The sequence below is a fragment of the Phacochoerus africanus genome, chromosome 14, assembly GCF_016906955.1.
Source record: "Phacochoerus africanus isolate WHEZ1 chromosome 14, ROS_Pafr_v1, whole genome shotgun sequence".
NCBI lineage: Eukaryota > Metazoa > Chordata > Mammalia > Artiodactyla > Suidae > Phacochoerus > Phacochoerus africanus.
In genome coordinates this window covers 58,178,830-58,300,685 of record NC_062557.1, presented here as the reverse complement: position 1 = coordinate 58,300,685, position 121,856 = coordinate 58,178,830, and the positions used below count along the sequence as shown (strand labels likewise).

The 121,856-nt window shown below is 53.3% G+C and overlaps 2 protein-coding genes and 1 long non-coding RNA gene across 7 annotated transcripts; all 3 read left to right on the top strand.

Annotated features, from left to right (window-relative positions):
* The first annotated feature begins 18,242 nt into the window (after positions 1-18,242).
* On the top strand, positions 18,243-61,418 carry LOC125113909 (F-box/WD repeat-containing protein 10-like). Its single transcript, XM_047756831.1, has 21 exons — positions 18,243-18,945; positions 24,035-24,130; positions 24,472-24,705; positions 27,452-27,617; positions 28,054-28,149; positions 30,246-30,817; positions 33,713-33,813; positions 34,509-35,017; positions 36,794-36,970; positions 38,061-38,261; positions 38,348-38,475; positions 39,178-39,300; positions 40,399-40,508; positions 41,628-41,828; positions 42,325-42,446; positions 46,494-46,642; positions 47,575-47,717; positions 54,480-54,638; positions 56,350-56,612; positions 57,284-57,421; positions 60,542-61,418. The coding sequence occupies exons 1-21, from the start codon at positions 18,361-18,363 to the stop codon at positions 61,360-61,362; spliced, it is 5,094 nt and encodes a 1,697-aa protein (XP_047612787.1). The 5' UTR covers positions 18,243-18,360; the 3' UTR covers positions 61,363-61,418.
* Positions 61,419-63,745: 2,327 nt separating this feature from the next.
* On the top strand, positions 63,746-75,390 carry TVP23C (trans-golgi network vesicle protein 23 homolog C). 5 transcript variants are annotated; one of them, XM_047757069.1, is made up of 7 exons: positions 63,746-63,887; positions 65,959-66,041; positions 67,181-67,325; positions 69,376-69,465; positions 71,152-71,283; positions 73,379-73,507; positions 74,314-75,390. In XM_047757069.1, exons 1-7 carry the CDS (start codon positions 63,876-63,878, stop codon positions 74,338-74,340), a joined length of 618 nt encoding a protein of 205 aa, XP_047613025.1. In that variant the 5' UTR covers positions 63,746-63,875; the 3' UTR covers positions 74,341-75,390. The 5 variants fall into 5 exon arrangements, with proteins under 5 accessions (XP_047613025.1, XP_047613028.1, XP_047613027.1 ...); XM_047757071.1 differs by lacking the exon at positions 63,746-63,887 and adding an exon at positions 64,084-64,282; XM_047757068.1 differs by lacking the exon at positions 63,746-63,887 and adding an exon at positions 64,296-65,645.
* Positions 75,391-76,074: 684 nt separating this feature from the next.
* On the top strand, positions 76,075-92,198 carry LOC125114046 (uncharacterized). Its single transcript, XR_007131677.1, has 3 exons — positions 76,075-77,552; positions 83,725-83,767; positions 88,116-92,198. It is a non-coding gene; the product is annotated as an uncharacterized LOC125114046 (long non-coding RNA).
* Positions 92,199-121,856: the final 29,658 nt, after the last annotated feature.

Sequence of the window (121,856 nt, the reverse complement as noted above, 5' to 3'; positions counted from 1 at the left end):
ATCCTGAAATACTAAGATTTCTAGGACAAGGGAACAAGATATTTGAAATTGGAACAGTTCCATACATTTGATGACTCTTGGACTTATAGAGCCTATTTTGTTTCGCTTTAATCTGTGTCTTTAGTAGTAGGATCTACACTTTTCCTTCTTTTTCCCTTGATCATTCTAACAGGGTGTTCTTTAAATGCTGTCCACACTTCCTCTCTTCTTGAGACTATAATTCCTCTCATCACTGCTTAAGCTAAAGCCCTGTGTGTGTGTTTAGTTGAGGCAGGATCGTGGGGTGGTGATGGTGAAATTTGGACTGTGATTTGAGGCTTTAGATAATATATTTTTTCTGATATTCTCATCTCTTTGGGGAAGGTAATCTGGCTTCTTCAGTTTTTAAGTGGTACAATTCAAAGTTTCTAATTTACTTATGGTTAAAGCTTCTGACGCTTGATTGACTTGGGTTCAGTGAAGGTAAAATGAATTTACGTTGTTACGTCTCATATCCCTCCAAGAAGCTTGGATGGTTGTCACTCATGATGAGCTCACTGAATGGTAACCCCAGGCTTGATTTGAAAACTTTGATGATTAAAGCAGGGTATCTGCCTTTTCATTTTTTAATTTATTTTTTGTCTTTTTAGGGCCGCACCCGAGGCATATGGAGGTTCCTAGGCTAGGGTTCGAATCGAGCTGTAGCTTCTGGCCTGCACCACAGCCACAGCAACGCCAGATCCTTAACCCACTGAACAAGGGCAGGGATTGAACCCATGACCTCATGGATAATAGGTTTGTTCCTGCTGGTGTCTGCCTTTTCAGAGGGGGCATTCATACTTTTTAGGTTTTTATGTGTTTTTTTTTTTTAATTAGGAGGTAATTGACATATTATCAGTCTTCAGTTTGCATGTTAGTTCCCTTTAGGAAGCAATTTAGTTGCCATGTTTTGTTGTTGTTGTTCTGTTTTTTTCTTTTGTGGACTCTGTGCAGCATATGGAGTTCCCGTGCCAGGGATAGGACACAATTTAAAGTGTCCCCTCTCCCCTGACCGCTGTAGTTGAAAATAATCTCTGAAAACCTTTGCCACTCATGCTCATATCCCCCACATTTATCTGTAAAACGTGATCATTTTAGTTTGATCTGAATATCTGGCTTTATCTCCAACTGTAATATAGTTCTCCTCATGGGGAAAGTAATTATCTTGTTTAGGTTTGTTTTTTGTTTTTTTTTTTTTTTGCTTTTTAGGGTCACACCTATGGCACATGGAAGTTCCCAGGCTAGAGGTTGGCTCGGAGCTGCAGCAGCCGACCTAGGCCACAGCCACAGTAACATGGGATCCCTAACCCACTGATCAAGGCCAGGGATCGAACCTGCGTCCTCATGGATCCTAGTTGGATTCATTTCTGATGAGCCACAACGGGAACTCCTAGGTCTTTTGTTGTTGATTTTAGACAAAATACTTGTACACAGTTGAGAAAATTCATAAAAAAATAGAGTCTTTCTGGAGTTCCTGCTGTGGCGCCGTGGGTTAAGAACCTGACTGCAATGGCTTAGGTCTCTTCGGAGGTGGAGGTTTGATCCCAGCCAGCACTGTGGGTTGAAGGATCCAGTGTTGCTGCAGTTGCAGCGTAAGTCACAGCTGCTGCTTGGATTCAGTCCAGGTTGGGAACTTCATGTGCCTCAGATGTGGCCATTAAAAAAAAAATGTTTTTCCAGTCATATCTTGTATAACTCTTATTCACAAGTCATAGCTATTAATTCTGAGTTTGAAACATAACTCTATAATACACATTGACAGGTGTGTTCCTATACTTTATCAATTGGTATAAATTCTCTTATGACAGTAAAGCTGCTTTTCAAGGGGAAAAAATGGAGTTTTTCCATGAAACGTCATCCTTCTAGTGCCTTGGATGCACATCATATATTTGATGATTTCTGGGTATGTTCTGCCAAGAAACATGCTTATGAAATACTGTGGCTTGAGATAAACATCTTGGGGAAAATCACATCGTGCTTACGTTTTGTTTAATAATAATTCAACCATGTGCACCCCCAAATACTCAACAAATAAAAGTACACTAATGTTATCTTTTGCATATAGCATTCTATTCTTATACATTTATAAATACAAATGTATAATAGCATGTATCAGAGTTATTCACAAAACTATGTTGCTGTGTTATATGAGCAAATTCAGAAACTTATAAAGGCAGTATTAATAATACCCTATTCTTACCTCCTAAGCTGATGATAGGAGCTAATTTGGGTAAGAGTTCAACTCCAAAGAATCCAGAGGCAAAGCCAGTACCTTTGTGCACCAGTTACTCCCCCCCGCCCAAGGTTTTTGCTGTTTTTGCTGTGTGTTTGCCAAAGTCGATTAGAACAGAAGAGACACCTGTGCGTTCTAGTAGGCGGGTTGCTAGGATACAGCAACATGGGGACCTGAGGAACACTTCCGGTTAATTCAGGTCAGAAAACATGTTTCCCAAAATAAAGCTAGCCTTAGGTATCTGGATAATTGCCTCGGTTTATAAGGCAGACCTCTTTAAACCTCTCCTTTAGTAAACCTAAGAAAGAAAAGCTAGGAGTTCCCGCTGTGGGGCAACGGGATCCACAGCATCTCTGCAAGGCCAGCATGCAGGTTCCATCCCTGGTCTGGCACCGTGGGTTAAGGATCCGGTGGTGCCACAGCTGTGGTGTAGGTTGCAACTGTGGCTCAGACCTGATCCCTGGTCCTAGAACTCGGTGTGCCCCAGGGCAGCCAAAAAAGAAAAAAGAAAAGCAAAGCTACCTGATTCCCATCCCTGTTTTAGAAACGCATCTTGAGAAGTAGCGGTTGAAATTCCATCTCTTTCATCTTTATGAGCATGAAGTAAGGCAGAATTCAGTGTTCAGACTGCCTTTTTTTTTTTTTTTGGTCTCTCCAAATTTTTTTCAGATTCCCCTGACAATAATAATAATAATAGCGAATACCTAAAAAGCACTATTTTGTGCTGACTCTGTTCAGGCACCTCTATGAGCATTGCCTCATTCGTTCAGCCCAGCAGCGCTCACAGGTGTGTTATTATCCCTACCTTCCAGATGAGGCAGCTAGGCTCAGAAAGGCTAGGTCGCTGGCCTCCTGTTAAGCCATGTGGAGCTGAGATTTAAACCTAGTGGTCCAGGAGTTCCCGTCGTGGCGCAGTGGTTAACGAATCTGACTAGGAACCATGAGGTTGCAGGTTCGGTCCCTGCCCTTGCTCAGTGGGTTGACGATCCGGCGTTGCCGTGAGCTGTGGTGTAGGTTGCAGACGCGGCTTGGATCCCGCGTTGCTGTGGCTCTGGTGTAGGCTGGTGGCTACCCTAGCTTGGGAGCCTCTATATGCCGTGGGAGCGGCCCAAGAAATAGCAAAAAGACAAAACAAACAAACAAAAACAAACAAACAAACAAAAAACCTAGTGGTCCAGCTTGAGAGTCCTCGTTCTTAACCTTTTGTAGGACGGACTGCCTGCCTGCCTTCCTTCCCTCCCTCCTCCCTTCCTCTCTCTCTCTCTCTTTCTTTCCATCCTTCCTCTTCTCTCTCTCTCTCTCTCTCTCTCTCTCTCTCTCTCTCTCTCTCTCTCTCTCTCTCGCTTCCTTCTTCCCTCCCTCTCCCTTTTTTTTTTTGCTTTTTAGGGCCGCACCTGCAGCAAATGGAAGTTCCTAGGCCAGGGGTCAAATTGGAGCTGCAGCTGCTGGCCACAGACACAGCCACTGCCACAGCAATACCAGATCCGAGCTGCCCTACACCACAGCTCACAGCAATGCTGGATCCTTAACCTACTGAGCAAGGCCAGGGATTGAACCCGTGTCCTCATGGATGCTAGTCGGGCTCCTTCCCACAATGGGAACTCCCCAGACTGCCTTTCTGCGCAGGTGCAGGCCCTATGCTAAGTGCTGAGGAAGGCAGCCGAGCGTGCCAGTCTTCTTTGGTCTTCACTTGGCCCTAATCAGAGAATAATGCGCCTCTTATGCATGTAAAAGTGAGGGTGGGAATGCCTTTGACAGTGTTCATTCCTGTGTTACTGACAGCAGATAATGCACGCTGGCAAAAACAAAAACCCCTGGAAATACGGTAAGTGTGTCGTGAAGCCATAGCTTAGACCTCTCTGCTTGTGCAGCATCGCAGTTTTTAGAGGACTCTGAATCCTGGAATTTGAATAAATACATGAATAAAAGGACTCCAGTAGCACCAGCCCAATATTAATTCTTACTGGGTCATCCAGTGGGAATGGCAAAGCCTGTAGTGGATCCTTTCTAATCCTGTCTGGAGGGAACTTCAGACATCCAGGATAGGCCTTTGTTTTACAAACCAGGAGACGGAGGTCTGGAAGAGTCAGTGATACCCCCAAGCCACAGGGTTTTTTTTGGGGGGGAGGTGAGTGTCACTAACAGAGCCAAATTTCCACTGAAGTTTTTCCTGCCGACGTGCCAGTGGAGAAACCCTACAGATGCTGTGGACACAAGGATGCTTCCCATGGGGAGAATCCCAGGCTGGATGGGGCAGAAGGGGACCCGCCTCCTTAGTGGCAGGTGCTCACTGGGGCACTGTGATGAGGCCATGGCGTGGGTCGATGTGAGTTCCATGTAGGGCACGTGTGCCCGGGACCGCCAGCCTTGTTATTTCTGCCTGAAGTTGGGGATTCTCTGGATAAGAATGGATTTTCTTGTTCCTGGACTTAACACTCAGAATCTCGCATCCGCATCCTAGTGAGAACAGCCCTGGGTTAGAGTTGCCTCCTGCCAGCCGACATGAGATACTCATCCTCTAAAGACTTGCCCTAGGCTGAGACCTTTGTGAGTGAATGAATGAACACATTTTGTTTATTCACTTTGCACTCACAAGACTCATCCTTCTTAGACCTGAGGTTCTCAGCCTGGGGCTTTGGGCCCCTAGTGGACAATTGCCAGTCTCTGGAGATGTTTTTGGTTGTCACCACTTGGGGGGAAGATGTCAGTGGCATCTAAAAGATAAAGGTGGGGGATGTTCCTGAACAGGACAGCTCCCTGCAAGAATGAGTTATCCCGCCCCAAACGGCAACAGAGAGGAGGTGGAGAAACCCTCAGATGGGCGACCCTCCATGGCGGCGTGTGGCCACCAGGTGGCAGTCATGCCTGCTGCTCAGATGCCAAATTAAAGGCAATGGCCAGCCCCACACGTGATGGTGGTGAGCCATCACTCTTACCTTGAAGTACACACGTTGTTTTTAAATCACAAAAGTGAAATATTCTTTGCAACAGATTCAAGTAATATAGACTATATGAAGTGCAATGGAAGGGCTCCTCTGTTCCCCCTTCAAATCTTGCCCTTTAATCGAAGAATTAGATTTAAATCTGTACCCAGATTCTCGTGTTTGTGCGTGTGTGTGTGTACACACATATATAACTAGTATCGTACTGCGTATTTTGCAGCTCACGTTTCGTTCTCAACACTATACTGTGGGTATCCTTGGAAGTAATTTAGAGCTGCCTCACTTTTTTTTTTTGTCTTTTAGGGCCGCACCTGTGGAATATGGAAGTTCCCAGCCTAGCGCTTGAATCAGAGCTACAGCTGAGGGCCTACATCACAGCCACAGCAACGCCAGATCCGAGCTACATGTGCAGCCTACACCACAGCTCATTGCAACGCCAGATCCTTAACCCACTGAGCGAGGCGAGGGATTGAACCTGTGTCCTCATGGATGCTAGTCAGATTCATTTCTGCTGAGCCATGACGGAACTCCTGCCTCACATTTTAGATGGGTGTATAGTGTTCTGGTGTATGGATGTGCTATAATTTATGTATGTATGTTCTTACTGATGGGCACTTGAGTTATTTCCAATTTGTTTTCCCTGAGACAAGCAATTCTTTGGTCCTGCTGCTGTTTCTGTAGGATACATTCCTGGAAGTGTGATGAGTCAGAGTCTATGTGCATTGAAATCTTGATGAATCGGCTGATTCCTGCTCCAGTAGGGCAAGAGAGGGTCTGTTTCCGCACACTCTCACCTACGTCGGACACTCAGTATTTCACGTATGTTATGCTTATGAATGCTTTGTCTGAATTTTAATTTTGAATCATGGGTGAGTTAGGGATCAAACAGTATTTTTCAAATAGCTGGCCAATTGAACTAAGAGCCTTTATTAAATATTCCTTCCTTTCCCATTGTAATGAAATGCCTGCATGTCCGGGTCTGTTTGGAGCTCCGTTCTGTCTAATCTTGTGCCGGCTTCACAGTGCTTTAGTCGTTGTAGCTTTGAAGCTGGTAAAGAGGGGCGGGGAGAAGGTTAGACTGTGCACTGTGGGTCACACCAACCTCGCGGGAGAAGAGACAGAGGGTTGGGAGGGGCTAGAGAGGGAACAAGGACAAGAGGAGATGGGGTGACGTTGCAGTGACGGTGGGCACAGAGCCTACTGGGCCCTGCAGGCCATTTAAAACCGGACCTTGGAGTTCCCGTTGTGGCGCAGCGGAAACAAATCCAACTAGGAACCATGAGGTTTCGGGTTCGATCCCCGGCCTCACTCAGTGGGTTAAGGATCTGGCGTTGGCGTGAGCTGTGGTGTAAATCGAGGCTCGGATCCTGTGTTACCGTGGCTGTGGTGGAGGCTGGGAGTTGCAGCTCTGATTTGATCCCTAGCCTGGGAACCTCTGTGTGCCACAGGTGTGGCCCCAAAAAGTTAAAAAAAAAATGGATCTTTTTCCTTGGAGCCGTGGAGCCATAGAAGGATTCTATCTGGAGGACTAACGTGATTAGATTTATATTCTCTACAGCTTTCTCTGGACTTCTCTTTCCACCTTGGATGCAGTAACTGATACCAGACTAGACCTCCCGCCACAAACTCGATAAAACCTGGCAAAACATAAAAGATGCTATGCTCAGGGAGTGAGTGACTGCAGCACAAAACTACTGATCCCTGACAGGAGGGAAAACGCACGAGGTCAGCCCCTGGCCACCCAGCTTTCGGTCTGAGAGCAGTTCCCTGACCGTGTCACGAGAACTGGACTCCAGTAGAGCACAGTGGTTCCTCTAAGCTGAGGGTCCAGGAGAAACCAGGATCCAGAGCAGCTGAGGCAGCTAGAAGCTATGGGAGGAGGTACACAGAGGAGGGAGGTGTTTAAAGAAATACAGTATCCCTCTTGCAGGTACATTAAACCTCAATAAAGCTGATTTGAAAAAGCTTCACCTGGGAGTTTCCTGGTGGCTCAGTGGGTTAAAGATCTGGTGTTGTGCCATCATCAAAAACTCTACAAACAATAAATGCTGGAGAGGGTGTGGAGAAGAGGAAACCCTATTGCACTATTGGTGGGAATGTAAATTGGTGCAGCCACTGTGGAAAACAGTATGGAGAGTCCTCAGAAAACCAAAAATAGAATTACCATTTGATCTAACAGTCCCACTCCTGGGCGTCTATCCAGAGAAAACCATGACTCGAAAAGATACCCGTATTCCAGTGTTCATTGCAGTGCTATATACAACAGCTAAGACATGGAAACAACCTAGATGCCCATCAACAGGGGAGTGGATCAAGACGATGTGGTACATACATACAATGGAATATTACGCAGCCATTCAAAGGAAAGAAATAACGGCATTTGCAGCAACATGGATGGACCTAGAAGCCATCATGCGAAGTGAAGTCAGTCAGACAGTGAGATGCCAACATCAAATGCTATCACTTACATGTGGAATATTCTTTTTTTTGTCTTTTTGCCTTTTCTAGGGCCACTCCCGCGGCACATGGAGGTTCCCAGGCTAGGGGTCCAATCGGAGCTGTAGCCACCGGCCTACACCAGAGCCAAGCCACAGCAATGCGGGATCTGAGCCTCGTCTGTAACCTCACAGCTCACAGCTCACAGCAACGCCGGATCCTTAACCCACTGAGCAAGGCCAGGGATCAAACCCGAAACCTCATGGTTCCTAGTCGGATTCGTTAACCACTGCGCCATGACGGGAACTCCTGTATGTTGAATCTTAAAAAAGGACACAATGAACTTCTTTGCAGAACAGATACTGAGTCACAGACTTTGAAAAACTTATGGTTTCCAGTGGAGACAGGTTGGGGTGGGGGGATGGACTGGGGTTTAGGAAGGAAATGCTATAAAATTGGGTTGTGATGATTGTTGTACAACTATAAATGTAATAAAGTTCATTGAGTAATAAAAGTAATGTAAAAAAAGGATCTGGCATTGTCACTGCTGTGGCTCAGGTCATTGCTGTGGCATAGGTTCAGTCCCTGGCCTGCGAACCTCCATGTGCTGTGGGGGCGGCCAAAAAAGAGCTTCCCCTGGATGCATTGTGAAGAATGGACTGCAGGGCGTGGGGAGCGCGCGCAGGGCTTCGCGTTTGGCGCTGTCACCGTAATGCAGGTGAGGACAGTGGTGGCTCAGATGACAGTCGTGGAGCCTGCAGGGTGAAGGTTCTGGAGGTACTTGCAGTGTAAAGTCGTGGCGGGATAGACACGGGGGGCGCGGGAAAGGGGGGGATGCTCCGTGGGTTTCCGGTTTGTGCTGGGCGGGCGCCGGCCGCAGTCTCAGAGAAGAGAACCATGCAGCCGGCCAGCTTGGCCGTGGTGGGACCTGGAAAGGCCGTGAGTTTAACTCAGATGGTGTTGGCTTTGAGGTGGCTGAGAAAGCCGAGTTTTCGTATTTAGAATTGAGTTGGAGATGCAGGTCTGAGCATCTCAACCGGAGACCTCGGTTTGGACCGACGGCAACGGAGGTCTCAGGCGGGGATGAGCTCGTCTCGGGAGGGGGATTGGTTGGGAGGAGGAAGTGGTCTCGGCCTGAGCTTCAAAGAGCTTCTCGTCCTTCCTGGGAAGAAGGAGGGAGCAGGAAAAGCAGACTGAAGAGTAACGGCCTGCGGACGAGGGCATTCGGGAGAAAGGGTGTCCCTTGGAGGTTGTCCAGTCAGTATCCAGTTTTCCACTACATTCTCTTTTTAAATTAAAATTTTCTTTTTTTTTTTCTTTTTTGGCTGCCCCCGCAGCATGCAGAAGTTCCTGGGTCAGGAATTGAACCTGCACCACAGCAGGGACAATGCCAGATCCCTAACTTGCTGAGCCAACAGGGAACTCCTACATTATCTTGTTTATAATTTAGAGTCTTCCAAGAGCCCTGAGAACTGGAAAAGTGAGTTCTACCCCGATTTTACAGGTGCAGGGACTAGAGGCTCGGAAGGCAGTGACAGCTGAGGGTGGCTGATGACGGCTGGACCAGGCTGCAAACGCCCCTCCCGACCCCCAACGCCTGGGCATCTGTGCTTGGAAGATGACCGCTGTGCTGCCGTAGGACACGTGTCAACAGACAGGTTGATTTTTTCAAGTTACTGTGTGGTGATTTTATGCATAGTGTGTGATTTTAAAACCTGGAAATCTGGGAAAGCACCAAAAAGTAACCACGCGCGATAATTTCGTGCACATGTCTTCCCGCCGTCTGCACGTTCACCCACGTACCCGAAGCCGTTCTCTCTGACCTCGTCTCAGAGCGTGCAGTCCACTCTTTGTGGATCGAACACAGAGGCGGCGACTGGCTTGCGCTCCTCTCAGGCCTTTAACGCTGAGTAGCTGGTTCTAGATGAGCCGTTTAGCAGAGTCTCAGCAAAGCGAGTACAACTGGCCAGAGCAAACCGGCCTCGTTGGGTGGATGACTTTCCGTCCTAAGCGGTGGCCTTGGGCCTGTTTATATACTTTGAATTGAACAATCTGCATCCTCTCCTGGAAACGAATGGTGGTGCGGGAGCTGAAGTGTGCGGCACAGCCTGGAATCCCTGCTGCCCTCAGGCCGCCCTGCAGGGCACGTGTCCTGTGCCTCAGCCTGACACGTCCCCAGGCCTGTGGGTCCGCTCCATGGGCAGGGTCTCTGGTCTGTGGGGGCAGAAGGAGCACACTTTTCCCCCGGCCCCCACATTGTATTTCAAAGATGAAACCTCAGAGGCGCCCCCTGCTGGTTGAGGGAGACCTTGACCACAGGTGGTTGTCAAGGTCGGTGCCAGGAGGATAAAATGCTGAACCTGACACAGGTCCCGAAGTGCGGTGGGGAACTCGTGCCCTGGCGTGGCATTTTCGGGTTCGTTACCCCGGTCCTGCGGGTCACCGGGCTGCCTCGGAGGCTTCCTGGCGCTCGTGTCTCGGGCTGGAGTCCGCCCAGCTCTGAGATGCTCAGGCAGGTGGTCGTGCTGGAAAGAGAGCAGGGAGGTCTGAACACAACAGGGCCGGTGCTCAGAGGCCACAGAAGACCCCCTCCGCCTCTGTCCGCATCCCTTCAGTATAAATTTTCCCACCAGTGTCCTCACTCGCGTTTCCTACTCACGCAGGCTTTGTGTCACCCCTGCTTGCCTCTAGCTCTCGTGCGTATTATTCCCATATTCAGGGCATTATGAATTCTCCAGCCAGCTTTGGCTGTCCCCATGCTCCTGTCACTTCCAGCTTTATCCAAGCCCAGCGCCTGTGGCTGCGCCCAACCCTGGCAGGTGCTACTTTACGACACCACCTCTTCACCTTGCAGCTGACAGGTCACATCCCAGCAAAGTGGGAAAGCCCCCGTGCCACCCCCTCTGATGACAGCTGTCTCCACAAGAGCCCGGTTTTGCCTTTATAAATGATTCCGAATTGGTCTTAAATCCCATGTGAGTGGCTGTGTCCCCAAGTTGGCTTGTGTTCCCCACGGGGGACCCTGCAAGGTGCAGTTTCAGTCAAACGCTTGCCCCTCCTTTGGGGCCCAGGCGGAAGTGCAGTGCAGACCTGCTTCCCGGGCCCATGAGGCGAGGTAATCTGCAGGTGTGCTGACAGCCGGGGCTCGGGGGGCAGGGTAAACGGGCTCCATCAGCCCTACCGCGACCTTCGCAGTCTGGAGACTGGCGGGGAGAAAGTCTCTCCCCTTTGGGGTCCCACGCTGGAAGGGTGTAGCTCAGACCTGCTACGGGTCCCTATGGGGCCCCTTTCCAGCCATGTGGAGTGTCCACTACACAGCTTGTGGCTGGGGCACGAGGACATTTCTTATCCGGGGTGACACAAGGCTGAAGACAGTCAGCTTTAAACAGCTCAGCAGTGTCACGAGGCGCTTCCCAGCCTCCTTTTCCACCGTCCTCACTCCTGACTTGGTCCTTGCATTGGTCCCATGACAGCAGAGTGGCTGCCACGGCCTGAGAAGCAGGGCTCCCAGCCGGGTCAGGCCAAATTCCAGAGATGCTGTAAATACAGGAGCAGCAGCGCTGCTCTTCACGGGCAGGGCTGTGTCACATCCTCTGTGTTTTGGGATCTGCACGCAGTGAATGCAGGGTGGATCCAGATGGCTGAGGGAGGCTTGCCCTGGGGGAGGGGGTGGGGCACAGGCACAAGGCCAACCTGGCCCTGGGGCAGGCAGACAGAGACACTTCCCTGGAGGGCACTTCAGTGTTTGGGAAAGAATTAAAAGGAAGTAAAGATGTTTCACGAGAGAACGTGCCCGTTTTCTCCTCTCTCCGGGAGGAGAGGCTGAGAGACGGGCAGACCACCTCCCTGTCCACTGAGATGGAAAGTATCCTGGGCAGCCTTGTCCCTCCCCAGGACCAGCCTCCACGCAGTCGCCCCGGGGCTTCTCCTGCCTTTGGAGTCACAGCGTGTGTTCGGTCTGGACTCCATCGTATAGGAAACGTGTGACACCCAGTCTCACAAAGCCATGGTCCCCTCATCCGTAAACCAGCTCTCACAGAGCTAACACACACCCACCGTTCAGGGTCCCCATGCAGCACTGGAGGTCCGCACCCCGCCTTGGAGGAGGGCGGCCCCTCTCACCCCAGGAAATCCAGGTACGGATGTTCTGCTTCTTCCACTCAGCTGGGGGCGTGGAAGTGCAGCGCTTTCTCCAACCTTCTGGTTTCAGCAGTGAGGCAGGGGTCAAAGCCATCTGAGCAAATGGGTGTGGTCGGTGGGGAAGGGGAAGCGACCCTGCAGCGGCCCCAGCCCCCGAGACAGCATCTTCCTGCAGGGAGGGGGCTTTGGTGCGGAAGGGAGAGTATGTGTGGAGACAGTGACCCCTTGTCCTCTGACCCTGGTCACAAACAGTCCCTGGGGGTGGGGGGAGGGCAGGTTTTGGCTTTTGGGTGGAAAGTGGTCTTCCCTCACTTTGTTCAGGGATCTAGTTGGTAGTCCTTTTCCTTTTTTGTCTTTTTGTCTTTTTTGGGGTTGCACCTGCAGCATATGGAGGTTCCCAGGCTAGGCCGCCGGCCTATGCCACAGCCACAGCAAGGTGAGATCTGAGCCGTGTCTGTGACCTACACCACAGTTCACGGCAACACCGGATCCTTAACCCTCTGAATGAGTCCAGGGATAGAACCCACAACCTCAAGGTTCCTAGTCGGAATCGTTTCCGCTGCTCCACGACGGGAACTCCAGTAGTCCTTTTCTTAGTTAAAAAATAAGACAGTAACTAGAGGAGCCGATTCCAAGAGAGCTGGAGCGTGAACCCAGTGCTGTGCGATGATGCACAGTGATGCCTGTAGACACGCCCTGTCCTAGCTGGTCTTGCTGGGGAGGAAGACGTTTCCCTCGGCCCTTCGAGCTTCCTCTGCCTGGGCTAAGAATTAAACTGACATAGGAGGAGTTCCCGGTCGTGGCGCAGTGGTTAACGAATCCGACTAGGAACCATGAGGTTGCAGGTTTGATCCCTGGCCTTGCTCAGTGGGTTAAGGATCCGGCGTTGCCGTGAGCTGTGGTGTAGGTCGCAGACACGGCTCAGATCCCACCTTGCTGTGGCTGTGGTGTAGACCGGCAGCTGCAACTCTGATTAGAGCCCTAGCCTGGGAACCTCCATATGCCGTGGGAGCGACCCTAGAAAAGGCAAAAGACAAAAATAAATAAATAAATAAGTAAGTAAAAAATAAAATAAATTGACATGAGACAGATGAACAAAAGTTTAATAGTGTATATACATGGGAGAGAGCCAGGAAAACTGCATAACTCACCCACATGGCTGGAACCCTCACTGTAACCGTCGGCTAAAGACAGAAGAGGATGTCGGGGCGGGGGTCTGGAGCTTCAAAGGGGAGGAAGGCAGTTCAGTGTGGGGAAAGCTCCTGTACCGTTGTCCTCTTTCGGGTGAACATACTGATGATGGCAACCTTTGTCCCTTCTTGACACAGATGTGGAGTTGGTCCAGGTCTTTGAAAGGGGCACCTGTGACATTCCGCGCAGCGGAGCTCAATTCTCGTGGTGCCGGTTATAGCTCTACTTGACTCCCGGAGAGTGAGTCCCTTGGCTTTGGCTGGGAACTGCCCTTATAGCCTGTAGTTCCACTACCCCCCAAATGTGCTTAATTTATCCTGTGAGCCCACCAATCACCTTGAGGTACCCTGGGTTATCCAGTCAGTTCAAGGGTGGGCTGTTGGGTTTCTCGGTGGGCTTCCTTTTCTTTCTTTTTTTTTTTTTTTTGTCTTTCTAGGGCCGCACCTGTGGCATATGGAGGATCCCAGGCTAGGAGTCTAATCGGAGCTGTAGCCATTGGCCTACGCCACAGCCACAGCAACGTCGGATCCAAGCTGCGTCTGCGACCTACACCACAGCTCACGGCTACACCGGATCCTTAACCCACCGAGAGGGCCAGGGATCGAACCCGAAACCTCATGGTTCCTAGTCGGATTCGTTAACCACTGCGCCATGACGGGAACTCCCTCCTTTTCTGTTTTACCTCCACTTAGGGAAAAAAAGTGTCCCTTGAAGCCAGGGTGGTTGCTGTTTGCCCTGGGGTCTCTCATGTCCCTCGGTGCTGGGTACTCTTTGACATAAATCCTAAATTGGATCTGTTTCTGAAGGCGAAAGAAATAAAAGCTAAAATAAACAAATGGGATCTAATTAAACTTAGAAGCTTTTGCACAGCAAAGAAACCATTGGCAAAATCAAAAGACAATCTACTGAATGGGAGAAAATATTTGCAAATGACATAACCAGTAAGGGGTTAATATCCAAAACATATGAACAGCTCACACAACTCAACATCTAAAGACCAAACAACTGGAGTTCCCACTGTGGCACAGCGTGTTGTCTTGGCAGCAGCTCAGGTCACTGCTGAGGCACTGATTTGATCCCTGGCTTGGGAACTTCCATATGCCGAAGGTGTGGCCCAAAACAACAAACTAATCAACCCCAAACAAACCAATTAAAATATGAGTTGAAGACCTGAATGGACAGTTTTTCCCAAGAAGACGTAAATATTCCACAGGCATGTGAAAAGATGCTCAGCATTGCTAATCCTCCGGGAAATGCAAATTAAAACCTTGTGAGATATCCCCTCCTGCCTGGCCACTGCCTTGCTGGGTGGCTGGGCTGCTGCTTCTCCCAGCGCACTGGTGGTGACCACACCCTGGCTGGCCTGGCCCCAGATACCTCCACAGAGGTGAGTGCGGCTCCCTGGAAGGTGTGGTATCCCAGAAAACAGCAAGATGAGAGATGCCATTCTGACTAGGTGCCGAGCAGCTAACCCACTTCCAGAAAACTGGCCAAAGCCACCAGCTGTCCTTGGACCTCTGGGGTGAGCCAAACTTGGAACCCATCTTCTGCCCCGCTGGGCGAGAGGGAGCATTTGTTACCTATTTTATTGTTTTTTATTGTTTCCTTTTGGCTGCAGCCATGGGCCCAGGATTGAACCACAGCCAGAGCTGTGACCGTTGCCACAGCTGTGGCAGCATCAGATCCTTCACCTGCTGCCCATAAGGGACCCTCCTGTTATATATTTTAAAAGATTTCTTCATTTGGTCTGAGTAGGTCATTTTGCCATTTTAGGCCTAACCCACCAAGATGACTAGAGTTTAGTTTGTAATTACTTTGGGTTTTCTTAGCGCTGTTACAGAGGTTGGACAGAGCACAGTTCCAGGACTGTGCTAACCACGTAGCACATAGAAGGTCATGGCCTTGGTGCTGAGCTTCATGAGGGATGGTTGGAGAGTGTGGGCTGGGTCTCTGTTGCCAGGGCCTCGAAGGCCGCCCAGAGGTTCCGGGCAGGTCCAGGGGCTCAGTCTAGCCTGTGAGCCTGGGGAGCTTAGGGTTGCTGATCAAGGGAAGGTCGTACCTTGTGGACGAACAAGAGGGACTGGGAAGCCAGCCAGGGCCAGGCCTTGTGTGGCTCAGCAGGAAATGACCCGTGTGTGTTCCTGTGGGGGGAGGTTTGGAGCTAAAGGCACAGCTGAAGCTGTTCCCGCAAACTGGGGGGGACCTCTTGGTACCCTTGTTCGGGTGGCTTGGGAGGACTTTGCCCATTTGAGGGATTAGTCCCAACAGAGCCAATGGGATGGGAGGTGAGTGATTCTGTCCCTACCAGTTCCTGCCCCACGCCGAGTAGGGGGCGAGTTCTCAAAGTTCTTGGTAGGGAAACCCCCTCAATTCCGAAAAGGACTAAATACCAAACCACAATGTGGCCCTAACACCCCAGGTGGCAGGCTTGATTCAGGAAAGAAGGAAATTGTATTTAATTTGGAAAGAAGAGAGAGACCCTTGTTTTATGCAAGGCCGAATGTTCGGGGGCAGGGGGCGGGGGCAGCCTGGGGGACAGGAGAAGGTGGTGTGACATCAGGGGAGCAGGTGTGAGGGGAGGCCTGGGTGGGGTCTGGACGTTGTGATGGGGTCAGCAGCACTCCCACCTCGGCTCTGAGACCCGGCAGAGGAACAAGTGCAGCGGCGGGAAATTGAGCTTCACCTAAGGCAGGGAGGCGGGGAGCCAGGAAGAGACTGGGAATGGTGGGCTCCCGGGGGCCATAGGGAATTGGGGTTTAGGAAACCCAGGGGGTGTTGGCCCCCATCTCCTGGCACAGGAGCGCTGGACCAGGGGCTCTGGGTGTGAGGAGGTGTGTTACAGTCCCTGGAAGCAGGTTTGGCCCTCAGGCAGCTGTGTGGTCTGAAGGCGCTGCTCTGGGCCTGGCAGTGGAGGGGGTTTGGGAGTTTGTAGAATTTGTGGTCCCTGGAGGGCCAGAGGTGTCCAGAGGGTCAGCACTCTCCAGGCCCAGCCTGGGCCAGACATCGCAGCCTGACCTCAGACATAGCCCTGTCCCCCAGGAGCCAGATCAGGACTCTTTGTTTACCAGCCCTGACTTGGGCCAACCTGCCCATCTTAGAGATCAGGACACTGAGGTTGGGAGGGGACAAATGACTTTTCAAGGTCAAGCTGGGGCTGAAAATTCAGGTTTCCTGTTTTGTTTTTGCTTTTCTTTTTCGGCTGCCCTGCGGCATATGGAATTCCCAGGCCAGGGATCAGATCCGAGCTATAGGTGCCACCTATGCCACAGCTGCGGCCATGCTGGATCCTTTAATCCACTGTGCTGGGCTGGGGATCGAACCTGCATCCTGGTGCTGCAGAGACACCGCTGATCTCGAGTTCCACGGCGGAAACTCCCAGGTTTTCTGTTTTCCACGCTGCTGTGGAATGTCTGCCTGCTCAGGGCTCCGAGGGGGCAACAGAGATGGCTGGGCGAGCCCGTGGGCTGCCGTGTGGGGCCAGCAGGACAGAAGGGGAGGCAGGGGACCCACCTGCGGAGGGGTGGGAGAAAGTGAGAGCTGGCTCTGCGCCCCAATTGGCGCCTGGGCTTGAGGAACGGGCCGCCAGCAGCCACCTCCCCACCCCCCTTCCCCAGAAAGATCAGAGGCTCCGTGGCAGGTGGGTAGAACTGGTAGAGTCATTCTGAAAAGGCGGCAGAAAGGACAACAACCAATTTGTTAATGTTGGAGAAAAGCCTGGGAACGGGCCGGACCTGGAGAAGGCAGCTCCCCTCCTCCTGGCTGGAGATTTGAAACCACAAAAGCAAGCGCCGGGAAACCTCTCCTGGGGTGTCCTCGGCGGTGGAAGCGGGTACTGCTCTCGGGTGCTCAGGAGCCCAGGCATGTGGCAGGGGGGCCGGGTCCAGGCCATCATGACCACAGGCTCTGTGGCTGCTGACGACAAGTGCAGACCTGCGGCCTTCCTTGCCCTTCCATGCCAGGCAGCCTCTGCATTTCCCAGCGCCCTGGTCAGGGACCAGGACCGCCCCTTGGTCTGTGGTGGGACTCTGGATCCCGAGAACTCACCCTGGTGGAGCCATGGGGAGGGTGAGGCCTTGGACACACCCCAACCCTAATCTCGGGGGCCAGCGGGACCAGCCCCCTTCTCTCTCGGTTCCGTGGGTTTCCTAGTCCATTGGAGCACATCTGAGGAGATCCTGGGGCGGGGGAGCTGTAGAGCCTCTGGGGGCTCTGACACTGGGGCAGGTGCCCTGGGATAACCCTGGGTGCTGTGGCGCCCACCTGGCAAGTGCGAAGTGGGCTGCGAAGCCCCATCCGGTGCCCCTTTCCTCCGAGGCACTTAGGGGCTGCCCACCTTGCCCCCAGCATCTGTGGTGGCTGCATCACACCCCCCATCATATGCTGTAATGTTGGAGCCCTCAGAATAGGACTGTATTTGGAGACTGGGCCGTTTAAAGAGGTAGTTAAGGTAGTTGAGGCCCTGAGGGTGGCCCTAATGCAGCTCTGACTGCAGTCCTTAGAAACAGGGGAGCTGAGGACACCGAAGGGGGACCGCTGAGGACACAGGAGAGGATGGCCGTCTGTGAGCCAAGGAGAGGGGCCTCAGCAGAGACCCCCCCCCCTCCCCTGCCAACACCTTGATCCTGGGCGTCCAGGCTCCAGGGCTGGGAGCAGGTGTATTTCTGTGGTGAAGCCGGTCTGTGGTACCTTATCGTGGCTGCCAGAGCAAACCCGAACCCCATGTCTAGGAAAACCCTGGTAAGCGAGCAAAGGGGCCACCCCCCTGTGGGGCCACCGGGTAGGTGGTGCGGCCAGGGAGGGCCACTGCTTTGAGGTCTCCGTGGGAGGAGACGAGCTGTCCCCAGGCCTCCTGATCGCTGCTGAGTGCCCTTCTGAAGCCCGACTCCTGGAACGTGCCAGAAGGTGACGTGGGAAAGGTGAGGCTCTGTCCCAGCCGCGTCCCGTCCAGGTCCGCGAGATGGGAAGGAGGAAGGGCTGCCCTTTCGCTGAAGTCTTTGCATCTGGGGCCCTTTGCAAATCGAAAACAAAACACTGAGCCTGTCAAGCGGCGCAAACCAACATCGGCTTTTGACTGCAGAGTTCAGCAAACTCCACTCCTTTCCAGACCGACCTGGTGGCCTCTGGGGGATGAGTGACTCACGGAAGAATGGAAGTTTCAGGGCTGGGCTGGAGGAGGGGCCTGAGCCAGAGGAGTCAGAGTCGCCAGCCCTGTCATCAGCACAGCTCATTGTCTGAGCCGGACTGGCTGAGCCTCCTCTGGAGAGGAAACAGTTAAGTCCTGCAGCAGCTGCAGTCAGCTGGGCGCCGAGGGCAGGGCGGGCGTGGCTCTCCTGTCTGGCTGGGCTGTGGGATCCTGGGCCACAGGGCAGAGGAAGCCCAGCTTGGTGGCAGAACTTCCACATGGCTGAGTTGGAGCTGATGGCCCCAGGGCCGCTGCCCGGGGTCCCCACTCACCCTCCAGCCACTCTCAGCCCAGACTTGGCTTCGGCCAGCCTGGCAGAGGAGGACTCAGCCTCCCTGGAGAGTCCCCCAGGGGAGCCTGGGGGACAGGGCAGCGGCTCTGCCAGCCTGGCAGAGGAGGACTCAGCCTCCCTGGAGAGTCCCCCAGGGGAGCCTGGGGGACAGGGCAGTGGCTCTGCCGGCTCTGCCGGGCAGGAGGGCCCCGAGGCCGAGGGGGAGGAGGAGGAGGTCCTGTGTGACTTCTGCCTCGGGGCCAGCAGGGTGAGGGCCGTGAAGTCCTGCCTGACCTGCATGGTGAACTACTGCCCTGAGCACCTGCGGCCGCACCAGGAGAACAGCAAGCTGCATGGCCACCAGCTGACCGAGCCCACCAAGGACCGGGACCTGCGCGTGTGCCCTGCCCACCGCAGCCCGCTGGTCACCTTCTGCTGCTTGGATGGGCAGTGCATCTGCCAGGAGTGCGGCCAGGGCGAGCACAGGGGCCACACCTTGGTCTCCCTGGACACCGCCCGCAGGGACAAGGAGGCGAGTGCTGGGGTCCCTTGGGGAGGGGGGTGGGGAGGCCGCACGTCCAGGGAGGGACTGGGCCTCAGCCTCCTCACTCCTGTGCTTAGGGTTCACCCGGGAAGGACTTGAGCCTTGGTACCTGCCTGTCCATCGGGCAGAAATCTCTTTTGCACTTGGCTTTGGAAACTGGGGTGGGTCCCTCTGTCCCCATCTCGGTCCTGCTGTCCCTGTGCTCTCTCCCCTCTGGGTCCTCTTGCTGGTTTCCTGCTGTTTGTCACTCAGCTTTCTGTGGCTGATGCGTCTGGGGGTGGGGTGCGGAAGGTGTGGGGCTGAGCGCAGCGGTGTTGCCCTTTGGCCTGATCTGAGTGGCAGTTAGTGAAATGTAACCCTAGGCAGGAATTCCGGAGAGAAGAGCCCAAACCTCCCCCTGATTCCTCTTTTCCCCTTCCCTAAATGAGGTCAATAGAAGGGGCCCCTCTGGAGATGTGGGTGACATCCAAGAGCCTGAAGACGCAGCACTGGAAACTTACCTGCAGGTGCAATGTCAAGGACGGCTTAACTTATGGAAAATGAGCCTCCTTATCAGATGGGGTAGCAGGAGAGACCGAGAAACGCTGTGTGCAAAGCCTGTAACATTACTCTCGGCAGATAGGGACCTGTTTCTAGAACAGCCAGCTTTTCTTTGCCCTAAAGCTGAGAGCCTGGAGACTGTTCTTGGCAATGGATTTAGATGCTTCTTTTCTCACACTTTGATTTTCCACGAGCACATTTTTTTTCTCAGTGGCTGTTGGCTGTTGACTTTTGTCCCACATTTCACACACCCGAGGTTCCTGGGTAGCTGAGGAAGTGCTTCCTGGGACGAGCTGGATACCTGCCAGGGCCCCTCCTCCATGCCTCCATTAAGCGTAGATTTTATCCAGTGTTAGTGGGAATTGTTCTGGAAAGCTCTGTTTTCCAGACGCCAATGAGTCACCGTTTCCAGCTCTTGAATCCTCTTGCCCGTTGTTCCCAGCATCCTCAGTATCAGAGAACGTCAGGTCACTGCCGCCCATTCCCCACGTTCACAGCCACGAAGAGCCTCGGGGTCAACAGACAGGTCAGAGGACACATCTCCGTGTCCTTGAGGAAACTAGTCTTCATCGCAGGGTGCTAGATGCTTATCATCCAAATCCCCTAATGACTCCACCCAGTAGTGACTCTTTCCATCTCCACCGCATTTGTCAGAACCTGTAGATGGCTAAGTCACGGAGCGAGGAATGGAAGCTTCTGGAAAGCCACCCCGCTGGAGGAGCACAGGAAGGACCCCAAGATCACAGTGTTATAACCTTACTTCCTTTCTTGCACCCGGACCTTGCCTCACAGGTAGTAGAGAGAGGAAGGCAGACTCTCCTGCTTCCCCCTTATGCAGGGTCTCAGATCGGAATCCTCTTGTGTTTACCTGGAAAAGCGGTGCATGTACACGTTGAGAATCAATCTCCGTCAAACACTGCAGTAGATTGTTCCAGCAGATTTTTCGGTAGATTTTCTCCCTCCCATCCTGAACCCCCCGCCTCCCTCCTCCGAGCAGGCACTGCCATCCACCCTTGCTTCTGTTTCCTGTTAGAGTCTGTGCCTCTAGCAGCATAGACACAGTATGAATTCTAAACCTAGCGTGAGCTGGCGCCTTTCAGAGTCGGAGGGTAACCGTGGTCCCGAGCAGGGAGACTTGTGTAGCCTGTGTGCAGAGCCCCAGCTCAGACACCCCAGGAGGGAGCTGTGTAGGGTAAAATATAAACAACTGGGGAGGGACCCTGGGTGGGACGGTTCTTATGCTGAAGGCAGTTGTGGTTCCAGGTACTGTGCGGCGGCCCCACTCCCCGGGCCCTGGCGCTGGCCCAGCTCACCACCCCGGCGTGCTGGTTGCCCGGGAGAACTCCTGCCTTTCCACCCGGTGTCCTTGCGTTCAGCTCAGAGAGCAAGTTTGCTCTGTAAGCGCAGCCACACTCTGAGTGGCCACGCCACATCCCAGAGCCAAGAGATGTCCTGTAAGGAGCCCAAGAGACCAGCTCAGGAGACCCGGTGGCTGGAGGAGGCTGCAGCCAACACTAGATTAGTGTGGAAGGCGTGTAGGACACAAGTCTGGTTCTAGACGCTCAGGTGTCTCTCCATCCAGCCCATGTCTGCTGGAGCCGCTTGCTCAAGGTCACTTCAGAGCATGGAAAGGGCTAGTTACTCAGGCAGGCACGTCCTGCAGAGGCAACTGCGAATGGCAGGGTCGGCCGTGAGGATGCAGAACAGCTGGGAGCCTGTGTCGGATCCACAGAACCACGGGTTTCTCCGTTCACTGGCTGAGCCCCTCTGAGGCTCCCACGGTCCCTCGCTGTGCCCGTGGGCAGAAGCTCGCTTTGGATTCGGAGGTTCTGGGGGTTCTTTGATGATTTGTTCGTCCTGGTGGGCTTCCAGAGCCCAGCTCTTCCCCACAGCCTCCATGCCTGAGGCCCCATGGCTTGTATGAGGGGCTGATCTTAACTCCTCTGCCCCTCTCTGAACTCGGGCGCGCTGCCGGTGGGGGGGCGGGGGAGGCCGTGTATGTGCGGTGAGAGGCACTCCTCCTGTGGCTGCTCTCCTGCTTGTTCTGACCCACAAAGTGCGTGGATTCTTTCCTGTCCCGGGTCGGGTTGATCAAGGGTTACTGAGCACTTCCTCGGGGCCAAGCACGAGGCTATGCCGTCTGTTTCTGGGAGTCGGGCTCGGATCGGGGAGCCAAGGCAGGTCCACGGCCTCCCGATGCCAGAGGGCTGCAGCAGCACAGAGGCCCTGCCACGCGTGCCAAGGAGGGAGACCCCGGGGGGTGATGTCAGGGAGGGGCTGGGGGGTCGTGGAGGAGGGAAGGCCTGGGCTGGGCTCTGGCTTAGATCTGGAAGTCCATTCGTGGAGGTCGCTGCATCCAACCTCAGCTTTGGTTCCGGAAAGCCCGGGACTGGGTGCTGACTGAGGACGCAGTGTCCAGGTCCAGCAGGAGCCCAGTTCTGAGAGCATAAGTGTGTCTGCTTCTCGGGGGAGAGTGACCAGCGCCGTTCACAGCCCTTTGGCCGCCGAAAGGCGGATGGTTTGAGTGCCTCGGACTCGGTTTTATGAAGCTTGGTTTCTTCGTAAACATTCAGCCAGGCTCTACGCCTTCGAGGAGCAGGGAGTGTGTCTTACATAACCGGGCCGGTATGCTCTGGCTTCTGACCAACGACCGAGGAATGAAGCCGGGGCCCAGGGGGCTCTAGCGCTCCCAGATGCCGACTCCCCAGAGGGAGACGCGAAGCAACCACAGCGCCTGGGGTTTCCTCTCCTCCCACTGCCTCTGCGGTTCCAACCTGCATCTCGCACCTGACCGCGGCCACCACCTCTGTCTTGAGATAGAAGCCAGAGCAACTCTGTGAGCAGATTCTTGTAAAGGATTGGATGGAGGTGGCACAGCCAGTGAGGGGCAGGCCTCGGGACACCGGATATTGTACTCTTTGCACACCTGTCACTTCCTTGCTGAAGCGGCAGGACCCCGTGCCCTCTGACACGGGGCCATCTCGCTCATTGGCACCGCTCACTATCCTGCTTTTGTGCGGCCCCGGCCCATACCTGAGGTGTGTCTGGCCGACGTTTTGGGAACCCCTGGAACCAGGGTGTGAGGCACCCTGTCATTTTCTAGGAACAGGAATAACTAGAGGTGCTGGTTTCCCAAAGCGGCCCCACCTATTGTGATGGGGAGTGCCTGCCTGGGGGATGACTCACCAGGTCCTCACAGGCACTTCCGAACCCTTTGCTCCTTTCACAGCCGGCTGTCATCGTCTGCAGGCAGTGGGGAGAAGGCCCTCCCTGATGCTCTGGGGGTCCCCCCAGCCCATCAGGGGTGGTGCTGGGGCCGCTGCTGTAACCCATTCTCACGCCCACCATCCCCGCTACCGTGTGTCCTGCTGTGTCTCCACCGCCTTTAAACAAGTAGCTCCACCTGGAGCAGGTGGCTGCATAAGCCGTTCAGAGAGAGCAGGGTCCTTGATCGCCCCAAATAGACCAGAGGCCTCCATCTCCCTACTCCTGGGCCTCAGGCTCTGGTCTTGGGGGAGGTCAGCAACCAGAGCCTGAGCACCCATCCCATCTCACCTTCTACAGAGGGAGGCGAGTGTCCCGCCTGCCTGCCTGGGATTCCCGAGGGGGAAACACGTCCCTGTGGCCCCCGCCCCGAGTTCTGTGCAGACACAGTGACTCACGCTGCCTCGGAAAGCAAGGCGGGCTCTATCACTGCTGTCTCATGCCCTCAAGGAGGCAGGGAAGTGCCAGGGCCTTTGAAATTCGCAGAGGCTCCAGTTTCATGCCTTGGCACGTTCTAGGCAGAAAGTGCGAAGGAGTCCCCAGAGACGAGGGCAGCAGGGTCAAAGCAGGTGAGGACAGGGCTGGGCAACGGAGTCAAAGCTGGCAAACCCAGGGGGCACTTGCCTTGGCTGCCTCCTCCAGGAGAGAATGAGATTATGGGATGGAAGGGAGTCACCAGCAACCATGGCGATGAGAAGGGCACCAGTGCCTTGATGGGGCACTTACCGTGCGGGTGGCTATGCAGAGCCCCTGCTGGATCCCACCCATGTGGCCACTGTGATCCCCACCTCCCCACCTCTCAGGGCAAGAAATGAAGGTGCGAGGTGTTAGGTGGATTTTCCCCAAGTCTCAGCTGCTAAGTAGAAACCCTAGGGTCCCCACCCCTGGCCCCAAACCCCTGTGCTCCTTGCCAGGCTGTTGTGAGGCCAGATGGCCTCTGCTCGACTCCACTGACATCTGCGTGACCTTGCACAGGTGACCTGTGGAGCTGTGTCTGTACCTACTGTGGGCATGGTCAGGATGGCAAGATAATGCAGAGGAAGGCTTGACGCTGTGCCCAGCACAGCATAGTAAGTCCTCCCTGCATTTCAGCTGGTTCAGCCCAGGGGTACTGGCACACAGCTGACCATCTGTGCCTCCACCGAGGCCACCCAAGGCCAGCTTCTGAGGTCAGACCCCCTAAGGAAGAAGGGCAGATGGCGCCCTTGCTCCCGGAGCCCCTCCATGGGCCCTGGGCTCCTTCCTATTTAACCCTGACCTTTCCTCTCCTTAGGCCGAGCTTCAGAACACCCAGTTAGACCTGGAGCGGAAACTCAAGCTGAATGAAAATGCCATCGCCAGGCTCCAAGACAACCACAAGTCTGTTTTGGTAAGGCTGGCTGGGGCCACCTGCAGGCTTCTGCACACCTGGCTGCTGGTGCACGGTCGGCCAGGCCCACCTCCTGGACACGAGGGACAACCAGACCTGCCTGGGGCCCCTAGACTGATGGGCAGGAGAGCCTGGGGCTGGTGCTCCTTCCACCTAGGGGTGACTCAGCCCATCGACAGGCCCGTAAATACGCTCGTCCTCCCGGGGCAGCTCGTCCCTCTTTCCCGAACCGAGGATTCCTTTAAGAAGTTGCTCCCTGGTTTCCTTTTCCGCGTGCTGAGCTTCCAGAAGGTTGGCTGCCTCACTGACAGGGTCTCACTGCCCCTGCCGCCCCGCCCCAGGTCTCCGTGTCGGAGGTGAAGGCAGTGGCCGAGGAGCAATTCGGGGAGCTCCTTGCTGCCACGAGGAAGGCCCAGGCCGACGTGATGCTCTTCCTGGAGGAGAAGGAGCAGGCCGCCCTGGGCCAGGCCAGCGGCATCAAGACCCACCTGGAGTGCAGGAGCGCGGAGATGCAGAGGACCAGGCAGGAGCTGGACAGGATCGCTGCCATCAGCAACCCCGTGCTGTTCCTGGAGGTACGGGCGGCGCCAGGGAGAGCCTCACTCTGCTCGGGCAGCAGCGCCATGGGAAGGGGACCGCCTCTGGTAAACGGTGCACAGGGGGCTATGGGGACAGAGAGGCAGAGTACAGGAGGGAGGACATCCCAGACCGGGCACCAAGGTCATGGGAGATGAGTGACATTCCAGGGAGGGGAGGAAGGTTTGAGGAAGCACACGGGATCTGGGGACCGATCCGGATGGGGCGTGGGGTGCCAGGCACTCGGGGATGGGAGGTGAGGCTGGCAGGGCCAGGCGGGCGTCTGGCTGTGCGAGAATCTGTCCTCCACCATGAAGTCACGGCAGCCCCAGGGCGGACCTCCAGCGAGGGGTCATGAGCTCAGATCAGCCTGCTGTGTGAAGCCCTCAGTGCTGTGCGGAGGCTGCTGGGCTGGGTCAGACCGGGGTCCTGATGCCTTTCGGAGCGGCTGCATGTGCTGGGTGACTGCGGACAGCCCAGCAGAGGAGATGGGACCTTTCTTTACCACGTGCCATTCATTGTACATTAAGCCGCTTGCCATCAGAGCCGGATCCGAAGGACAGGAAATCTGCGGGGGAGGAAATTCCATCCTTCTGGATCTGTCCCTAGTTTGCTGTGTGGTTTTCAGCAAGTTGCTCAACCTCTCTGGGTCTCAGATTCCTCATTTATCAAACAGGTCGGAGTCACAAATTTCCAAGGCTCCTTCAGCTCTCATATTCCTAAATGCAAATAATTTTTTGATTGCATTTTTGAAAAAAAATTCTCTTTTAGTTACAACAAACATAAATGTTTATTGTGGGAAAAAACCTTGGAAAATACAGAAAAAATATGAAGGAACACAATCATGTATATTCCCACCCCCCAAAATAGTCGTTGACCTGGTAACGAGTAAGCGAAAAAGAAACAAAGACTGAAGAATGTCTTTCAGTTCCTTCACTTTTCAACATCAAAACAGAGAAGCTATGAGTAAATATTTGGCTTCCTGTATCATGTATTTCCCAAAGAGTATATAAATAATTTCTGTTTATTTTCTCTCCTTTTATAAGATTAACATAAAACAGGGAGTTCCCATTGTGGCGCAGTGGAAACAAATCTGACGAGGAACCATGAGGATTTGGGTTTGATCCCTGGCCTTGCTCAGTGGGTTCAGGATCCGACGTTGCCGTGAGTTGTGGTGTAGGTTGCAGAAGAGGCTTGCATCCTCCGTTGCTGTGGCTGTGGTGTAGGCTGGCAGTTGTAGCTCTGATTTGACCCCTAGCCTGGGAACCTCCATATGCCGTGGGTGCAGCCCTAAAAAAAAAAAGGTGAACATAGACTATATTAATGTTTAATATATTATTTAATATGTATAAAATATATTTTAGTAGAAGGTACCTTACTTTGGTTAAGAGTAACTTCTTGTTCCCCAAGTTTTTAGCAATTTGAAATGACCGCAAGTATTTTCCCCCAGGGATTTAAAATGTTACTTTTATTACATATGGCACTATATCTGTATATAGTGTTTAAATGTTCATTTTTTAAATCAGCTCTCTCCCTTGGAGTTTTTCTTCTCCTCCATTCGTCCAGTGAGTTTCATCACTAAGTTTTCTGCTGTATCTGGTCTGCAGTTCAGTGCTTCGATTGCCTTTGACTCTTGATAACGTGTTACATCTGAGAGCAACCTTTCCTGATCACTGCAGAGTTTAAAGCAAAAGAGGCTGAAATGTGATTCTTTAGGTGAAAATGCTTTTCCAGCTCTTCAGCAGAGAACAAGATTAGGGGAAGCTGTGTGTTGGTTTGAATGGATGAGGAAAAGGCAGCAAGCTTTCCCGTCTGAGGACTTGTCTGCAGCTCTCCCAAGGGCTTCACAGGCTTCTCGATCGCTGTTTGGCTTATGTTTAAATTACTGATAAATAGAAATTCCCATCGTGGCGCGGTGGAAACGAATCTGACTAGGAACCATGAGGTTGCGGGTTCCATCCCTGGCCTCGCTCAGTGGATTAAGGATCCGGCGTTGCTGTGGCTGTGCTGTAGATTGACAGCTGTAGCTCCAATTAGACCCCTAGCCTGGGAACCTCCATATGCAGCGGGTGTGGCCCTAAAAAGACACATACGCAAAAATTACTAATACACAAACAAACAAACAAAAGAATCAAGGGGATGAACGCTGCAGGAGTGTTCCCTCCATCTGGACTGTTGGCGTACCGTTTTGTTTCTAGTCTCCTGTCTGGACTGTGTATTGCAGCTGCTCATGGGCATCTGGTATCTCTTGATTTTTTAAAACTCCCCTTTCCCAGTTTAAAAAAAAAAAAAAAGAAGAAGAATGCTTTCGACATTGTCAGAGGCCAAGCAGACCCATTGCACGCACTCTCTTTGTGAAGTACATATCTTCATCAGCCCATTTTATTTTATTATTATTACTAATTTTTTTACTGCTGTACCTGTGGCATATGGACGTTCCCGAGACAGGGGTTGAATTGGAGCTGCAGCCACCAGCCTGCCCCACAGCCACAGCCACACCAGATCTGAGTCCCATGTGCAGCCTACTCCACAGCTTTCGGCAACGCTGGATCCTTAACCCACTAAGCGAGGTCAGGGATTGAACCCGCAACCTCACAGAGACATCGGGTTCTTAACCTGCTGAGCCAGGAGGGCAACTCCCATCAGCGCATGTTAGAGATGGGGAAGCTGCCCTGCTGCGGAGGGCGGGCCCCGTGGGAGAAGCAAGAACCCAGGGCGAGGTCTGCTGTGTCTCCCCTCCTGCAGGAGTACTGCCAGTTCAAGCACACAGAGGACGGCGCCTTCCCCAGCGTCTACATCGGACTCAAGGACAGGCTCTCGGGCATCCGCAAGGTCATCACGGACTCCACCGCGCACTTGATCCAGTTGCTGCAGGATTACAAGGCGCGGCTCCAGGAGTTCTCCAAGGAGGGTGAGGAGCGGTGTGGCAGTGCCTCTGAGGGGCTGGCGGGGAGGCCGAGTCGGGGAGGGCGAGCGGCGTCGGGCAGTGTCTCAGTTTCAAGCCACCCTGTGGCTAGACCGCGTTACTAGCGGATGCTGACCTTGCTGCTTTTATTTTACACTGGAGCGCGTCACACCCTGGGATCGGCCTGCAGCTCGGTGACGCGTTGCTGAAGCTGTCAATGCCCATTCGTCTAAGGCTGGTCCGCGTCAGGCTGGGGTTGCTTCTCCGCGTGTTTGACTTCATCCACTGGAGAACTGCCGGCCTTGGGCAGGGGCTCTGGGACGGGAGTAGCCTCCAGTCCCTCCTTCCCCCAGGAAGCCTGGGGAGGAGCGGCCGGGGTCCCGCGTCTCGGGTTCTCCTGCCCACCTGGACAGGTGGGCATCCGCTCCTCTTGGCGTTCCAGGGGAGTTCGACATCAGGACTCAAGTGTCTGCCATCATCGAGCACAAGCATCGCGCCTCCAGGCCCGAGCCCAGCACCAGGCCGCAGTTCCTGCAGTGTAAGTCGCCGCTTCTCTTTCCCCGGGGCGGCGGGGTGTCCGGGTGATGCTTTGGAAGCAAGAACGCCAGCTTCTCACAACCTCAGGTCTAACCCTAAATGGTCCATTTTTAAAAGTTTAGTTTTTAAGAATTTTGAACTTTTCCTTTTGAAAAGGTTCAAACTTACCAAAACATGGCAAAAATAGGACCAAGAGTGCTCACACACCTTTCATCCCGCTCTCCCAAAGGCTGGCACCTTACACACCTGGGGAACCTGCGTCCAAACTGGGAACCGAACCTTGCTGTGGTGCCGTTAATGCACCCACGGACTTTATTCAGGTTTCACCCGGTGTTCCTCCCAGCGTCCTTGGTCCCAGATGTGTCCTCGTCTCCTCCTGCTTCAGTCAGGGTCCAGTCCCTTAATCCTTTGTCCTTCGCGACCTTGGCCCCTTCGAAGTGCCTGGCTACCCAGTGGAGGGAGGATGAGGGCAGACGCAGGGTCAGAGTAACTTCCAACGCGTCGTGGGCACCAGGGGGCGTGGAGGGGCTCTCGTTCTCTGGGACCAGGCAGAGACTGGCAGGAGGGGGCTGACTGAGAGGTCTCCAGGCTATAGTATTGGTCAGATATTTTATTTTTTTTTAATGATTTTTATTTTTTCCATTCTAGTCGGCTTACAGTGTTCTGTCAGTTTTCTACCGTACAGCAAAGTGACCCAGTCACACATATGTACATACATACATTCTTTTTCTCACATTTGTCAGATATTTTAAAGAAGAGTGACTCCACTGTGGGTATAAGCATCCGTTTTCCCACACCCTTGCCGGCACTGGTGGAAAAGTGCCTGGCTTTCAGGACGTATTCGATGTTGAATCAAAGAATGAGTCAATGAACAGATTTTATTTCTTGATTCAGTTCAGCAAATAATACCCTAAGTGCTGAGTAATTTGAGCTGCAGGAGGAAGGAACTGGAGTGACTTCTTAAAAGGGGTCTGGGAAAAATAAATAAATAAATAAAATCAATCAGGATGTGGAGTTCCCGTAGTGGCTCAGTGGTTAACAAGCCTGACTGGTAACCGTGAGGTTGCAGGTTTGATCCCTGGCCTCCCTCAGTGGGTTAAGGATCCGGCATTATTGCCATGAGCTGTGGTGTAGTTAGCAGATGCTGCTCTGATCCCTAGCTCCGATTGGACCCCTAGCCTGGGAATGTCCATATGCCACGGGTTCGGCCCTAAAAAGACAAAAGACAAAAGTAAAATAAAATAAAATAAAATAAAATAAAATAAAAGAGGTCTGGGACCCCTTACAACACAGATCGGGGAGGGGTTGCCCCATTGCAAGCAATTCTCCGTGAGACCAGCTGGACATCCTACAGTTTAACTGAGTTCTGACCCTGTCTACCTGGAGAGGGTGTCAGAGCCACAAGATGCGTCACAAGGAGCAGGTCCCCAGGTGGCCCACAGCTCTGTCCGACTTGGGCGCCAGTCAGAGGTTCCTGTGACCCCCTCCTCAGGCGGCTGGCACGGCTCACGGACCTCAGGAAGGCATCTGTAACATTCATATGTGATCAAAGACACAGGGGCGCAGCCAGGTGGGGGAGGTGCACAGGGCAAGGTGTGGGAGGGTCCTGGGAGCAGGCGCCTCTGTCCCCGTGGACGTGGGGCAGCCCCTCTGGTGGGGATGTTTGCCAACCTGGAGGCTTCCTCTCACAGGCCTGAAGGACCATCAGCTCCATTCCAGCCCCTCTCACTTCTCAGAGAGAATAGGAGTTAGGGCTGAAAGCTCCAAGCTTTCTTCTGACGACCCCGTCCAGGAGCCCACCCCGAGTCGCTTGGTTGGGACAAAAGACATGTAGAGCCCAGCAAATTACAAGGGTTTCAGGAGCTTTGTGCCGGGAACCGCGAGGCAGAGACCAAATACATAGATTTCTTCTTATAAACCGCGGTCTCACACTGTTCTCTGCTTTCTGCTTTCCACCCACCTCTTTTCTGGGGGGACCAGCGGCTGGGCAGGCCGAGAGCAGGGACGGGGATGTTTTCCCGTCCTTTGGAGGCTGGCCAGGTTGGAGGTGTTCAGTCCAAATCAGCTGTCCGTCCCTGACCCTCTGTGTCCCCTCAGATGCCTGTGACATTGCCTTCGACCCCGACACGGCACACAGGTACCTCCGGCTGCAGGAGGACAACCGCAAGGTCACCAACACCGCGCCCTGGGAGCACCCCTACCCCGACCTCCCCAGCAGGTTCACGCACTGGCGGCAGGTGCTGGCCCAGCAGAGCCTGTACCTGCACAGGTACTACTTCGAGCTGGAGCTCTCCGGGGCCGGCGTCTACGTAGGCCTGACGTGCAAAGGCATCGACCGGAAAGGCGAGGAACGCAACAGCTGCATTTCTGGAAACAACTTCTCCTGGAGCCTCCACTGGGACGGGAAGGAGTTCAGGGCCTGGCACAGCGACACGGAGACCCCGCTCAAGGCCAGCCCTTGCCGGAGGCTGGGGGTCTACGTGGACTCTCCGGGCGGGGTCCTCTCCTTCTACGGCGTGGAGCCCGATGCCATGACTCTGGTGCACAGGTTTGACTGCAGGTTCTCGGAGCCCGTCTACCCCGCCTTCTGGCTTTCCAAGAAGGAGAACTCCATCCGGATTGTGGATCTGGGAGAGGAACTGGGAAAGCCGGCGCCCACCTCAGTGGAGGCTGCTCCCTAGAGGCCAGAATCCGCATCCCGCAGATGGGACGGCAGCCTGGTCCAAGGGGGTCCCTGCCAGTGGGAGCCGGCTTAGAAGTCGCGCGGGAAGGGTCTCTGGCTGCCACACCGCGCTCTTCTCCACGGTCGCAGCCTCCGCAGGCCCTCTGCCCCCTCCTCGTCTTCTAGCGACAATCTCCAGTCTGCTCAGGTGGACACGCGCTGAGCCCGGAGTTGGTCACCAGGAATCCTCAGAGCGATCAAAAAGCCTGCAGAGGACTCACCAACTTTATCACGTCCTCCCCGTGTCCCAGACCCTGTCCTGAGGGCTTTCTGGGCATCACCCCTCCCTCCTGTGACCCCAACAGCAGCCCCGTTTAGCAGCTGGGGAAGCTGGGGTCCTCGGGGTTTAGGGAGCTTGCTCGAGGTCACAGTGGTCACATGGGGAGGGGCCGAGCTGGGATTCAAACCTGGGAGGGCTGACCTTGAACTTCTCTGCTGCCTTCCCCCTTAGATCAGGGGTGTCATGTGGAGAATAAACCGCTTCATGAATGGAGTGTCTCTCGGCCTCGTTCTCTTTGCAACCCCCCCCCCCCCCGGCCCCCGTCTGAGACATGCAGAGGCTGAGCAGCAGCTCATCCGATTTGGGGACAGCGAGGACTCTTAAGAATGTCTCAGCAAGGTCCGTGTCTCAGTCCCCCGACCTCTCGGGGCGGTGCTCGCTCTTCTCTGGAGCCGCCTTGTGATGGGGACACGTCTGGTGCCTCGTTCCAAGAGCAGCTCCTCACGCGTCCCCCGGGGAAGCTTGGTTTCGCACCACATGTCCCGTGTTCCTGTGTGGTGTCCAGCCCTTCCGCCCCCGATCAGGTCACTCTCCTTTCGACAGTCGCCTGCCTAAGATGAATGATGAACATGCACCAGTGCAGTTCCCTCCTGGCTCAGCGGTTAAGGATCCCGCGTTGTCACTGCTGTGGCTCTGGTTACAGCCGTGATGCAGGCCTGATACCTGGCCTGGGAACTTGCGCATTCCCAGGGCACGGCCAAAACCTCTGAAAAGCGGAAAGAAGAGGACAAGAAACCCTCTGTACTCTGCCCCCCCACCAATTATTTGCATTTTTTGACATGTGCTCCCTCTCTGTGTTTATATACATGTTCACACAGTGTGTGTGTGTGTGTGTGTGTGTGTGTGTGTGTGAGAGAGAGAGAGAGAGAGAGAGAGAATGTTTTTCTGGTGGAACCTCTTGAGAACTGAGATGTGCAGGCGCCTCTGAATATGTCAGCATCTAGGAATGTTTGCAGACTGTTTGCTGTGGACTCCAGGTTCTCCGAAGCAGCTGCTGATACAAATTTTGTGGAGTTTGGGAGTTCCCGTCATGGCTCAGTGGAAATGAATCATAAGTTCGATCCCTGGCCTCACTCAGTGGGTTAAGGATCTGGCGTTGCTGTGGCTGTGATGTAGGCCGGCAGCTGCAGCTCTGATGGGACCCCGAGCCTGGGAACCTCCATATGCCATGGCCCTAAAAAGCAAAAATAAAAAAATAAATTATGGAGTTTGAAGTTCGACAGTGCCTGTCATCTTTGGCCGCGGTGTCAAGGTTTTATCTTCAGAATAGCCCCGTTGCTCTCAGTGACGCCCTGCTGCCCAGGTAACTTTGGAACATACGTGCGTCTGCTCGTAGACTTTGACTGTGTCTGTGCTACACACGGCATTTCTGCAGATGACGTGACTTACGAACAGGCCTTTGGTCTCAAAAATGTTAGGAAGCCCAGTGGTCTCCTTCCGGGTCATCGGTGACAGCGGGGCCTTCTGTTGGGGACGCCCAGGGCCACGTACGCTCCCAGCTTTGACTCCTGGGGGAGCACAGGCCAGGGCTAAAGATCTCACGAAACAGATAAGTCATTTTCATGTCTCTTTTCTTTTCAAAACTACACACTTTGTTATTTTCCCCGTGCCTTTCGGTGTACGTACATGTGCCCTATAAACTCGGTGCTGGACGTTGATGATCGGCTGCCCCAAATAATGACCCCAACGACAATAAGACTTTTCAGTAATGTACAGATCCATTTTATCTTATTTTACTTTATGCTTTCATAAATTTTATTATAGTTGATTCATAGTGTTCTGTCAACTTCTGCTGTACAGTAAAGTGACCTATTTATACAGACACATACATTCTGTTTCTCACATTATCCTCCATCGTGTTCCATCACAAGTGACTACATATAGTTCCCTGTGCTATGCCGCAGGGCCTCATGGCTTCTCCACTCCCAATGCAATAGTCTGCATCTACTGCCCCCAGACTCCCCGTCCATCCCACTCCCTCCCCGTCCCCCTTGGCAACCGCAAGTCTGTTCTTGTCCGTGAGTTTGCTTCTTTTCTGTGGAAAGGTTCATTTGTGCCGTATATTAGATTCCAGATATGAGTGATATCAAATGGTATTTGTCTTCCTCTTTCTGACTTGCTTCACTGAGTATGAGAGTCTCTAGTTCCATCCACCTTGCTGCAATTTTATTGTATTTTTGACCACGCCTGTAGCATGTAGAAGTTCCCAGACCCCAGGGATTGACCCCGAGCCACAGTAGTGATCCAAGCCACAGCAATGACGACGCTGAATCCTTAACCTCTGGGCTACCAGGGAACTCCCAGTAGTTACCATTTCTCGAGGCTAAATGTGTGCCAGGCAATCTTTTAAGTGCTTGGCATAGTACACCTCATTAACCCTCACACGGACTCTGTGAAGTGGAAACTGCTGTTGTCTCCATTTTGCAGACAAGAGACTGAAGCATAAAGGGCTAAGCAATGTGTCTGTGTTCATGGAGCCAGTCTGCAGCTGTGCCGGGGTCTAAACCCAGGAGTCTGGTCCCAGGCCCCACACTCTTCACGCCTCATCCGTGCTGCTTCCAGTGCTCCTGCGTCGACGTGTTGTTGAGGCTGGAAGACCGTCTCAGGTCCAGGGACAGTTTTTCCACTGCAGCGGTTTCTGGCTGGTACTCTGAAGCAGTCAAGTAACAGGTATATGTGAAACATTTGTGTTTTCACTTTGACAATGAGTTAAGAAGATGACTATTTACAGTTTACATTTTCAGGAGCACTATAACCCAACAGCTAGAAAACAAAGCTCCCGTCTAATTTTATACTCACAAATATTTAAAAGTCATTAACAACAATCTAAGTTCAACCCCAGGCTCCACAGTATTCTTTCCCCCTAATTTCAAAGGGGTCCAGAAGTTCCCTCATGGCTCAGCAGGTTAAGGATCCGCTGTTGTGACTGCTGTGGCTTGGGTCACTGCTGTGGCGTGGGGTTGACCCCTGGCCCAGGAACTTCCGCATGCTACTGGTGCAGCCAAAATAAAATAAAAGGGGTCCGTACATTATTTTAATTCGACTCTGTTCCTGTGGTTCTAGAAATGGGATGACCAGCTCTTTCAGAATATACAGCAACCGCCTTCCCCCTGCACAGCTCCAGGCTTAGGAGATTTACGGTAAAGCCATGTTTCCTAGGAGGTCAGTACAGAAAGCCAGACTCAACCGGCAGTTTCTGGGAGAGAGAAGCTCTCCATCCATCGCAGCAGTTTCCTTTTCCTTTGGGAGATGTTTATGTTAGAAAAGGCTCCGTGGGGATCTTTATCAGCCTCGCCTGTTCCCCTGGGGTCTGGTGGCATCGACAACGGACAAGGTTAAAATGAGCTGGTCATCTCAGGACCATGGAGAACCTGGAGTTGCGGCTCAAGAATGCCCCCTACTTCCGATGCGAGAGGGGGGACGACTCTGTCCCCGTGTGCCGGAAGTGTGAGACGTGTGTCCTGGCCTGGAAGGTCTTCTCCACCAAAGAGTGGTTCCGAAGGGTGGGCGAGTCATCTCAGACGAGGTTCCTGGTCAGCGTCCTGGCGCAGCTGGACAGCTTGTACCTGCTACACTACTTTCAAAACATCCTCCAGACCACTCAGGGGAAGGACTTCGTCTACCACCGGTCCCGGGTCAACCTCAGCAACCAGGAGGGGCGCATGGTCAAGTTCTCCTTGAACCAAAGGCTGGATAAGACGGTGGAACAGAAGATGCGGGAGCTTTTGTGCTGGTTTGGGAACAGCACTCACCAGATGAAGGTGAATTACACACTCTTGCTGATGCAGATGTGCCAGCCCAAGTTACTGCTCACCGCCGCCTCCGTCATCCGCGTCCTGTCTCAGAGAGAGTGGAGCAGCGTCTCAGGTAGGCAGGGGCGCAGGGAGAGACTGGAGGGCCCAAGGACCAGGAGTCCAGACCCCAGGGCTGCGAAGGAGCGGGAGGGGTGGACAAGTTCAGGTCGACGGGGATTTGGGGGTGTTCCAGATTGCAGAACAGAGGGCTTTGTCTGGACGCCCGATCCCACTGACCAAAGCAGAAGCTGCCGAGTGTGACTTCCTAACAGAAAATCCTAAAAGGCAGAAGGAACTTTTAACTGTCCGGCGTTTGGAAGGGATTTCTGCATCCCTTAGGCTCAGAGGTGGCTGGTCCGCACCTCTGCTTCTCACTGCTGGTGCGGTTCCTGCCTTGGTTGGGGGGTGGTGTTGTTGAAGTGGGTTTGGGAGGGAGGTAAGGGGATGAGACGGAACTGTTTTGCCCTTTAATTTGTCCTGCCTGGAAACCAGGCTGAAAGGTCAAACCCAAGGCTTTTCCTCATTCATTCCACCGTATTTCTTGCTTGCACATAAAATCTAACCTCGAAGTTGAATGTATCCGAGGCTGGAGGTAGCAAAAGGGCCGAATAGGGCTGGGCAGTGGTTCTCCAACATTGCCTTCTTCGAATCACTGGGAGGGCTTATTGAGACACAGGCGGCTGGGTCCTCCCCTAGAGCTCCCAGCCAGCAGGTGTGAGATGAGCCAAGAGCCTGCACATCTAACAAGCTCCCAGCAGATGCTGATGTCGTCTGGGGCCCTCACTCTGAACGCCAGTGGTCTAGGGTGTCTGTGAAAAGGTCTTGGAAATGTTTGGCCAGCTGGAGCAGCAAAAGCAACCGGAAAGGAAGCAAGGGCCCGGGGCGGGGGTCGCAGGGGGTCCAGGAGGGGGGTCCAGCATGGGAAGCAGGGATTTAGCAAGTGGGAGGAGGCTGGGACAGAGCGTCAGGTGGACAGAGTCAGCGTGTGAGCGCTTGAGGGCGGGGGACTCCTGCTGTCCACGAGCCCCGACTTGTGGTCATGTCTGCAGACGCATAGAGTCCCAGGGAATGACCCTGGGGGCAGTTAGATCCCCACGTATGCCCTTGATCTCTTTGGTGTGTCGGGGAAGTAAATGAATGACCATCTGGAATGAGGAAGCGGTGGAGAAAATCAGGGCATCTTGTAAGTTAGATTAGAGATTGACCAGTCCAACTCCGTCATTTTATAGGTAAATGGGCCAAAGTTCAGGGGGTCCGAGTGACTTGGCTGTGGTCACCCAGGCAAGGGGTTGAAACCAGGCCTCCTGTCCTGAGCATCTCCTGTGGGCAGTGCTATCTCCCCCCGCACCCCACGGGCAGCAGGCCCAGCAGCCTGGTCTGTAGACACGCCTGCCCCGCTCTCTGGTCCTCCTCACAGCAGGGCCCGGCTCCTTGTATTAAAAGTGAAGTCCAGTTCCAGGCTGTGGCAACCTTCCCCTTTTCCTAGGGGAGCTTCTCTCTTAAAAATTAAAATTGCTAATTTGGCTTAACGGCATTTATTCGTATCATGGAAGAAAATTAAACAAAACTTCAGAAAGGCAGTCTCTCTTCCAGCTTCCAGCCCTCCCCCTGTTATCGCGCCATCCCCAAGTGTATAGCGCTCGGATGGATTTTGCACTCTGGGTGCGCCGGCAAAGGCTAATGTGAGGTTTCCTGCGATTTCTGCGTAGACACTCGGAGCCCCAAGTGAAAACAGACATAACTGGCCTGGTCAGTTTTGTGTAGCTCTAAAAGAAGCCGGCAGAGGTAAAACCATTTATCTCCACCCACCTGTGTAAAGAGCCACTTGTCTTGGTCTTTGGTTTTCCAGGGACCGACCCGGACTTCAACGATGTGTTCTTCTTCCCTGAGAAAGGCCCCGCCGCCCCAGGCGGGCTCCCACAAGTCTGCTGGGCGGCCAGAACCAAGCACACGACCTTCTCCTTGTCCCAGACTTCAGGGAAAGCGAGCCTGCAACAGAACGTGCGGCGGGCAGCGGCCCCTAGTGGTGAGTCAGCTCGTAGCAAGAAGGCGGAGGGACGTGAGCCGCGGGGCTGGGGGTACCGGGCGGGGGCGTTGGGGCAGCATGTGGGGAGGACAGACTGGGGCAAGGAACATTCCTTTGTCGCCTGCTGCAGAGTAGGCGGGGCTCTCTGGTATTTGCTCCCTCGTTTAACCTCACAATCCGGTACCAGGAGAAGCAAGGATTACCATCCGTCGTCGGTGTGACCCTAAGTCTCCCTCTGCCCCCGGCTGTGATCTCACCTCTAACCCGCCCCCCTCCCCGCGCCACTCCGACCTCTCCTTAGGGGAGGGGAGCACCCCCAGAATCCAACCCCCAGGAGCTGTTAGATTCAGTCTTGAGGTGGAGACGAAAGCACTAGGCAGCTGAGACCCGACCTTCACGCCTTCCTCAGCTGGTTTTTGAAGCGAGAGACGACGTGTAGGTGAACTAATTACAGTAAACACAAAGCATAGATCCTAAAAGGGTTTTTTAGGAGCTCCTCCTGCGGGGCAACGGGATCTGTGGTGACTTGGGAGCGCTGGGATGCGAGTGTGATCCCTGGCCGGTACAGTGGGTTAAGGATCTGGCATTGCTGCAGCTGTGGCTTCGGTTGCAACTGCAGCTTGAATCTGATCCCTGGTCTGGGAACTCCATGTGCCATGGGGTGGCCCAAAAAGAAGAAGAAAATGCTTTTTATATGGAGAATTTCAAAAGTAGGTAGAACAGTATAACCATCGCCCGGGGAACCGTCTCCGGCTTCAGTAATTACCAGCATCCCATAGATCCGATCCCAGCCAATGCCCCTCTTTTGAAATTGAGACTTTTGCTTGTTGGGATCATTTCAAGGACACTTCAGACACAAAGCCGTTTCACCAGCAGGCCCGTCTTTGATGCTGCCGTTGTCGCCATGGGCCGGGAAGGCGGAAAACTGCTGTGCATTTGCTCCGGGAAGTTCTGTCTTCATTTTGGCGGAAGAAATGCCCCTGGTGGCCTCAGGGTGGACCCAGGGAGAGCTTTTGGCGAGGACTGGCTCTCGGCCTGGCGTCACCTCAGAGACACCCCAGCTGAGCCCCTTTCTCTGGCTTCCCTCTAGACGGACGGTGGAAGAGTTCAGTCCGCTGCATTTCCGAGATGACCAGGCTGTTTCCTGAGAAAGCGAGCGAGTCCAGAGCAGAGTCGGCCCCCCGCGACGTGTTGGTGGACCCCGATGCCGTCAGAGAGCTGTCCTCTGGGCTCAGCAGCTACCGCGACTTCATCCGTCAGCTGCCTGCCCACCTCTCCAAGCACATCCTAAGTACGAGGAGCCACTGGGGCATTTCTCACGGCTCCTCCTGTCGCAGCCCTGCTGGGAGGTCGCCAGGTCCACCTCTCGTTTTCCAGGTATGCTGGACAGGAACACTCTGAACAGGTGTGCGTCCGTGAGCCAGCACTGGGCCGCGCTGGCGCACCAGGTCCGGACCGACCTGTCCGTGCACTCCTTCATCCAACACCAGCTCGCCTTCCTGCAGGTAGGCCCATCTGGGAGGAGCCGGCTGCCCACCAGCCCGTCTCTGCGCCGAGGCTGGCCTGGCCGTGACCCTTTCCGTCCCCCACAGACCCTGAGCTGGCCTCCTGCTCCAGGTGGGCTGCCCTTTCGTCCCAACTCCCAATGGTCCCCATGTACCTCCAACTCTGGGTGCATCTGGCCAGGGCGACACCTATAGAAACCTCACAGGAAGAGGGAGGCAGGGCCTTCCAGAAGCCTCACGAAACAGGGAGCTGTTCCCAGGGGCCAGGCTGCGGCTTGGGCCCCGAGACACCTCACGTGGTGCGCAGGTGTTTACCAGGCCACGAAGGAGATGTTTAGGCGAAGATGCCGTTTTCCCCAGATGGTAGCCGTCTCCGACGTTCACGCTTCAGTTTCTTGCCTGAAGCCTGGCCCTGCCTCCTGGGTTCTTGGTAGTTGATTTTTCCCAGCAGCGGGAAGTGATAGGAGACAGGAGCGGCCGACCCGATTCGGGGGGGGGGGGCGGCCGACCCCCCTCGCTGGTCTCCCGCCAGATGTTGGTGCTCATCGCCCGTCTTAAGCCCGTCTGCACGCGCCGCTGGCCTCGTTGCCAGGCCCAGGCCGTCCTTGGCCAGAGCCTGCTCAGCTTCGAGATCTCGTCAAGCAGTCCCCCTCCTCTTGGAGTATAAGCACTAAGAGGAGCCACTGTCTGTTACTTCCCCAGGGGTCCTACACCCGGGGCATAGATCCTAGGTATGCCCACAGGGTCACTATCCCCGTTCCCAAGATGGCAGACGGCGGGACGCGCCTGCGTGTGAAAAGCCAGAAATGGAAACTGAGAACAAAGGTGGGTCCAGCGGCATCTGGGGCAGGTGACTGTGGCTGTCCTTTCTTGTTGGCCTTTGAAGGCTGAAGTCCAGACGCAGCCTTCACCTAAGGACGTAGGATATGAGAGGATGGAGGGGAGGACGTGGGGGTGGAGGATGTGGGGATGGAGGGGAGGACGTGGGGGTGGAGGAAATTTTACCCCTGAGGGAGATCAGGGTTCTATACTGTATGTCCTTAGGCAAGTTTCTTCCTCTTCTTGAGCATTAAACTTCTCATCTTAAATGCAGGGACCCATCTGGTTGTATCCTAGGATTCTTCCTGACCTCAGCCCCCCAGGGCCAGGTCCTGTGTCCATGGCACCACGTCGCCTGGTGGGGAGCTCACAGTCAGAAGCATTGTCAGGATGGCTGGGGTCTTCCCGACCACCTGTCAGTCCCTCATCGAGAGGCCGCCAGGGTCTGTGGGGATGGGTAGGACGTGAGGGCAGGGCCAGGGCCGGCCCCAGATGTCCAGGGTCCAGAATGAATCAAGCTTTCCGACCCTCTCTTCCAGCTTCGTCCTGGGTCTTGGAAGGAAGGGGAGCTCTAGGTAACCACACAGCCTCCCTCCCGTGCCGTGGCCTCTCCACATGCTAACGTCTGGCACGGATGACTCACCTGGGCTTCCAGTTCTGGAAGGCAGCTGGAAGGAGGGGTGGAGGTTGCAGTTGTACAGAAACTTGGGCCCACAAACGCACAGCGTGTGTGGCGGTGATTCCCCCTTGTGACTTGGGTTCCCATGCATTCGCTGGGTGCTGTCCCATGTACCCATGTCTCGGGGCCCTGCTGACCGACCCTCTCTTGTGTGCCTCCTGGCTGTGAGCTCGCTTGTGGGGAAGCCGAGCCATCATCGACGTCAAGGTTCATGGAGTCGGATGTGGAAGGAGAATTCGGATCCTTGCCTCAATATTCTCTCCCTCACGGTTCCTTTTGCTCACGGGTCCCCTCCCTGTCACCACATGGCAGCAGCCGCAGCCTGAAGAGGGGTCCTCAGCGCCCTGTGCCCCTGTGGGGAGCCTCAGGGATGCGTGTCTGGTCAAGTGGCCCCTGGGCTTTGACGGCAGCTGTTTCCCTGTTAGAACGACTACAGCCTGTGGAGTGCGTACCAGAGCCAGGAGACGCAGCAGGTGCAGCTGGAGGAGAGGAACGTCTTCTGTGGGCCGTACAACATCCGTATTCTCTCCGACATGTAGGTCCTGGGCCGGCGTCCAGAGGGGAGGGATCCTGAGGGCCCACAGCGGCGTCCAAGGACTGCTGTGCCCCTTGCTCATGTGATGCTGATGGTGATGATAACAGGGTGCCTTCACAATAACGACATCTCGGTTTGGACAGGACGATAAGTTATGTGGTCATCCTGCATGTGTTATCTCTTTACTGATCTTATGATCGGAAACAGTTCAACTCACCCTGTTTCGCTGGACTACAAGCTCACTGAGGGCAAGACTCCTCCATATCTCACTTGCCGTGGGTGTCCCATTAGCACCTGCTGGCACAAGACTTTGCCCCTAATATATGCTCATTAATATGGCTATTTTAAGGGGGAAAAAAAGAATGAAAGAAACAGTGGGACATGCAGTGGGCACAGGACTTTCTAACTGTGTTCCTCAGAGGTTTTCCATTAAAAAAAAATAAAGGAATAGCAACAACAACAACAACAAAAAAAGACAAAAGACAAAAAAAAAAAGAAGTTCCCGTCGTGGCGCAGTGGTTAACTAATCCAACTAGGAACCATGAGGTTGCGGGTTCGGTCCCTGCCCTTGCTCCGTGGGTTAACGATCCGGCGTTGCCGCGAGCTGTGGTGTAGGTTGCAGACTCGGCTCGGATCCCGCGTTGCTGTGGCTCTGGCGTAGGCTGGTGGCTACAGCTCCGATTAGACCCCTAGCCTGGGAACCTCCATATGCCGTGGGAGCGGCCCAAGAAATAGCAACAACAACAACAACAACAACAACAACAAAAAAAAGACAAAAGACAAAAAATAAAAAAAAAATAAAGGTTTTCATGATCAAACAAGTTGGGAAATGCTGCATACTCTGTTCTCTCTCATGGGAGTTTATCATACATTAGCAGAAGTTTTTAAAAGACTTTTGCCTGTGTCTTTGGGTTCTAAATCGGCTTGAATGGATCTTTGTTGTGGTGTGAGGTGGGGATCCCGCAGGGCTGGTTAACATGAAGCCTGGCCTTCTGCTCCATCCCTTGTTGGAAGGCCCTGGATTTCCCACCATCCCAGTGCTGCAGGTGAGAGGCAAGTGAGTTCCCAGAAGGACACTAACTCTTCCTTCGGGCGTCATCCTTTTTCCTGGCAACCCAGGTGGGACCGAAACAGAATCATCCACTATTCCGGCGGAGGCTTGTTGGCTGTGTCGTCCAATCGGAAGATCCAGCTTCTGGACGTCGTACAAGTAAAGGAGCTGCCGGTCAAGTTCCGAGGCCACGCCGGCAGTGTCCGTGCCCTCTTCCTGTGTGAGGAGGAGAACTTTCTCCTGAGTGGGAGTTACGACCTGAGTATCAGGTAGGCCGTCCAGGAAAGCTGCGGCCCCCCAGCCGCAGAGCTCTTGACGTTTGGGGCTGGTAGAGTCCTTCTGTGGGGGCTGTCCCGTGCCTTGTAGGATGTTGAGCAGAATCCCTGGACCCTATGTGCTAGATATCATAGCACCTCCCCCTGCCGGCTTGTCTCCAGACACTGTCAGACGTCCCCTGGTGGTGGGAGTCGCTCCTGGCTGACCATCGCTGCATTAGTACCTTGATGTCACAAAAACCCTGTGAGGCAACGACTATTATTATCATTTCCATGTTATCAATGAGGAAATGGAGATTACGCAGAAATCAAGGAACATTCCCAAAGGTATACTTACTAGGTGGTGCAGGTCTTGGACTCTGAGCTTAATCATGAAACTCTGCTGCCTCCCAGCTACCTAGTGGCCTAAGGACCTCTATACTGTATGACCCCTTGCGCCCTCAGAAAATCTCAAAAGCATTATTTTTTTTTTTTGGCCTGATTCCTGCAGATACTGGGATCTGAAAAGCGGGGCTTGCGTACGAATCTTCAACGGCCACCAGGGGAGCATCACATGTGTGGATGTCCATAAGAACAGGCTCGCCTCTGGAGCAAAAGATTGCCAGGTAAAAGGTGAGAGCAAAATGCTGCAAGCTTTCCAAGAAGTTTCCCCCAGTCCGTGGGCTGCCAGGGGAATTGCTCAGCGCCTTTCTGTAGGCAGGCATCCTATAGACTTATCCTTTCTTCCGTCCATCCGTGTATCCTTTGATCCAGGCACTCAGCAGCTATTTGTTGAATGCTTGATGCTGTGCCAGGTGCTTAGGGAAGAAATGAATATCACGTGGCCCTTTCGGTGTGACTTTTTCCTTCCTCAAGAGTCTCGTGGTCTCCTACTGGTGACAGCTATGGAAGTAGAAAGTGGGGGATGTTGTCGTGTGAATGGTACGGCTGCCGTTTATCGAGTACTAACCTCGGGACAGGCACGAGGGTCGGTCCCTCACACACATAATTTTATTTAACTCTCGCAGGAATTCCACGGGGGGGGGTGCAGACAAGGAATCCAGAGCTCAGGGAGAAAAACAACCTGCCCCATATCGAAGCTGCTGAGTGTTTGGGCAGGGATTTGAATCCAGGGCTTTCTGGCTCTAAACCGCAGGCTCCTATCAATGTGTGCAGCTTTAAGGGACCATAGAAATAAGAGTGAAAAGGGAGCCCTGCAGGCAGGGTGCTATTTGAGTGGGGTCTTGAGCATGAGTCGTCCTCCACGCAGAGGGAGCGTGCAGAGTCCTGCATGCAGAAGGGCCAGCTCACACAAATCACAGGATATTGAAGAAAACCAAGCCTTCAGGGGGTTGGCATTGCTCGGCCTGGGTGTTTGTGGGAGCTGGGTCATCAAAGGCCTCCTGCGTCATGGCAGGAAGTTGAGCTTCATTCTCTAGGACGTGGGAGGCTGGAAGTGCATCTTCAGCTGAGGATTGCTATGATCCAGTGTGTATTTGAGCAAAATTGTGCGAGTGGAAGAAGGGTTTGGAAAGGTGGTGCCAACGTGGTGACAGGGGCCTTACGACACCACTCCTTCTAGAAGCTGTGATGTCTCCGGAATATCTGAGAACAGGCAGGTGCAAAGACATCAGATGGCTGGATATTCAATGACACAAACAGGAGGGAGATTTCTAGAAGGAGAACTGGCTGGACTTCACCACCAGCTGGGGATGAAAGTGAGAAAGTGGGTGCCTGTTGTGGCTCATTGGGTTAAGAACCTGACATGGTGTCTGTGAGGACGCAGGTTTGATCCCTGGCCTCACTCAGTGGGTTAAGGATCTGGCGTTGCTGTGAGCCGTGGTGTAAGTTGCAAATGTGGCTTAGATCTGGCGTGGCTCTGGCTGTGGTGTAGACTGGCAGCTTTGGCTCCGATTTGACCCCTAGCCTGGAAACCACCATATGCTGCAGGAGTGGCCCTAAACGGTGAAAAAAAGAAAAGAAAAGAAAAATGAGAAAAAAGGGCCAAGGGTGAGGCCAGACTTTATAACGCAGGCCACTGGGCACATGGAAGTACCATGGATGGGACCGGGGACCCCCGGGGAAGGGGGTGGGTGGGCTGAGAAGGGAGGCAGAGGTGAGGGCTTCCATTCTGGTCACGTTGAGTGTGGCAGGCAGAGTAGCAGCCAACCAGAGGTGACTGTGTTACCTTGGACGGCCAAAGGGACGTTGCAGAGGTGCTTAAGTTAAGGACCCTAAAATGGGGAGGTTTTCCTGGGTTGTTGGTGTGCACACGTGGGTAGTCGTGGATCCACAAAACTAGAAATGTTCTGATCTGTGATCAAAGGGAGACGTGACTGTGGGAGAAACGGTCGGAGAGATGCAGCGCCTCTGGCTTTGAAGAAGGAGGAAGGGGGTCATAAGCCAAGGAAAGTGGTGACCCCAGGAGGCAGAGAAGGCCAGGATGTGGACCCCACCCCCAGCCTCCGTCAAGAAACACAGCCCTGCCGACACCTTGCTTTTAGCCTGGGGAGGCGGTGCTTGCACATACGAAGCTGGGGGCCATCTGTTATGGCAGCGTTGGGAGAGCCGGGCTAGGGCTGCAGGAGGCAGGTGCCGGCTGGTCCCTGCCACAGCTCCAGATAGGTCCACAGTGAGAGATGGCAGCCCCAGTGTGGACGCGATTTCTCCTTCGAGGCAGGAGGACAGAATGAAAAGAGGAGTTGCGAGGGCCCCAGGCACCGTGTTGGGGTGGCAGAGGACAGGGAGGGGACAATGGGGTGGTGACGGGAGCCCAGGGCTCAGACCGGCCTGGGAAGCCTTGCAGGCCACCTCTTCGCCCTCCTCAACCCACTGGGAGTCTCGTTGCCGTGGCTGCTTACAGGAGTGGAGCAGAAAGGATGAAAGGTGACAGTTTGAGGATGGAAGGGAGGAGGAGAGCCCTGCAGGCCACCAGCTGAAGGGTTTAAGCCCTCACCTCCAGTGCAGGACTTAAGGGGGCTCCCAAAACCTCAGTGATCGAGATACTTATTTCAATGCAATACTTAAAAAGTCAGGAGCTCCCGTTGTGGCTCAGTGGTTAAGAACTCAGCTAGTATGCATGAGAATGCGGGTTCGATCCCTGGTCTCACTCAGTGGGTTAAGGATCCAGTGTTGCTGCAGGCTGCTGCATAGGTTGCAAATGCAGCTTGGATACCACGTTGCTGTGGCTGTGGTGTCGGCCGGCAGCTGCAGCTCCTATATGACCCCTAGCCTGGGAACTCCCATATGCCATGGGCGCGGCCCTAAAAAGACAAAGAAAAAAATAAAGTCAAAACTAACATACAAAATTATCCAAACATCCTGACCCCAGCTGCCAGCCTGCCTGCGTGGCCCCGGCTCTCCCTGCTTCCTGGGTCGCTGAAATAGAACAAGAAAGGAGACAATTAGGGACCTAAAAGGTAACCCTCCACTTTAAAATGTCCTTAAATCAGGGCACCTTAACAACGAGTCCGCTAACTCATGTTTCAGTGTTCCCCTTTCCAACTCGATAAAAGGGCCAGGAGGGTGCATGAACTCAGCGCAGGAAAGCGGCTCCCACGGTGCGGGTGAATGGGAGAGCGTGGCCTCTGGACCCAGACACCCAGCTCCGTCGGCTCAGCACCTGTGTGAGCATCAGCAGGTTGCTGAACCTCTCTGTGCCTCCTGGTCTGTAGTGGGGAATAATAGCGGCACTATGCCGTGAGCCGGAGTGGATGCACGTCACGCGCTTCGAATGGCGCGGGGCTCACAGCTGGAGGCCGGGTGTCAGCTGTGCTCGGCTTTGGTCCTCGGTTACCCATTCTGTCGCCCGAGGCAGAAAGTGCCCTGGGGGCTGACGGAGCCAACTTTGATGTTCTCACCCCTGAATTCATGGTGCCACGTTCGGTTTTCCTTTAAGCTCGGTTCTCCTGACACTTGCTGCGCGGGAGGCAGTTGCTCTCGCAAATTCTGCGTAGAAGCAGCAGTAGCCCTGGTCCCCGCTATGCGAGCCTCTCAGTAGTAAAATCGCGAAGTTGGACTGAGGACTATTTATCTTGTTTTTTTTTTTTTTTTTTTGTCGTTTCTAGGGCTGCACCTGCGGTATATGGAGGTTCCCAGGCTAGGGGTCCAGTTGGAGTTGTAGCCGCCAGCCTAAGCCACAGCTAATGCAACAGCAACACAGAATCTGAGCCACGTCTGCAACCTACAGCACAGCTCGCAAACTGGATTCCCAACCCACTGAGCGAGGTCAGGGATCGAACCCGCAACCTCATAGTTCCTAGTCACATTCCTTAACAACTGAGCCACGACGGGGAACTCCAACTACTTAGATGCACATAAGGACAGACAGCTCTTTTCTTTGGGGCCGGAAGGTGTGTTCAGAACACCTGGGAGGAGTGATACCAGGATTTTCCTGAAACCTGCCCCATAGCAAGCAGTGTTCAGGCTTGAGCAGGAGGCAGTGGGAGAGGAGCTGTGCAGCCCCTGGGCAGAGGCTGAGTGCCGGGTCGGAGCCCAGGTCTGTGCATTGCCAGCCCTCCCAAGGGCAGGACTGGGGAGCTCTGGGCAGCAGAGTGACCGCACCTGGGCTGTGGGGGAGCCTGTGGGGGCGCCGGGCCAGGCGAAGCCTCCCGGGGTCTAATAGGATGGGCTCGGCTAGTCCTAGCTTCTGTCCCCCTCTCCACCCCCCACCCCCCGCAGAGTGGGATATAGACACAGGCAAGTGCCTGAAGACCTTCCGACATAAAGACCCCATCTTGGCCACCAGAATCAATGACACGTACATCGTGAGCAGCTGTGAGAAAGGGACAGTCAAAGTGTGGCAGGTCGCCACGGCCCAGCTGCTCAAGGTGAGAGGGCAGGGACTTGGGGGCGGGCCTGGGGGACAGCCACAGCCCCCCTCCACGGAGCTCCCCAGCCCACCCTGGAGCAGCTGAGTTACAGTCCCCAGGAGGGCGGTCCCGGAAAGGGGAAGGGAAGGCCCCCCAAGAAGGGGCTGTTCTGAGTCGGGGCGGTCAGGGCCCATCTGTGCCCTGTTGCGCTGGTGGGGCGGGAGCTGTATTCTGACTCCACATGATACATGGGCTCGGGGTCTTCTAACGGCAGCACAGGTAAAGTACCTTCTCTTCTGGAACATTCCACCTGATGCTGGCACGGGCTATGGGTGTGAACAAAGCCACCATCGATTTCCTCCCTGCCCTCTCATGAGACGAGAACATTGGCTGTCTTGAAAATTACCCAAGTGTTCACACACGCAGAGTGTTCTCACTGGATCTGAGGCCCCAGGCCCTGGTGGGCAGTGGTGAGGTGTCCCTTGTGCCAGGACACAGGATCGCGGGAGAAGCTGCTGGCCTGGCTGGTGGGCTCTTCCCCCGATAGCATTGTCACTGTGCTCTCACCAGCGGCTGCAGGCGCAGGGATGCCCAGGTGCCTCTGGGTCCTGGCGACGGGGCTGGGGATGGAACCCTCGAGCCGTCCCCCTCTGGCGGCAGAGGGAGCTGGACTGTGGCCTTTCTGGCCCTTTAGGAAGGTGCCACCAGGAACAGACCCTCTTCCGAATCCCATTCCTCCTTAACTGGGGAGAGAGCTCTGGGCAGGGGTGGCACGGGCTCCACTGGCCTGGGAGCAAAAGCCAAGTCTGCTCAGGTCAGTCCCAAGGGTGCTCGCGGACTGCTGGGGTGGGCCTTTGGGATTCATCCCAAGAAGCCTCCAGCTCTGGCCCTTGGAGGAGTCGCGGTCTGAGTTGAGGACGGGCTGAAAACAGAGGTATGTTTTCTTGCAGACTCTCAACGGCCACGAGGGAGCTGTGAGGTGTTTGTGCTTTGACCAGTGGCATCTCGTCTCGGGAAGCGCTGATGGCCTGGTCATGGCCTGGAGCATGGTGGGGAAGTACGAGCGGTGCCTCATGGCCTTCAAGCACCCAAAGTAAGTGCCACGGAGCCCTGACCAGGTCCTGCGCCCTCCTTTTCCTGCCGCAGCCTGGACTCGGATCTTTGGCAGATCAGCTCCTTCTGCTCCCCGCGGACCTTCTGTTCCCTCTGCCCCTCCGCCACTTCTGTTTTCCTCCTGCACCTGTTACCCAATTTCCCCACCCCCTCTCCTGTCCTCACTTGTTTCTCTTCAGAAGTAACAGTATTAGATGTGGACTTGGAAAAGTTATTGCAATTTTACACTTAGGGCACTCCTGAAAAATTTATACGTTATTTTCCAAATGAATGAATATTGGCAGAACTGTCCCTCCCCCAAATAATGCCGGTAAACTTAACTTCTTGGAATTCTCTGTCCACAAAAGCAGGAAATTATGCAAGTGCCAAAGGTTTAAAAATAACCGAGGGCTGAAGGAAGGAGCACTCCTAACGTCTGTGGGCTGGATTCTGTTCCAGGACAGCAAATGGATTTCATTTTCCAGGTCCAGTCTCAGTGTAGTGATGGTGGCTGCTTGGAGCCAGTTAAGCAGTAGTCTGAGGGCACATCTAGGCTTATTTGGAAAGCGTATTGTGGTCAATTAATGGTTCTGCCGTGGTCATGGGTTTTCCAGGCTGCTCCGGGCCCGTTCTTGTACTAAATGAATGATGCTGCTTCCCCGAATGCGTGGTGGGAAATTCCAGGACACTAAGTGCTGCCCACATCGATTGAAAGAGTAACTGAGTCTTCCAGGAAGCTCTCTGGGGGTAGTGATTTAGTAAAATACGGCCCTGGATGTCCTTGCACCCTCACAGGAACCTCCTGGGCAGGAGACTGGCCCTGTGGGCGGTGGGAGGGGGTGAGGGGACATGTGTGGGATCTCTGTCCCGGGTGTGTGATTGCAGGGTTGACGGGGGGCGGGGGGGGGGGCGGCGGGGGAAGGGCCACCATTCAGTGAGTATTTCAACCCTTGGATGGGGGTCAGTGAGCCTCATTGCCTATTGTCTGGATTGTCCAAACTCAGCCTCCAGGAAGGACTCAAACTTTGTGATGTCACCTGAAAATCGTAAGGAAACGTTTTAAAAACCTTTCAAGCACAATTTGGTAGGATTTCATTTAGTTACTGGAAAATAAATTGTCCCCAGCAAACGCAGCGGCGTGTTCACCATTTCACCGACGGAGGAGCCTCCCACTCTTCCTCGGCTCTGAGACCTTCGTGGACCGTCCCACTTGCACTGATTGACAGCCCGACATACCCGTCACATGGTTCTTGATGCCTTGCACAGTTGCAGCAAACCCACAGCCAGTTGTAGCAGCTCTGGAGAGCATGGCCAGTGTTCTCATTTGTAGGGCCCCTCTTCCCCCTCGTCTGTAGAGGTGCCGTGTGTATGTAAGGGCTCAACAAATATTTCTAATTGACGATAATGAGGGCTGATTTGCGGCAGGTTGTCCTTCTGGAGAGGTCCAATGATTGGACGGATACCTGTCTCCAGAATATGACGTAGGTGGTGTCCCCATCATGGTGCAATGGGACTGGCAGCATCCCTGGAGCACTGGGATGCAGGTTCAATCCCCAGCCTGCCCTGGTGGGTTAAAGATCTGTGGGTAGGTCTGATCTATGGCCTGGGAACTCCATATGCTGCAGGGCAGCCAAAAAAGACAAAAATAAGTAAAATTAAATAATTTTTTAAAAAAGAATATGACGTGGAGTTCCCGTCATGGCGCAGCGGAAACAAACCCGATTAGGAACCATGAGGTTGCAGGTTTGATCCCTGGCCTCATTCAGTGGGTTAAGGATCTGGTGTTGCCACAAGCTGTGGTGTAGGCCGGCAGCTGTAGCTCCAATTCGACCCCTAGCCTGGGAACTTCCATATGCCACAGGTGCAGCCTAAAAAGCATAAAGTATATATATATATGACATAGGTGAAAAAAACAGTTATATTTGCACTCTGTCCTTCATGGAAGAAGGACCAGAGAGAAAGGGCATCTTTCTGTTCCCTTGGTCCAACATTTTTTTCATCCAAAATTTAGAATCTGCATACAGTGTGGGAGAGAATGGATATGAGGAATGAAATTAGAGGACGCAAAGTAGGGCTGACAAAAGTGAATCCTTTCAGTTTTTATTTGGGAATTTGTTGATTCTCTCTCTCTTTTTTTTTTTTTTTTTTGCTCCACCCATGGCATGGGGAAGTTCCCAGGCCAGGGATATCAAACCTGTGCCACAGCAGTGACCCAGGCTGCTACAATGACAATGCTGGATCCTTAACCCATTGTGCCACAAGGGAACTCCTAATTTCTGCATTTTTAAGGATGGTTTTGGATGGATATAGAATTCTTGGTTTAGTTATTTTTTTTTTCCCTTTCAGCACTGAACATGTTATTCCACTTCCTTCTGGCCTCCATGGTTTCTCGTGGGAAATCAGTTATTAATTTTTTTTTTAGGCAAGAAGTAGATTTATTGAGATAGGATGCTTGTGAGAGGAGCAAGTGGGCAGGCATGGAAGCACTGCCCTGGGGACCCCGCGGGCCACAGTTTTATCATCCAAGGGGAGTGGGGGTCAGAAGAAAGGACAGTTTTCAATCTTGCTGAGAATCCTTTCTATGTGATGAGCTGCTCTTCCCTCACTGCTTTCAATACTCGGTCTTGGGCCTTTTGCAGTTAGATTATAATATGTCTCCGTGTGGATCTTTTTGTGTTTATTCTAGTTAGAGTTTGTTGAACTTCTTGAGTATGCAGATTCATGTTTTTCATCATATTTGTAAGTTTCGGGCCATTATTTCTTCAAGTATTTTTTTTCTGCTCCTTTCTCTCCTCTTTTTCCGGGAATCCTATTGTGTGTATGTTGGTGTTCGCTGATGTCATGCAGATATCTAGCGTTCTGTTCATTTTTCTTCATTCTCCTTTCTTTCTGTTCTTTAGACTATATAATCTCTGCTGACCTCTCTTCAAATCCTTTCCTTCTTCTGCCTGATTGAATCTGCTTTTCAACCCCTCTAGTGAATTTTCATTTCAGTTATGATAGTTTTCAACTCCAGAATTTCTGTTCGGATCCTTTTTTTTTTTTTCTTGTCTTTTTTTTGCTATTTCTTGGGCCGCTTCCGCGGCATATGGAGATTCCCAGGCTAGGGGTCGGATTGGAGCCTTAGCCACCGGCCGACGCCAGAGCCACAGCAACTTGGGATCCGAGCCGTGTCTGCAACCTACACCACAGCTCACGGCAATGCCGGATCCTTAACCCACTGAGCAAGGGCAGGGACCGAACCCGCAACCTTATGGTTCCTAGTCGGATTCGTTAACCACTGCGCCACAACGGGAACTCCTGGATCCTTTTATAATTTCTAAGTCTTTATTGAGATTCTTTATTTGGTGAGATATTATTTCTTATACTTCCCTTTAGTTTTGTTGGCATGGTTTCCCTTAGCTATTTGAACATATTTAAAGTAGATGATTGAAGGTTTTTGTCTAGTAAGTCCAACCATGGGGCTTCCTTGGGGACAGTTTTCTGTCGATTGCCTTTTCCCCTGCATATGGGCCATACCCTCTAGTGTCTTCTTACGCTTTATAACTTTCTGTTGAAAACTGCACATTTTGAATATTTTAATATCACAACTCTGGAGATCAAATTCTCCCTCTTGCCCGGGGTCTTTTTTTTTTTTTTTTCCTTCTTTGTTGTAGTTTTTATTGTTTGTTTAGTGAATCTGTGTTTTTTGTCTTGTTTGACCACTGAAGTCTCTGTTTTATTGCCTTGGTGATGTGCTAATGGCTGGAGAGAGATGGACGTGAACACCTGGAAACAAAATACCTCCCATTCTTTGCCAAGGGGCTCTGTGTGCCTGCTGAGGGGAGCTGTCAACATGTAGCAGTTTACAACTCTGCCTTAGCCCTTGCTGCTTGCGCAGAATATTGACGTCAGCCCAGACTGAGGGCTTGGGGCTTTTTAAGTTTTTCTCCAAGCATGTGCATCGCCCTGGGCACATCAGTGGCCACATAGAGTCCCAGGAATATGTCTGAGCTTTTCAAAGCCCTTACAGACGTTTTACTCCCCAGCTTTTCCTCCAAAGCTTTTTTGGTTAGCCCTAACAGATACCTGTTACCCAAGGAAGCTGCGACTAAAACATTTGCCTATAAATGTTTTCAACAAAACCCTACCCCGACCCCCCCAGGTAGCAGTTCCAGCACTGGGTGAGTTCCTGGTAAGACAAAATCATGACAAGTTCTTTGAGCCAGTCTTCCAGGAAGCCACCAGACAGGTCAGATAATTCATTGTGAAGGAGACCAGTTCTTTTTCCTTGGGTCCCAGGGATGTGAGCTGATATTTTCATGGCTACCACTGGGCTGGGGAGTGGGGGATGGACTAGGTAAGTTGATATGCCACGGTTCCTGTTCATTGTTCCTGAGACTGAGCCACTTTTCTCATCTAAGTGCTCCCTGGCTTGCCGCAAGCCTTTGGTCGTTTCCCAGAATTCCAAATAGTTGATTCTGACAGTTTCTGCCAGTTTTTTCATTGCTCTTGTGGGAGGTGGAGTTTTGGACTTCCCTCCTCCATGCTTTTCCCTGGCATCACCCTCTGCAGCGTCTTTGGATAACGAAGGAACACAGAGGGAGGCAACTTATTTTTAGGGCGGAGATACCACCTGAAAAGAGACTGGGTTATGCCAGGACCATGAGAACCACTACTGTGTCAGGTACTTGTCGAGTCTTGATGGATTTAATCCTGACAGTAAAATCCTCAGGGGCCGTTCCCCGTTTCATGGGAGAGAAAACTGCCGTCTGAGAGTTATGCAGTCAGGAAAAGGTAGAATCAGGTTTTTTGATCCCAGGATTTAAAAGCCTGTGCTTTTATCCACCCGGCTATACTGGTTATACTGGTATAACCACCAAATGCCACGGGAACCCATGAAACATGTAGGCCCAGCTCAGAAGGCTCAAAAGAGATTCCCAAAGAGCCAGACGCCTTCCAGCACGAGGCCTCTCTCCCAGTACTGGATTCTTCTGCAGGTGGACTACTGTGCCTTTAGGGTCCCAATAAAGTCATGGTATTTCCTGAGTTCCTGCGGTGGCACAACAGCATTGGCAGCATCTTGGGAGCACTGGGACACAGGTTTGATCCCCTGGCCCAGTGGCTTAAGGATCTGGCATTGCTGCAGCTGTGGCTTAGATTGCAAGTACAGCTTAGATCTTATCCCTGGCCTGGGAGCTCCACATGCTGCAGGGTGACTAAAAAAAAAAAAAAAAAAAAGTACGCTATTCACATCTTGGAGAAAAAAACTAGAATTTTGTTGGGTTTTCTTACACTTATACTTTAGATTGATCTGTCTCTCTATCCATCATGTGAGGCGGGGTTCAAGCCCTGTTGGCTTCTTTGCTATACTTTGCATGTCTCCCATCTTTCTTTCAAGGTCTTTGTTTTTTTTTTGTTTTGCTAGTTGTTGGGGCCTTAAAAAGTCTTACCCTGGTTCTGGGATCCGACCAAGGCCAAGTGGTATGGGGTGGATGTCGTTCTTTTAATGCCCTGGGGCAAGGATCACACTCTGAAACCTGAGTTGGCGCTCACTTTTTCTAAGAGCTGTTTATTGAAGGCCTGCCATGGGGCTGGGCACTGCACACTGGGTGCTGGGTGTACCAAGATGAGTAAGACTTGGGTTATGCCCAAGAGACTGACAGTATACCCGAAGTTTGTGTGTGTGAGTGGGGTGGGAGGGGAGAAGAAGAAAAGGGATGGTTTTACGGAGACAGTAGGTTGTGAGTGAGGCCATGGATGGACTTGGGTGGGTAGAGATGGCAGGGGTTGATGGACTTGCTTTGCAGATAAGATCTAACAAATTGGTGGCATCAAGTTCCATTTTTCAGCAGCATTAACAGCAGTGGGGTAATTACACTTCTCAGAATTGAATAGTCCACTTATCTGGAGCCCAGCTTGGACGCAGCTGTTGTAGAGAGAATATTGCTGTTGGAATCTACTGCATCCGCTCTCTTTTCCTGCTGCTCATCACGAAAGAGAGCTCATAAATCTCACCCCTGATACAGTTTCCCTTAAAGATATTTCACGGAAAGAATGAAAGCCCCTCATTTAAGATCCCAAAGAAATTGCTCAAATGCTGGGGTTTTGCTTCTTGTAAAGATGATCATTTTCCCTTCTGTTTTTCCCCCTTTCTTTATATGATACTATTTTTACAAGATTCAAAACATTAGATAGTTCTCACCACGTTTGTGGAATTCAACAGCTGGAAATCAGATTGTGAGAGGGGAGCTCCTGTTGCGGCTCAGCAGGCCGAGAACCCGACTTATGTCCATGAGGATGCGGGTTCAATCCCTGGCCTCGCTCAGTGGGTTAAGGATCCGGTGTTGCCACGAGCTGTGGTGTAGATCACGGACACGGCTTGGATCCTACGTTGCTGTGATCGTGGTGTAGGCCGGCAGCTACAGCTCCAATTTGACCCCTAGCCTGGGAACCTCCATATGTCTCAGGCGCAGCCCTAAAAAGCAAAAAAAAAAAAAAAAAAGTAAGAGGGAAGCATGTTCATTTATGTATCAGACCCAAAATGAGTCTTTGACATAAGCCTTTTCATGTCACCACCTCGAGGCACTGTGCCCGAAACGTAGGAAAAGTAACCAGAACGTGGGGAGAGGACCCTCGTCTTGAGGGCGCATGGTTTACATGCAGAACTACAGAAGGACGGCCACCCCGGCTTCAAGGGCAGTCACGGCCCCTCCCAGCCGCACCCGACACGTGCAGCGGTCTGCCGGAAGCGGGTACTGCCCGTCGCTCTGTTCCCTTCCAGGGAGGTGCTCCACGTGGCCCTTCTCTTCCTCCGGGTCATCAGTGCCTGTGCGGACGGCAAGATCCGCATTTACAACCTCCTCAACGGGCACTGCCTGAAGGTGATGAAAGCCAATGGCAGAGGTGATCCTGTGCTGTCCTTCTTTATTCAGGGCAACAGGTGGGTGGTCGGTGTGGGGGTCAGAGCCCTGAGCAGTTCCGTCTGGATGGTTTTTTTCCTCCTCTGGGGCACCGGGCCCGGATTTGCTGGCAGCAGGAGAGCGGGCAGTGCTCCCTCCAGTTTTGGCTGCAGCAGAGTAGTAGGCTTCTGGGGGCTGGGGGGTTCTGGGACTTTGCACAAAACGTAACCATCAGGGGGCCCAGCCCTCCTCATTTGTTCCTCATTCATCATACCGTGGCTGAGATTCGGCTCCGAGGTGGGGACCTCATGCAGCACCCCCTGCTCCCTGATCCCCTGCCCAGCCCGAGAGCTCCACCGGCCGGCGCTGTGTCTCACTTCGGAGGCACAGAGCCTTGCCGGAGCGCAGGGGTGGCATTGGCAGGTGGCCTGGAATCCAGTGGGGCAGAACTGAGCAGGTGAGTTTACAGACACCAGAACCGTGACCGCACTCATTGTCAGCGTACCGTGTTGTCACATGCCAGGCTCATGGCGACATGTGAAAAGGCCAACTGGCTTACGCAAGGCGTCACCTCATCATTTCGAGGTACTTTGCCTTCCTTTGAATGAAACGTCCTCAGTCCTCTTTGGCATCTTAAAGGTGGGTGCTAACAGTAAGGCTCAATAAATGCGTGCTTTTCAGTTACGAGGTCATAATGCCATAAAAAGGTCACCACTGACCTTTTCTCATTTGTGACATCCAAAGAGAGACGTTAGCTTGAGCCAAAACAAGTTGGAAGGCGATTTCTGATTGGTATGATTCCCCAAATGCCATCCCAGCATTTCCAATCCGAACAAATCACTGTTACGGAGAGTCGGTGCTGACGCGTGACAGGCTTAAGATGACAGACTTTCGGGGCAGGAAGGGACCCACACAGAGCATTCCCATGTCTCGTTTACGGTTACAGGAGACCTGCGAGCAGAGAGGGGAGAGTGGTGCTCTGCAAACACTGAATCCCGGGAAGCAGTGCTCTGCAAACACTGAATCCCGGGAAGCAGTGGGAATGGGGGGAGGCCTTGTTGGGGTTAGAAGTCTTCTGCAGCGGCACAAGAATGGGGGTTTGGAAAGATGGAACCCCTCCTGCTTTGTAAAGGACAATGTTCTGTCTGAACTGAGAGCCCGCACAGAGACCCCGGGGGATGGAGTGAAGGGCGTGGCCTGAGCCCCTGCCCCCCCATCAGATTGCCTCATCCCATCACAGCAACAGAGACGGTGCATTCGAATTCTGTGCTTTAATAAAGGGATGAACTTCAAGACATCTGTGTGCAGAATTAGCTAAGCCTTCTGCCTCGGGCGCCCGAGGTCCTTGGCGCTCAGTCCAGGAATGGAAATACTTTGAAAAATATTTTAGCTCAAGAAGTGAAGTAATCAAAACATGTGTGCCTTTCTCACATGTCTTTTTTTTTTTTTTGGCTGCGGCTCGCAGTGGCTCCATGTGGGACCTCAGTTCCCAGACCAGGGATTGAACCCAGGCCGCAGCAGTGAAAGCACCAAGTCCTAACCACTAGACCACCAGGGAACTCTCTGCTCCCATTTAATTTTTAAAGAAAACAGCTACAGAGGCACTAGCCCCTCCAACAACCCACACCACCCTGTTTGTTCAGGCATTTTGGGGACACCGGTTTCTCGGCCTCAGGGTTGAAATGCGTGTTTGGATGTGGGCGGGGCGGCCCTGGGTCTCCTTTTGTGGCCAATTTGTTGCTTTGGTTCCAGGATGGTGATCAACACCGAAAGCAATATTCTCATGTTCCAGTTTGAGAACATCAAGTGGCAGTACTCCCCGGAACAGGCCGGACCAAAGAAGGACAAAGCGGAGGACAGGGAAGAAAACAGCCTCACGGAAGTTCTCTCCAAGTCCAGCACTCAGATTAACAGCCCGAGGGACTCCACATCCAGCAAACAAACAGCCCGGGAGTCCCTGTTAAGCAAACCTCACAGGTCCCGTGCCCCCCTGAGGGTATCCAGGTTACCTACAGGTAAGAGAGCCTCGGTGGGACCCAACGAGGCCAGGGAGGGGGTGCCAGGACCCGTTTCCTGGTGGGATATTTCCTAGCCTTTAGAGAAAGTGGGAGCCATTCTCTGGGATGTGATGGTGTGTTCGCCAGCTCGAGGGAATCTCCTGATAGCCAAGGCCTGAGTTTTCAAACTTCTTAGACTCTTTCTACAGATCACACTAGCCCTTAACACTTGTCACTAAGACATAAAATAAGCAGCCACCATCCTCCCACCGCACCCCTGAACCAGACAGACGGTGCACAGTCATTTCCTCAGGACAGAGGCAGGATCCATGACACTGCAGAAAACCGACCTCTGCAGAATGCTTTACGGCTGGACCTCTGATCAATAGCATGTGTGCCTGGAAAACACTAGATCAACACATCACCTCCAAGCGTGTCACAGCATGAATGGTCAGCTCATTCCGAGGACCGAGAGTTCCAGCTAATGCTTAAAGCTGGATCAGGTGGGTGGGAGGGGGTTCAGGAGATGATCCGGCTGGACCTTAGGCTCCAGGTGACTACCTAGTTTCATGGGACAGCAAACAAGTGATAGTTTGGGTGAAAATCAGCTGAACTGTGAACTGCGCCCCATCTTTCATACCTAGTTGAAGTATACCATTACCACACTTTCCTCCTCCATCTTAATTTAGCGGCGCTGACAGAGGCACCTCTAAGTCAAGGGATGCCAAAATCACCCCGAAAAGATGGCAGGAGGCAAATGGGCTCCAGGGGAGCAGATGGCACAGCTGGTGAGCAAGAGAATTTGGAAGCAAAATCCCTCACTGGAGGTAAGAAGAATGGGTAGTCTTTTATTCTGAATTTGTGTGGCGACACCTCCCCCCTTCCCCGTTCAGCCTAGTTTTTCAGCAGGTCAATCAGTATTTGCTTTTTAGGGCCGCACCTGCGGCACATGGAGGTTCCCAGGCTAGGGGTCGAATCGGAGCTTCAGCTACCGGTCTACACCACAGCCATAGCAACACAGGATCCGAGCCACGTCTGCGACCTGCACCACAGCTCATGGCAACGCCGGATCCTTAACCCACAGAGCGAGGCCAGGGATCAAACCGGCAACCTTATGGTTCCTAGTTGGAGTCGTTAACTGCTGAGCCACGACAGGAACTCCAATATTTGCTTATTTTTGATGCAAAATGCATGAGACACCTGGCTTCTCCTAAGAGTGCTGGGTCTTCCCGAATTGTCCCCTTGCTAACTCGAAGCCATGCAGAGTGAGAGCCTTTCTCGGGAGCCGATCTTCCAGCTCTTGGCTCGCAGGCGGCCTCCTCTCGCCTTCTTGGAGGACGGTTGTGTCATGGGTCTGAGTAAAGGGCACAGCAGAGGAGAGAAGAGGCAGCCAGGCTGACGGCAGAGGGCATTTGAGGGGGCTTCACGGGGGAGGTGCTGGATTGGGGGCATGGTGCCAGGCGTGTGAGATGAGGAGGTACAGGCAAGAGGTGGGGGAGGGGCTTTTTAGAAGCGTCGCTGGGCACTGTGAATGAATGTCCCTTTGTTGCTTTTGAGAGACTTTGGTAAAGATTTAAAGTGCCTTTCAAATATTTTTGGCTAATAGTGTTTCTCTGAATTGAACTTCTTGCAGAGACCAGCTTCAAGGTGAGGTCAAACAGTTGAGCTTTGGGAGGTCTGCACTAGCAGTGGGCATCCTTGTGGATACCTGTGCCCAGGTACCTGTGTAGTAATATGTGTAAGGTAGAGTCCTAGGAGTCGCTGAGTCACAGGGTAACCGCGTTTAAAAGCTAGGAGGAGTTCCCGTGTGGTGCAGCGGGTTAGGGACCTGACCTTGTCGCTGCAGTGGCGCAGGTTTGATCCTTCTACCTGCCACAGGTGCCGCAAACAAAACAGGGCAAACTATAAGGATATTGCCGCGGTTATCCTTAAAAACTGCTATGTCACTTTCACTCCCACCAACGATGCACGCGAGCCCCCACTGCCCCCAGGCCAGCCCTGGGCGTTCACCATCATTTGTACTCGCTCCTTCAGTAAGTAAAAATGGCATCTGCACTTCCCGAAGACTGATCACTAACAAACTAAATGCCATCAGCGGTTAGTGAGTTAGTAGGTGATGAGAGAGCCACCCTAGGGAGTGTTACACAACGGCTGCATGTGGATGAGGAGCCATGTGCGTTGACTTGGAAAGAGGTCTGCTGTAGCTTACGGTACATAAAAAAGACAAGTTCATGAACAACGAGGCCATCACAATTCCTTTCAATAAAAGGAAGAAAACTCTTTTCTCCCCCTCCTCTCCCTCTTCCCCTTTCTCTCCCTCTCTCTGTCCGCCTGTCTCTCTCTTTCTCCCTCTCTCTCTCCCTCTCTCTCCCTCTCTCTCTCTCTCTCCACACACACACACACACACACACACACACCGCAGAAGTTTATTCTAGAATTGGACAGAAAGTGGGGAAGATTTTGATATCTTAATTTCATTTAGTCTTATATGTTTTCATAAACTATTATTTAATTAACAAAGTAAAGGCCAGGAGTTCCCGTTGTGGCGCAGCAGAAGCAAATCCGACCAGGAACCATGAGGTTGTCGGGTTCGAATGATCCCTGGCCTTGCTCAGTGGGTTAAGGATCTGGCATTGTGGTGAGCTGTGGTGTAGGTCACAGACGCGGCTCAAATCTGGCGTTACTGTGGCTCTGGCATAGGCCAGTGGCTACAGCTCCAGTTCGATCCCTAGCCTGGGAACCTCCATATGCCGCAGGTGTGGCCCTAAAGAGACCAAAAAAAAAAAAAAAAAAAAAGAAAAAAGGCAAAAACAAAGAACAAAAAACAAAGTAAAGGACAGAAACAAATTTGAAGTCTTATTCCGGGAGTTCCTGTCGTGGCGCAGTGGTTAAGGAATCCGACTAGGAACCATGAGGTTGCAGGTTCGATCCCTGACCTCGCTCAGTGGGTTGGGGATCCGGCGTTGCCATGAGCTGTGGTGTAGGTTCGCAGACTGCGGCTCGGATCCCGAGTTGCTGTGGCTCTGGTGTAGGCTGGCAGCTATGGCTCTGATTAGACCCCTAGCCTGGGAACCTCCATATGCCACGGAACCGGCCCTAGAAAAGGCAAAAAAAGATGTCCTTGCTAACTAACTCCAGGGTCTCAGGTACCTTGGTGGTCTTGACCCTAAGGCCGTACACAAGGATGGATCGCTTGACCTTGTCAGTGGCTTTGGACCTGCTGGTCTTGTTCAAAACGTTTGGGGAACCTTTGATCAGGAACTGCTCTTGGCTATGTGATATTTTCCATTTCACAGGGGTGACATTCTTTTTTTTCTTTTTTCAGCCGTACCTGCTGCATATGGGAAGTTCCCAGGTGGCTTCAGCCTACACCACAGCTGCAGCAATGCAGGATCCTAAGCCCAGTGAGGGAGGCCAGGGATCGAACCTGGAGTCAGGTACTTAACCCACTGAGCCACAGTGGGAACTCCCAGCATGACATTTCCTGAAAGCAGTTTTGATTCTGAGACTATCCGAAGATCACTTGAAGTCAAATGGGATTAATAAGGTTGAGATCAAACTTTGCAATACAAGTTTTATTTGAAAATATAGTCACATTATTACTGAAAATCTATAAGGCCTCCACATGGGATGCGAAGGCCATTCCCACGGGGAAGTTTCAAGAAGGCGGGAGCACAGGGATTACCTATGGTCCTTCCAAAACACGCATAGTTAGAGGTTGATACACATTTGTACACAAGTCTTAGCACGTTTGTTAAAAACTTGTGCTGACGATGTTCTAATTTCTGGTTTCACAGAGGATTTTTTGCTCCCGTGATGGCAGCCTGCCCGCTGGGTAACCGAAGACCTTTATCGCACGGCAGTTACAGCGGATCGAATGTTCGTGCACAGGTACTTTGTGTTTTGTGGAACACTGATTTGTCTTATCTTTTTTTTTGGAAAACCAGATGATGCAGAGAAAGTACCCAAACAAGGACAGCTGGGAACTGGGGCAGACTTGATGAGTCGCCCAAAGAAAAAGGCCTGGCACATCGCCATGTCCCCTGACCAGCTCCTCCTGACCGTCCACGCCCTGCAGAAAGCCCATACCTCGGGGGAGTGTGCCTATCCCCGGAGGCCCCAAGCCCAGGTCCTCGATGCCTGGGGACCTTCCATTTCATACCCGAGGAAGGTCCTGAGTTTGAAGGGCCAGTCTGTCCAGCATGCTGTTGATCGGTTGAGACGCAGCAGCCCTCCCACAGACGTGAGACAAACCAGCACCCCCCTCGAAGTCCAGAAGCTTCAGCCCAACCTGAAGACGTCTCTGCAGAGTCCCAGGGTCCAGTCTACCATACCCCAGCCCGTGCTTATCCGCCCCAGGTTCTCGGGCAGCTCGAAGGGTGAAGACGGGGCAACCAGCTCCACCGAGGGGACGGTGCGCAGCTCTGGCCCCCTGACCAGCCCCCAGGTCATCAAACCAAACCGCATGCTGGCTCCACCCCTGGGCGGCACAGCCCAGGCTGCCAAGAAAGATCGGCCGCGCTTCCACATGGCCCTCGACCCCTTCCGGATGAACACGGAGTTCATGCTCTTGACTGTGAAGGAGGAGAAGGAATATGAGCAGGCCAAGATGAAGGAGAGCCAGGCCGCAGAGCCCGCGGGCCGCGTGGATCCAGAAAGAGCCAGCAGAGCCGCATGGATCCGGAAGATCAAAGGCCTGCCCATAGATGATTTCATGAAGCCAGGAAAAACAGCAGCCCCTGAACTGGGACAGAACATATTTATCTGAACCAGCCTCAGGAAATTACAGTAAACAGAAAACCAAGCGCATGCTGGTGTCTGCTCGCTGTGTGTTTGGTCGGTTTTTTTCACTGTTCCCTAGCAATCGACAGAGAGACTCTTGACAATCTTCTGATAAGCCGAAGAGTTGATATTATCAAAGTAAGAAAACAGAGAGGAGTTCCCTTGTGGCTCAGTGGGTCAAGGATCTGGTGTTGTCACTGCTGTGTCTTGGGTCAGGTCCCTGGCCTGGGAACTTCCACATGCTGTGGGTGCAGCCAAAAGGGGAAAAAGAAAAAAGAAAAAAAGAAAACAGAGGGAGGCTGGGAGAGATTGGCATCTGTATTCCCACTAAAAATCATTCAACGAGACACAGGGAAGCCATTTATTCCCCCCCCCCCTTTTTTTTTCTTTTTTGGTCACCCTGCAGCATGTGGAGCTCCCAGGCCAGGGATCAGATCCAATCTGCAATGAGACCCAAGCCAGGAGTTCCCGTTGTGGTGCAGTGGTTAATGAATCCGACTAGGAACCATGAGGTGGCGGGTTCGGTCCCTGCCCTTGCTCAGTGGGTTAATGATCCGGCGTTGCCGTGAGCTGTGGTGTAGGTTGCAGACGCGGCTCGGATCCCGTGTTGCTGTGGCTCTAGGCATGGGCCGGTGGCTACAGCTCCGATTCGATCCCTAGCCTGGGAACCTCCAAATGCTACGGGAGCGGCCCAAGAAATAGCAAAAAAGACAAAAAAGAAAAAAAGAAAGAGAGAGACCCAAGCCACAACTGTGGCAACACCAGATCTTAACTCACTGTGCCAGGGTGGGGATGGAACCCACATCCCAGTGCTCCCAAGATACCACCAATCCTGTTGCACCACAGCAGGAGCTCCAGCCCTGTTCATTGATGGGGATGGGGAATTGGTTTTTGGAAAGTTAATACCACTGATTGCTACCAATTTAATGCTATTTCTTCTAGCAAATGAGCTAATGGGGGGAGTTCCCTTCATGGTTCAGCAGGCAACGAACCCGACTGGTATCCACGAGGAAGTGGGTTCCATCCCTGGCCTTGCTCAGTGGGTAAATATCCAGCATTGCCATGAGCTGTGGTGTAGGTCGCAGACAGGGCTCAGATCCTGTTTTGTTGCATCCTTCCTTCCCAGGGCTAACTCCTCTGGAGAGAATTAAGCACAGCCATCCTTTGTACATTAGTATCATGTGTGTTCCAGTTGCTACTTAAACCTGCTGAGGTTGCTATCAGGGGCCAGGCAGGTAATTTAGAGCAGTGCAGCCCAGCACAGGGGCTCGAGCCTCATCCAAAGGGCTCAGCATGGCCAAAGGATGTAAACCAAACAATGCAGAACAAAACAAAGAACCAACCTCACACAACCCCACAACCCACACACTAAGTGCGCCACAAAACCCAGGCATGGGCAGACCTGCTCACAGATGCACAGGCCCCCTTTGCACAGCTTCTGCTTTCATCTCCAAGTGCAGGAGTACCATTGTTTGCCAAGCTTTCTCTCTTCCGAGAACTTTTTCTCCATTGTTAGAGTATCAGGATTAAAGAAGCACTGGCAAATAGCCATGTAACGTTGTGATTTGAATCCCCCTAATTAAGGAATCATGATTCTCCACATTATTCCGTGAGCCTTCCAACAGCAGTTTGCTGTAGGCGGGGCAGACAGGATATTGTTATAATCGCTATTTCAAAGATGACTGCAATGTCCCAGATTTTCTGGTCCTTCACGTGCAGGTTCGCACCATTAATCCTAAAACATTAATTAATAGCACCTTCTACCTAGTGGGAATGTACCCTGTAGGGATACCATTATCATCCTCACCTAACCACTAAGGAAGGACGCACAGAGAGGTTGGTTAGATAATTGGCAAGTGGAGAGAAGCTGGGATCAAACCCAGGGGTTCCGACTCCAGGGCCCACGCTCTCAGCCTCTCTCCCCTTACTGTTTCCCAGGGAGTTTCCCTCCCTTAATAAGACCTTCCATGTTTACAGTCCTCCTGCCTTGTTCTTTTTACTCCTTCCCAGGAGCACATTTATGTTTTCAGTTGCTTCCAATATTTACGGGACCAAATACTGTACCACGATTACACGTCGTCGTCAAACATTCAAACAAAACGAAAACTATGGAATAATCAAGTCCCTGTCCCGGACCCCCGCCCTCAGGATATTCACATAGGCGGATGTAGGTAGCAGCAACACCTCTTGGAGACAAACCAAGAAGCGTTCCCAGAAAAGGAGCATCCTTTACTCTTCCACTCCTGCTTGGATCCGTCCACGCCACAGCCTGAGGCATAGCTGCTCACCCCGCCCACTTTCTACCCGCCCCGCCCACTCCTAGTAGCCCCGCCCACTCCTGTTCCTCCCAGGAGGGCCTGGAAGCGGAAGTGGGGTCTGGTTGCCGCTGTTACCCCGGCTCCTCCAGGCCCGCGGTGACCCCGTCGCGTCGGTTCCGGTCCCCGCCCCGCGGCTGCGGCGCTGACGTGGCTCCCGGAAGTGGGCTGGCGCGGGGCCGCCATGTTGCAGCAGGTAGGGGGCTGTGGGGGCGCTGAGAGGGCGACGGCGTCGGGGCAGGGCCTGCGCGTCCCGGGGGCGCGAGCTGAGCGTCCGGGCTGCTGCCCGAGCCCGAGGAGGAGCAGGGTGGGCGGCGGGGGGCCGGGACCGGGGCCGGGGGCGTGAGCTGAGCGTCCGGGCCGCTGCGGGAGCTCGGGGCGGGACGGGCGTGAGCGGGGCGGGCTCGCTCCGCGGCAGCCGGGAGACGCTATGTGTCCCCGCCGCCCTGACGTGGGGCCAAGACCCCCGGCCTCGCATCCGCGCCGAAGCGGTCGGAGCGGCTGGGGAGGTGGAGGAGGGTTGGTCCTCTTCCGTGACCACGTCTGCCCCTCGGAGTGAGTCACAGGCCTCACGTTTACGACCAGAGGCTGGTAAGAGTAGTTGACTGCTCTCTTCCTATTTAGGAAAATACTGCTTGTAGTGCACTTTAACTTAGCGTATCTTAGGTATGTTTTCTTATTTAGGGGTTACTGTGGCCCAGGCGCTGCCCTAGACCCCGGGGAGAGGCCGTGAGCCATCCAGACGATTTCCTGCCCTGAATTGGAGATGGGGGCTTGTCCAGGGGTCGGGGTGGGGAGACGAGATAAGGTTCGTAAGGTGTTTTCAGATGTGATGACAAAGACAGGGTGAGGTGGAGAGTAGAATGGGACGACCTTGGGATTTAGGGTCGGGAAGGACCACTCCCAGCCGGTGACTCGAGTGGAGAAAACCCCGCGATGGTCTGACCCTGCGCCCAGGCTGACGGAGGCTGGAGAAACACACACGGTATCCTTGGACACACTTAAGTTCGTGACCAGGCACCTCAAGTGACCCCTTGGTGTCCCCAGGCAGTCACCTCCGCACGTCCACAGCCCCGTGCCTCCCACTTAGGCTCCTCTCCAAAAGGTCTCTCCCAAACCTCCAGCATTCCTTCCTGTCTTCTCTCAGCTGAAGCCTCGCGTCTTGTTTCTCTGAGAGAACGGAAACCTCAGAGAATGTTCCAGCACACCTGCCTTTGTCCTAGCCAGTTACACGTCTGTGCTGCAGTCTCAGGCTGAGCCCTCTACCGGGGCCCTGGTTTCCGACCTCGTTTGCTTGAGGTGCCCCAGAGCTTTCCAGCCTGTAGCCAAGGTGGAGGCCATTGGTTTCATAGATCTGAATCCATTTTTACCTTTCGAGCTTCACCTCCTCTTCTGCTCCTTCATTGACTGGGTTTTCCCCACGTTGATGCTGTGTGGGTGTTCTTCCCCCCGCCCCGCCATCTGTGCCCTTGAAGACACCCGCAGTCAGGGACCAGAGGCAGCCGGAGGCCCAGCAGGTAGACTTCCCTTCAGGAAGCCTCCCCACAGCCTCTTCCGCTGCTCCCATTTGCATTTATATTACTTCTGGCGGTGGTGATCGCTGTGTTTCCTAGGTGACAGCTCCTTTGTTCACTCGTGCCTTCGACACGTGTTGTAGCCCCGGCCTGGTACTCTGCTACACCTTAGGACCTAGTTCAGAGCAGTGACAGACCTTGTCCTCCTGTAGCTTGGCGTCTAGAAGGAGGTAGGAGAGGTTGACTTGCAGTAAGAATATCCCCAGATGGTTGAGTGGACGTTTGTCCAGGTGCTGTGAGGACGTGGGAAATGGGATGGCTGGGGATTTCAGGGGAAGGCCCTCAGCTGTGTCAGCATTTGAGCAGAAATTGGAAAGACGATTCATCGAGTTTGCCTGATGGTGAGCCACAGAGGGGACCGGAAAGGGAAGAGCTTTCAGGTAAAGAAAACATGAAAGGCAGAAAGATGGGAGGGTCCAGAGTGTTTTCAGAGAGCAGGTGGTAGCAGTACTGCTGTAGTGCCCAGCGGGAGGGAGCGTCAGAGTGAGGAGGGGGAGCAGATCATGAGTGGGCACTGGGGGCTGGGGCTGCCATGTGGATTTTGGCCAGGAGATCTGGGTGGGGCTGGGGGAGCTGCAGATTCCAGGTGGCTGTGACCACGTCCTGCTGTTGTGTTGCAGTTTGCGTAGCATGCTGCCTTGCATGCAGCAGGGAATTCGATTTTACTTCATGGATGCTTGCCTTTCCTGTTAGGACAGTAATGATGACACCGAAGATGTTTCCCTGTTTGATGCGGAAGAGGAGACAAGTAACAGACCGAAAAAATCCAAAATCAGGTATGAAGACAAGTTACAGGAGTTGTATTAAGTGTCTGGAGCCAGTGAGGAGGTTCTGGGCAGAGTGGGTGTGACGAGCTGGTGAATACTGTGTATTGCTGGTTCGTTCCTTAGCCTGAGACAGGATGACATCTCGCATTTTCTCCGGGAATAACCAGCATAAGGACTTTTACTCAAAACTGAGTTTTCAGATGGGCAAGTCCAATTATTTGAACTTTTGTTTACCCGAAACACCCTTTATTTAGTTTCTGTAGATATATTACATTTTGATTTACTGTGCAAAATTCACAATTGCATTTTTTGTGGCAACTCAGTATGAAAATAGCAAGCCAAACAGATTTCAATTCCAGACTTAATTCTCTTAATTCACTGAATGAAATTCGCTGAATGAAATCAAATTCTACTTGAACCTTAAAAACATTATGCTGTGTGAGAGATGCCAGTCGCAAAAGACCATGTGATAGATGATTTCATTTATGTGAAATGTCCAGAAGAGGCAAATCTGTAGGGACCAGAAGTACATTCGTGGTTGCCTGGGCCCAGAGGAGGGTGGGACTGGAGTAGATGGGGAGTGACTGCCAGCGGGCCTAGGGTTTCTTTTTGGGATCATGAAAAAGTCCTAATTCGTAGTGTGATGGTTGCACCATTCTGTGACTGCACCAAAAACCGTTGAATTACGCTTTCAATAGCTGAGTTGTATGGCGTGTGGATTATCTCATAGGAGCTGTTAAAAAAAAAACAAAAAACAAAAACCAAAACCTCTACCTGGTGGTTACTTTGTCCTCTGAGGGCCTAGAAATTCTTAAGGCATGATTTTTAGACAGGTGAGCATAAGAGTCAGTCCTAAGAGTATAGCTTCCCAAGTTCTTCAAACTTGGTAAGGTTTCTTGCTATGCATCTAGTGAGAGTTTATAGTCAATAAGGTCATGTTTACGTACTGTATTTTCTGTGACAACAGGGCCTAGTCTGATAGCGGGACTTAGGAGAAGTGAGAGGTGGGCAGTTTGCTTCTTCCTCACATCACTTTTTATTTTGACGAGACTCCTTGTGGGTCTCCTGTGGCTGGAACGTGTTCATCTGCATCCTCGGTACCTGCCGTAAAATGTAATTGCATTTCTTTATTCTGTTTTGGTTTTCAGACACCCAGTGGCATCATTTTTCCATTTATTCTTTCGAGTCAGTGCAATTATAGTCTATCTGCTCTGTGAATTGTTCAGCAGCAGCTTTATTGCCTGTATGGTGACAATTATCTTATTGTTGTCATGTGACTTTTGGGCAGTCAAGGTAGGTTTGATTGTTTTTATTTTACAATCCTATTTAATATGATGGGATGAATGATGTATAAACAGTAAACAAACAAACAAAAAACCAGAAAAAAGTGACACTTAGCCTTTTGGATTGGTGTGAATTTATCTTTTTGTTACCTTAACCCTCATCTCCGTCGATGTACCAGGTGTATCAGATCACACGTGAGCTGTTAAACTACTGACTTGTCTGTGCTTTATGTTAACCTCCATCGGCTTTAAAGTAAAGCAAATAAACACGTGACTAGCAGCTGCAGACCCTACATGCTGCTTCTGATCCATACCACTGGTTTTACTTAAGGTCACCTCTGGCTGTGCCAGGTATGTTTGGCTCCCAGAGAGTTTATCCCAAATACTCAAGGAGTACCCGCCATTGCAAAGACAACGTTGTATTTAGAGGTATTTATTTAATACCTTCTCCTTCAGTTCCTGTGGATTATTTACAAAAGTTGATTAACTGTCACCATGAAGGAAATCTGAATAAATTCCCCAAAGCAGGTATGTTTTTCTAGTCCAGGGCAGAAAAACTAGAAACTCATTAAAAATGATTGTCAAAATTGGGATTTTTTTTTTTTGTCTTTTTGCCTTTTCTAGGGCCTCTCCTGCGGCATATGGAGGTTCCCAGGCTAGGGGTCGAATCGGAGCTGTAGCCACCGGCCTATGCCAAAGCCACAGCAATGTGGGATCCGAGCCACGTCTGCGACCTACACCACAGCTCACGGCAACACCGGATCCTTAATCCACTGAGCCAGGCCAGGGATCGAACCTGCAACCTCATGGTTCCTAGATGGGATTTTTTTTAACAAGAGCCATCCTGCTAAATATCTTGGCTTAAGAAGGAGATAAAAACTGTAAATATAAGATTACACCTCAGTGTTAGTGATCATCTGTATTCAGACTTTGGGAATGTTGTTTGAAACTGAATTCAGAGGAAAAAGACTGAAGGCTTTTATTATTAGAGGTCAAGAAGTTTCAAAACCAGTAAGCTTGAGAGAAATTAGGAAAGTAAACCAATAATGACAAGAGCAGAAAGGATTGGAGAAATGGGAAGATGGGGAGGTTTGAGAACCTTCTTAAGAGCTGTTACTTGAAAATGCTACTGAAATAGACCTCTGGCTGTCCTCTGTCTTCGCCAGCTCTTCTCTTGTACTTAGCCTTTGAATGGTAGCATTGCTACAAAAGGAAGTGTGGTCTTTAAGGCTCCTCCTTTTCTCCTCTCTGTGTTCCTTTCGTTACCTTAGGAACGCTATCAGAGTAATTTGTCACGTTAATAAGAGGAAAGGCGCTTGGGGCCTTTGACACACTGCATGGAGGCCAGGGCCGTAGCCATCCTCTCAGTCTGTTTGGGCTGAGACAGGGTGCTTTACAGACGGTAGGAATTTATTTTCCATGTTCTGGAGGCTGGAAATCCAAGATGTGGCCGCCAGCATGGCCCGCTTCCGGTGAGGGCCCCCTTCTGGTCCCAGGCTGCTGGCCTGTCTCGGTGTTCTCATGTGGCCGAGAGCAGAGAGTGCAGAAACTCTCCTGCTCTAGCGAGGGGCGCTAAGCCCATTCGCAAGGGTCCCCGTCATCTCCCTAAGGCCCCACCTCCCGATGCCATCGCTTGTGAGAGGTGGGGTAGACGTTCAACATGAATTTGGGGGGGGGGTGACAAAAACCTTCAGTCTGAACGACCGTTTTTAGAGATTCATAGTTAGAAAATACATGTAGCTAGCCAGGCTACAGAGGAAAAAGTAGGTCCCAGTAGCTAAAGAGCAGGGGGTTAGGAACATGTTAGGGGACCAGAGAAAGGACAGGACTTGACGAGGAAAAGAAGGGTGACGTTTATAGAGATGCTGACCCATCACCTCCGCCCCTGCCGGGCCTGCTGCAGCCGTGACCCTTGTCTAGGCCTGGTACCTGGGGGTCCTCAGCTGGGCGTCACAGAGGGGAAGCTGGTGATGGTGTGTGTGTGAAATGTTACTCTGAGATGTGACGTCGTGTGGGTCTTTAAGTCATGTTTTTAAAATGTGTGTGTGACTCTTTCCCAGAACGTCACAGGTAGGCTGATGGTTGGCCTGCGCTGGTGGAACCACATTGATGAAGATGGAAAAAGCCATTGGGTGTTTGAGTCCAGGAAGGTAAACCGCCTTCGCTTTCGGTTGAGAGTCTTTCAGTGAATTATGTGCAGATGACACTTGAATGTTTACGGATGAATTTCTTAAGTATCTCAAGCATAATCTTGTAAAGAACTACTCCAAGTCCTTTGGCCTGGCAGCACTACAGCAGATGGCCTCCTAAAATTACTGCATCGTTCTGTGTGGTTCAGATGGGAAACAAGGCGAGTCCGGGAAGGGATCTGGGAGAGGGCTTGGGCTCCCAGTTTGCACAGAGTGCTAAGCTGCCTCCCAGGGCCTCAGCTTTGGGTGGCCTGGCCTCGCAGAGCTGCCTCTGCAGCTCCTATTCTTGCCCAGGGGTCCTCCTCCATTCATGGGCAGGAGAAAGGAGGATGGCAGCGGGATAGAAAATCTGAATTGAGGAGTTCCCATTGTGGCTCAGCAGTTAATGAACCCGACGCGCATCCATGAGGACACCGGTTCGATCCCTGGCCTCACTCTGGGTTAAGGATCTCGTTGTCGTGAGCTGGGGTATAGATCACAGACACGGCTCAGATCCTGCATTGCTGTGGCTCTGGCGTAGGCCAGCGGCTACAGCTCCAAATGAACCCCTCCCCTGGGAACCTCCATATGCCACGGGTGCAGCCCTGAAAGACTGAGCCCTAGGGGACCCTGATCTGCTTGTTTTGGGAAGTTGGCCTGGGAGGCAGAGGACAGAATTCTTGCAGACAGCGTCAGTGAATTGCTTTCCTTCTGTTTGGAAGGGCCTGGGCTAGGACGTCTCAGAAGTCCGTAGTCCTCCATAGATTATAAAGCCCACCTGGGGAACAGCTCGCTGCCCATTCAGTTCCTGGGTATCGCTAAGACTTTATGGTCATTGTCCAGAATCCCTTGGCACCGTTCCTTTCTCAGGACTTGACCTTTTAGTCTCTGGGATGACTATGGCCTTGATTTTCTGAATCCTCACCTCAAAGCTTCCTTATGAATAATCAGTGTAAGTGCGAGGAGAACTGATTAGAAGCCTATTAGAGGTCACCCAGACTGTCCATTCGGCCCTGAAAATGGAGCATTCTTGATTTAAAACAAAGCATATTAAGACCAGTTCCAAAGGTCCCATCATGGCTCAGCAGAAACGAATCTGACTAGCATCCATGAGGACACAGGTTTGATCCCTGGCCTTGCTCAGTGTGTTAAGGATCTGGTGTCGTCGTGAGCTGTGGTGTGGGTCGCAGATGCAGCTTGGGTCCTGAGTGGCTGTGGTGTAGGCCATCAGCTACAGCTCTGATTCGCCCGCTAGCCTGGGAACCTCCATATGCCACAGGTGCAGCCCTAAAAAGATTAAAAAAAAAAAAAAAAAAGACCAGTTCCAAAAATTACAGTCATGGAGTCCCCTTTGTGGCTCAGTGGTAATGAACCTGACTAGTATCACAGGTTCCATTCCTGGCCTCGATTAGTTGGTTAAGGATCCCGCATTGCCGTGGCCGTGGTGTAGGCCAGCAGCTACAGCTCCGATTCAACCCCTAGCTCCAAAAAGACAAAAAAGTAAATAAATAAAAGGAAAAAAATTCACAGTCGTGGTCAGTCTGCTGTTTTGTTTGAGGGGGTGGAGGCTAGGGTGGGGCTCTAACTTGGGAGTTCGGCTGTCTGTGTTAATTTAAACTCTTTGCTCATAAATAGCACCGAAGGTTGCCTATTCATCTCCTTTTGCAGGCCTCCCCTCAAGAGACTAGGACTGTTTCGGAGGCCGAGTCAAGGATCTTCTGGTTGGGACTCGTTGCCTGTCCGGTGCTGTGGGTGATCTTCGCCTTTAGCGCCCTCTTCTCCTTCAGAGTGAAGTGGTTGGTGAGTATCAGTGTCGGGCCGCCGGTAGCCGTGAAGGTGGCCGATGGCTCATTGCCATAAGCAGCCGCCTGTGTTCACAGTAGGACCCATCTCGAGTATTTCCAAGTTGAGTCACCCAGCTCTGCCCTTCTCCAGGTGCCGGAGAGCAGAGTGCCGCTGCAGGTGCCTCGCAGCGCTGTGACCTAGCCCATCCCGGCCGGTGGTCGCGTCATTTGTAGGGTGTTGGGCATCCTCCTGACGTGTTTGTTGGCTGAGTCTTTTCTGGAGATACTGCTTGGTAGCTTGTTCTGGATCTATTGCAGTTGTCGTTTTGTGATCTCTCCCAGTTTCTCTGGTTCAAGGGCTTGTCTGGAAGGTCCTGGCTTCGAAAGATCTCTTTTGTCGTTGGACAGTGGCTGGGGGCTGGAAAGGCTTCTCCTCCCTGTGAGGTCCCGTGGCCTCCCACGTGGTCTTCCCACGTGGCCAGTGGGGCTTCCTCAGCCTGGTGGCCTCAAGGCACTTAGACCTCTTACCCGGGGCACGGGGGCGGGGGTCGCATCTCCAGCTGAGGGTGTTTCCGCTCACAAGCCGAGTGACCTGGTACAGCTGTAATGCTGTGCTGGGGCTGCCATAACAAAGTGCCACAGACTGCATGGCTTAAACAACAGGAGTTTATTTTCTCGCCGTTCTGGAGGCCCCTCTCTGTGCTTGTAGACAGCCGTCTTGTTCCTGTGTCCTCACACGGCCTTCCCTCTCCTTATAAGGACACCAGTCACACTGGATCAGGGTCCACCCTGCCGACCTCGTGTTACCTCAGTTACGCCTTTAAGACCCTGTCTGCAAACACAGTCACGTTCCAGGGTTTGCGTGCGAGTGTGTGCATGTCGTCACTCTAGAACAGGGCTTGGCAGACTATGGCCTGCAGTCCAGTCTGGCCGGACACCTGTGTTTGTAAATGTGCATTGAAACCCATCCCTGAGTGGCGTTCCTGTCGTGACTCAGTGGTTAATGAAACCAACCCGCGTCCACGAGGACGAGGGTTCGATCCCTAGCCTCCCTCAGTGGGTTAAGGATCCAGTGTTGCTGTGAGCTGTGGTGTAGGTCACAGACGTGGCTCAGATCCCACATTGCTGTGGCTCTTGTGTAGGCTGGTGGCTACAGCTCTGATTGGACCCCTAGCCTGGGACCCTCCATGTGCTGGGGGTGTGGCCCTAAAAAGACCAGAAAAAGAAACCCAGCCTTGGCTGTTTGCCTTCAGATTGGGAAGCAGTTTCTGTGGCTGCTTTGGGGCTAGAATGGCAGAGTTTAGTAATTGTAATAGAACCATATAGCCTGCAAGGCTAAAGTATTTGTCTAGCGTTTATGGAAAAGTCCTGGAATCTCTTCATTTTGTCCTAATTAACTTTTCTTTCGTAGTATTGAAAGAGTAAGCTTGAGTTTCTTATTCTCAATCTCTCTTTTTTTTTTTTGGTCTTGTCTATGAGAACCTGTGTCAGGTTCGTTATCACTGAGCCACAATGGGAACTCCCCTTATTGTCAGTCTGTAATGGTCTTAGTGGGGTCACCTGTGGGGTTGTGGGCTCAAGGGAGAGACAGCTCTGCTGAAGTGCATTTCTTCCTAGGGCTCCCCCTGCTCCATCCCCCTCCGTCTCTATCTCAGAAGGCAAGTGCCTCTTGGTTGCTGCCTCGAGGCCCTGGTTTGCTTTCTCAGAAGCCACTTGTCACATGCGCGTTAGCATCGGGCCCTGTGCTCTCATTGTGTTGAACCTCATCTTTGTCTTGACCATTCTTTGGGAGTTCTTAGGGAAATAGTTGACCTTTGAGCCTTTCTGAGTCTCTCATTTATTTTTTTTCAGTATCTTTACTCACAAACCGTGGCATATCCTAGAGAGAGAATGGTTCTCCACTGCCCCCCCAGGGCTGGCACAGAGCGTGGGTTCATGGATGCTGGCTGGGTGGTACAGCGCATTTGGAGGGTCTGCTCTGGGCGGAGGGAGTCTCGGGGCCACGGCCCCCCTTCCCAGAGTCTCCTTTTCCTTCTCCTTCCCCGGGGAGGGTGTGGGCGGTATTAGGGGCAGTATTAAGCCTGTAACGGTGGACTGTTCCCCTGTCCCAGGCGGTGGTCATCATGGGTGTGGTGCTGCAAGGTGCCAACCTGTATGGCTACATCAGGTGCAAAGTGGGCAGCAGGAAGAATTTAACCAGCATGGCCACGTCCTACCTTGGGAAGCAGTTTCTAAGACAAGTAAGTGCTTTCTGGATGCGAGAGTAATTTTGATGTGGTCAGTGACTAATGCAGTGATGATTTCCAGCTCTTGTAGAGCTTAATTTCTATGAAATACTTTTTAAAAAGTTTTTTCAAGGGACATATTTATTTAAATATGAGATGCTAAAGTTATTTTAATTTCTCTTTGGAGGCTTTTAGAACATTCTAGAAATGTATTGTCAGTGTCTTGAAATTATTTTAAAACCAGAGGGATTGATAGTAACTTATTTTTAAAAAATTATTTAAAGTTTAGTTGCTCTTCATCATTTCTGGTGGCCCTAAATGAACAGTTTTGAAGAATGTATTTGTATGGTTTCAGGGTTTATGTATGGTAAGAACAAGTTAGGCGCGTAGTAAGACTGTATCATTAAAAGTTGTTTGAAAGCACTCAGACTGTTTTAGAAGAACCTACAGGTTTTGCTCGCGTTCTGTGATGTGCGGGCGTAAGTCGGGGTCGTCAGTGGGATAGGTGGTATTCGCAGGCACTGGTAGGTGAAACCTCTTGGGGAAATTGATGGGTCTTTGTGTGCAGGACACCTTGCGTTGGTGTTCGTGCAGTAGGCCGGGCGGGTCATGGTTCAGACCATTACGGGTTCTCAGCCTCGGGCACGCGTCAGAACCACCTGGAGGCGAAGACCCAGACGGCGGGGTCCCGCCCCCGAGGTCCTTCTTTAGTTGATCTGGGGCCGGGCCTCCTGAGTTGTGTGTTTACGGGTCCGCAAGTGGTTTGGATGCTGGTGTGTTACGGGAAATGGCCCTGGTGTTAAGTTCTCTCTCTCTTGCAGACCACAGGAGACGATCAGACATCCTGAGGGGACAGAGGGAGCCTGCCTGTCCTTCACTTTGGGAACAGCTGAGCCTTTCGAACTCAGTGCATATTGCAAGGAGGAGTGTTGGGTTTGTTTTTCCATTAGAAAATTTTCTTTCAAAAAAAAAGTAGGCTTCGTATTAAGTTTTTACTTCCTTTTAGCCTTTGGGGCTTGAAGGTGTGGCGTGGCTGGAAACACCGTCGGCGCTTGGGCCGTGGTTTGCACCCGCGCACCTGTGGTCCCCTGGGCCCTGCGTCTTAGGTTGACACAGTGGTTGCGCCCCTGTCTGTATGGAATGGAGACCTTCGGCTGTGGTCTGTAGACCACAGAGGGTGTCCTTAGTCTGTCTCAGAACTGTGTGTTTACCTGCTCTTTCTAGACATTATTTTCAGAAGGTTTTTTTTTCCATGGTAAGAGTGGGCCCTTTGGCTTATAGATAAGCTAGAAATAATTGTTTATTTTACATTAATGTATACTTCATGATGAAACTTCTTATCCTAGGTATTCACATCGTAGGCAGGTAAAAACCAAATTTGGGCTGTTGGTGTTAACTACTTTTAAAATTTTTATTTTTTATTTGTAATGAGTTGTGTACTTAAGGCCCAATTAATATAAAAGCGATTTTCATAGTTTATTCTTAAGGGATACCTGGGGATTGCTGCTGTTGTATTTATTTTTTGGATAGGTAGCTGATTTTACTTTGGAACACCCCGGAAGCTCTTCGGTGGTCCTTGGCCTAATGAACTCTTTTACCACTAAAAGAGTATTATTCTTATGTCACAGTGAGAATAATCATTTAAAATACTTGGCATTATAAATGCCTAAAAGACGTTTTATCTTATCTATTTTTTTTTTCTTGCTATAATGGAGATATTGGAAATCAGTGCATTTGTATTAATGGGTATTTCTTAAAGCAATATATGTAACAGTCTGCAAACTCTTGTAGGCATCTGTAAATTCCGTTGTAGGTGCTGTAAACTTTGTTTTAATCAACAGATTATTTTGTGACTGTATTTATACATTGTTATAAAATTTTGAAGATGTTTTGTTTAATTGAATAAGTGTCTTTATTGGAGTGATGGCTTCGAAGGTGCCTAACTTTATATTTGTATAAAACTCTGTTTACAAAGCACTTGGACACTCGTAATCTCATTTGATCCTCCCAACAAACCTGTTGTGTGTGATGCCGGTTTATAGGTGATGACACGAGGCTTCAGGTTATTGAGTGACTCACGGAAGGAAGCTCAGTACAGAAAGACCCATTAGGATGTATGACGAGTGTAGGGAGACTTTGGTCTCTAAGTGTCCTTTCCTTTCTAACGAGTCATGGGTTTGCTAAGTTACTAATTGGGTAGGTGTTTGTTTCCCACCTTATTTATACCCATCCCGTGCAGAAAGTGGGTGTGGGGGAAAGATATTTTCATTTTCATCTAACCTGGAACCCCTGCTGTCAGTCTGTGGCGTTGAGAGTGACGGGGCACCGTGGTTCCCTTCTTGAGGTCACCTGTTACTTGCGGCTGCCGTCCGAAGCCAGGTATGAATTGCATTTTAGAAGGTGCACATGGCAGGACCTGCTGTTTATCCCCTAGCATCCATTTCCCTCCTCGTTCCCTGCTTATTCCCCAGGATGTGGCCCCAAAGACCATCTTCCCCAGATTTCCTTGCCGCGCCTTGGGTACACTTCCGGGAATCGTTCTTAGAAGGAAGGCGCGCCTGGCCCCTGCCCCCCCCCCCCCCCCCCCCGCTGCTGGCTGGGATGTAGACGGAAGCGATGGCGCTGGAACAGCCGTCTCGGACCTTGGGCTGGAGGCCCCGTTTGTGGACAGCAGAGGCGTGAGGCAGACGTGAGGCCGGGGAAGAGCCCACACTGCCTGTCTCCAGTTTTAAGTGAGAAATAGGTTTCTGTCTTAAGTGTTACTTTGTTTTTTCTGTTGCTGCAGCCTGAGTTCCTCTCCGTACAGTGTATTTTTGGGCATCCTTCGTGGTTGTTTCCCTGGGCATGGTATTTGAGATGTACTAGTTCAGCGCGTACATATGTGCTCCTTTCCCTGCGAAGCAATGAAGCTGGTGCGATAGGTGCTGATACATCCAGCGGTTCCAGATGCTGTTGCTACTCAAAAATTCACCCCATTTTATGATGCTTACACAAGCCATGGTCCGGAATTTGGGTAGAGCCAGTGGGGACAGCTTTTCTCTGCCGCAGGGTCGGGCTCAGGTGAAGCACTTGAAGGCTGGGTTCTGCACGCTGGCCCAGGGGCAGGGAACATCTGGGGGCATCTTTATGGGTCTGGAGGTTGGTGGTGGCTGTGAGCCAGCTCTCCCAGGTTGCTGGTGGGAACAGCTGCGTTTGTGACATCTGGTGGTCTCTTGAGGCCCATCTGAGCCTTTGCGGCCTGGCAGCTGTGTCCTGAGACAGGCCTCCCTGGGGAGCCAGGGCAGAGCGCGGTGGTGTTATGCCTGGTCCTGGGAATCACAGTGTCGCTTGTCCCTTGGTCTCGGTTGAAGCAGTCACCAAGGTCCCCCTGAGTTCCGAGGGAGGGGATGTAGCAGCCGTCTGTGGAAAGTAAAATCTGCCACACACACTTTCATTCTTTCATCAAGATGGAAAAACTGTTTGAAAGAGACCACGGGTAGCAAGTGGTATTTTCCCTGATGAGCCTGGAGCACAGGTGAACTGGCTGAATGGTGCCATGAAAGGAGCCCCCAGCATACCTGTTAGGTCCACACCTTTGAAAGGTGTGTGTGTGTTGAGGTGATGGCACATGCAGTCCGCCCATGCTGTAGGTACTCTGATCCTTTGAATTTGTAGAACTCTCTAGAGCTCGTCCAAAGTTCTGTCATATGTATCACCTTGTTTGCTTCTCCCCAGTAACCTTGAGAGGGAGGAGAGACCACAGGTAACCTCGTGTTACAGGTGTGTGACCAGGACGGAGATGAGAGATGGTTTACTGCAAGTTGTAAGCCTGGAGCCAGCGATGCTCCCCCACCCACCCCTGGTCTCCTGTGCCCCCCACCAGCTCCCTGCTCACCTGAAGCCATGTGGTCAGCTATGGCCCATGTGACAGTGGAGGTGAGCTGTGTCACTCCTGAGTGTGGAAAGTGCAACTGATGGGAGATCCCTGCGTCTTTCTTTACTTTTGTGGCAGCCAGTGGTGCTTGAGACAGCGGCTTGTAGAGCAGAGCTCCCACCAGCTCCCGTTGGACGTGCGACGCAGGTGAGAAATGCTTGGCGTGTGAAGCCACTTGCTCTTCTGGTCCATTTGTTCTCATAACATGTCACATTGGAATAGCCCATTCTGATGAATTTGGGTGCACAACTGACAAATAATGCTCAGAAAAATTTTAAGTCCTAATTCAGTAATTTCTCCACTGCTTTGTGCTTTTTCATTTTGCAAGGAAAGAAGTTGGATTGGATTTTTGTCTGTTAAGTGCAGGGTTGCCAGTTCTCATCAGAGCAGACAGGTGAAAGTTCAACTTGGAGTGTGCGCCTCCAGCCAAAGGGACAGAACTTCTCATTTCCAGCCATTTGTTGCCACCCAGGAATGTGGTCCCTCTGTTGCTAGGGTTTTCAGTTTTTCTAGAGGAATGGAAAATCCGAATGTTTAGATGAAATCTGATCTTTTCATGCTTGTTAATTACATTTTAGAGGGGAAAAAAGAAGAAAACCTATAAAGCCCAAGTGAGTATGTTTGCAGGTCAAGTTCAGCTGTGCTAACTATGCATGGTGCAGTGAAGCTCAGACTGGTGGGACTCTTTCTTCTAGGGAGTCAGAGCTGAGTATCTGCAGTGAGCAAAGCAGAGCCGCTCTAGAGGAAGCAGGGTTGGCGGCTCTCGAATCACCCACTCAGCTCTACCAATTTCCAAGGAGCCCTGAGCCACTGTTTGCAAACCATTGCGAAACCAAAGTCTGCCTGGTTTTGAAGAACACGTTCTTCAAGTCATATGTCAAATACATTTTTCAAATAAAAATAAAGTAGAGGAGTTCCCGTTATGGCACAGCAGAAACGAGTCCGACCAAGAACCATGAGGTTGTGGGTTTGATCCCTGGCCTCGCTCAGTGGGTTAAGGATCCGGCGTTGCCGTGAGCTGTGGTGTAGGTCAAAGATGTGGTTTGGATCTGAGGTTGCTGTGGCTGTGGTGTAGGCCGGCAGCTGTAGCTCCGATTGGACCCCTAACCTGGGAACCTCCGTATGCCTCAGGTGCGGCCCTAAAAAGCAAAAAAAAAAAAAAAAAAAAAAAAAAGTTGAAATAGTATCCAGTTCTTGTGAGAAGCAGGAAGCATTCCTTGAAACCTTGATACTGTCATTCTAAAGGGAAAAGAGTAAGATTAATCATTTTCTGAAGTCATTTAAAGCCAAGAAAAAATGTGAACTCGTATGTAACCTGCCCACAATGATTAATTAAAAAATGATAAGTAAAGCACTCATGGTCAGAAAACCAAGTAGTACCAAAGGGCTGCAAAGAAACACAAGTCTTACCTTGCTCACAGTTCTGCTCCCTGGAAGCAAACTTCTTCAGCTGCTGCAGTTTTTGTATTTTGGGGTCCTTACGGCCACACTAGACAATAGGCTTATTCTGTCAGTGTCAGTTGACCTATCGACTTTGTGTATAAGCTGTTGGCTTCCTGCTGTGAAAAATGGGTATTTAACTCACTCATGGTTTGAGCACTGGTCTTGTCTAGTCATTTGTAACATTAAAGGCTTACTCTAAACCTCTGTTTCTTATTCCTTCAGTTATCTGATGTTTTATCTGTTAATTTTCTCTGGTAGTAATTTGTTCAACTGCAGGTAACAGTTCTGCACAGAATAGTGGCTTAAACAAAAACAGGGTTTGTGTGTTTTTCTACAAAGGAAGTCTGGGCACTCGTTGGTGTTGATGTGGTTACTAAGCAATTCCTCAGAAAGCTGGTTTTGTCCCCATGCTCATTGCCTCAGGGTCACAAGACGACTGTCCCAGCTGAAGATGACTCATGTGTTTATAAGCAAGGAAGGGCAGTGGAGGTTCCGGTTGTATCTTTTGTATCAGAAAAGTGAAAACTCTCTCAGAGGTCACGGGAGACTTGCTTCTGCTCGCTTCTCATTGGCCAGATGGTGTCAGGTGTGAAGAAGGTGTCAGGTGCCCGGAAAAGCAGGCCTGCGGGCGGGCCCAGCACTGCCTCCGGTACAAGTGAGGTTTCGTTATGGGAAAAGGGAGAAAGGACATTGGATAGGGAACCGGCGGTGCCCACTGTGTACTTCTTGTGGGGGGCTCTGTGGGGACACGGCTGCCGCCGTCGCTGAGAATAGCCAGCCTTGGATCTGGACGGCTTTTTTTAAGCCAGCTTTTGATGCAAAGCCATGAAAGCACAGCTCTGTGCGGTGGTTCTGGAGGATGTAGGCTTCTGTACTCTTGCTGTGTATCCTTACTTTAATATGATTTTGGAGGTGGATTTAGAATGTTCAGAGCTGGAGTTCTCTTGAGGAGGTGCCCACCCCCAAGGCAGGGTTTTTGGGTAAATGTGTTCTTAGCAGTGGGTTAACACAGTGACTGGTTATTTTAGCGGGTGGAGCCTAGGGCTGCCTGGAGCTTGCAGAGCGTCGGACAGTTCTGTACAACCAGAGAGTGTCCTGCATCTCTAATAGCATCTGTAGGTCTCATGGATATTTAGGTGCATGAAACTCCTGTTTGTAAAGAGAAAGGAAAAGCATCCCCTCACAGCTGTCAGATGGAAGCCGATCTGGCCCTAAGAGCCAGGCTCCAGTGTTCCTGAACAAAAGTAATTCTGTACAACGGCAGCATCTGACGAGGCCACTCTGCCTGAGGGAGCAAGACAGTCGTAAGGACACTCTGTCAACGTCTGTAGTCCTGTTGGAGCATCGAAGCAAGGATGCTGTGCAGATGACTAAAAATGACCAAGCACTCTGTCTCTTGCTTACGTGAGAGGCTGCCGCCGCCTGCTCGCTATAGCTTTAGACCACTCTGTTCTTGCTGCTGCCGAGGTGGAAATTACTGGGTTAGCCGCTCGGTTGCTTTCCTTTCTGAAAGCAGCCAATCCAGAGTAACATCATGATTCACGGAGCCCTTCTCGAAATCACCTGACACAGGCCCAAGTTCCCACAGCACTCTTGTCGGAGACACCCCATGGTTTGTGGTCTCCCTCGTGCAGAAAATACCAAGAGTTTTTCACCACTTTGAAAACTGTCACTAGCTTTCATGTCAGCATGACTCATGGCATTTGCCCTGCAAGCTAAAACTGCTGCCGCTGCATTAGTCTGCTTTGTAGTGGCTACATTCTTGGGACCTATACGTATATTTGCAAGCACCTGACTGTGTTTTGTGTTCAGTAGTTGTGGCCAAATGGCTATGTTTTCACATTGAATTGCATATTCCTTTTGTCTCTTTTATAGGTAGACATTGAGTTGACTTAAAATCTGTGGTAATGAAATGCCTCTGTAAGTTTTTTAGAATAATAAAAAGGATGTTTAAAAATATTTGTATGAGGGAGTTCCCGTCGTGGCGCAGTGGTTAACGAATCCAACTAGGAACCATGAGGTTGCGGGTTCGGTCCCTGCCCTTGCTCAGTGGGTTAACGATCCGGCGTTGCCGTGAGCTGTGGTGTAGGTTGCAGATGTGGCTCGGATCCAGCATTGCTGTGGCTCTGGCGTAGGCCGGCGGCTACAGCTCCGATTAGACCCCTAGCCTGGGAACCTCCATGTGCTGCGGGAGCGGCCCAAGAAATGATAGCAAAAAAGACAAAAAAAAATTTGTATGCAAAGTGGCTGTGGGTCTGCAGGGGTGAGACATGCTGGTCTGCAGTTCCCAACAGACGGTCTGTTCCTTAGACCCTCTGCTCAGGTGGGCTTGGAGAGCAGGTAGATTTGAGCTGATGCCCTGCTGTTCTTTCTAATGGTCCGTGTTGCTTACTGAAGGTGAATGCCATAGACTGGGAACAAGGGCTGACTTTCTATGGGATCTGAGAAGCCAAACGGGTTTCTCATTTGGATGGGAAGTATAGGTGGGATGTCGACTGTTCCAGGCGAATTCAGTATGTGCTGCTTGTGTTAATTTATGAGAAATCCCAGGGGTCCCATTTCCTATGAAAGGAAATCCTGGAGAGGCATTTTGGGAATGGTGGGCTAAGGAGCTCTCAAAATCTGGTTCTCCATGAAGGCACTGATAGCGTTGGCATAACAGGTCAAAATCAACATTTTCAAACTTCAGAAATTAAACCCAGGGACTGCCCCAGGCTGAGGAACATGCATTCAGGGAAAAGTGGTAAACTATCTGAAAGGACAGTAGTTTGTGTATTTTTATCTTTACTTGTTCTAGTCCCGTCCTCTACCAGCTTTGTGGTTGCCTTGAAAATTAGCAGCCTTGAACTCACACCATAGACGTCTGTGAAAACGAGCAGCCTGGCAGCCACTGTGATAGTTTGCAATTCCCCTCAAGTAGGTTTGCAGTTATCCAGGAAGCCCTGTGCTCAGAATTTTCACTATTGGATTTGTCTGGTGGCTCCTGAGGAAGATCCCAACCTCAGGTCTTATTTTTTTTTTTTACGTGACTCAGTGAGAAAAGCCCTATCCCCAGTGAGGTGGTTTGTTGCAAACAGTGGCAGTTGTTTAAACGACACAGCTGCCCGAGACGGTGATTATCAGTTGGGGCAAACCGCGAATTGGTCGACAAACTGTAAAACATGGGGAGTGAGGTGTCCATAGGAGCCTTTGAAAAGCCTCAACTTGTTCTTGGGACCGTCGAAAGCCACATGCACGTGCAGGGCTCGCCTGCCCTGGGAAGACCGGGAAAGGCCTAGTCTCTGATCTCTGGGTGGTCTTGAGGCTCTGCACAAACAGGAAGTGAAGACTTAGGCAGAACCCTAAGCTGCTGGAGGGAAGGTGTACCCCATCACACATGAGCCCCTGGCCAAAGGGGAAGACATTGTTTCAGGGGCTTACGGAAGTCTGATTAGCTGACAAAGAGGCTAACTGAATAGAACTTTCAGTAGCTGCACATGCCAAAGAATTCACACTGTACAGAATTCATTCAAGAAAGTAAAAGTAACTAAAAAAGAACCCTCCACAACAAGTACTAAAGAGAAGGGGCAGCAAATCTGACTTAAGACATGCAAAGAAATGAAGTATGGCTCATACACAGGAAAAGAGCTCAACAGAACCCTTCCCTGAGGAAGCCCAGACCTTAAATCTACTGTCTTAAAGGTGTTCCAAGAGCTTCAAAGAGACGGTGGACAAAGAACTAAGAGGAATGAGGAGCCTGATCTGTCACACAATGAGGGGATGGGTAAAGAGATGAAAACTGTGACGAGGAACCCAATAGAAACTTTGGAACCGAGAAGTGGGGTAACAGGACAAATCCGCTGGAGGAGTGCAACAGATTTAAGCAGTCAGAGGAGAGAATCAGGACACTTGAAGTGAGGACAATTGAAATCATGCAGTTTGAGGAGCAGAAAGAAAAAGGAATGAAGCGTGAACACAGCCTGGGGGACAGCGAGGGCCCTCAGTCATTCCCGCCTACTCACGGAAGTCCCAGGACGAGAGAGGCAAAAAGGATATTTGAAGAATTGATGGCTAGAAACTTTCCCAACTTTATGAAAGACAGGAGAAATCCCCACGTGAATCTGCACTTGCAAGAAGTGCAGCAGCATCTAGGCAAGATAAATTCAGAGAGTCACATCTGTACACATCATAGCCCAATTGTCAGAAGCCAGTGAGGGAATATTGAATGTGGCAAGAGAAAACCTTCACATGTAAAAGCTGCTCAACAAGTTAAAAAGCTTGCTTCTCCCATCACAAACCGTGAGGTCAGATTCAAAACAGCCTTTAAGACAAAAAGAATTGTTACAAAAGAAAAAAAAAGGACATTGCATGTTCATGAAAGAGTCACTCCATCAGGAAGACAATTATATATGTACACTTGACAGCAGGGCTCCGAAATGCATGACACAAAAGCTGAGAGGACTGAAGGGAGAGGTAGAAAACTCAATAGTCATTATCACTAATCCGTGTGAAATATTCCATTTATTGATTAAGGTAATCCGTGTGAAATATTCCGTTTATCGATTAGGGTAATCCGTGTGAAATACTCAGCAGAGTCCCAAGCCTTTGAAGAGCACTCCACGATGGTAATTTAGAAAGGAAAACAGAATTGATTAGCGAGTTAAAAGTAGAGCAGTGAGGAGATCTAACCCCCTAGTTTGAGTGGCTTCTGTATGATTTAGATTCATCCACTGCACGACGTGGGGAATTCAGCTGAGGAAAAGCAGGCATTTGCATGAAAGAACGACAGTTATTGTTTATTTTTCTTAGAAAAGAGATTATCAGATTATAAGCTGGTAACTTACTATAGTATCCACTTATAGTTTTAAAAAGACATCTTGTTGTTTATGTTTTTCAGATAGTTGTTGAAATTCGACAGTGCCGTGGACCAGTTCCTCAGGGTAAATGTTTGTTTTAGGGTACCACTTTTCTCTGCACGCCCTTTTCCTCCTGTGCTTGTAACTTGTGCATTGTCCACTGGGCGGCAGTACACCAACAGAAAATGTAAACACGGCCACACCGTAGCAACTTCTTTACAGGTAGTGAGAAATGATAGTTTTTCTGGAAAATTAGGCTGCACATAGTGGGTTAGGACTAAACCCATGTTTCCTGTTGTGAAGTTAATTAAAACCAGTGCTGATGAATGAGTAGATGCTGAATGAATAAGAACAGCAATGTGTTTAGTACCCTCCATGTCCCGGAAACCGAGGTAGGTACTGCATACATGATATGTGTGTCTGCTTTCCTCATATCTCCAATCCGTCCCACCTCACCCCTGCATCCGAACAGATGCAATTAGGATTAGAGGGTCTGTAGCTTTCCTAGGGTCACACAGCTAGAGAGGTGAAGCCAGGACTTGTCAGAAGCAGGAGCAGATGATGAGTTTGGATTTAAGATGGGTTAGGATTGAAGCCAGCGATCACATCTAAATACCAGAATGCAATGAAAACTTGGAATTCGACCTTCGGATTGGGCAGAAGGTGAGAATGCACAAGGCATCTCTGTAAAGCTGAGCCGTGGCAACGTACGGGCTGTCTTCAGCAAAGGTGTCTGTTAAAGCACAGACAGCCAAAGTGTAGCTTTCAAGGAGGCTGAAGCGAACATGCAGCAGAGGCAGACAGGCCTGAGTTCAAATCCTGGCTTTGTCCCCACTATTGTATGATCTCAGACAAAACCCATAACCTCTTTGGCCCCTTGTGGTAGCTTTAGGAGGGAGATACGACCTCCGTCTTACAGAGGAGGAAACCTAGGCTGACAGAATGTAGGAACTGACCCAGGGTCACACTGCGTCCAGCCCACGCTGGAGCCAGGATCCAGATCTGGAGGGTCTGCCTTGGGCTCCCACAGCCAAGTACCACGTGGGATGCTTGCGCAGTCACAGCGCTAGGACACTGGCTGGTGATTCTTTGTGTCTGTGTGCGTCTTCTTGTGTCGGTCAGGGTTCTCCAGAGACGCAGAACCAGTAGGAGATGAAATTTAGATCTCCAGATCTCTGTCTGTATGTGTATCTTGTGGATATAGTTCTTGAAATAAATCCCATCTTTCCGTACATGTATACACATATACAATGTGTGTGCACACACACACAGAGACACACAGATACACACACACAAGGAACTGGCTTATGCACTTGTAGGAGCTGACCAGTCCTGCTCTGTGGGATAGGACAGCAGGTTGGGACTTTGGGCAGGAGCTGACGTTTTGGTCTTGAGCCAGCTTTCTTCTTCCCCTGGAAACTCAGTTTTGCTTTTAAGGCCTTGTAAGTAATTGGATGAGACGTGCTCGTATTATCAAGGGCAGTCTCTTTTTACCTAAAGTCAGCAGCTTGTAGATGTTATAACCACATCTACAAAATAACATCCCAGCGACACCGAGATCACAAGAACTGGGTGCTGCGGCCCTGCCGAGTTGATGCCTAAAAAAAACACCACCACACTCCCACAGTTGTCTGTAAACACTGACAGCACAAGCCTCTCTTGACCAATGCTGGGCACCTAGTGGCCCCCAGTGAACTTTATTAGCATATGTCCTAGCCAAGGTGGACTCTCAGTGTCTTGAGTCACACATCACTTCCTTTGGGGCCCACTGGCTGGAGCAGCAGGAGGTGAAGAAGGCCACCTGACGGCCTCTGCAGCCTGGGCGGTGAGCAGGGCCACCACCAAGGGGCCGGGGTGGGGGTGCTGTGGGTGCTGTCCGTGTGCTGTCTCTGTGGGTTTCTGTTGGCACCTGTCTCCAGCTTCTGACGCTCTTTGCCTTTGACTCTTGGGATGAAGGCACCAAGGTTTTCAACCAGCACAACCTGTGAGGTTGGGTGAGCATGAATAACTGGATCTCTTAGCATCTGTGGTCACTGAAAGACCAGTGGCCTGAAAACAGCCAAACTCATCCGATACCCCAGTTCCTAGGACAGGTGAGCAGGTGCTGAAGGCTCGTCCAGATGAAAGCGACTGTTTAATAGAGCAGGTGGTGGAGGTGGAGTACTTGCCAGGACTCAGTTGTGTCGTCCCTCCCACCCGTTCCAGGTTGAAGCCCTAACCACCAGTGCGACTGCTTGGAGATGGGGCTTTTAGGAGGTAGTTAAGGTTAAATGAGGTCACAAGGATGAGTTCTAATGAGGTGGGATTAGTGTCCTTAGGAAGAGAGGGAGTTCCCTTGTGGCTTGGTGGGTTAAGAACCTGCCATAGTGTCTGTGAGGATACAGGTTTGATTCCTGGCCTCGCTCAGTGGGTTAAGGATCTGGTGTTACCACAAGCTGTGGTGTAGGTCACAGATAGAGCGTTCCTGCGGCTGTGGTGTAGGCCTGCAGCTGCAGCTCTGATTCAACCCTAGCCTGTTAACGTCCGTCTGCTGCAGAGGTGGCCACAAAGAGAAAAACCCAAAGAGAACAGGGAGCGTGCGATCCCTCCATGTCTGCAGCCAAGGAAAGGCCCTGCGAGGGAGGGCGAAGGGAGAGGCGGCCGTCTGCAAGCCCAGGAGGGAGCTCTCCTCAGAAGCCAGATCAGTTGGTACTTTGACCTTGGACCTCAAGCCTCCTGAAGTGTGCGAAGTGAATTTCTCTTGTTTCAGCCAGGTGGTGTTTTGTTATGACAGCCTAGTAGACGAGGGCAATACTGATCATAACGACCGCACTGTTTTCAAGCTTGTCTCCTACAGGATGTGCAACAGGCCAGAGAAGCATAAGGGAAGGAGATACTCGATTTCACAAAGTCTTTTCCAGCTCCGGGAAGAAAATAGGGACGGGACATTCTAAGTCAAAAAAATTCCTTGTGCAAAAACATAGAGCGTATCATGCCAGTGCAGACACACACGCGCACACGCACCCCACCCACCCCACTTTGTGCTAAAACTGTGGGAGACACCTGGTTCTTGACACACGCACGGCTTTCTTCAGTAAGAGATCCTTTTAGTATTCTGAATATCTATCCCTTGTCCACGACATGTGTTGAAATATCTTCTTCCAGCCTATAACTTCATTTTTAACTTGGTTCAGGATTTTTTTGACTTAATGCAACTTTTAAAAAAATACGCAAATTTGTCAGACCTTATGTGAATTTTTAGTATTCATTTAAAAACACTTTCCTTAAGCAGTACGTGGTGCTGCTCTGTATTTTGTTTTAAAATGACAGAATGTAGGAGTTCCCATTGTGGCTCAGCAGTAACGAATCCGACTAGTATCTGTGAGGTTGCAGGTTCAATCCCTGGCCTCGCTTATTGGGTTGAGGATCCAGCGTGGCTGTGGTATAGGCCAGCAGCTGCATCTCTGATTCAACCCCTAGCCTGGGAACTCCCATGTGCCATGAGTGTGGCCCTAAAAAGACCCCCCCCCAAAAAAGAATGACAGAATGTGGATTTTCATAAGTAGCTGTTCTTTCTTTCTTTTCTTTTCTTTTCTTTTTTTTTTTTTTTGGCTGCACCCGCAGCATATGGAAGTTCCTAGGCCCGGGTCAAATCGGAGCTGCAGCTGAGGCCGACGCCACAGCCATGGCAACCCTGGGTCTGAGCCGTATCTGTGACCTGTGCCGCAGCTTATAGCAATGCTGGATCCTTAACCACTGAGTGAGGCCGGGAATCAAACCTGCATTTCGCAGAGACAATGTCGGGTTTGTGTGTGTGTGTGAAATCCCTGAGGTGATTGCTTTTATGGTTCTCTGTCCAGGGTGTTTTCTTCAGTCTGTCTGGTTCTTTATACATGTCTCTTAAGAGAGTTGTCCCTTTTGTCCAGTTTTGAAACACGGAAGTGAAACCCATCAGGCTGGGACATTTTCCCTTCTACGCTTTAGTTTAGGCGTGTGTGGGGGTGGTTGTGACTTAGAGGGACAAGCTCTGTCTTCACGTACTTGGTCCCATTCTCAGTGTCCGAAGAAGGCCTGCCTTGTGGGTTGGGCCTCCACACTTAAACCTTGTCAATCTCTTCGAACCCAGTTTCCTCATCTGAAAAGTGGGGGTAATAACACCCGCCTCACAGAACTGGGAGAGTTCGTGATAATATGTGTGCCAGCAACGGGTAACACACAGAGACGGAGTCAGATGTAAGAGAACCTTTGCAGAGCTCCCGGAGCAGGCCTTCTCACACGTCACTGGTGGGGCTCTCAACTGGATGGGTCCCTAAAACCACTCAGAAGTAACTTTCAAAATTACAAACCTAAGTTGTGGGGACTTCTGTGATGCGGTAACAAGGACTCACTCAACCTTGCAGGTAAAGTGTTGGGAGAGCTGGGCAAGATACATCCAGTACCTTTTTTCCCCCAGGCATCGCACAGCAGGCAGTGCCCGACTGCGGTGCCTGAGAGAGAAAGGGATAAAAATGACGTCAGCCTTACTTTGCCCTGGCTTCTGCCTGGAGGCAGTTTCTGACAACAGGACCTGGGAGGAGGACCCCAAAGAGAGGCTGGCGTCCTCTCTGACTTGTGGACTCAAAGGTGATCCAGAGAAGCCAGCCCAGGGTAAGTGGGGTGATCTGAGAAAACACTGCCTGTCCTGGGACCCCTTCCCTGGGAGAAGGGGAAACTCGGGGGCCAGGGTGGGGGCAGGGGGAGCTGCCATGATGTCACATCCTGGGCCCTCAGCCTGTTGAGCAGGGGTTGTTTGTGTGTATGGCCCTCCCAGGAAGGCAGAATTAGGACGGCTGGATGGGAATTAGACAAGCTTTGGGCCAAGCCTGAGGAAACACTTTCCAACAGTCATGACTGGTCAGGCTGGGCCCATGAAGGAGCCAAGCAAGCGCTGTGCCAGGTTGTTGCAGTGGGCAGGGCTGGGCTAAGTGCTGTGCAGGGCCCGGTCTCAAGGTGGTTTATCGTGTGGTTTTATAGCCTGATGTCCATAAGAGGCGGGTGACAGTGGCGTGTGTTTTTTAAGCATGTTGGGAAAAGGAAAAGCCCCTGAAAGCCCCACCCCATAAAGGGTCAGAGCACGTAAGGTTTAGGTACAGTGGTCTCCCCACACATCCTGTGAAGTTATATTTTTATTTGATTCCTCACCTCTGTGGGTTTCTGCCTGAAGGCAGGGGCCGCGTCCTCCCCTGCTTGACCTGGAGAAGGGCCCTGAGCAGCCCTCCCCGCTGTGCCCCTGGCAGACGTCGCTAGTCAGTCACCGAGCTCTCTTCCCCTGAGCTCCGTCTCAGCCCTGGTTCTACACAGTCGCTTCTAATTAGTTAGAGCTCGTTGGGACAGTGTTTAACTATTTGCCATCCCGGGGCTGAAGGAACGCTGAGGAGTCAGTGAGGCACAGTAACATCCTGTCTCGGAAAACACGGTCTGTTTTCCACCAGCTGCCGGGAAGCCCAGCTGTCATCTGCCATCCAGACGCGGGAGCTATGTGGGCACTGGCGACGTGCTGGTGGTCGGGCGGAGCGCCAGGGGGGACATTTTGGGGGCAGTGAATGCTCGGGATGCCTTGTTGCTGGTGTAGTGAGAAGGCTTTTGAGCTTGGATGTGATGCCGTAGCGTCCAGGGCTGCAGCATGTAGGGCAGCTCTTGGGAAGTGACACATCATCACACGCCTTATTTTGGGGGTGGAGCCTGATGCTACGTTGGCCTCACCTCCGGGGTCCTCGGTGGGCACCTGCAGGTGTTCTTCTTGGCTGAGGATTATCTTCAGCGTCATCTGTGGTGCAGGGGAAGGAGGAGTGGGGGGCCCAGCTCTGCGCTCCCAATCTGTCTCTGCCCCTTAGCGGCTGAGCAGCCTGGCTTCCGCCTCTTTAAGGAGGAGGTGGCAGTGTCCACCTCAGGGTGGTTAGCTGGAGATGGGGTGAGAGACCTAGGTGGGGTGTCAAGCAGGTCGTAGTCCCAGCGACCAGCGCTTACACGCGCTTCACTGTGCCGTGCGCGGCTCCGGGAGGTGTCGTTAACACAGAGATTAATTCATTTAATGCTCACAACAGCGCACGAGGCTCTGTGAGTATCACCCTAATTGGGTAAGCCGGGGAAACTGAGGCAGAGGGTCACACAGCTAGCACCTGGTAGAGACCCGGAGCCTGTGCTCTTAGCCGCTGTGCTTTGCTCCTCATGGAGGCCAGTCCCCATCTCGTCCCCGTGGTCCCCGTCCCACCCGCATGGCCACCAACACTTGTGGCCACCTGTTCTGTGCAAGATGCTGAGTTAGGTGCCGGGCAGGTACACGGGTTGATGAGACTGCATTTGGGAGTGAATGAACAGGGGCGTGAGACTGAGTAGGATGCAGTTTGGGGGAAGGTTCGTAATCGGTGTGGGGTGATGGGACAGGGAGAGAAGTCCAAGTAAGTGAACAGGAGGGTCCCATGGGAATGACCAGCACGCAGCGTCCTCCTGGAAATGTCGGCGGGAGGGCATTAGGTTGGTGCTGTCATTGACAGAGCAGCCTTGCCTGAGTCTGCTGGGTTGGACTGACTCACAGGGGCTCGATTGGCCCTCGGTGAGTGGTTGGTGCTGCGCTTCTGAACCTGCACACCTGGGGCGAGATGCCCAGCCTTCCGCTCCCTCCGGGTGGCACACCTGAGATGCCCAGGCAGGCAGGCAGGCAGGCCCCTCTGTTTTATGCTGGACTCCAGGCATTGGTGTACCTGTTTCAGTTCTCGGCATCATGAACTTTTGCCTTTCCATGCCCCCAGACGTGTGTTGGTGTGACTTAGGGGAAGGCGGCATGGGGGTGGCAACACCCATGGGTCCCTTTCACCTGTTTCAGACCACTTAGAAATCTCTGCTCAGGTCTTGCTGCGAAAAGGCGGGCAGTTCCAAGCACTAGGCATTAGGCAGATGCCAGCTCCTGGTTGAAAAGAACCTTTTGTCCTGCTGGTTGATGGTGGGAAAGTGAATCCTCCGAACTGTCAGAAGGAAAAGAAAGTATGTTACCTTTTTGCTCTGAAAACATGACTTGGAAGATTTAAAAGTGGTAAATTTTAGTCTTCTGGGTAGCATCTTGGCCGTTTGGATAAAATCTTAGGGCTTTTGGGGCCCTGATGTTCCATGCCCCCAGTTGAGGCCTGAACACCCTCTGTCTTTCTTATTATTTCCAGTAGTGAAAATCCAAATAAAGAAAATGCATAACTGTTTTAAAGAAGAAATACCCAATTGTTTTCACATAGAAAGTTTCTTAAGCTTAAAATCCAGTCCACTTGCAGGATATTTTTAGTCTCTTGAGAATGTTCCAGATTGCTGACTCAGTCAGCACAGGCTCTTAAAAATGCATGTTTTTAAACCCCACAATGTGACATTGTCTCAGCTCCTTGCCGTTTGAGTCTGACCGTCCAGTCCCAAGTCGGCCTTGGTTTCCTAGGGGCTGTTCTCAGCCATTCTGAGCGTCCAACACCCTCCAACTCAAATCTGATGACAGAGCAAGTTCCTGGCATAGCGGGGAGAAGAGGACCGTGATGGCGTGAGAGGAACAGAAGGCTACTGTGTTCACGGCACCCGCGGCCCTGGGGCCCCTGCGCTGGTGGCAGTCAGCACCCTGCTGTGCAGAGGGAGAACCGAGCCTGGGAAGGAGCACGCCCAGGCCTCATGCTGCCCTCTGCCACCTGAGCAGGACAGTGGGTGGTCAGCTCCCTGGAGTCGCTGTAGCTCCTAATCTGGACTCCCTCCTTTGGTGGCACTGGCTTGCTGGGCACGCATGGTGCTTTAGGAGGTGGTCAGCAGGGAGCGTGACCCCATATTTCCCAACGGGAGCTATGCTGCAGTAGTAGAGAGATCTTGGTGGTCGTCTGTGAGCCTCTCTCTGTTTCTCCTTACCTACTGTCTGTCTGTAATGTTTTCCAGCACTCAGCATGCGCAGCAGAGGGCAGGTTCAGACGGTAGCCACACAGGTTGCTTCCCGCTCGGGGGCTGGATACCGCCGGAGGGACCATGTGGTCTTTTTTTATGCGCCCCAGAGCATCGCAGGGGTTGTGTGGGCCGTCATGGTCACTGGTGCTGGCGAGTCCCCCCTGGAGCCTTGGCCTCTCTGAGCCACTTCAGGGAACGTCCCTTTGGGGGTCCCAGGAAAACAGACAGAACCTGGTCTAGAAAGAAAAACCTTAAAATCTTGTGGTTTCTGAATGTCAGGGCGTGGATCCAGCCTGATGGAGAGACACTGTGGCAAAGGTCTGACACGCGAGACCTGTCCGCTGCCCGTATGTCGTCCCTAGTGTCCTCCTGATCCCAGTCCCTTTGCCCTACAGCCCACCTCCCAAGGGAAGCAGAGGCGGCGGCTCAGGGGTCTTTGCGGCGCTGTCAGTAACCACTGTTCATGTCAGTAGTTCTCCGGGTGGGGCCCAGGGCCAGCATTGGCAGCACCTGGGGGTCCGGAGGAGTGCGGGTCTGGACCCACCCTCTGAAGATGGTCCAGGGGCCTTGTCTTTATTTATTTATTTGTCTTTTTAGGGCCGAGCCCACGGCATATGGAAATTCCCCGGCTAGGGGTCAAATCAGAGCCACAGCTGCTGGCCGGCACCACAGCCACAGCAACTCGGGATCCAAGCCATGTCTGAGACCTACACCACAGTTCATGGCATCGCCTGATCCTTAACCCACTGAGTGAGGCCAGGGATTGAACCCGCATCCTCATGGATCCTAGTTGGGCCCTTTACTGCTGAGCCACAGGGGGAGCTCCCCAGGGGCCTACGTTTAATGAGTGGTCCAGAGGGCCTCGGCTCTCTGGGCTGAGCGCCGGTGCTTGCATAACCATGAAGGAAGCCATGCTCCCCAGCTCCTTGGGCCTTCCTTGCCCTCCTGCGATCTAAGTCTGATCCTAAGCTCTAGAGACAGCAGATTGCCAGACGTTTACACATTAGCTGTGTGAGCAAGTTGTTTGTCCAGAGTCATAAATGCGACTGAAAGGGGAAATGGGCAGTGTGGCGGTGCCTCCCCAGCCGTCAGGGGAGCCCGTGATGTCATCTCAGGGCCGCTCCTGACCTGGAGAAAGATAGGGGCTGAGATGACTAGAACAAAGGGGAAATGGGACCAATTAAAACCCCCTCTGTCCTCCAGCTCATCAGCCGTGCAGGGACCTAACGTTGTAGGACTGCCAGGATCTCCGTCGGGGCTTCATGTTTCTCCATCAGTCCTGTTCTCTGGGGCCTCACACCAGATCCTCTGGGTTCCTGGAATCTATAGAAACACTTCGGACGCTTTACTCTTGACGGCTGATGGCTGGGACAGTTGCTGAAGGCTTCCGTTGGGGCAGATTCACGCCTTGAGGCGGAGGACTCTGTCTCTCTCGTGCTGCTGCGTTCCTGATGGCAGGAGCACTCTCCAGTCTGTAATGTCGTTGTTTGCTGGTGACAGCCTCTCACATTGTCTGGCTCTGCGGTTGTCAGAGCTCTCTGACATCGTCTCATGGAGACGGGCTACCTGTGCTTCACTCTCGTGACCCTGTTTCCTTACGTGACATGCTGAAAGTGGCTTGTCTAAGGACACGCTGCCCCTCCCCTTATCCTTCTCAAACTAAAAAGTGCCAGGGACCCTGGTTCTGCAGCGTTTCAGAAAATATGTTAACATGTGTAGCAGCATTAGCATGTGGTTAGGACTGGTTAGTCGTTAGCAACGTGTCATTCCATATGGGGCACGACAGAGGGATGAGGTGGCTTTCTGGTGACATCCGGGCTGTCACAGAGCTGGAACTCTGACTGGGGTGACTGGCCGTCAGCCCCAGAGTCTCCCAGCATGAGCAGGGCCTCCCAGATTTCAGCTTGTCGTGCTCCACCCTCCGCACTTCCACCTTCCTGAGCCCCTGCTCTGCTCCACTTCCTCCCCTGGGATTTGAAGCTAGAACCCCTGACAGAGCACCCAGAAGTGTTCCCTGAGCTAGAACTGCTGACAGAGAGCTCAGAACTGTTTCCCGAGCACATGTTGCATGCAGGACGCTGTCTGAGACTCTGGCTGGGGCAGCTGCAAACAGCCCTGCGTTTCTGAATCTAAGTAGTGCTTAGACCAGGTTTCAGCAGCTGTAGCGCTGGGCTGCCCTCCGTCCTCCAGGAGCCCCGCGACCTCCCCGGCCCAGCGACTGACGTGGGCTCAGGCCTGACCTCCGGGTCCCTTCTGACAGGGGTGGTGCACTTAGAGGTTGGGTTAATGCCACCTGCTCGAAGGAGGACTGCTGTGGGGGCCGACAAAGCGGGAACCCCCCCCCCCCCGGATCAAGAATGAGGGACAGGAGCCGTGGGCCAGGCCCGAGGTCACCAAACCTTTAACAGGGTGCACCTCCATGTTTGAGCATGCGCCCCGACAGCTGTGCATCTATTTATAAATCTAAGCAGCTTTTACCATGCCCTTACATCACATCTAAAACATGCACAAAAATTAATTGCAGAATGAGACAAAAAAACAGAGAAATGGAAGTTGAAACATCTGTGGCCATACCATGGGGAGACATTTAGGACACCCCCCCCTCCCCTGGTGGGTGCATCCCACTGGCCAGGGTGGCGCTAGACTTTGGAGAATTTACCCTTTGCACCAGGAAGAGGCTGGAGGAGGAACTCCGGGGAGGGAATGGTGCTAACAGACATGCCCAAGGCATAGGTCCAGAAGTGCCCAGAACACTTTAAAACTTTGCCACGATGCCCTCCCCTGTACCCACTGGTCAGCTGCCATTGGGTCTGTGGCCGGGCCATTTCCTGGTCCCAGAGCGGCATCACGCAATGGTGAAGCACCCTCAGTGAAGCTTTGGGTGCAGAGAGAAGCAGCGGGGGAGGGGGCCCAGGGCTCAAGAGCCCCATGGAAAGAGCAGCTGGAAGCTGGGGGCCCTGTGTCTGAGGAACGGGGTGCAGCTTCTGGCCAGGCTGGAGCAGAACACCTGGGCAGCTACAGGGCCTGAGCAGGACGAAGCCCACCGTGGGCCACGGGGGCTGGGGTCCGAGGGGTCGTCGGTGGCCTGTGGTGTCTCCATTCCTTCCAGAGGCTTCTCAACCATACAGGACCATCGTTTAATTCCACTTCCTTCATTCACTTGACATTTCCGTCCTCCTCTAGCTGCTGAATTCCACCAGGTCACACACTGCCTAGGTCATTTGCACAGAGTCGCCTCGGCTTATTTTGCAGAACACCAGATTGGAAGCACAGAGCTTCACCCCTCCACGTATTTGCACGAGCAACAACCCAGCTGGAATTGGGCTGGAACTGGGCTCTAGACTGGAATTAAGGGGGGAAAAAAAGTTTAAATAGAACAAAGGGAAGTAGCAAAATGAACAAAGCGGTTGTCCAGATGCTCCGTAAATCTTGAGCCCCGTCCTGTCCTCATCTCTGAACACTGAAGTTTCTAATTTATGTAGGCTTCTGCTTCGAGGACTTTTCATCAGATAAGCAGAGTTCTCCCACCCAGGACTTGTGAATTGAGCTGGTTGGGGAAACCGCCAGCCCCACCCCTAAAATCCTCTCCTCTCCACTGGGCTTCAGGCTGTGGCCAGCAGGTGGCGCCACCTGCCAGCTTGGGCCAGGGGTGGAGCTGGTGGACCCGCTGAGGCTGGGCCAGGCTTGCTTCTGGCTTCTGGAAGGGATTAACGACCGCCCAGCTGAAAATCCTTAGAAGAGTGAGGAAGGGAGCTGGGGCAGGAAGAGGCCACAGGAGGTGGTGTGTTTGAGCCCCTGCACCTCCAGTCCCCAGCAGGTCCATTCCTGGTGAATGGGGCGCACGCCTGGAGGAAGGAAGCCGTGAGCCAGAGGGTTCCCGACAAAGGATGACACGCCAGGGTCCCACCAGCCCCCATTAGCCCGTAGCTGACTCCTAGACGGGGACAGAGAGGGCAGGGTGGAGGCCTGCCCCCTCCTTCCTCTGTGTGACATACCCTTGCTTCTGAGGGTGACTAAAGCTCAGTGGACCCAGTTCCAGAAAATATCTGTCCTGCAACCATCTCGCCCCCAGTCAATGTCCCCTTTGGTTTTTTTCTGGCCTCGGTGATGACAGGTGGTTACTGCCTAGTGCCTCCCAGGCTGTGGGATCCACTGGCCAGTGGGGGCCAGGCACTGGCCGCCCTGAAGGTGGGAAGGGGGCGGACGTGGAGGCGGATGAGGGGATGGGCGCCCCTGGGCACTCTCTCCAGGGTGGGGAGCGAGGTCAGGTTTCTCCCTCCCCCTGCTGCGGCCAGAGAGGCCTTGGTGGTTAAGGGGGACAGGAGTCCTTGAAACTGAAACACTTCTGCCTGGAACCCCACCTAAACCCAGATGGGGACTTGAGTGCAGGGTTTTTTAACTAGACTCACTCATCTGGTGTCTGGACTTAACAAGTTCAGGTTCTTTATGCCTCCACGCACAAGGAACGAGGCGAGAGGCAGAGTGATAGGCGAGAGATAGATTTATTAGGATAGGACGCTTATGAGAGATGCACGCTGGCAGGCCGAGGAGGCTCTGCCCCGAGGAGCAGGTGGGCTGCTGTTTTATCCTCCAGGGGAGTGGGGAGGGAAAGACGGCCTCCAGCTCCCACTCGGGAAGGTCCCCTTTCCCTTAAACTCCGTCCGTGGTCCTAAGGGTCATTGTCTGGCTGAGCTTGAATGCTGGCTTTGCTTGATCTTTCGCTGAGTGACCGAGGCATATCTCCCGCTTTTATTTGTGGTTTTACGGTTAAGCTTCGTGCCAGGACGCTCTGGTGGCTCTCTCGAGTGATTGTTACCTACAGGGGTCTCCCAGAGTCCTCCGTTTCCCTCTCTGTCTGTGGTCCCCACCCCACCCCTGGGACTTTACAGCCACCTGCGTACCTGTCCTGGTCCACCTGGATCCCGCTGAGGAGGGTGGGTGTCCTGAATCGGATCGTTGTATCCTTTCCACCCGGACCCTGTTTCTGGCTCCAGCGGCTGCAGCCGGCTGCTCCACCGTGCACGGCCTCACCCTCTCTCGCCGCTCCGGAGGGCTGTGTTTGGGCAGAAGCGTGTGGAGGAGTGTTCAGCGCTGTGAGGCAGAGCCCCTGGCCGGGCCCGGCTGACTCTTTGCTGGGTTCCTCTCTGTCCCACGTTCCCAGGGGCTCCCTGAGGAAGTGTTATGAGCAGCCGGTCAAGAGGCTTCAGAGGGAAGGCGTGCTGCCGGCCATCCCGCAGATGGGCTGTCCCTCTTTCCCCAGTGACACTCTGAGGAAATAGCGCTGTAAGTCGTGTAAAGAGGCTGCCAGAGGCAGCTCAGGGTTGGGAGTTAAATCATCTCCAAGTGGTCAGATGGAACTCCGAGTGCAGTCGAGGGCAGGGGAGAAGGCTCCCGTGATCGCAGTGAACCCCAAGTTGAATGAGTCATTGGGGTGGGCCAGGGATGACTGTGGAGGAAGACTGAGAAAACCCCGATGGAAACGCTCCAGCTGCATCCGGCCTCTTCCCACAGGTTTTAGATGATGCTCAAATTTTGGTCTGAGTTCAGGGGAAGTATACCTTCTAGGCTAAACAAATTGTGAGGTCCTTAAGGACAGAAAATTGGGTTTGCTGTATCTCTTGCATCTCTCACAAGTCTAAAAAGTTCATAATTGTGCATATCCTTAAGAGTTTACAAAGGCGTTTTCACATGCGATGCATTTTTGACAGTTTTGGAAGAATGATTACATAAATCCTAGAATGAAAATCTTCGAAGTTCAGAGAGAATCCACCACCATAACTGTTGTACATTGTACGGCCTGGATCATCTGCCGTCCCGTTTAGATTGTATCCAATACAGATTAGGTAACACAGATTGTAACCTGCTGGGTTGATACGCGAGACAGTTAAAAAAAATCAAAATAGAAGCAGGGAAAGCGTGTAGAGCTCCTTTCCTGCGGGCGAGGCCAGAGGGCAGGCTGGTTCCCGGAGCAGGAGACCCCCCGGCCAGCAGAGACTCCCCGGGTGGGGGGGGGTCATGGCCCCGAGCAGGGCAGCCCTGGGACCCGGGGAGGCCGAGCCTCCCTGTCAACCACACCTGCCGTGTCCTCATCGGAGAGTCCTTCCATCCACTCTGGACCTGGACTCACCGGTTCGGGAGAGGAGAGAACTTCCACGGGGCTTTGAGTCGTCACAATGCTAATAAGCTCGTTTCCCTGCTGGAAACTGAGGCACAGCGCCGTGGAGAGCTTTGCCTGGCCCCCGACGCTCCGTGGTAGCCAAAGCGAGACCCGGATGCGCCGTCCGACAGAGCTGTGACCGGAGCCTGATGACGATGGAGGGGGAGCCAGACGCAGCTCAGGAGCGAACCTTCCAGACCACACTTAGGTTTTACCTCCTTGCTGCGTCCTGCTGTCATCCTGGAGGAAGTTGGTACTGAAAAAAAAAAGAAGAAAAAGTCCTGAACATTTGTTCTGTTTTTAAAAAGTGTCAGCAGTGGGTTAAGGCGTTTTGCACCAGGGATCAGAACCAGTTTTAGTCTCGGCCCCTCATTTGGTCACAAAGGTTAGGGCGTGTTGTCTCTGCGTCCAGCTCTTCAGAATGAGGTCGCCAGACTGGATAATTGTGGAAATGCTTCCCGGCACAAACGTTTGATGAGCTGGTGGTGCGCCCACCGTGTCCTGCGGGCGAGCTTGATTCGGGAGTGAGCGGTGGCTTTGGAAGGGACTGTGGTGGCGTTTACACCCCCTCCCACTCGCCGAGAGAGGACTCGCGGTGGCTGCCGGTCCATGGGGTGACCCTGCTACTTCCTGGGGATCAGCACCTGTTTGGAAGCTGCCAGAATGGACTTTGCAACGGCCTGTGTTCTGCTGTTGAGCGGAATCCACAGGTTCCTTATGTTCAACCTCTCGTCACCGGCTCCTCTCTCCAGTTCCTGGTTTTCCCTGCTTCCTGTGAGGGAAATTCTAGATTTCAGAAGACTTCCTGGGGCACCTTCTAAAGGACAGATGTTTCTTCTCCGTGTTCTCCGAGCGTCTCTGGGCCCAGAGCACTCAGCCCGGCATCGAGCCGGTGCGTGTGTGGTGCTTAGGTGAAGAACAGCTGGCCCTGGGCTGGAGTTTTTAACTGTCTGACGTTGGAGCCTCGAGGACTGGGTTCCCTCTCAGCCTTGCCCCCCGCCCTGGGCTGCAGAGCTACGTCTTCTCCATCTCCACTCCGTGCCCGAGTGCCGGGGACCCACGTTTGCAGACTTTGTGCCCAGCTTTGCAAGCAGGGGAGCTCTGTTGGCTACAGTCATTATAGCAATGTCATTAGCATCCTTGGTTTCCTTTTTTTTTTTTGTCTTTTGTCTTTTTTAAGGGCCACACCTGCAGCGTATGGAGGTTCCCAGGCTAGGGATCTAATCGGCTTACACCACGGCCACGGCCACGGCCACACAGGATCCGAGCTGCATCTGCGACCTGCACCACAGCTCACAGCAATGCCAGATCCTTCACCCACCAAGCGAGGCCAGGGATCGAACCCGCATCCTCATGGATACTAGTCCGATTCATTTCTGCTGCAGCCCAGGGGGGGCTCCGGCGTCCTTAGACTCTTGACCCGAGGATCACGTCCACCTGAGAGCAGAAGGCACAAGCTTTGCCGACACGGAGTCACATCAGGAACATGCTGTGTTCTCCACGTAAATTGAAATCCAGGGTTCTCCCACCTCCCTTGTTTTTCCAGAAAGGTGTCCAAGTCCAGTCACTCATCACCTCACACGGGCAGGGGGGGTGGTGAGGCCTCAGGCCCAGGGGTGCTGCATCAGCACCTGTACCCACTCTCGGGCATGACCCTACCCCCTTCGGGTTTTGAGTCTCGCAGCCCTGATGGCGCATGCGTCCTGGCCCTCAGAGGTCAGGTGTGCTGGCTCTTGGTTCCCTGCTGCTCCCCTGAAAGCAGTGGCCGCCCCCTGAGCCCCGCGTCTGCAGGACCTTGAGCAGCTCAGCCTCTGGGCCCCCGCCCACCCTCCCTGCCCGTGTCTCTACCCTGCTCCCCCCGGGGGCCACCTTCCCCTGGGAATGGAAATACGGTCGCCTGAGAGCGGCTTAGAAACTCCCTCTGGTCTGGAGGAGAGAGAGGAGAAGGAGAAGAAAAGTCTGAGGTTCCCTCGGGGGCCCCCGCACCCCCCACGAGGGTACCTCTAAAGCAGGGGGGGCGGTGGGGGTGGGGGAGCAGGAGGGCCCCGGGCGGGTTTGAAAGTCCAGCCTCTGCTCAGGCCAGCGGCCCCGTGGGCAGCGCGGCCGCCTCCGCCCTCCGCCCTCCCAGTGCAGAGGCAGCGTTTGCCTCGAAAATCCCCCCTCAGCACGTCCCCTCGGAATCCTGAAAACGGCCTCGCCCGGTGCAGTTTTCATCTGGAAGGTTTTAAGTTCTCCTTCCAAAACCCCAGGAAAGTGCTTCCTCCTGGAGTGTCTGCAGTGGTAAAGGGGCTCTTCCGTCACAAGACGAGCTTAAGATGTAAAGGGGGAGCTTCCAGTGACCCCAAGCCGACCACAGTCACGGCTTCCTCAGTTGAGCACCCGGTCACGGTGGGCGGCCGCTGGTCATCGTCTCCGCTCGTCGGCACCGGCAGGTGGGCGCTGCGCCCACAGCGGAGCGTCCTGAATCAGAGCAGCGTCGTCACGTACCAGCCCCTCTCCTAGAGCGTGGCTTTTCAAGAAAGGACCTCGAGCCCCCTCTCTCCTCTCTCCATCTCCCCAGAGATCCACACTGGGCACGTCGGCGGTTCAGACCCTAGCCTCTCAGCTTCAGCACCGCTGGCATTTGGGCAGGCGATTCTTTGTTGTGGAGACGTCTTCGCATCACCAGGTTTTAGCGGCATCCCTGGTGTCTACACACACAAACCAGCAGCACTTCCCTTTAGCCCTCCTGCTAAAGTCCCATGGGGAGGGGCAGGGGCGCACAGCTGACCCCTGCTGGGAACCCCTGGTTTAGACAAATTACCAATGAAAGGTCTGCTGTCGCTCGCGGAAGCAGTGTTCTTACACGTCGTCACTGACGTTGTGGTGCCTGATAGGAGCATCTGGTAAAGGAATTTATTGATGAAGTAAAAGCATGGTTTTTCTCCTTTTTCTTTTAATGGCCGCACCCACCGCCCATGGAAAGGGTCAGAATTGGAGCTGCAGCTGCCGGCCTACACCACAGCCAGAGCCACGCCAGATCCGAGCCACACCTCAGCCTACACCGTAGCTTGCAACAACGCCAGACCCTTAACCCACTGAGCGAGGCCAGAGATTGAACCCGCATCCTCATGGGTACCAGTCAGGTTCTTAACCTGCTGAGCCACGATAGGAACTTTAAAGCATGCTTTAATTGCACGCCCAGCCTCGTCATTATCTTTTAGTCCCCACACACCCCGAATCCTGGAAATGGTGTGAATTGTTTTTGTTGCTCTAGCAGAACTCAGAATGATGTCTCTGTGTTTTGGCCTCTGTCATTAGTGACAAAATAATTTACTTTCCGTAGAAAACATAGGGATCGAGAGGAGTCATTCTTCCAAAGAAATTCAGTTAGATATAAATCACCAAATAGGGTATTTATGTTTCTTTCTTTTTGGGGGGAATCTGTTGGAAACTAGTGAATTTGCAGGCTCACTAGTCATGGTATTTACAGATTTTCTTGCATTAACTTATAGTTAATGATTATCATGTTATTCTCAGATGGGGTTGGTGTTTCCATAGCAGACTTATTCTGAGTCCACTTCTCATCCTGCTTTCATCTCTGCCTTTCTTTCTTTCTTTCTTTCTTTCTTTCTTTCTTTCTTTCTTTCTTTCTTTCTTTCTTTCTTTCTTTCTTTCTTTATGAATTCCTCCGGGACCTTGATCCATTTTGCGCCGAGGGGCTCCTCCACCAGACAGTCGTAACAACGACAGAAAGGAAACCTAAGCGTAGTGAGAAATAACCTGCGAACAGGGAGACAGTGTGGGCTGCGATGAGGCAGAATTTGTCAGGTGAAAGTCAGCGAGGATGAGTGACTGGGTGCAGGCCCGTGGCTCGTCCCCACACTCCAGGCTAATGACTTGGGTTGTAGCAGGGACGAGGAGCATACTCTTCCTTTACTGTCGCCTGTCACATGTGTGACATGCAGTGAAGGCTGCGTTCGTTTCCTTCCCCTGGAATGGCACCGTCAGCATTGCAGCCGTCAGCCTGTCAGGTGGCCTCAGATGGACGGGTAGCTTTCAGCCCCTTTTAGGAAAGGCTGGCTCAGGTCAGCAGTGTTGATTCAGCTGAGAAGGGCAGCACTTTGTGGGACCCCCGACCCCCGGCGTCCTTCCCGAGTGGTCCAAGGGCCAGGGCTAGTGCAGCAGTCGCTGCTGCCACATCACCCAAAGCTCTTGGCAGAAAGGGGTGGGGCTGCTGCCTCTGCCCTGGCTGCGCGGTAGCCGGGGGTCAGTTTCACCAGGGGGCGAAGCCTGCCGCTGAAACGCGGGCGGACAGCTCTACAATGCTGAGCCCTGAGGGTTCGTGCCGCACAAATCCGGCCTTTTGTTTGTTTTGTTTTGTTTTGTTTTTGTCTTTTTGCTATTTCTTTGGGCCACACCGGCGGCATATGGAGGTTCCCAGGCTAGGGGTTGAATCGGAGCTGTAGCCACCGGCCTACACCAGAGCCACAGCAACGCGGAATCCGAGCCGCGTCTGCAACCTACACCACAGCTCACGGCAACGCCGGATCGTTAACCCACTGAGCAAGGGCAGGGACCGAACCCGCAACCTCATGGTTCCTAGTCGGATTCCTTAACCACTGCACCATGATGGGAACTCCCCCAAATCCGGCCTTTTGACAAAGCCTGGTGCTCTGGGGCACAGGACAGCTCAGCAGTAGACGAAGCCCAGAGGTGGCTCTGGCTGCCACCCAGGGCGGGCTCTGCACCCCTTGCTCTACTCCCTGGGCCTGGGGGGCCCTGGGCTGCTGTCCCATCCATGGCTGTCCCATCCATGGCCCCTTAGCCTCTGTGCCAGAACCAGGCTGGGTGGCAGCCCCACAACCTCCTCCTGCCAGCTCTCCAAGTACACGAGGTCTGAGCCCCGCAGCCTGGCAGCTGCTCCCTGGCACCCCCATGCCCCTTTCTCCTCGGGAGTTTGGGGTCGTTGGTGGGGTGAGGGGTGCAGCATCACTGTTCCTTTGAGTGGCCCCCGTGACCCCTGGGGGCCGGACTGTGATGGCTGGTTTCGCCCTTTAGCACAGGCAGGTCTGGAAGTGGGGCTGCGCAAAGTCCGATTAGGCTTCCCAACAGCAGTTCCGTGTTGCTTCTGTTCTCCAAGGGTCTCGCAGAAGGCGGAGCGGGCGGTGAGGAGGGCGGTCGGGCAGTGGTTCTGGGGGGAGGAACGAGCGGGGGGCCATCGTCACCGTTATCCCGCCAGCATCGGTTGTCCGCTGACACCTGCAGCCGTGGTGTGTAGCGTCTAGTTTCTCCCTCACAATCCTGCGTCGTCCCCACCGGACACTGGAGGGAACCCAGGCGCCACAGGTCGAGTGTTGGCCCAGAGTCGAGCTGCTGATGGAGGTTCCTGGCCTCGGGAGCATCCGTCAGACGCTGACGCAATGTCTCCCTGCTCAGAAAGTCCAGGCTCGCTGACGTCCAGCTCTCACCCGTGTCCCCTGCCGCCCTAGTTTCCGAAAGTCCCTCCACTTCAGCCACACCCTCAGACACGTGTGAAGCAGAATCTTCTCCCTCTGCCTCCTTCCTCCCCAGCCTTGCAGGGCTGCTCCATCCCCAAGGGCCGGCCAGGGCCTTCCTGGAAGTTCCTGTGAGTTCTGCTTCCATCAGAAACTGGCTCTGCCCCGACCCTTCCCGGTCACCGAGAAGAACAGGAATGAGAATGGCCCCAAGTATTTCCTTTCTGTCCCGGGATGGACGGGTGGGCCTCCGTCGGCAGGAGGCACAAAGTCCCCGTGTCCCTCTGCTTCTCAGTCTGTTTTCCCCAAAGTGTTCCATCCTGCCCCACCCCCACTAGGGAAATGAGGCCACTACGGCGGGGGGGTGGGGGGGGCTTGACCGTGATCGCTGGTGGTCTGCAGACCTGGACCAGACCTCGGCCCTCCGGATCCTCCTCGGGAACTCCCCAGGTGGACGAGTACCCTGCAGCCTCTCCCACTCCACGTGTTCAGATTCCTGGCACAGGGCGCTGCAGGGGGCCGGGAACATTCCAGAGGAGAAGGGCGCAGGATGAGCAGAGGGACAAGGACCTCTGAGCACCAGGCACGCGGTGCCTGGGTGACGGCGGCCAGAAACGTCACAGGGCTCCGGCTGGGAGGGAGTGGGCTTTGCCTCCGGCTGCCCAGCTTGGAGATGTCTCCCTGCTTCAAAAGACAGTCGGCCCGAGGTGACTCAGACTTCCTGAGGAGCCTCTTATCGCAGCCAACAGGACACTGTGTCTTCCTTGGCCCGGACGCACCCACGCAGGGTCAGCTCCCCCCGCCTCCAGCCAGATTGACGGCCCCTCCCCGCCCAGCAGGCAGGGTCCCAGGGACAGCGAGAAGGCTCGCTGGCCATCCCTCTAGGATTTCTGTGGGTCCCTGCTTCACTGTCCTCCCTCTGCTCAGAGGCTCCTGGAAGCCCAGGAAGAACTGACTCACCCACCCCATGAACATCTCACTGCAGGAGGAACAGCCATCGCTATAGCGACCGCTTTCTTCCAGACTCATCCGGACAGGAGGCGGATGGCGAGACGGCACTGACGGGATGCGAGGACCGCGTGTTGGAAACCGGCCTTGCCCAAGGGTTCGCTGGGCACCGTGTGCCCAGAGGGAGGTGGGGCGGGGTGGGTGCACGTCACAGCCAAGCTCTCCGGACCTCAGGAGCCCTCTTCTGCCAGGTAGATGACCGCACGCCTCCTCAGAGAGCATCCTGGAGGGGCAGCAGGGGGGCCGAAAGTCCCATCTGATGCTCCTTGGCGCCGGTGCTGGAGGCCACAGAGCTTTCCTGCCCGAGTCGGTTCTGTCTGGTCATCGGAGCGTTTTAAGAGCAAGTTCTCAGCAACTGTACTTCTGGAGGGTCTGCTTCCTCGGCCGTTGAGCTTTGGTCTCAGAGCTGCTAAGGATCTCTGAGGCCCTTTGGTTTGGATTGAGGAAGGAAGAGTCTCTGGAGAGTTCAGTGATCCACCCCGATCCTCACAGTCTTAGTGATGTTCAGACTCAGATATGAGCGTCCCAGCTCCCAGCCCAGGGCCTTTTCCAGCAGCTCAGACCCCCTTCCAAAGAACGGGCACCTCTTATCTTCCACACAGCTCAGGTGTCAGGCTCAGTGTGATGTGATCACAGCCAGGCCACGTTAGTTTTAAACCCGAGATCCTCCGATTTAAAAACAGCTCTTTTATACAAGTGGCCAACAGGTACTGTGAAAAAGAGTTCGGCATCACTCATCACGAGAGCAGTGCATCGTGAGAGCATCTCTCAGGATGGCTCTTACCAAAAACCCAGGAGCTACGTACTGGCAGGATGTGGAGAAAGGGGATCCTGCCTGGTGCACTTCCATTCCTTGTTGGTGGGAATGGAAATTGGTGCAGCCACTACGGAAAACAGTATGGAGGCTCCTCTGAAAATTAAAAATCGAGCTTCATATGATCCAGCAATCCCACTGCTGGATATTTGAGGAAAACAGAAGCACTAACTCAAAGATCCACGCACCCCATGTTCATTGCACATTTTTCACTGTAGATAAGGAAACAACCTATGTGTCCTTAGATGGACAGATGAATTAAGGCATTGTGGTCTGTGTACACAATGGAATATTAGTCAGCCATAAAAAAGGAATAATGTGGCTGGACACTGAGGACATCATGCTGAGTGAAATAAGTGAGACAAGAGAGGGACAAATATTGTGTGATGTCACTTCTACGTGGAAAGTAGGAAACTGAGCTCATACGGTGTTCCCGCTGTGGTGCAGTGGGTTAAGGCTCTGGCATTGTCTCTCAGGTGGTTCGAATTTGATCCCCAGCCCAGCCCAGTGGGTTAAGGACCTGGTGTTGCCTCAGCTGTGTCTTAGGTTGTGGCTGCACCTCGGATTCAGTCCCCGGCTGGGGAACTTCCACATGCCACGGGTGCTGCCCCAACAAAGAAAAGGGGAAAAAAAAACCCATAAAGAAATGTTAAGTCACAACACAGAGAGCAGATTGGTGGGGTGTGGAGGGGAGGGAACGGCTGCAGGGGTCAGAGGCGCAGCCTTGCGGTTCTAAGGTGAGAAAGCCCTGGGGACGCGGTGCACAGCATGGAGACTAGTCACTCGCCCTGTAATGCGACTTGAAAGCTACTTGGAGAGGAGATCTTAAAAGCTCTCGTCACAGGAAAAAAATGTGTACCTCTGTGAGGTGACGGGTGGTAAGTAGACTTACCTGCGGTGACCGTTTCACAATGTGGACGGATATCAAATCATGTGTCGTCCCCTAAGGCTATTAGAATGTTATCTAGGCAAGTATATCACAATAAAACTGGAGAAAACTCCCCAGCCTTCTAAAGAAGAAAGAGAACAGCTAAGAAAAAGCTGGCCAGAGACCCCGAGAGGGGCGGGCGCGCGGGTGGGTAAAGCGTCCCCGTGGGGTTGTCTCCAGCCTGCATCTGGCTGCTGGCCCCGCTCCGGGGCGCCCACCTGCCCCAGAGGCTCCGTTCTGGGAGCGCAAGCCCTCCACGAGGGCCCCTGGGAAACGCAGGAGGGGAGGCACCATGGCTGCCCTCCCTCCGGGGCTCACACTGTGGTTCTGGAGACAGACCGTCAAACCATGGAAGGGCGCTCAAATCCATCCTGTGGACGGAAATGCCAGGCAGCGAGGCCCTAGCTCAGAGCCGGGGGCCAGGGAAGCCCCCCCCCCAGGTCCTCGCCGGCCTGGGCCCTGAAGCAGGAGGGGGGGTCTGTGCAGGGAGGAGTGCTGAGGATTCCAGCAGCTTCCCCTGAGGGAGCCCGGGGCGGCTTCTGCACTGCCCGGGGCCCTGCTCGCCTGGGGCCGAGGAGGAGGGCCTCCAGACCGGCTCCCTGGGCCAGGGGGCCAGGCAGCGCGGCCTGCCCCGCGCCCTTCGAGTCCCACCACGCAGAGACGTGTGCGGGAGGCTCTGAGCAGAACGAACCAAACGAGACACAACCTGTTTAACTGTAAGCAAAGGAAACCGCCGTTTTTGCTTCAGAAAGCATTTACCTCCAGGGACCAGTGTCACGCAGGACTCATGCCGGCCCAGGACAGGCACGGGCTGTTCCCATCCCCGTGGTGCTCGGCCCCCACCACCCACACGGCCCTTCTCTCCCTCAGACCCTCGTCACGTTCGCGAAGTGCCACGGCCTCCCCTGAACATCGGCTGTGGCTCCAAAGCCCACACCGAGTGGAGCTCTCGCTCCCTCCTTCGTGCCTTCCTGTCGCCCTCAGGCTTAGACGAAGCCGCTCCAGTGGCTTCTCGTCAACGTCTGTTCCCCCCGACTTTTCCAGGCTCACCTCCCACCCTGTGAACACGTCAGGCAGGCCGAGGGGCGCTCTTTCTCACTAACCTTCGTGGTCGCGTTGCGTCGGTTTTCCCGGGCCGACGGCTGTTCCTTTCTCGTCCTCGCACAGCCGTCTGCTCCTTCCTTCCCCTTTCAGTGGAATTACCACCTCCTCAGAGACGTCTCTTCGGACCCCTTCGATTGGGTCACATCTCCACGCTCGTGCTCCACGCAGCTGGAAATGGTGTTTCCTCCGGACGGACGGATGCTCGCCAGCAGGCTGTCCAAACTGGGAGTGAGTGTGCGTCCTGCGCTCCATCGGGATAGAACTGGGTCTGGTTTTGCAGACCCCGCCTGCACTCGGGGCTCAAAAGAGTTGTGGCCAAGTGGGCCTGTAAGTGAGTGAAGGGTCACCGGTGACCTGGAAGGTGGTGACTTTCCACTGAAGCTCTTGCTCCAGGGCCACCACCGTTGCCCTCGGCTGAAGCAAACAAGGCGCCAGCAAACAAGGCGCCGGCGTCCTTTGCTCGGGGAGGAAGGACCTGTTTGAATGATTCGGAATCTCGGAGGGAGCTGTGTGTGTCGGGGCTGTTATTTCAGATTTCTGCTTTTGCTGAGAGCTGTAAGGTCTCACGCCACCCGTGATCTCATTAGGGGAGGGAGCGTTTTGGATTTAAACACGTTTGGCTGTTGAAGAACCGTGGTTGCAACATGGGGTGACTTCATGCTCTTCTGTCTTCCCCTGAGAAGAAACACAGTTCTCCTCTCATGGGGACGGCCTGGCAGAGATTCCCTGAAGGGACAGGAGAACAGTGCTTCCGAGGTGTCTGGTTTTCACTCTCTCGGCGTTTTGTGTGTCTGCTTTTATCGCATTCCCGCGTGTCTGTCACAGAATGCCACATTACCAGGCACTGGGTTCTCCATTTGGGTGAGGTTACCACTGTCACCTCCCTGGGGCTCAGAGGCCCACTAGCCTCTGTCTGTACGACAGTCCCATCCCGCTTGGCATGTGGGAGTCCCACAATCCCGTCTCTGTGGGCTTTCACATGTCGCTGGGATTCACTTGGCAGAGTCACTTGGTCTCGTTTCCATTCACTTATTCATTCAACAAACACTCAGAGCCCCCAGGATGACCACCACTGATGGGCCGTCAATGACTTACCCTTCCTCCTAGTAGAGTGTAAGCTTCAGGAGGGCCTGGGTCTGTGCCCCCCCTGCTCACCCGTGTACCATAAGCACCTAGAATAACGCCTTGCACACAATAGAGAACTTGTGGGTTGAATGGATGCGGGAATCCTTTACGTGAAAGTGTGTTCTGGGCCCTGCCGGGAAGACGGCCTTGGACCCAAGAACTTTAAGGCCGTTTCTGAATTCACCTGGCAGGAAGCAGAAAGGGGCCGGGTGGGAGGTGAGCATTTCTTAGCTCCTCACCTCAGAGTCTGCAGCCTTACCCGGGATCTCTGCCACTCTTTCCCACACTTCCTTTTAAAATGAGTTTTTCTATGACTGATTCACACTGGCAGATGGTGAAACAAACTACAAAGAAAGAGTAGGTCTTGGGAGTTCCTGCTGTGGCTCGGAGGGTTAAGAACCCAACGTAGTGTCCACGAAGGTGCAGGTTCGAGCCCTGGCCTCGCTCAGTGGGTTAAGGATCTGCTTCCTGCTGGGCTTCCTGCTCAGATCTGGTGTTGCTGTGGCTGTGGTGCAGGCCGGCAGCTGTAGCTCCAATTAGACCCCTAACCTGGGAATCTCCATGTGCTGCAGGTGTGGCCCTAAAAAGGCAAAACACCAAAATAATAACAATAGTAAAAATAATACGAAGTGAGAACAAAATTTTTTTTAAATTTATTCAAGTATAGTTGATTTACAATATTGTGCCCGTTTCAGGTGCATAGCAAGGTGATTCGGTTGGGGAGATTGCTTATCGCATGTTCTAGATGGGCCTGGAACACCTTGCGGTGAGAATAGCAAGGAAGCCAGCAGAGACCTGCAGGGTCGCGTCGGTGTCAGAGAGACCCAGGAACCAGGAAGGTTCTGACCGGCAGGAGAAGGGATGCTTGAGCCTCTTGAAGAATCAGAGCTGCCGCGGCTTGAAACATTTCAAAGGTGTTGAAACCCATGGATTCGTTACCAACCCCAGTCCTTTTAGTCACTCTGGGGGCACGCAAAGCATCTCACTTATTCCTTTGAAAAGTGATCAATAAGGGGAAACAGCCCAGAATCTGCCCTGCTTTTCCCCACGAACTGCTCCTCAGTGTCGCCGAAGACGTGACGCGAAGAGCCTCCGGTTAGAAGAGTTCTGGGTGAAAAATTAAGGAGAGACAGACTCAGAGGGTCACCCACAAAGTAGCTCTTCTAGCCCCGGCTCATCCACAGGTGCTGACATCCCAGGAGGAGATGACCGGGCGCTCGGTGCCCTGCTGACGTCACCGTCTCCGGAACAGCACAGCTGGGCCTGGCCAAGGCCCCTTCACGGGGCACAGGGGGACTGGTTAAAGGACACCGTGCGGATGTCAGCACAGGCACAGTCCACACCGGGGGACGCTCAGTTCCTTCGCCACACGAGGAACCAAAGGGAGTGAGGAAAGGGGGCCTACACGATCGAAGAGGCCTGAGGGGTCGATGGACTGACGCTGCCCACGGGCCTCCCCTGGCTCTGCCCCCGCCCCTCCCTCCTGAGTTTGGCCCCTGCTGCTCAGGGCATCCTTTTAGCTGGGCTGCCGCTGCCGGTGCCAGGCCCTTCTCCTCGAGTTCCTGAGGGACCCGGTCAGTGCAGGTCCTCCCCTTGTTCCAGGCCGGGCTGCAGGTCAGAGGCTGGGCCGCGGGCCGAGGTCGTATGTCCCTCTTTGACACACTGGAGTGGGGGTGCAAGGCCGGGGGGCCTGCGTGGGTGGGGAGACCTGGGCTGGCATTTCATGGCTGGAAGGCAACTCGAGGACGCAGAGGGAGACCTGACCAACGTCTGAGCCAAAGCCCTGATTTTTCCTTCTCAGTTTTCATGGAAGCCTGAGTGCTGGGGAGACACGTCTGAGTCTGTGTCTCCGGGGGTTGGGGGTGCAGGAGAAGAGCAAGGAGGCGGGCCTGCGGGAGGGCTGGGAGCTGGGCTCCGGGTGGGTCCCGAGCGTGTTCTCACAATGAGGTGACGCAGACGGCCGCCTGGCTTCGCCTTCTCGGCGCACGTTCTGGGGTTTGCTCGTCCGGTTCTCCTCACAAGGTGTGTGTCCACGGGCCGCTGAGCCCACGTCCGTGTGCCTCGGTGTCTCCACCCGTCAAGTGTGGGCTGAAGTCGGAGGACCCGCCTGAACGTTGGGTGGGTGAGCGCGTGGAGAGTGGAGCAGCGCCCTGGTACGGGGCGGGCGGGGGACACCGTGGGGCCGGGGACCAGGAGCCGCGACTGACCCTGGGCCCCTAACTCTCGGCCAGGTTCACGGAGGGCCCTGGCAGCCCTCAGGGTGTGGGGTCTGGCGGGAGGCGCTGTCCCCGCGCCCTGTGTGCCCCCTCGGCCAGTCCCTCTGTGGTGACAGCCGTAGGTGGGTGAGCCCAGATACACATTGTGCTGACTCGCGGGGAATTTGCTGCCCACAGAGGAGGGAAGAATGCCTCCCTAAAGCTGACAGTCAAAGGCCAGGCAGGCCCCGTGGGAGGAAAAGCGCTCAGGCTGTAGATTTTCTCTGTGAGGCTTGGAGCCTCGCCATGAACAACACAGACACGGGCGTGAATAGCGTCCTGGCCCCGCGCCTCCCGTGTGCCGGCAGGTGGCAAGGCTGACGTCACTCCCCAAGTGCTCGCTAAGCTGTTGGTCTAGGGGTCCGGCTCACAGCTGGGCCCTGGGCCCTGTCACCACAGCGCTGGGCCTGTAAGGAGCTCAGAGAGCCACTGCAGGCCCTGGAAGGCTTTAAGGGTTGCGTCTTCGGAGAGTCTTGGGAAACCGTGGTGCCCCCCACCCCCGTATCCTGGCTTTGCACCCAAAGATGCCACAGTCCTCCCTTGGCTGGTGGGAGGGAGGGCAGAAACCTTCTCAGGGCTCCTCTCCTTCTGGTCCCCGCACGCCCTGCAGGTCCCCACATGGCCAGGCCCCGGGCTCCGTCCCTTGTTAGTGTCCTGTGTGGTGCCTGAGGACAGGGGAGAGGCAGGTCCCACTGGCACGAGGGCCTGGGGGTCAAGGGTTCCTGGGAGGAGGGGTGGGACTTGAAGAACTAGAGTCTGGAGAAGGCGTGGAGGGAGCCTTGCAGAAGGACAGCCGCCAGGAAGGGTCTGGGCCAGGCTTCAGCTCGTGGCCAGGAGGAAACCCAGGTCCAGGCTGGGGAACACTGGGTGTGCGTTTTCCTGCCACTAAGTGATGATGCTGTGATCAAGAGACACATCTGGCTCCTGGTCCTGGGCTTTTTCCAGGACGGGCCAGAGATCCTTGGGCAGAGGCAGCAGCGGGAAATCACTGACAGTTGTGAGGAAGGTGAAACGAGGGCTTGGGAGCAGAGGCCGGGGGACGCGGGGCTCCAGCTGGGCAGGTTGTGGGCAGGGACAGCACGGTGGGGGGATGGGGAGAGTGGATACTGAGAGAGACACTTGGGAGGGACGAGCCGGGCGCGATGCCTCTGTGGCCGACAAGCCCAGCCTGGCTCCGGGCGGGTCCCAAGCTGATACCTGCAGTTACGCTGCTCCGTGCTGGGCCCTCCTGGATCCTTGGGGGTTTTTCAGAGTTAGGGTCTCAGGTGAGGATGGAAACTGCGCCCTGAATGCTCCTTTACTCAAACGCGCCAGGTCACCGGAGTGGACTGGGGCCGGGGGGGTGGGGTGGCGGCTGATTCCCAAAGGTTTCTTGGTGACAGCAGTTTCTCTCTGCTGTTCATCCAGAGAGCATCTCATTTCCAAAGAGATAAGCGTATTTCCACTGAAAGGAGCTTGTCGGAGAGGTGAATGCTTGGGCCCCACCCAAGATCTACTGAATCAGAAGCTCGGGGTGGGGGTGGGGGTGGGGGGCCCAGCAAGCTGGGTCTAAGTCCATCCAGGTGAGGCACCAGGCAGCCGGCCACTGGTCTCCACCTGGCCAGGCCTGGCGCAGAGTCAGGACTTGTATTTGCCCCTCTTGGGGCAGAGACCGTAAGGAGGTTGAGTGCACAGTGCCTGGGCTGAGGTGCCCAGCGGGCGTCCCTGGGGGCTGCGGGAGGAGGGCTGGTCCCAGCACCAAGGTTTGGGGACAGCATCCTGGGGCGGGCAGAGCTCCCCTCCCCAGGAGGAACAGATGAGGCCAGAAGATTCTAAGGCGGGAGCGCAGCAACTGCTGATGTCACAATGCCCCCATTTACTCCTGGCACCAGGTTCCTGAACGACCTGGGGGCAGTGGAGGGAGGACAAATGGGAACATGGAGCGAGGACACCGGGGCGATTGGGGCAGAAAGTAAGCCCCAGGTGGGAGCCTGAAGCAGGCATGGAAAAGCAGAGAAGCCTCTCAGGTAACAGCTGGGGGTCCTGGCTCACCCCGGGGGAAGCAGGTGTCCCTGCGTCCCTGGTGAAAGTGACAAAAGCACAGACCCAACCAGTGTGGGACCAAGGCCGTCCCAGCAGGATTCCTCTGTGGATGGAGGATTCCAGTGTTTCCAGCTTCCTTTCCTTTGAGGTTCTTGATAGATTCTGGTCTCGGCGCACCCCCACCCCCCAGCCCCGAGGCCTCTGAACCCGCGCTGGTGTCCAGGGCTGATTAACTCTGCAGAGGGCTCACCAGGGCGTGAGTTTTTAAAGAGGGTCACGTGATGGCACAGTGCAGTCTGCAAACAGAACAAACACAAAACATACCCACGTTTCCAACTGGGTGGGGGGTGGAGGGGAGGCTCCTGGCCTGTGTTCCCTTCACCCCAGCCCGGGGCTCAGGACCCAGGAACCGCTGAGCCAGGACTGGTGAATGCCTGTAGGCATCCATAGGGGTTGAGACCGTTACAGCCACACAAACAGTAGGTTCTTGAGAGTGGTGATGAATATTCCAGTTGCTTTTTTAAAAACAAGAACAGGTATAAAAGGGATCAGTAACTAAAAACAAGGACCAGTCAGCCTTGTGACCAGTGCAGGCGCAGTGTCCATGGGCGAGGGGCTGGGCCCGGAACCCAGGCCCCCAGCAGCCACTGTTGCTGCGATGGGAGCTCGGGTTTTGCACTTGCCTGCGCTGCAGGGAGGCGGGTGAGAGAAGCGGCAGGGGGCGGCCAGGATGTGGTGGCCAGAGCCCTGGGTTCAGTTCAGACTCTGCCTGGTGTCTAGGAGCTGGTCACTGACCGGCCTGGGGTCAGAGATGGGTCCTGCCCGGCTGACCCTCTGGGTCCCCAGGCCAGTCTTCCTCCAGGCACATCCCTCCCTCCTGACGGCTGATGTTATTTCAGGGGTGTCTTCTGAGTGCTCACAGCTGGGCTGGGCAGAGTACAAAGATTGTGGGTGCTCTGGCTCCGGAAAGCCTGGGTCCACCACCAGTGTCCTCTCCTGCCCAACTGGTGTGCCATCCAGAGCGCCTGGGGTCTTCGAGGGCAGCATGTGTGCCTGGGGTCTGCCCTCTCTGTCGTCGCAGTGGCGCCCGTGTGGGAATGCAGCACTCAGTGTGAGCGCATCTGTGTGGCTCTGTATGTGTGTGCGTGTGTATTTCTGTTTGCCTCTGTGCACCTGTGTGTGTACATTTGTCTCTGTGTTTATGTGTCTGTGTGCCCATGTGTGCACATGTGTATTTGTGTGTATCTGTGTGCCTGTGTGTCTGAGTGCGCCTTTGTCTCTGTGTCTGTGTGTACATGTGCACATGTGTGTGCACACATGTGCCCACCCGCCTGCTCTCAGAGCCCCTGGGTGGCCGCGCTTCTGACCTTCCTGCCCGGAGGTGGTCCGCAGGGTTGTGAGGATGGGCGCAGGCTGCTGGGCCTTGGGGGTGAGGGAAGGGCGGCAGCTGGCACAGGTGCCTTCCTGGGGGATTTTGGCAGGAAAAGGAGGAGAAATGTCAGGGAAGCTTCGGGTCAAGGGAAGAATTTTCTAGAGGCGAGGAGACTTGGGAATTTTGAAAGCAGAAGGGGAGGGAGGTTTGGAAAATGCCAGCAATGGGCTAGGGAGAAGGGCTGATGGGCAAGCCGAGCAGAGGGTACCAGGTGAGGAGGGCACGTGAGCACAGCTGCTCTCCATCCCAGGACCGCCACCAAGTGCCCAGCTAGCTCACGCCCAGCGTCTCTGTGTCGCCATCAGGAGTGAGCTCTGACCACCAAAGGGCAGCTGAAAGGGGCCAGCACCAAGCCTGGGCCCAGAGCTGGTCTCTGTCTCCAGTAGGCTCAGCACCTCTGGGGACTCAGGTGTGTCTGCTGCCCACACCTGCAGGTGGCGTGGCGGTGGTCCTCGCCCCTCTCCAGGCCCACCCCCATCCCACCCTGACTTCACAACAGAAAAACGAGGCCGAGAGATGTGGGAACTTGCCCAAAGTGGCACAGCTGGTAAACCACAGAACCGGGACTGGGACCCAGCACCGCCTGAGCCCAGCAGGCTGGCTCCTGGCCCCTGGTCCCTTCGGACCCCTAGACTCTGCTGTTCAGACCTCAGCGTGCCTGCCTGTCCTTTCAAACTCCCCCGCAGTGGCTGGCCCCTGCTTCTTCCCCAGGACCTCATGGGATGTCCCCTGTCCCCGTCTCCAGTGACAGGACACACATGTGGGAAGATAGGCTCAGAGGAGGGTACTGGCCACGAGGCACTACCTCCTGCTGGGTGGGACCCAGGTGGTGTCTGACGGCCTCGGATGAACGCGATGGGGGGCCGGCTGCAGACAGGACACGCGGAGTCAAGCCCGGGCTCACTGGGGCTGGAGCTGCGGGGAGAGTGCCTGGAAATTACGAAGGGAAGAGAAGGTTTGCCCAAGCTGCAGGGAGCGCCCGCCCGGTGGACACCAGGCGTCAGGTCAGCCGGCCGGCTGGGATGCTCTGGGCCCCGCTGTGACTTTCAGTTTTCACTATTTCCTCTGACACAAGCGTTTCCTTTTCCGTAGTCAATCCCTCGCGTTTTTAGGAACATGGGAAAGATGGTTTGGTTCTGGCCTTAGACACTGACTTGTGGCCTTAGAGAGACAGCGCTGATGAGCTGATTCCAGCCTGAAAGTCGGTGCCGGAGCCAGGGCTCCTCTGAGCGCATGCCCGGCTCAGGCCCGGGTTCTGCACCGAGACCCTCCCCGACCCCGCTGATCCTGGTTTCCCACCACCCCGATCCTCTTCTCTCCTTCCCTCCCTGCCGCTAAATCGAGTCTCTCAGGGCCTCCACCTGCGCCCCCTGCCTGGCGGCCGTGCAGCCGGCTCCCGACCCCAAGCAGCCTCCAGGCCCTGCCATTTCCCTCCCGGGGCCAGCGTCTGCTCCGTCCCTGCCCACACTCCCAGCCCTCTCCCAGCCCTGCCGTCCCGACAGCTTTAAAACGTTAAAAAAAAAAAAAAAAAAAAAAAAAACTAAGGAGTTCCTGTCGTGGAACAGTAGTTAATGAATCTGACTAGGAACCATGAGGTTGCAGGTTCGAACCCTGGCCTTGCTCAGTGGGTTAACGATCCGGCGTTGTCGTGAGCTGTGGTGTGGGTCGCAGATGCGGCTTGGATCCCGCATTGCTGTGGCCCTGGCGTAGGCCAGCAGCTATGGCTCCGATTTGACCCCTAGCCTAAAACCTCCACATGCTGCGGGAGCGGCCCAAGAAATGGCAAAAAAAAAAAAAAAAAAAAATTGAAATATACTTCAAGTGCAGCCAGACACACACCTTCTCTTGGTGATTTGTCACAAGTGGATACCTGGTGACAGCTGCCCAGGCCAGGAGCGGGACAGTGCGTGGGGGGGGGGGCCTCCACCCTCTGCTGTCTCGTCCCTCCTCCTTAATCCTCAGAGGAACTGCTCTCCTGAAGTTACGGAAATCGGCTACGCCGTCGCTGTACCTGACCCTGCCTTCGGCCTGCTTTTTGAGCTGCATGTAAATGGACTCTCACTCCGTTTACTTCCTGGTGCCCGGCCTCTGTCCGTATTTAGTGTGTGAGGTTCAGTCGCGTGCTCACACCCAGGTGTAGCTATTTATTGTCACTTCTGTATAGAGGTGAATGCCCCGCTGTGTTTGTCCGTCTCACCCTCCATGGATATTTGGGGTATTTCCGGTTTGGGGCTGTATTATGAGTAACGCACTCAGGACCTTCCTGACGCTGCGTTTTCGTGGTACCTGATCCTGAACTTGGATGTAGAATTGCTGGGGCAGAGGGTGGCTGTCTGTCTGTCTTACGTAGGTGGAGCCCAGCTGTTTTCAAATTCGTTCTCATGAGTTCCCATGGTGGTTCAGCGGAAACGAACCTGACGGGCATCCCCGAGGACGCAGCCTCGATCCCTGGCCTCGCTCAGTGGGTTAAGGATCCAGCGTGGCCGTGAGCCGTGGTGTAGGTCGAAGACGCAGCTTGGATCTGCTGTTGCCGTGGCTGTGGCGGAGGCCAGTGGCTACAGCTCCGATTTGACCCCTCGCCTGGGAACCTCCATGTGTCGTGGGAGCGGTCCTAAAAAAAGACCAAAAAAAAATCCTTCCCACTTGCAGTGATGAGCTTCCCCATGCCCTGCGTCTTTCCGCTTGTCGGCTTAGACAATGTGAGTGGTTCATGGAAGGTGTAGTTCTGTCTCGGTTCGTCCAGACGGCTGTCCACCGGGCCCGACAACGACCTGCATTTTCTCTAATGGCCCCGGTAACATGAGCTCCCTTCCCGCGGATGCTTGCCTTCTCCGTGGCTGCCTCCATCCTTACTGCCGTTAACTTGATTCAGTTTATCATTTTCCCCTGGTTGCTAAACAGCTTATTACTGATCTCACTCCTCCAGTCCCGCTGGCCTCCAGTAGGTGATGATAGCAAAGCCGTGGGGGTTTATTATGATGCACAAATAACCCTCCACGTATTTGGGACTTAACACAATAGATGTTCATTTCTCATTCCTGTCGAATTCAGTGGGGTGTTGTGTGCTCAGCTGCCGTGTGATGGGTCAGGATCCAAGCGTTCCTTCCATGCTGCGGCCTGCTACTCCCAGGACCTCAGAATCCTTTGCTTCTGGCCCATGGATGGGGAAGGAAGGAGAATGAAGGGTTACATCGGCGCTTTCACGGGCCGAGTCTGCAAGTAGCCAGAGCTCAAGATACAAGGCCCTGCCTTACAGTGGACACAGGTCGGGGAGATAGAGTGCTTGGCTGGGCAGCTGATCCCCAGCATCAAACTGACACTGAGGACAGGAGGAGCAGGCCCTTGCTGGACAGCTGCGGGTCTCTGCCATAGCCGTCTTTCTAAAGGGAAGGCTGACAATGCTGTTTGGAGTCATGCTGGAGTCACCATGGTGCCTGCGAGATAAAGACCCAGCTTTTCCTCCTGAATGTTCTAGGCAGAGGAAGCTGCACAAAACCCCAAGGTAGGACTCTCCATGGCTTGGCTCCTACCTGTTCGCAGGCTCTCGTCTCTAATGCAACCCTCCCCGTCACCGCAGGCTCCCCCCGTGCTGGCCACAGCTTGGGAAGCTCTCTGAGTATGTTAGGCTCACGGGCAGCCCATGTGCTGGGTGTGTCAGACTGTCTTTGCTCCTCCAGCCTGGCTGGTGCTTGCTTCGGTCCCGCCTTCAGCTACTCTTGGTCTCACACCTCACACTACAGCAGAGTGCAGATTGTAACTTGCAGAGTCCCGCCACACCGCTTCCTGCTCACGCTCCCCTTTTCCCAGCTTGTCTCCCCGGGCCTCCGCAATGCCTGCTTGTTATCAGAGCTACGCTCAGGTGCCCTTTCCGCCTCCAAGTCCCTCTGAGTCCTCCCCCTTCCAGATGAGCTGGTGGTCCCACTCATAGCAGCAGCCGCCCGTCGAGCAGAATGAGAGGCACCCACGCTGTGAGCTCTTCTTATTAGTAGGAGTAGCAGCAGCCGTTGTCATCGTAAAGGAATGGAGGGAAAATGATGGATTCAGGATATTTCTACAGGGGGACTTCACACGACTCGATACGCTGACTCTTGAGGCTGAAGGAAAAGGGAAAAAAGACTCTCTTGTGCGTATGTGTGCAAATGGTTTGTTAGTGGTGCCACTTAATAAAATGGGGAAGACCAGTGAAGGAGCAAGTCTCGGGGGGTGTGTGTGCACACGCGTGTGTGTCGGAGCAGGTAGTTCTGAGTTTTGAGCAGGGTCGTTCTGCACTTACGACATTGACATTCGGATCATTCGGATAGAGGGCAGGATATTCCCGCCTCGAGTTCCAGGAAGGGCCCAGGGCTGGAGACCGGTAGGTGGGGGCCGCGGAGCAGTGATGGGGTCGCCCTGGGGCCATGTGCTGCTGGGAAGGACGGTGCCCAGGGCAGAGCCCCGGGCCTCTCACTTCAAAGCAGAGCAGAGGAGCGGGACGTGAGCCCCACAGAGCAGGCCAGGCGGTGGTGCGCGTCAGGACACACAGGTGCTGTCACCAGCTTTGCCGCTGCCCCTCCGAGGACACCTGTCAGAGCTTCCTGTGCCAAAGCCGCCACCCTAGGACTCTGCGCGGCCTCCTTGAGGGCTTCCTGACTTGCAGGTTTCCTCCTACCTGTGACTGTCAGAAACCTTTAACAGGTCCGTTCAGACCTGCGTGTTCGCGGGCAGCCTGGAGGCAGAATTTTAGGCAGGGGGACACCGTGACCCAGGGACGTCTTTCTGGGATCCCTGCATAGCCCTGGGGAACGCCAGTCCCTCCTCTCGGCTCTCTGGGGATAGAGGACACGGGGTGGGCCTGGCACAGGGCTTTTCAGAGATGGGTCGGGTGGGGCTCCGTCAGAGCCAGATGGACACTGGTGGCCACACCCCGCCCAGCACATGGGTCCCCTAGTGGCAGGTGTGGCGTCCTCGCCAGGCGCTCAGAGCTTTTCACCTTCCTCCAGGAAAAGTGGCTCCTTCACAGCCCGTGCGGCCACGGGGCGCGGGGCGGGGGGCGCTTTGCCTCTTTGGGCCCCTCCCGAGTTCAGGGACACACAGGCCTTTGCAGGTGGCCCTCCGGCCACAGCCCCAGCAGAGCAGCCACTTCGCTGTAGCGCGGCTGCTCTCAAGCCCCGGGCCTGCATTCCTGGGTGATGAGGGAGGGAGTCCGGGGTTGACTCTGAACAGTGTTTTCCTGTGTCTCAGCCGCCTGGGAGCTAAATCTTTCCAGATTTCTGGCTCCACGACCCAACTGCAGGGGCAGAGACAGGTTGAGGGCAGTTGGCGAGGGCGGGCAGCAGGGTCGGTCCAGGCACCTCCCGTATCTAGAATTTCCACGGGAGGACGGAGGAGGGAGGCGGGGGCCGGCCCTGCGCCTTTCCAGCCCCAGAGGGCAGAGAGAGCCTTTCTCTCCCGACGTGCAGGAAGGGAGAGCCAGCTGCGCGCTGAGGTCAGGGCTGGCCGGGGTTCCAGACACCCAGACGTTGGGCTCCTAAGGAATCTGTGTGCTGGGCACACGCTCCGGTCCCGGGGCTCTGCGCCGGGAGGTTTCCGAGACTCAGGAGGGGAGAGAGAGAGAGAGAGAGATGAAAAAACCCTCTTTTCACAGAGAACTCTCTCGACGCGAGGGCAGGAAAGACCCCAGCACACCTGGTCGGACCCCAGAACTGTGCTGGCCGGTGCCTGGGACAGCCTGTTGCTGTCCTTCGTTACTGAGCAGGATGACCTCACAGCGACCTTCGGGATCCAGTGGTGTTGGTTCAAAGAGAAAGACGCCCTTCCCTCTGAGCAGTAGCCCGTCCCGCCTGTCTTCGTCCAAGAAGACTTGCTCTCTGGGGGTCCTGGGTGAAGCCCTCACCCCGGGCAGGTGCCGGTCAGCCTCTGGCCCTGGAGCAGCTCAAATCCAGGTCGGGCCGGGGGCAGGCAGGTAAAACAGTGGCACGATGGAGCTTGCCATTAGGGTCTGGCGGCTTTTGCACAGCCGTTTTGATGTCACAGTCATTTCTACTTGGTCTGAAAAACAAACCACTCCGTTCTTTATTTTTGTTCATCGCGCAGTTAAAAAAGTGCTTTTTCTTGAAGTGCAGGTGATTCGCAGTGTCATGTTAGTTTTGGGTGTACAGCAAAGTGATCCAGTTCTGTAATATATATATATTCCACGTCAGACACTTTGCCCATGTGGATTATTACAGAGTACTGAGTATAGTTCCCCGTGCGCGGCAGGAGGGCCTTTTTATCTTGTTCGGGGAAACTACCATCTATTTGCAGAGCATGGAAGGTAGAAAGGGGAGGAAACGCCTGTTTCACAAAACCTGCCGTGGTGGCGTCCGACTACTTGAATGTTTTGGAAGTGGAGGTTTAAATTATTTGTAAAATAAGTTAAACCAGAATGAAGATTATTTACTTAGCAGAAGGAAAATGTCACCAGCCAGAAACATCTTCTGCATTCACAGGATTAATATGAAGAGGACAAAACTGGGGACAGGATTTGCCAAGTCACATGGCCCTAAAAGACATTTTGTCCTCATGAGACACACACACACACACACACACACACACACACACACACACACACACACACGCGCGCACGCACGCGGCAGTAATACCACAACTCAAGCCCAGTTCAAAGAAGTAAACTTTGACACAATTCTGAGTATATTGAAGTCCTTTTTCAAAAGAAAGGACAATGTGAGAAGTTGTCACAGGTTGCAGGGAACGTGACATAAGCGGGGGGGGGGGGCAGGAAAGACCCAAACATACCCGGGAGGTGATGAGGTTTGGCAGGTACAGTAACTACGTACAATGGAAATTCCTAGATTGGATCCTAGCACAGAAGGAGGCCAGGCATGGAGGAACTGATGAAATCCAAATAAAATCTGGAGCTTGGTTAGTCATGAGCCAGTGTCACACAGTTTCTCAGTTTTGACAGCTATACCGTGGTAATACACCGCGGGGAAAAATGGGTGACGGATCTATGGAAACTATCTGTAACTACCTTTGCAGCTTTTCTGTAAATGTAAAATTATTGTGGAGTTCCCATCGTGGCGCAGGGGAAACGAATCCGACTAGAAATGCTGAGGTTGCGGGTTCGATCCCTGCCCTCGCTCATTGGGTCAGGGATCCGGCATTGCCGTGAGCTGTGGTGTAGGTTGCAGATGCAGCTTGGATCTGATGTCTGATGTTTCTGTGGCTGTGGCGCAGGCTGGCAGCTGTAGCTCCGATCAGACCCCTAGGCTGGGAACCTCCATGTGCCACGGGTGCAGCCCCAAGAATAACCAAAAAAAAAAATTATGGCAAAAACAAAATTTTAATTTAGGATAGAACAAACGGAAAACAGGTCACCAAAACTTCAGCTTTTGGAACCTCTCAGTCATGTTCGGGAAAAGCCAGGGCACCACCTCTGAATGCCCACTTCCCACCTGGCCTGTCTTCCCTCCCTGCTTCCCCCAGAGCCTTGAGGCCTCCGGCCACAGCAGGCGGCCTTGTTGAAATGAGCTTTGTGGGAGGATGGCTTCACTTCTGCGGGGTTCGATCGCCGTGGATTCTTCATGCACGTCTGTTCCCTTGTAGCAGGAACTGTGTTGTCTGCCAGAAATGGGAGCAGAACGGAGGGGGAGGTCACGTGGTGGGATTCCCCCCACGTCAAAGTGGGATCTTTCCTTGCAAGGTCTGATAAGGGCCTTGTAGTGGTTATCACTTGCTGTGTAACAAATGACCCCCCCCCCCAAACTTGGCTGCTTAAAACGGACCGTGTGTTATCGCACGGTTCTGGGGGTTGAGAATCTGAGCGGACTGGACCATGTCTCTGTCTCCAGGTCCCCCACGGTTTTGGCTGGGGCTGTGGTCCCCTTGGAAGGGCTGGCTGGGGAGGGTCCGCTTGCCCGCTCTTTTGCAAGATTGTTGGCAAGATGAAGTTCCTC

What these genes read in the sequence shown, in the direction of transcription:
- LOC125113909 (XM_047756831.1), top strand. Translation starts at nt 18,361, where the DNA reads ATGGCTGAGTTGGAGCTGATGGCCCCAGGGCCGCTGCCCGGGGTCCCC. An exon ending in AGTTACGACCTGAGTATCAG is followed by an intron (nt 41,829 to 42,324) that starts GTAGGCCGTCCA and finishes TGATTCCTGCAG; the next exon opens with ATACTGGGATCTGAAAAGCG. An exon ending in TTCTTTATTCAGGGCAACAG is followed by an intron (nt 54,639 to 56,349) that starts GTGGGTGGTCGG and finishes CTTTGGTTCCAG; the next exon opens with GATGGTGATCAACACCGAAA.
- TVP23C (XM_047757068.1), top strand. Translation starts at nt 65,604, where the DNA reads ATGGTGAGCCACAGAGGGGACCGGAAAGGGAAGAGCTTTCAG. An exon ending in GGAAAGGGAAGAGCTTTCAG is followed by an intron (nt 65,646 to 65,958) that starts GTAAAGAAAACA and finishes CTTTCCTGTTAG; the next exon opens with GACAGTAATGATGACACCGA. An exon ending in GTGACTTTTGGGCAGTCAAG is followed by an intron (nt 67,326 to 69,375) that starts GTAGGTTTGATT and finishes ACTCTTTCCCAG; the next exon opens with AACGTCACAGGTAGGCTGAT.